General features: G+C 43.3%; 1 protein-coding gene and 1 non-coding gene across 2 annotated transcripts; both read left to right on the top strand.

The window, feature by feature from the left end:
* Nucleotides 1–29,228: 29,228 nt before the first annotated feature.
* TRNAK-UUU (transfer RNA lysine (anticodon UUU)) lies at nt 29,229–29,301 on the top strand. The gene has a single exon. It is a non-coding gene; the product is annotated as a tRNA-Lys (tRNA).
* A 31,101-nt stretch (nt 29,302–60,402) lies between these two features.
* Nucleotides 60,403–125,105, top strand: SEL1L (SEL1L adaptor subunit of ERAD E3 ubiquitin ligase). Its single transcript, NM_001206908.1, is given in 21 exon segments — nt 60,403–60,580; nt 65,905–65,942; nt 66,985–67,216; nt 87,684–87,851; nt 89,229–89,334; nt 90,155–90,317; nt 96,263–96,316; nt 96,407–96,466; nt 98,773–98,854; nt 99,238–99,392; nt 102,064–102,120; nt 104,408–104,476; nt 106,131–106,208; nt 107,568–107,630; nt 108,934–109,021; nt 109,335–109,483; nt 110,320–110,485; nt 112,312–112,386; nt 113,328–113,500; nt 117,523–117,651; nt 120,807–125,105. Coding segments are annotated over 21 exon segments (2,385 nt in total). The 5' UTR covers nt 60,403–60,510; the 3' UTR covers nt 121,017–125,105.
* Nucleotides 125,106–144,179: the final 19,074 nt, after the last annotated feature.

The raw sequence follows: 144,179 nt of genomic DNA, 5'->3' as shown, positions 1-144,179 counted from the left end.
GGCAAGCCCCCCAAACAGAAAATATGTTTGAACAATTGCCTCTTTTAATGATTTAGATGGAGAAGGAAATGGCAACCCACTCCAGTATTCTTGCCTGGAGAATCCCATGGACAGAGGAGGCTGGTGGGCTACTGTTCATGGGATCAAAGAGAGTCTGACATGACTGAGTGACTAAGCACAATGATCTATAATCACAAGCTGGAATCAAGATTGCCAGGAGAAATATCAATGACCTCAGATATGCAGATGACACCACCCTTATGGCATAAATCAAGGAATTAAAGAGCCCCTTGAAGAAAGTGAAAGAGGAGAGTGAAAAAGTTGACTTAAAACTCAACATTCAAAAAATGAAGATCATGGCATCTGGTCCCGTCACTTCATGGCACATAGATGGAAAAACAATGGAAACAGTGACAGACTTTATTTTCCAGGGCTCCAAAATCACTGCAGATGGTGACTGCAGTCATTAAATTAAAAGGCACTTGCTCCTTAGAAGAAAAGCTACAATCAACCTAAACAGCATATTAAAAAGCAGAGACATTACTTTGCCTACTAAGGTCCGAATAGTTAAAGCTATGGTTTTTCCAGTAGTCATGTACAGATATAAGAGCTGAACAATAAAAAAGGCTGAGCACTGAAGAACTGATGCCTTCAAACTGGTGGGTTGGAGAAGACTCTTGAAAGTCCCTTGGTCTGCAAGGAGATCAAACCAGCCAATCCTAAAGAAAATCAACCCTGAATTTTCATTGGAAGGTCTGATGTTGAAGCTGAAGCTCCAATACTTTCACCACCTGATGCAAAGAGCCTACTCATTGGGAAAGACCCTGATGCTGGAAAAGACTAAAGGCAGGAGAAGGGGGTGACAGAGGATGAGATGGTTGGATGGCATCACCAACTCTATGGATGTGAGTTTGATCATGCTCTGGGACATGGTGAAGGACAGGGAAGCCTGGTGTGCTGTAGTCCATGGGTTGCAAAGAGTTGGACATGACTGAGAAACCGAACAACAACAATGATCTAGAACAGTGGTTTTCAAAGTGTGAGCTCCAGGCAGGCAGCATGAACATCACCTGAGAACTTGTTAGAAACACAGGTTCTTGCCCTCAGCCACCGACTCAGAAACTTCATTGCTGGGGCAGCAGAGTGTTCTAAGGTGCTCCAGGGAGCGCTGATGCCAACGTTTGAGAACAGCTGCCCCAGAGCGAGTATCAACCTGTAATATGCTTTCTCCATCTTGCCAGTAGAAATAATGAAAGCTTTCTTAAATCTAATTCATAGAAATGCATCAAATTACTGGTTCCTAAACTTAAGAGAGTTCCAGAAAAACATCTATTTCTGCTTTATTGACTATGCCAAAGCCTTGGACTCTGTCGATCACAATAAACTGTGGAAAATTCTGAAAGAGATGGGAATACCAGACCACCTGATCTGCCTCTTGAGAAATCTATATGCAAGTCAGGAAGCAACAGTTAGAACTGGACATGGAACAACAGACTGGTTCCAAATAGGAAAAGGAGTTCGTCAAGGCTGTATATTGTCACCCTGCTTATTTAACTTACATGCAGAGTACATCATGAGAAACGCTGGACTGGAAGAAGCACAAGCTGGAATCAAGATTGCAGGGAGAAATATCAATAACCTCAGATATGCAGATGACACCACCCTCATGGCAGAAAGTGAAGAGGAACTCAAAAGCCTCTTGATGAAAGTGAAAGAGGAGAATGAAAAAGTTGGCTTAAAGCTCAGCATTCAGAAAATGAAGATCATGGCATCTGGTCCCATCACTTTATGGGAAATAGATGGGGAAACAGTGGAAACAGTGTCAGACTATTTTGGGGGGCTCCAAAATCACTGCAGATGGTGACTATAGCCATGAAATTAAAAGACGCTTACTCTTTGGAAGGAAAGTTATGACCAACCTAGATAGCATATTGAAAAGCAGAGACATTACTTTGCCAACAAAGGTCCGTCTAGTCAAGGCTATGGTTTTTCCAGTGGTCATGTATGGATGTGAGAGTTGGACTGTGAAGAAAGCTGAGCGCTGAAGAATTGATGCTTTTGAAGTGTGGTGTTGGAGAAGACTCTTGAGAGTCCCTTGGACTGCAAGGAGATCCAACAAGTCCCTTCTGAGGGAGATCAGCCCTGGGTTTTCTTTGGAAGGAATGATGCTAAAGCTGAAACTCCAGTACTTTGGCCACCTCATGTGACGAGTTGACTCATTGGAAAAGACTCTGATTCTGGGAAGGATTGGGGGCAAGAGGAGAAGGGGATGACAGAAGATGAGATGGTTGGATGGCATCATTGACTCGATGGATGTGAGTCTGAGTGAATTCCAGGAGTTGGTGATGGACAGGGAGGCCTGGCATGCTGCGATTCATGGAGTCGCAAAAAGTTGGACATGACTGAGCGACTGAACTGAACTGAACTGAAACTTCTATCCATGTACAAAATCAATGCTCATCTTGATAAAATTTTTCACTGATCTCCAATGAAATAAGTGAAAAAACCAAGACCTTCTCACAAAGCATATTCCTTTTTTTGACCAAGGAAATTGGGGCTTCCCCAGTGGACCAACAGTAAAGAATCTGCCTGCAGTGGAGAAGACGTGTGTTCGATCCCTGGGTTGGGAAGATCCCCTGGAGAGGTACTCGGCAACCCAGTCCAGTAGTCTTGCCTGGAGAATCTCATGGACAGAAGAGCCTGCTGGTGGGCTATATACTCCGTAGGGTCGCAGAGTCAGACACGACTGAAGCAACTTCGTACACATGCACCTTTTTTACTGTTAAATTTACATTCTTTTTATGGAATAACAGTAGTAAAAAAACAATGACTTTTTTCCAAATAAATTTAATTGGCAAAATAGATTGTTGCCTATGTTGATCCCTAAAAGGTTTTTTTTAATGTATTAGTCCAAAAACTTAGACATCTGTGAACCACTGAAATTGATAGGATATGCATAGCTTTGCCAGGGAGAAAAAAAACATATGAATGTATTTTTCTACCTGAGAATCAATAATGTTTCACTAAGATTTGTGTCTAGTTTTATTCTGGAAACATCTAAATCAAGTTTGAGATTCAAAAAAAACAAGCTTTAGTAGTATATAAATTTAATAAATATCCATCTCTGACTCTTATTCTAGGATGACCATTTTCTTTATGAATTGTCACTTGGAAAATTTCTTATTAGTGATATAATATTTATATACTATATCACCTATGTGTATGTGTGTGGAGGGATGTATTTATTTACTAGCTTTTTTGAGATCCCCAAGCACCTTGGGGAGAGTAGAAAGGGTAAGTAGAGACAGTATCATAAATAAACTATTATTATTTATAATGTACATTCTTCATTCTCACGCACTAATGCACAATGTTATTTATTAGTTTAATCACTGTTGTGAGAACTGTTATTATTATTTCATGATGTAAAACTGAAAATGGAAATTGGAAAAGAGGAAAGAGAAAAATACATTCTGAACTTGAGGACATGTAAGATTTACTATACCTAACTTGTGCATAGATAAACCATATTTATTCCTATTACAATCCCTTATTCATCAAGGTATTAAATTGCCTCCTACCCCAGGAGCCACTGGAGCATTAGTGACCACTGGAACACAAACCTCATCTCCTCTCATCATCTCCGCAACCTTCCTTTCTTATAGTTGCACTATAACATCCTTGTCCCAACTTAACCCTTCAAGCCTCAGATTACAGCAGGCCAGAACAGCTACTTCTGTAGATCCGGGGGGTCCAGGGGGCTCAGGGGATTAAAAAATCCTGAGTGAATCAGTTCAGACATCCCCATCCTATATCTCAGAGTCCTCTCTGCCCCCAGTGAGGGTCATGACCTGATGAAAGGCACCTGCCCAGCTGTGAAATCAACCTTCTTGGAGATCTGCAATTCTTGTCATTAAATACTGAACCTGCTCTTTAGCTTTTTCTGCCCTCTGGATGCAACAGAGAAGAATACAGTAAGTACCCTACCTATGAAAGAGTTCTGCTCTGAAAGCATGTTCATAAGTCCAATTTGTTTGTAAGTCCAATGACGTTAGCCTAGGTACCCACCCTAGGTACCCACACAATCAGCTATATATAGTACTATACTATAATAGGGGATTCCCAGAAGGCACCACTGGTAAAGAACCAGCCTGCCAATATAGGAGACAAAAGAGACATAGGTTCAATCCCTGGGTTGGGAAGATCCCCTGGAGGAGGGCATGGCAACCCACTCTGGTATTCTTGCCTGGAGAATCCCATGGACAGAGGAGCCTGGCAGGCTATAGTCCATAGGGTCGCAAAGAGTCAGACACTACTGAAGTGACTTAGCACATACGCATACTGTAATAGATTTATCATACTTTTCACACACAAAAAACAAATACAAAAAAATATAGAAAACATCTGCAATCTTACAGTACCTTAAAACATACAGTAATACATTCCTGTATTACTGGGCATGTTGGCATCTTTGAAAGTTCGCCACTTGAAGATTCATATATAGGGGACTTACTGTATTTCATCTATGAAAGAGGAACTCTAGCTTTCACTAGCTGGTGACCTTAAATGTGCCACTGATCACCCCCAGTTTCTCACCAGTGTGTACAGCCCCCAGCAAGAGCTATTCCGTTGGTGTTCTTGCAACAACCACTTCCCCCAAAGCATCCCTGTGCCTGAGCTACTGAGCCCACCAGTGTGCCCTCTTTCACTGGGGTCCCATCCCAGTTTACCACTGGTGACAGTTCTAAGAACTGCACCATCACTGCATGCCAAGAGCTAGCATCACTCCACCTGCCACCAGCAAAGGGTGGCAAATGGCCACGGCAAATGTTCGCTGCAAATGGCCTTCTTAGAATCTGCTTTCTAGAACACCTTTGAGCCCAACTGGCTTACGGCAGGTTCCCTAGCAAACAGGTCCTGAGGCAGGAGAACTGCATGTGTCCTGGGGACGCTCCCCTGAACCATACCTGTGAGGGAGTGAGGAGCAGGATCAGACAGAGGGAGACCTTGAACTTGGGCAGAGTACTTGGCCTACCCCAGGGGAGCTCTGAAGGTGAAATGGCTCTGAGGAGTTGGCCTACATTTGGGGGCAAGAGGACCAGTCCATTGCACGCCCACATCAACTAGTCATTGACTCGAGGGCAGACATGGAATGAGCCAGTTCCCTTCCTGGGGACGGGCTCAGACATGAGTTCGTAGCAAGTAGTACGCCTGACAGCTGGGGGAACACGTGTTCAGTCCCAAAGGGGGCCTCCGGGCAGCAGAGCCACTTCATCCCTGCAAGTCAAGAACCGGGATGATGCAAATGATAAAGATGCTCAGTTGCTTCCCAGCCTGGCATCCGCTGGCTTCTCCAACCTCATCTACCACAGCACCTCTACTCAGACCACTTCGGCCAACTGGTCTCCCTCCAAGAAGCTCCCTAAAGAACCCACAAACCGTCCTGACTCTCAACCTTGGCTCACCGCCTGCCTCCTGCCTGGGACACCCTGCTCCTTCCACCGCTTCTCACTGTTTCTCATTCAGTCCAAGCCCCACCTTCTCCAGGAAGTCTTACGGGTGGCTCCAGCCTGCACCGCCCTCTCCTGTAACTCCTGTACTAATCCTGGGATGCTGAGGGACCCTGAACCCTCTAGTTCACTATTTTGAGATGCATTTTCCCTGACTTCCACCAGACTGAGAACTGCTACCTGCCAAGATGCAACCTTAGAGAGAGTGAGGTCTGGGAGCTTCGCCTTCTCCATTTGTGTTAAACCTAGAACTTATTTACTTGTTGCTGTTGTTTTAGTCGCTAAGTTGTGTCCAACTCTTTTCCAACCCTATGGATTGGACTGTAGCCTGCCAGGCTCCTTTGTCCATGGGGTTATCCAGGCAAGAATACTGGAGTGGACTGCTCTTTCCTTCTCCAGGGGATCCCCCCTACGGAGGAATCAAACCTGTGTCTTCTGCAATGGCAGGCAGATTCTTTACCACTGAGCCACCTGGGAAGCTCTTATTTACTTATTACTGGAATGACTATCTTAAGTACCTACTAAGCATCAGGCCTAACAACAATCCTTTTCTCAATGAGTTAGCAGTGGGGGTGGAGGGGTAATCTTGTTCATGGAATCTTTCGTTCAGAACAGAAAAGCCAGAGAGGCCAATGGACTTGCCACAGCCTCGGGAGGAGGCCAAAAGGGGAACAAGTTAAGGAAGAGAGAAATTCTGCAGAAAATGGACATGGAGGTGAGCCAACCCAACTCCACACCCACCCTCTTCGGCCGTGACCAACTTTGCGAAAGCCATCACTAATACCTGATGTCTGGAGCTATTAGTTTTTACTCAGTTCTCTCAAATCCCCAAGAACACATTCCTCCTCTCTCCAAACATAAAAAAGAAGTTCAGAAAAAAAAAAGAGAAAGACAATGAAAATAGAAATTAAAGCTGGTGGGGAGGAAAGAGTAACTTTGAGAGTTCGTCTTTAAATCTGGGATAGTTCCTTTAGATTTCAGGGCCTCGGGGCAATGACCATTTCTTATTCCTAATTTAGTTTACACACACAGCTCCCTCACAGGTGTCTGTCTCACCAACTTTAAAACTGTGCCCTTAAAATGAACTTCTCCAGGGCTGGAGTAAATAAACATCCCTCTTCCATGAGATCATGTCTCCTTTTCATAAAGTATCTTTGTTCCGTGCTCCTGGAATTTCAAAATGTGTGCTTTCTGGATTTTGCAAATGGGAAGACCCTGGAGAAAGGAAAGAAGTGAGGGGAGAAGAGGACAGGTGGGCCTGAAGATAAAAATGCAGCAAAGCACAAGCCTCAGCCCAGTCCTGTCGCCAGGGGCTTGGCTCACGAGAAGCACAAACTTCCAAGACACAAGGTGCAGTCACACATGAGGGAATGGCAGTCGGTTAAATTCCCCTACATCTGGAAGGTAGTGGTGGTGGTGATGGTGGTAGTTCAGTCGCTAAGTCACGTCTGACTCTTTTATGACCCTATGGACTGTAGCCCACCAGGCTCCTCTGTCCATGGGATTCCCCAGGCAAGAATACTGCAGTGGGTTGCCATTTCCTTCTCCAGGGGATCTTCCCAGACCCAGGGGTTGAACTTACCTTTTCTGTGTCTCCTACATTAGTAGGTGGATTCTTTACTACTGAGCCACCTGGGAAGCACCCTAAGAAGGTTGAAGAGACAACAAATCCTGCCTCCGTGGACCTGTTGATTCCCTTCAGTAAACCTCTTCACTAATCCTCTCATTCTCAGGTTATAAAAATAAACCCACAGAAGAGACCTCAACACTTATGTCTGCCAGCCGTCCACTTTGTTTCTGACTATGCTTTTTTGAACTGTGGTGCTGGAGAAGACTCTTGAGAGTCCCTTGGACTGCAAGGAGATCCAACCAGTCCATCCCAAAGGAGATGAGTCCTGGGTATTCATTGGAAGGACTGATGCTGAAACTGAAGCTCCAATACTTTGGCCACCTGATGTGAAGAACTGACTCATTTGAAAAGACCCTGATGCTGGGAAAGATTGAAGGCAGGAGGAGAAGGGGACAACAGAGGATGAGATGGTTGGATGACTCTATGGACACGAATTTGAGCAAGCTCCAGGAGATGGTGATGGACAGGGAAGCCTGGTGTGCTGCAGTCCATGGGGTCACAAGAAGTCGGACACAAATGAGCTGAACTGAATTGATGCTGCTCCCAACCCTCTCACTGCCGATCACACCCTGTCCTTGGCTCCTTGCTTTTGTGTCCAGGAATGCTCCTTGTGCCATATCTGGCTGTATTCCTCCACATGTGTTTTCAAGGCTCAGAAATGCCCATGTTCAAGTCTATTCCACAGACACATCACAGAGAACAGTTATTGACCAGTGGTGCTTCTAGAAATGGACAATGTGCTGATCAGCAGGTGAACTGAGAAGAAGGGAAAAGACACCAATGCCCCCAGACAACAAGGGAGTGTCCCTTTTCCCACAGGGACATGAGCTGCTGGAATTACATCATCCTCATGGGTGGCCCAGAGGCTATGCGAGGAGTGTTCAGGGTCAACTCTCTCCTCCATCTAATTTCTAAGCTTCTGAACTTCTTTACAAGCCAGGCCTTACATTCAACCTGGAGGGTAAAGAGCAACCCACTGCAGTATTCTTGCCTAGAAAATTCCATGGACAGAGGACCCTGGTGGGCTACAGCCCACGGGGTCACAAGGAGTTGGACATGACTGAGCACTGCACAGCCTTCCATTCAAACTCCCCTCCTAACCCAAAGGAGAAGTGCTTATGCCAAGTCAGGACGCTAAGTACTTTTATCACAGCATCACTACCAGTTAGCAATACAGGAAGCAAGCCTCCTTCCCTCTGGGTCTCAGTGTGTTTACCTAGAAAGCAAGGATGGTGGACCAGCTCATCCCTGCACTCCCTCCAGCTCTTGGTACCCAAGCTAATACATGGGTCTCACACACACGTTCTTCTCTTACAGCATCAGGGCTAGAGCACCCCACCCCTCCCTCTGAATAAAGTTTAATTTGGTTTCATTTTGCAGGTGCCCCAGTGGCCTCCCTGTGTTGGTTTAGTCAGTTCAGTTGCTCAGTTGTGTCCAACTCTTTGCGACCGCATGGACCGCAGCACTCCAGGCTTCCCTGTCCATCACCAACTCCCGGAGTTTATTCAAACTCATGTCCATCGAGTCGGTGATGCCATCCAACCATCTCATCCTCTGTCATTCCCTTCTCTTCCTGCCTTCAATCTTCCCCAGGATCAGGGTCTTTTCAAATGAGTCAGCTCTTCACATCAGCTGGCCAAAGTATTGGAGTTTCAGCTTCAGCCTCAGTCCCTCCAATGAATATTCAGGACTGATTTCCTTTAGGATGGACTAGTTGGATCTCTTTGCAGTCCAAGGGACTCTCAAGAGTCTTCTCCAACCCCACAGTCCAAAAACATCGATTCTTCGGTGCTCAGCTTTCTTTATAGTCCAACTCTCATATCCATACATGACTACTGGAAAAACCATAGCCTTGACTAGACAGACCTTTGGTGGCAAAGGTCAACTGTGTGGGTTAGTAATCAGTCAATTTGGAAATCAAGACAGCAGTAAGGAAAAGAGATCATACTTTTCAGGTAACAGCTAGTCGGTGGTCATTCCAGAGAAAAGGAAGAGGTTTACCCTGCTCATCACGTGCATGAGTGCTATGTAGCTTCAGTTGTGTCCGACGCTTTGTGACCCCATGGACTGTAGCCCACCAGGCTCCTCTGTCCATGGGATTCTCCAGGCAAGAATACAAGAGTGAGTTGCCATGCCCTTCTCCAGGGGATCTTCCCTGGGTTGAACTCGCTTCTCTTAAGTCTCCTGCATTGGCAGATGGGATTTTTACCACTAGCACCACCTGGGAAGCTGCTCATCACGTGCTCAACAGCAATTACCTCCCTTGAACTGTTCACTCCTCTTTACATATAGGTCATCATCTGAATCAAACCCAGCAAAGTTGGGCGTAGGCTCTCCACTTCCTAGAGAGTGTAGGAAATAGAAGAGCTGGAGGTAGAAGAGTGGGAATTTGACTTTAAATTTCATGCTCTTTCGACTTTACCTTGCCTGCCTGTCTTAGAGCACCAAGGGAAGGGTCATTCCAGAGTGGCTAAGGACATCAGAACTTGCGATTACTTTTTTAGCCATAGTAGTTTAATGTTTTATTGTTTGGGCATCGTATCCTCTTCCTGTTAATGAAACAAAATCAATCTGCTCTTATTTTTGGTATAAAACTTTTGTTTCACCAGTTTTCATTGACACATTTCCACCCCCCATGATGAACACTTAATAAGCAGAATAAAATTCCATTACAAAGTCAATGAAAAAATTAACACCTATGAGTGTTTCCAGACTTTACTAGGTGTTATGCTTCAATGGGAAAATTGAGTCATGGCATATTTAAGTACATGCAATGATGAATGGGTCTGAGTGTTCTCCTGAAAGCTCTGTGATTCTCCCAGTGCTCTGAAAGGGACTCCCAGCACCCAGACGCTGTCCCCTTTTTCCTGGGCCACCCAAGAGTGGCCCTGTGCCACGCCAGCCCGCCATCCTGGGGCTTACTATGACAGATGCACTCTGACTAGCCACTCCTATCAACCTGTCCTTGAGCTTCTTAGGCAGCCTATAAACGACACTCACATGATTGCTATTCAGTTGATTTAAGGCAGATATTCTCAGCTTATCCTTCTCACTGACTTCTACAAATTTTTTGAAAATTAAAAAAGAATACAGACAAGTACAAAGAAAAATCTAACAGTGGTCCAATCTCCACCTTCCTGGAGATAACCACTGTTAATGCATCGTATTAATTTCCTCTCTTTCTTTGGTTTTTAAATAAAAATCTACTCTTTTTGATAAAGATGGTACATACGTACTAGAAAAAGTGTAAAGAATGTAGAAAAATCACAAAGCCAAAAGCTAAAAAAAAATCCAAATCCCACAGCTAGGAATAACTGTTAATAAGTTAAAATGACCATATATGTCTTTCTAAGCATAAGTACAGAAAAAAGGAAAGATAAATAGCAAAAGAGAAAGAGGGGAAATGTGTTCATTAAAATGAGCTTATTTTTACATATGTATGTTTTTCATTTAAAAAATATTACTTTGAAATTTACTTTGATTTTACAAAAGTAAAAGAAACTGCAATGAAATAGAAGGAACTGTCGAACATCAAACAAATGTTTTCTTACTTTTTAAAATAACAATTTTAAGGTCTCTGAGGTTAAGAAATGAATTTATTAAAAACATCAGAGAATTTTAGTCTTTTTTAAGGCTGAATATTTCAGTAGAGTTTTCTTCACTCTATTTCCATATTTCTTCCTCTTCTACCCTCCCCTTTCTTGATATTTGCTAGTTATGTTATTTTTACATTGTCCATGTTTTATAACATTTACATTTTGTTCTTTACCTATATTTCCTGTAGTTGCTTAATTCTAAATTTATCTGAATTCAGTTTTCACCACCAGTATTCACCAGGGCTTAAAACACTCTTGTATTCTGTATGCTGATTCACACATTAAGTGGCTAACTTTATTTGCATGTATTGACAGTTTTTTTTTCCCCAAGAAGTTCCTACAGGTGCTGTTCTTTTTTGCTTCAAAATCACTTTGCACCTGAACGTCATCTTAGGTAAAAGAATCTAAATATTTCCTCATCAGGATTGTAGAGCTCAGGTTCCACTGTCCTCTGACATTAACTATCATTGTGAGGAAATCTGGTGTTCTTCCTCCTTGTAGAGGACTTTATTTTCTCTCTCAATTCCTAAAGAGTTGTTGATCACTGAATTTCAGTTTCTTAACTAACATGTGTCTTAGCGTCGAGCTTTATGCTTCTAATTTCCCTAGAACACAATATAAAGCCAAAAGCCACAGTATTAGGCACACTCAGTCATGTCCGACTCTTTTTGACTCTATGGACTGTAGCCCGCCAGGCTCCTCTGTCCATGGAATTCTCCAGGCAAGAATACTGGAGTGGGCTGCCATTTCCTTCTCCAGAGGATCCTTCTGATCCAGGGATCTAACTCAGTTCTCCCACATTGCAAGCAGATTCTTTACCATCTGAGCCACCAGGGAAACCCTCGAACATAGTATATACCCTTTGGATTTGCAGAATCAGTTTTGTCTTCAATTCATAAAACAGTTTCTTCATTATTTTGTTATTTCATTAGGTTTTGGGGGAAAGATGCAGCTTGAGTATGCCACATTAAACCAAAGTCCTCAAATTTTTCTAGATGTGAAGTCGTACAGCAGCACCCCCATGTACGCTCAGGATTGTGAGAAATCTCTGGCACATGAGCTGTGCTTCCCTCCTTCCTACTCAAGAATGCATTTAAGAAAAGCAAGTGAGCAAACACCAGTTGAAAAACTACTCTGTGGTACCCACTTTCCTCCAGAGGCCCTTCCCAACCGAGGGATGGAGCCCGGGTCTCCTGCATTGCAGGCAGATTCTTTACCATCTGAGCCACTGGGGAAGCCCAGCACACACTATAACCGCCACCAAAACAGCAGTGAGGACGATGCGGCACAGTGCCAGCCCTCGAGGTGCTTAGAGCCTAGCAGGGCACACAGACATCAATCAAAGAACCACACAAATAACATGAAACGATTTCAACTTTGTAAAACGGGTAGAATTCTGAGGATGGATTGGTGGTGATGATGGCATGATGATATGAACGTACTTAATGCCCCTGAACTGTACACGTAAACATGGTTAAGATGGATGATTTTGTTATGTGTACTTTGCCATAATTTTTTTTTTTTAATGAGAGTAAGTATTATGGGAGGGAGAAAAATTGTGCAATGAAAGCATAGATGAGGGTAGGTCAGAAGACCCTTCCCTGAGGAAGCAATGATTGAGCTGAAGTCCAGAGGAACAATAGGATGGAAGTTATTATAGGATAACCTTGAAACCACTCCAATTTATAAAAAAGATAAATCATTCACAAATGTGGGTGCTTTATTATTGGCGTGGCAGGATAATGGACTTGAAATATTAACCGGTACTTCCCCCCATGTTTCCTTTCACCCTCCTACCCTTCGCCTCACACCTGAGCAGCAAGCTTGGCCCGTGCTTACTCTGCAGGGAGAAGGAGGGCAGAGAGATGCAGCAAGAGAAAAGCGAACAGCCACTTTGGATTCATTCTAGGGACTTCCCTGGTGGTCCAGTGGTTAAGAATCCACCTGCCATTGCAGGGGACATGGGTTTGATCCCGGTCCAAGAACTAAGATCCCACGTGCCCAGAGTAACTAAGCCTACCACCCACCACAACTGCTGAAACCTGCACACCCTAGAACCCATGGTCTGCAATAAGAGAAGCCGCCGACACGGGAAGACTGCGCCCACAGCTAGAGAGAGTCCCTGTGCTGCAGCAAACATGCAGCGCAGACTACATAAATAAAAAAGAAAAGAAGGAAAACTAGCCTGTTTAAAAAAAAAACAAGAGATTCCTTCTAGATTTGGGGTTTTCCACAAGACTAGGGCTTCCCAGGTGGTGTGAGTGGGAAAGAACCCACCTGCCAACGCAGGAACTATAAGAGACACAAGTTCAATCCCTGGGCCAGGAAGATCCCCTGGAGGAGGGCATGGCAACCCACTCCAGTAGTCTTGCTGGGAGGATCCCATGGACATAGGAGCCTGGCGGGCTACAGTCCATAGGGTTGCCAAGAGTCCCACACAACTGAAGCGACTCAGCATATAGGAATGCAGGTGAACTCCTTCCGGTGAGATGAACTTATCACTGCAAGGAGATCCAACCGGTCCATCCTAAAGGAAATCAGTCCTGAATAGTCATTGGAAGGACTGATGCTGAAGCTGAAACTCCAATACTTTGGCCACCTGATGCGAAGAACAGACTCATTGGAAAAGACCCTGATGCTGGGAAAGATTGAAGGCAGGAGGACAAGGGGACGACAGAGGATGAGATGGTTGGATGGCATCACTAACTCTGTGGACATGAGAGTCTGAGTGAGCTCCAGAGATGGTGAAGGACAGGGAAGCCTGGCTTGCTGCAGTCCATGGGGTTGCAAAGAGTCAGGCACAACTGAGTGACTGGACAATGACACAGCTGTGTGTCGTGCCACATAGGTTTGTAGGCACTGATACAAATGCTCCCTGCTGGACATCACACTGGCAAAGTCTGGCCTCCGCCGTGGGTGAGCGCCAGCGCCGGATCACTCCAACAAGGACATCGACAACAGCCCCAGTTCCAGGGTTCAGCACATTGTGCTGCTTCTTTGTCACTTCTTACTCTCATTCAGGAATTTAATAAATCTCGTATGTTGCTTACTGATAGTGATGATGTGTTTCTTTTAACCTCCTGCTGAATATTTAACACCTGGATCAGCATCTAGTACATAGTAAGTAAAGTGAAAAAGTGAAAGTCACTCAGCCGTGTCCAACTCTTTGCGACCCCATGAATTGTAACCTACCAGGCTTCTCCGTCCATGGGATTTTCCAGGCAAGAGTACTAGAGTGGGTTGCCATTTCCTTCTCCAGGAGATCTTCCCGACCCAAGGATTGAACCTGGGTCTCCCTCATTGTAGGCAGACGCTTTACCATCTGAGCCACCAGGGAAGTTCAGTACATAGTAGGTCCTCAATAAATATCTGTTGAATAAAAGACTGTCTTACACAGAGTAAAGAATTTGCTTTTTTACATGACTGCCAGGAGGCCTGGGCTGAACAGCAGGACCAACTCTCCATAAAGCTCTGGATATACCCACAAACAGCCTGATGCTTTTAGATAAACTTGGCCTAATTTTTAAGATTCAAAAAGCCAGCTCTAGCTGAGTCTTAATGGCAAAAATATTCTCAACATCTGGGATACAGAATACTTAATTGATCATTCCCATCGATACCCAGTTGAACAGAAGCCTGGAGGTTAGAACCTGCCATGTTTAAAACATTGTAAGAAGCTGCTTAGGCCTTTAAATGTTGCTTTAAACTCACAGTAAGAGGGTAACGCTGTGTCCAGCGCTGAGCCCTGTGTGTGGGAAGAAAGGCGAGTTCCGAACACTGTGGTTATGCTGCCCTCTGGTGGTGAAAGGCCATACTATCCGAAACGCCTCTGCGGAAAAACCCACACTAACCATATTCTGTGACTCTCTAAACTTAACAGATGCTTTTTACTTCATTTAATCTTCCTAACAACCCTACTTTCAAGGATGCTACTAAAATTCCCACATTAAATGTGAGAAAACTGCTGCTGCTGCTAAGTCGCTTCAGTCGTGTCCGACTCTGTGCGACCCCATAGTCGGCAGCCCACCAGGCTCCCCCGTCCCTGGGATTCTCCAGGCAAGAACACTGGAGTGGGTTGCCATTTCCTTCTCCAATGCATGAAAGTGAAAAGTGAAAGTGAAATCGCTCAGTCGTGTCCGACTCTTAGTGACCCCATGGTCTGCAGCCTACCAGGCTCCTCCTTCCCTGGGATTTTCCAGGCAAGAGTACTGGAGTGGGGTCCCATTGCCTTCTCCGAGAAAACAGGCTCAGAGAAGTCAGCACGCCCAAGTTCACACCGGAGAGAGTAAAGGAAACAGCTGGGAATCAGACCCAGGTGTGTCTGATTTCAAAGTCCATAGGCTTTCCACTGTTATCAGATGCTGATAGCTGCAACTCCAACTGTACACAAAGCGGGTACAAAATATGTGCTGGGTGGATGAGTAACACCAGCAGCAGCGTCACTTTGCAACAACAGCATTATGCACACACACACACACACACACACACACACACACACACACATACTGCTGCTGCTGCTGCTGCTAAGTCACTTCAGTCATGTCCGACTCTGTGCGACCCCATAGACGGAAGCCCACCAGACTCCCCTGTCCCTGGGATTCTCCAGGCAAGAACACTGGAGTGGGTTGCCATTTCCTTCTCCAATGCATGAAAGTGAAAAGTGAAAGTGAAGTCGTTCAGTTGTGTCCGACTCTTAGCGACCCCATGGACTGCAGCCTACCAGGCTCCTCCATCCATGGGAGTTTCCAGGCAAGAGTACTGGAGTGGGATGCCATTGCCTTCTCCGCATACATATACACATACATATAATTAGCATATACATCATGTGTTGAGTGCCTGCCATGCACACATGTCATTTGAGTATGGTGGCATCAGTGGTCAAGAACCCACCTGCCAATACAGGAGACATAAGATGCGGGTTAGAGCCCTGGGTCGGGAAGATGCCCTGGAGGAGGGCATGGCAACCCACCCCAGTATTCTTGCCTGGAGAATCCCTTGGATAGAGGAACCTGGCGGGTTACAGTCCATACGATTGTAAGGAGTCAGACACGACTGAAGTGACAACACGAACCCAAGCAGAGCAAAAGGTGACTTGTTCTGATATGTTTTTTAGCTCATTATTTAAAAGCATTTAAGCACCCTCTCAGAGACACACGCATTCATCATTCAACAAGTGTTCAAGAGGAACCTACTATGCGTGGAACACAGTTCAAGCCGCGGTGAAGCTCGGGTGGCATTCATCGAGCCTCACAGATGGCTGCTGCGTTCACGTCTCATCTACCGGCTGGAGCTGAACCACAGTCCTGCACCTCTTCGCTGCGTCTTGTTTCAGAGCACAGACCTTCGTTATTAACATCCTAGATCATCTAAATTACTTAACAGGCGGTAGCATGCAATAGTACTTTAAAAGGGGAAGGCGAGCCTTGTGTGGTGTTTGTTAATTGCATTCATCACAACAGCCCTGGCAAAACTCGTGTTTGTAAATCTGAACCTTGGGCAGTTTTTTGTTCACTGTCAAGGGACTGGCTTCAGAATTCAGGAGCCCATGGCAAGACTCAGGTTTAAAGCATAAAGACCCCAAACCACCACCTGTTTCCTAACTGGATGAGCCACTCGACAGCCAGACATTCAGGAAGCCTGAGTAAGGAATTGAAAATCTGAGGGAAGGGCTGTTTGGGTATCCATCCAACAGATATTCAACTCAAAAATGAAAATATTTGAGTATATGTTACTGAACCAAGATTCAGACAGTGAGAAACATACGTCATTAAATAACTATTTGTAAAACAGCCAGGAGACCGAATAATCACTAAGATCCCTTTCATCTTCAAAATATTCCGATTGATACTAGAGGAAAATTGCCTTTCTGTTTTCTTTACTCTGAGATCAGAGAATCAATGTTAAACATACTCCACCATGTTCGGAAATCTCAATCTTCTTTTATTTTTTTTTAACCCAAAAATTTACTTTCAGTCAACGAAGGTCTGTTGAATAACACTATGGGCAGTACTGAGCCCAGCTCTGGGTGTGAATTTGACAGGGAAGGAAACTGACATCACTGCTTTACATTCTCCCTTCATCATCACTCCTGTGACCTCCCTGCCTCTGTCCTTCTCTCCTATTTAAGGGGAGGGGGCGCACAGTAGGTAAGCAGCTTTCCAAAGGCTGAAAGGCCTCCAAAGCATGGCAGAGAGGGAGTGAGGCTGCGGCTTTGGTAGTGAGTTGAAACCTGAAGAGGCTGCTCCCACCTGAGCAGTGGTCATGAGAAGTGGACAGGCGAGGCCGTCAGTCTCCAGACACACTGACCTGGAAGGTGTTAGTCACTCAGTCATGTCCAACTCTGGGACGGCATGGACCATAGCCCACCAGGCTCTTCCGTCCATGGGATTCTCCAGGCCAGAATACTGGAGTAGGTAGCCCTACCCTTCTCCAGAGGATCTTTCCGACCCAGGGATCGAACCCAGGTCTCCCACACTACAGGCAGATTTTTCACCATCTGAGCCACCAGGGAAGCACTGACCCTTCTCCTCCTCCTCAAATCCAAGGTCCCAACCCAATCCTTCCTTCCCCGCAGTGTCACTGCATACAAAGGATGCTTCCTGAGAGATGGTTAAGGAAAGAAAATGGCGAGAATGTCTCTGTGTTCTCCTAACTAGCTGGCCACAGCGGGCAGCCAGAGGCCAGGCTGCAGGACAGTGCGCATGGGATTCACTTATACTCCCGGGGGCCCTCTGGAGTGTGCCCAGGGGTCAGGCAAGGAGGAGACTCCCCCAAGACAGGAGGGTGGGGGGATTTGAGGGCACCTTCAGAGACCCTGCTGCCCAGCTGGTGCTAGTGGTAAAGAACTCATCTGCCAATGTAGGAGACATAAGAGATGAGGGTTCAGTCCCTGGGTCAGGAAGATCCCCTGGAGGAGGGTATGGCAACCCACTCCAGGATTGTTGCCTGGAGAATCCCATGGACCCAGTAGCCCTAGCAGGCTCCAATCCTGAGGGTCGCAAAGAGTCGGACTTGACTAAAGCGACTTAGCCAGGACTCGGACACCCTGCTGCCCAGCCAGTCACATGAACGCCACAGACAGATTCCCCAGATTCCAGTCCAATAGAGGGCAATGCCTTCAGATGACCAGAGCCTGCCTGATTGTGAGCAAGGGCTTGTTATCCTTAGCAAAACTCTGCCCCAGTGTGGGCCTGTTATGTTTTCTGAAATGACAAGGTAGAACAATCACAACACAGTTAATCGGCCGTAGTCCAGTATTAAATAAAACATTTAAAAGGGGACTTACCTGGTGGTCCGGTGGATGGGAATCCACCTGCCCGTGTAGGGGACACAGGTTGGATCTCTGGTCCGGGAGAATTCCACATGCCCTGGAGCCACTGAAGCCCACCACAATGACTGGAACCCACACACTCTGGGGCCCGGGAGCCACAATGACTGAGGGCCCGACACCTAGAACCTGTGCTCCACAGCAGAGAGGCATCCCAACTGCCTGCAACTGGAGAAAGCCCATGTGCAGCAATGCAGACCAGTGCAACCAAAAATAAACAAAATAAATAATTAAAAAATAAAATCAGGTCAGTTCAGTCACTCAACCGTGTCTGACTCTTTGCAACCCCATGGACTGCAACATGCCAGGCCTCCCTGTCCATCACCAACACCCAGAGTTTACTCAAACTCGTGTCCATCAGGTCGGTGATGCCATCCAACCATCTCATCCTCTGGCGTCCCCTTCTCCTACCTTCAATCTTGCCCAGCATCAGGGTCTTTTCAAATGAGTCAGTTCTTTACATCAAGTGGCTAAGGTATTGGAGCTTCAGCTTCAGCATGTCATTCCAATGAATATTCACGACTGATTTCTTTCAGGATGGACTGGTTGGATCTCCTTGCAGTCCCAGGGACTCTCAAGAGTCTTCTCCAACCCCACAGTTCAAAAACATTAATTCTTTGGCACTCAGCTTTCTTTATAGTCCAACTCTCACATTCATAAATGACTATCGGAAAAACCATAACTTTGACTATGTTTGAAAACCAGACCTTTGTTGGCAAAGTAATGTCTCTGCTTTTTAATATGCTGTGTAGGTTGGTCATAGCTTTTCTTTCAAGTAGCAAGCGTCTTTTAATTTCATGGCTGCAGTCACCATCTACAGTGATTTTGAAGCCCAAAAAAATAAAGTCTGTCACTGTTTCCACTGTTTCCCCATCTATTTGACATGAAGTGATGGGAACAGATGCTATGATCTTAGTTTTCTGAATGATGAGTTTTAAGCCAACTTCTTCACTCTCCTCTTTCACTTTCATCAAGAGGCTTTTTAGTTTTTCTTTGCTTTCTGCCATAAGGGTGGTGTCATCTGCATATCTGAGGTTATTGATATTTCTCCCAGCAATCCTGATTCCAGCTTGTGCTTCCTCCAGCTCAGCATTTCTCATGATGTACTCTGCATATAAGTTAAATAAGCAGGGTGACAATATACAGCCTTGCTGTACTCCTTTCCCAATTTGGAACCAGTCTGTTGTTCCATATCCAGTTCTAACTGTTGCTTTTTGACCTGCATACAGATTTCTCAGGAAGCAGGTCAGGTGGTCTGGTATTCCCATCTCTTGAAGAATTCTCCACAGTTTGTTGTGATCCACACACTCAAAGGCTTTGGCATAGTCAATAAAGCAAAAATAGATGTTTTTCTGGAACTCTCTTGTTTTTCCAATGATCCAGTGGATGTTGGCAATTTGATCTCTGGTTCCTCTGCTTTTTCTAAATCCAGCTTGATCATCTGGAAGTTCATGGTTCATCAGTTCAGTTCAGGCACTCAGTCATGTCCGACTCTTTGCAACTCCATGAACTACAGCACACCAGGCCTCCCTGTCCATCACCAACTCCTGGAGTTCACTCAAACTCACATCCATTGAGTCGGTGATGTCATCCAGCCATCTCATCCTCTGTCATCCCCTTCTGCTCCTGCCCCCAATCCCTCCCAGCATCAGGGTCTTTTCCAATGAGTCAACTCTTTGCATGAGGTGGCCAAAGTACTGGAGTTCCAGCTTTAGCATCATTCCTTCCAAAGAAATCCCAGGGCTGATCTCCTTCAGAATGGACTGGTTGGATCTCCTTGCAGTCCAAGGGACTCTCAAGAGTCTTCTCCAACACCACAGTTCAAAAGCATCAATCCTTCAGTGCTCAGCCTTCTTCACAGTCCAACTCTCACATCCATACATGACCACTAGAAAAACCATAGCCTTGACTAGATGGAGCTTTGTTGGCAAAGTAATGTCTCTGCTTTCTATTATGCTATTTAGGTTGGTCATAACTTTCCTTCCAAGGAGTAAGCGTCTTTTAATTTCATGGCTGCAGTCACCATCTGCAGTGATTTTGGAGCCCAGAAAAATAAAGTCTGACACTGTTTCCCCATCTATTTCCCATGAAGTGATGGGACCAGATGCCATGATCTTCGTTTTCTGAATGTTGAATTTTAAGCCAACTTTTTCACTTTCCTCTTTCACTTTCATCAAGAGGCTTTTTAGTTCCTCTTCACTTTCTGCCATAATGGTGGTGTCATCTGCATATCTGAGGTTATTGATATTTCTCCTGGCAATCTTGATTCCAGCTTATGCTTCTTCCAGTCCAGCATTTCTCATGATGTACTCTACATAGAAGTTAAATAAGCAGGGTGACAATATACAGCCTTGACGTACTCCTTTTCCTATTTGGAACCAGTCTGTTGTTCCATGTCCAGTTCTAACTGTTGCTTCCTGACCTGCATACACATTTCTCAAGATGCAGGTCAGGTGGTCTGGTATTCCCATCTCTTTCAGAATTTCCCACAGTTTATTGTGATCCACATAGTCAAAGGCTTTGGCATAGTCAATAAAGCAGAAATAGATGTTTTTCTGGAACTCTCTTGCTTTTTCACATACATGGAAAAAAGAGAAGGTGGAATCAGATGATACCTCAGGATTAATCAAACCCTAAACTCTCCTTAAAAAAAAAAAAGTAAACTGACATTTTAGGTCACTCCTTAGTCTTTAAATGGTTCAGAAGCTGCAGATTTACAAATATTTACACATTGTTACTGCTGCAGTGGAAAGGAAATTAAAAAAAAAAAAGAGGAATTTTTTTTTTCATCCCCTTTCCTGAAAACAAAGATGACAAAGAGAATAGCAAGCAGATCTGAACATTCCTAGGTTTTTTTGTTTGTTTGTTTGTTTGTTTGTTTGTTTTTACTTTGTGTGAGTCACTCAGTCAGGTCTGACTCTTTGTGACCCCATGGACTGTAGCCAGCCAGGCTCCTCTGTCCATGGGATTCTCCAGGCAAGAATACTGAAGTGGGCAGCCATTTCGTTAACTGCTCCTAACTCTGCATGTCTGTAACAAAGTTTGCTTTTCTGCACCGTAACTGCAAGAGGTACACTTCACACCTATTTTCCTTTGACTCTATGTTAAATACATCCTGTATCTGGTGTTCACCTTGGTTGTAGTTACATATCAGAAAGAAGGCCACAGGGTCTCGAGCTGCCCGTCCCGTCTCAATTACTGGGTTAGTGATGCCACCTATGACTGTGAAACAACGCAAGAGGAAAAAGCCAAGGTCCTATCACCATTGTGCTTATCACCGACTCCTGACTGCAAGCCCTCATCTTATACAAGCCCTAGACTCCTCATGGAAGTGGGGCACATTTCTTGAGGCTTGAGGCTACAGTGTTCCACTCTCTGCCAGCACAGAATTAAAGCCACCTTTCTATTTCCTCCAAACTCTGTCTCCGTATTTTTTCATTCAGCTTCAGTGGGCAGAGAAGGCCAGGATTTGGGCCAGCAACATTACCTATTTCCCTGCCAAGCTGCACAAGACACGTACTGTTTGCTTGGCTACTACTAACATTTTGAAGGCCACGTTGTCCCTGGGGTTGGATTTTCAATCTCCTATGACAGCCTGGTAAAAATGGAATCCAACATAAAACTGGATGACTAAATAAGGACTGTGTACAGACTGGCTTACATAGAAATCCACTGTCTGAGCCGTGCTTAGGTCATTTTGGTTTGCGTTGCAGAGATGTCCTCCTTAAGTAAACCCTACTGAGCATTCTCCCTGGTGGCTCAGGCGGTAAAGCGTCTGCCTACAATGAGGGAGACCGGGGTTCAATCCCTGGGTTGGGAAGATCTTCTGGAGAAGGAAATGGCACCCCACTCCAGTACTCTTGCCTGGAAAATCCCATTGATGGAGGAGCCAGGTAGGCCCCAGTCCATGGGGTCGCAAAGAGTAGGACACGACTGAGCGACTTCACTTTCACTTTCACTGAGCACTCACTTAAAACTCCACATAACCTTGGATTTGCAGCAGTGTTTCTTAAGGCTCTGCAGGAAGGCAGTTTGGCCTCCAGGCCTAATTGAGAAGTTTCTCTACCTTGCTTTAGCAGTGGCTTTGTATTCAGCTCCCCTTGGAGCACAAGCTGTTCTGTTTTTGCCACCAGCAGGGACCCTTCATGTGAGTTGCAGGCTTCTGAATCTCAATTTCATTAGAGGTAACAATGGCACCCCACTCCAGTACTTTTGCCTGGAAAATCCCATGGACAGAGGAGCCTGGTAGGCTGCAGTCCATGAGGTTGCTAGAGTCAGACACAACTGAGTGACTTCACTTTCACTTTTCACTTTCATGCATTGGAGAAGGAAATGGCAACCCACTCCAGTGTTCTTGCCTGGAGAATCCCAGGGACCGGGGAGCCTGGTGGACTGCCGTCTCTTCGGTCGCACAAAGTCAGACACGACTGAAGTGACTCAGCAGTAACACTGTTTTTACTCGAGGGACAGAGGTTTATTTGGGAATATCTATGCCAGGTGAGGCCCCCATAGGAGGCCCCCACCTCCTCACTTAATTTACCTTCCCCAGCCAGGTTCAGCTCCTCCTGGTCACCTCCGGGGCCCAGCCAGGGCTGATCCTTGCCTGTCCACAGCCTCACTCAAGCAGCAATCTGACTGTGCGCACCCTCGCTCTGCAAACACATATAGTTTCTACTTGGTCTGAATATTCATCCCAAGCTACCCCCCCCCCTTTCATTCTGTTCACCCCCTTCTCGTCTCCCAGTTCAAAGCCCCTGGTGACCTCAGATGACCTCACGAAGAGGCTAACTCTCTCAAGCCATCTTTTCCAGAGGAGTGAAAACCGGCATCTCTCTCATTTAAGCCAGAGATCCCCGATGCCTGCAGGCTCAGGACTCTGCAATCTGGGTGATTCTCTCTCCCCATGAACCCCCTCATTCGGACCTAAATATCCACCTCCCTTGTCCCTAGCTCAACATGCTAGAAAGAAGGGCCCAGCTGTCACAGGAAGTCATTGGAGGACGTGACCATCGGGCGACCCACCAGCCGGACCCGGGTCTTCGGGGACGCACCCCCACCCCCATATCTTCTGCCCTCTGGTTGTGGTTTTCAAGGATGCAGCCTCAAAGAAAGGGAAGGGTTGGGAGGCTACCTGGACAGACTGCACTACACACCTGTACCTTGTGAAGGTCGTGACATGAACTTGGAAGATTCTGGCAGTGGGGTGAGGAATCTTCCAGTCTGGGGGTCGCCCAACTCAAACCTCGGATTAAGTCCCCATGCATATTAAACCTGCCACCTACCGATCTGAAGTGTCTGCTTCCGTCTTCCGGCTCTCCTTGCCATCCAGGGACCCAGGCCAGTTGTAGATTTCACCTGGAGAACGCGCCGGGTTGCTGAACTGACACTGGCTAAGGCGCTGAAAGGAGCCCGTAGTGATCCCATGCGCGTCTGCGCAGGACGCTATACACGGCACGCGCCTCTGCTCTGACCCAGTCCAGATGGTGGTGCAGAGACGCCTAAGTCTTTCCCCTTGCAATTCTACTTCCAGCAGACCGCATGCCTTTTTATCTCCCCATTAAAAGATATTGCGATTAATTATTTTAACCTCTGGAAATGCTTACAGCATCTCCTGGAAAAAGTGGGGAATGGGGCATTGTAAGTACGACTTATACCTTCCCAGGACCCAGATGAACTTAGGAAAACTCAGGCATCTCTCTTTGAATGAGTCATAAACATCAGCACAAGTGGAACTGTCCCGACAGTGTCATCAACGCTTATGTTTTTATTCCTGTCTGACTTAAGTCTTTTATTTCTTAATGGATTCCGAACTCAGAGAAGAAAGGAGGTGGGATTTATTACCTCCCTCAAACCCCCAAAAGGAAAACAAATGGTAAACAGATAATATAAAAATTAAAAATTAATTACACATTGGAATAAGTGTCATGGAAAATAACATTGTGTATAACAAATACCCCAGTCTGTCTTCCGCATGTCTCCTTTTTTATGTACATACTGCTGCTAAGTCGATTCAGTCGTGTCCAGCTCTTTGTGACTCCATGGATTGTAGCCCACCAGGCTCTTCTGTCCATGAGGTTTATAATTTTGTTTTTGGCTGTGCTAGATTTTCCTGTAGTTGCAGCGAGCAGGGGCTTCTTATTTCGGTGGCTTCTTTTGTTGCAGAGCACCAGTGTTCGGGATTCAGTGGTTGTGGCTCACAAGCTCTAGAGCACTGGCTCAGTACTTTCAGTGCTTGGGCTTAGGAGTTGAAGTTCCTGGGCTTATAGTTGGGCTTATAGTTGCTCCGCCATACGTGGGATCTGCCCGGACCAGGGATCAAACCCACATCTCCTGCATTGGCAGGCAGATTCTTTACCACTGTGCCCACCATCCCCTTCCCCAGGAAGCCCTGTGTTTCTCCTTTACTCTCACACTTGCAACACTTCTGACACACATATGCAGACTTTTGCCCCACACCGCACTGTCCTCTGACATTATCTGACATCATCTGGGCATCCTACAACTGACCTCAGTTCAGACACTGTCTCCCGGGAGGCGGCACCGGATCCACAGAGGAAGGTCTCCATCCCACGAGACTGCTTCGCCCCCAACTGCAGGTACCAACCTCAGATCCACGTGGCCACCCATGCTTCTGACCAATCAGCTGCAAATCAGAGGCTCGCTCCACCCACTCCTCAGGTGTGACTAATTCACTAGTGCAGCTCACAGAACTCAGGAAAGCTGTTTACTTACTGTCTACCAGTCTACTGGGCTTCCCTGGTTGCTCAGCTGGTAAAGAATACTCCTGCAATGCGGGAGACCTGGGTTTGATCCCAGGGTTGGGAAGATCCCCTGGAGAAAGGAAAGGCTACCCATTCCAGTATTCTGGCCTGGAGAATTCCATGGATTGTATAGCCCATAGGGTCGCAAAGAGTCAGACATGACTGAGAGACTTTCACTCACCAGTTTATTATAAAAGGACATGATAAAAGACACAAGAGCATCCAGATGGAGGAAACGCCCAGGGTTGGGTCTTCCCTGCGCTCTCCAGGCTCCACTTCCCCAGCATGACCCCTGCCTTAGGGGGATATGGCAGAAAGGCATTTGTCTACAAGAAAGCTCCCACCAAAACCCAGACATGCTGGCACCCTGATCTCAGACTTCTAAGCCTCCGGAACTATGAACAATAAACTTTTGCTGTATATAAGTCACTCAATTAATGGTATTTTGTTAAAGCAGTCTGAGGAGGGACTAAGATTCCTTCAACATAAACTATTGTTTCCCAGTAACGACAAGCATCTATATTTTCCTCCTGCTGCTGCTGCTTCTAAGTCACTTCAGTTGTGTCCGACTCTGTGCGACCCCGTAGGTGGCAGCCCACCAGGCTCCCCCGTCCCTGGGATTCTCCAGGCAAGAACACTAGAGTGAGTAGCCATTTCCTTCTCCAATGCATGAAAGTGAAAAGTGAAAGTGAAGTTGCTCAGTCGTGTCCAACTCTTAGCAACCCCATGGACTGCAGCCTACCAGGCTCCTCCGTCCACAGGATTTTCCAGGCAAAAGTACTGGAGTGGGTCGCCAGTGCCTTCTCTGTATTTTTTCCTGACGCACTTCCTGTTCCAATTCACAGTTCAGAAGAGTCTCACAAATTTCAAGATGTTCACAGCAGTTACAAATGGCATTTTGCAATTTTCAGTAGTTTATATCACCCTTAAATTTGTGGAAATAGGTTTAGGTATAACATGTATGAAGCTTGATATTGATTCTTTAGGTTGGCAGCTATATGGACACTGGATGCTGGAAATGCATCTCGTTTTATTTTTATGAAATATTGAATGTGATATAATTAAATTTTAAGAAAAATTATATTAAAATGTTCTCACTCTTTTTTGTTAAAAGTTTATATTAATTCATTATAATGTATTCATCACCTTTCATTTTGACATAATTTTGAGTCCTTCAAAATAAACATGTTTAATATACATAAAATATTAACTTTTATTTTCAAATTTTAGATGAAAATGTGGCTAAATTCTACATATTTTGAGTTCTATTGCCTAATGCTATAGATCATCGAGATCATGAAAGAAAGGAAATATATGAATGTGGAACTCAGCATGTTGCTTAAATATTTTTAAGCTAGGAACCCAAAAAAATGAGCAAATTTCTGTCAAGCATGACTCACGTAAAATTCCTGAACAATTTACTATATATTCTCTAATGGAAATGTAATTGGTATTTAAAAAATGCAAATTAGCAATTTTTTCTCATCAATTCACAATATGAATAGGTCAGATGAAGTTGCTACAACCTCATGCACGCACGTGTGCTGAGTCACTTCAGTCCTGTCCGGCTGTGTGACCCTATGGACTGTAACCCACCAGGCTCCTCTGTCCATGGGATTCTCCAGGCAAGAATACTCCTCCAGGGCCTACAACCTCATATTCTTTACCAAATAAAGGTACAACTACACAGCGCAAAATATAATTCTCACACAGAAAAAATACATATGCAATTATAGCACTGAAAAAGGGATGTATAAAGTACAGTTGATAATATTCAGTAAACATAAGTGATTCCAACTGAGACCCTTACTGTGATGTTCTTTTAAAAAAATGACCCTCTGTGTCTAAAGCTTGCCAAACATAATAATGCTTTTTGGCTGAATAAAAGTGAAGTATTTACAGAAAACAATGGAAAATGTTCAGGTTTAGTACAAATGGTTTCAATTTGGGGTGCTAAAATAAACAAAAATATAATGCAGATAAACACAATGAAGTGAATGAACATTCTTAAGGACTGAAAATTCAAGATGAGGCCATGAATCTGATGAGTAATAAAGTGAGAAAAGAAAACATATACAACTTTAAAAAGTTATTATTACTCAGTTCAGTCAGGCTGTAGAAGCATCAAAATTCATATCACAGAAATGTGTCTTCATTACATGTATGGCTGCTGAACTACAAGAAAAGGAAAACAAGTCAACATTTATGTATTTCACTGGGTTTTACAGCAGTTGTGAAAATAAGTTTAGACTTTACTGGCAAACTGAGAAAATAGCTTTCAGTTTTAGGGACTGACTTAGGAGACTGATGAAAAAAACAGGTTGAAAGGCTTGCCCAATCTCACTAACATAGCTGGCACAGAAGAAGATGAGTCAGCCAGAATTTTTACCAAAAGTCCAGAAGCATCTGTGCTGTGTGGAACATAGTTAGAACTTACTGCTGGGAGAAATGGGCTTATCTGAACCAACAGGAATGCTGCTCTTTGGAACAATTCCAGAGATTGAATGTAGTGTTTTCTGGACCTGCCCAAAGATGGACTACCATGATGGAACATGAAATTGGACACTAAACCAAAATTTAACACCTCATTACATATGAGGTGTGGAATACATTCTCCTTAAAGTAACTAGATCCCATTTAGACAAGACTAAGATGTACTAGGAGAATTCAGTAAAATAATATTCCCAAATAAAAAGTGAATAATCATCAAAATTGAAATTAATTTTGAATGTGTGCTATCTCTATTCATTTGAATGAATACAAATGATCCATTGCTTATTTTTTAAAAAGAAACAAAACAGATCTATTATAATATTCCACTTCCAAAGCTTTTAAACTATGTATTTTTAATTTCGGAGATTTTTTTTTTCCAAATTGAAAGAAACTGATATAAAATAGACAACGAAGTGAGATTCTAATAAACTATAAAGAATTTAGAAAAATAAAATGAAAATATTTTCATGACTATATATAAACATTTTCAAAACAAACGTTAGAAACCCTCAGTTCAGTTCAGTCTCTCAGTCGTGTCCGACTCTTTGTGACCCCATGAATCGCAGCACGCCAGGCCTCCCTGTCCATCACCAACTCCCGGAGTTCACTCAAACTCACGTCCATCGAGTCGGTGATGCCATCCAGCCATCTCATCCTGTGTCGTCCCCTTTTCTTCCTGCCCCCAATCCCTCCAGCATCAGAGTCTTTTCCAATGAGTCAACCCTTCACACGAGGTGGCCAAAGTACTGGAGTTTCAGCTTTATCATCAGTCCTTCCGAAGAACACCCAGGACTGATCTCCTTTTAGAATGGACTGGTTGGATCTCCTTGCAGTCCAAGGGACTCTCAGGAGTCTTCTCCAACACCACAGTTCAAAAGCATCAATTCTTCGGCGCTCAGCCTTCTTCATAGTCCAACTCTCACGTCCATACATGATCACTATCTTCTGACAAATCATAGATCAGGGTATTTTGTTAATTGAACACAGATTTTTAACAAATTGAATATCTAACCACTACTTTTAAGTTCTATTTATAACACCTCCACATTGAGAAATTTGAAAGAAGATCCATGAATGGACCTAATTATTACTCTAAGGAAAAAATTTAAATTATGATCTAAAATAGCAATTTTGTCATGAATTAAAATATGTAATATTTTCTATAATAGATGCAATTTACCACATGCAACCCTATCACAATATTTGAACATGTTGTATAATATTAGTGGTATATTTCTGAATTTAAGTAGTGCTTTAAGAACTTTATTGGCAATTCAAATTGCTATAGCCTCAGCAAACTGGTTTCCCCAACTTGGAATAAAAAACTCTAAAATCTTCAATGCCTTAAGAAGGATTACCTAATTTGGCACTCTTTAACAAAGCAGAAATGTTGTGAAAAATCATGATTAAACAACCCAAGTGGAGATATTGCTGAATCCAAGACAGGAAAAATTAAAATTTTGGAATAAATGTGTAACTTGTAAATTATCTATGTCTTTATGACTCACCTAAACATGACCATCAACAGAACACCTGGGCATGTGTGATAATAATTAAATTCAGCTGCCTTTGATATTTGCCAGCTTGCAATTATTGACATCCCTAGCTTTGCACATGTTTTTGTGAAGGAGTATTTCTTTTGGCAGGAGGATAGAATATAATTCAACAGCTGGTTTGCTTAATTTATAATTTTTACTTCATTGGAAACACAGTCTATAAGCCTCCACTTCTACTCGCCCCAATCCCTGAAATGCCTGGCACAGGCCTGGCAGGCTTGTCCATTGGTGTCTGTCAAATGAGGAACACGAGTGTGACACGGGCTTAGCATTACCAGTGAAGGCTTCCTTCCTCCTTATGCCCAGCACAAGGCAAATACACCATCTTCTCTTTGCAAGGCAAGAGCCTTCAGGAGCCTGGGTAGCTCTGTTGGTAGAGCATCAGACTTTTAATCTGAGGGTCCAGGGTTCATGTCCCTGTCCAGGCGGGAGGTTTACGCATCCTCTTGTGCTTAGAGGATACCAAGCTTTTGGGCTTCCCTTGTGGCTCAGCTGCTAAAGAATTCCACCTGCAATGTGGGAGGCCTCGGTTCAACCCCATGGTTGGGAAGATCCCGTGGAGAAGGGAAAGGCTACCCACTCCAGTATTCTGGCCTGGAGAATTCCATGGACTGTAGAGTCAGACACGACTGAGCAACTTTCACTTTCACTAGTCATACATGAAAATGGGTCCAAGTATTGTTTTGTAATGTTCCAAACCAGTCAGTCCTAAAGGAAATCCACCCTGAATATTCATCGGAAGGACTGATACTGAAGATGAAGCTCCTATACTTCAGCCACCTGACATGAAGAGCCAACTCATTAGAAAAGACTCTAATGCTGGGAAAGCGGATGAGATGACTGGATGGCATCATCAACTCAATGGACATGAGTTTGAACAAACTCCAGGACATAGTGAAGGACAGGGAAGCCTGGCGTGCTGCAGTCTGTGGGGTTGCAAAGAGTGGGACACGACTGAGTGACTGAACAACAACAATGTTCCTTGCACCACAAATAATAAATTGCTTATGGAGAACCCTGTTAAACAATCATCGCTGGAGACACGGGCTCTTTTCTTTGAGACTCTAAAGTGACAGAAAGGCTTCTTCCTCAGAGTACAGTACAGAAAGGGAAACAATGAGCAAACTTTCAGTGGAGCAAGCTGACAAACATGACCTCGGTCAGGTGAGATCAAGGTCAACCTGAACCTCAGTGATCAGCCATATCGATCGAGTTGATGTGAGTGCCCTCTGTGACCTTCCTCACAAAACCCAATCTAACCATGAGAAAAACATTAGACGAGTCCTAATTGAGGGAGATCCTACAAAATACCCTGCCCGTATCTCTCAAAAAAATAAAATAATATCTCAAAAAATCTCAATCTCAAGTTATCTAGATATTACCTCAATAATATCTCCATCTCAAAAAAAAATAAAATAAGTAACAAACAACAACAACAAAGGAAGATCTAAGAAATTCTCACAGGGAAGAGGAGCCAAGTAAGATAAGGTTAAATTCAATATGGTGTCCTGGGTGGGCTGCTGGGCCAGAAGGACATTAGGTAAAAACTACTGGAAACTGAAAGAAGTATGTGCTGTGCTAAGTTGCTTCAGTCATGTCCATCTCTTTGTGACCCCATGGACTGTAGCCCTCCAGGCTCCTCTGTCCACGCAATTCTCCAGGCAAGAATACTGGAGTGGGTGGCCATTTCCTTCTCCAAGGGATCTTCCTGACCCAGGGATCGAACCCACATCTCTCAAATCTCCTGCATTGACAGGCGGTTCTTTGCCACTAACGCCACCTTAGAAGTCTTATGAACTTCAGCTAATAATAATGTATCCATGGTGGTTCTTTCACTGTGACAAGGGTACCTCGTTAACGTAAGAACACATTCACATTAGGGGAAACCAGGTGTGCAGCAATGGGAACTCTGTACTACCTTTGCAAGTTTTCTATACACCTGAAACTATTCTGATTAAAAGTTAAGTTTTAAAAAATGTAACAGAATGTGTCTGAAGGACAAAATGACCTAAAATGAAGCCTCCTAGCCTGCAAGGGATGGACTTCTCTGGTGGTTCAGATGGTAAAGAACCTGCCTGCAGTGCAGAAGATGTTTTGATCCCTGGCTCGGGAAGATTCCCTGGAGAAGGAAATGGCAACTCATTCCAGTGTTCTTACCTGAAGAATCCCATGGACAGAGGAGCCTGGCAGGCTACAGTCCATGGAGTCACAGAGTCAGACACAGCTGAGCACACACACAGCCAGCAAAGAAAACATAAGAAGACACCCCAGAGAGAGAAGGATGGGCTTGGGACAGAGTTATCCAGGGTTCAGATAATCCTAGAAGATGCCTAGTCTGGGCAGAGCAAGGCATCGACTGTGAAACCGTCCTGCTCGGACACCCTGATGCCATGGACATGCTGTCTAGGAAATAGTCGTGTGTATGTCACCAAGATCAGCAACCCCTCAGGACCTTAGATCATTTTTCCTCTGAGCAGCCTCTGACCTTACAGACACTGAGGGAAGGAACATTCTCTCTCCTGCGATGTCAGTCAGTTCAATTGCTCAGTCATGTCCGACTCTTTTCAACTCCACGGACTGCAGCACGCCAGGCTTCCCTGTCCATCGCCAACTCCTGGAGCTTGCTCAAAGTCATGTCCATCGAGTCAGTGATGTCATCCAACCAGCTCATCCTCTGTATCCCCTACTCCTCCCACCTTCAATCTTTCCCAGCATCAGACTCTTTTCCAATGAGTCAGCTCTTTGCATCAGATGGCCAAAGTATTGGAGTTTCAGCTTCAGCATCAGTCCTTCCAATGAATATTCAGGTCTGATTTCCCTTAGGATGGACTGGTTGGATCTCCTTGCAGTCCAAGGGACTCTCAAGAGTCTTCTCTAACACCACAGTGCAAAAGCATCAATTCTTCAGCATTCAGCTTTCTTTATAGTCCAACTCACATTCATACATGACTACTAGAAAAGCCATAACTTTGACTATGTTTGACAACCAGACCTTTGTTGGCAAAGTAATGTCTCTGCTTTTTAATATGCTGTCTAGGTCAGAGAAAGCAATGGCAACCCACTCCAGTACTTTTGCCTGGACGGAGGAGCCTGGTAGGCTGCAGTCCACGGGGTCGCTAGGAGTCGGACACGACTGAAGCGATTTAGCAGCAGCAGTAGGAGGGCTAATCTGGAGAAGGCAATGGCATCCCACTCCAGTACTCTTGCCTGGAAAATCCCACGGATGGAGGAGCCTGGTAGGCTGCAGTCCAAGGGATCGCTAAGAGTTGGACACGACTGAGCGACTTCACTTTCACTTTTCACTTTCATGCATTGGAGAAGGAAATGGCAACCCACTCCAATGTTCTTGCCTGAAGAATCCCAGGGACCGGGGAGCCTGGTGGGCTTCTGTCTATGGGGTCACACAGAGTCTGACACGACTGAAGTAACAGCAGCAGCAGCAGCAGGTTGGCCATAGCTTTTCTTTCAAGGAGTAAGCGACTTTTCATTTCATGGCTGCAGTCACCATCTGCAGTGATGATGGAGCCCCCAGAAATAAAGTCTCTCACTGTTTCCATTGTTTCTCCATCTATTTGCAATGAAGTGATGGGACCAGATGCCATGATCTTAGTTTTTTGAATGTTGAGTTTTAAGCCAACGTTTTAACTCTCCTCTTTCACTTTCATCAAGAGGCTCTTTAGTTCTTCACTTTCTGTCATAAGGGTGGTGTCATCTGCATATCTGGTAGTACATTACGGCCTAAAAAATGAGGGGAATATAACCATTCTAATACATATATTTTTTGAGCGTCTTTGGAGAAAAGAACTGCGGATGCAAACGGGCACCCAGGTAGCAAGGCCAGCCTCAACTGAGAATGTGGGTGAGGAAAACGATCTACAAATTGGGAGGTTAAATGGGCATTAATAGTAGATAATGTTCTATCCAATTTGGGTGTTTTGAGAATAGAAGCTGAAGGTGATTTTAATTATTTTAATAATTTGTAAAAAGGAGCCAACATATCAGTAGTGATTTGTATGTAGGGTCGGGCCCAATTAAGATGACCCAAAAATTGTTGTAATTGTACACAAGAAAATTTGGCAGGCAATGTGAGTTGAGGAATAGCAGGAGTGGCAGCATCTTCAAGAACTTTATGTCCCAAGTATAAATCTGGATAATTTCTTTGACTTTCCTCTATTCTCTATGGCTATGTAAGGCCATAAGAAAGTGACATTTTTTGTAATGTTATAAGGTGAACTTCAGAGAGAGATTTGCCTGCCAACAAAATATGATCCATATAATGATAAACTACAAGATCAGGAAATCAGGATCAAAAAGGATTTAAAGCTTGAGCAACAAAATATGGACATAAGATGGGACTGCTAAGCATGCCCAGAGGGAGAACTTTCCAATGATACCTTTTAGTAGGTTGAATATTATTTAATATTGGTAAAGTAAATGCAAAATTTTTCGATCCTTCTCTGACAAAGGGATGGTAAAGAAACAATCTTTTCAGTCTATTCTCATAAATTGATAATCTAAAGGAATCAAGTTAGGGTCAGGAAATCCACATTGAAGTGTCCCCATAGGTTGTATTACTTTATTAATTTCTCTTAAGTCTTGCAATAGCCTACATTTACCAGATTTCTTCTTTATAACAAAAATGGGAGTGTTCCAAGCAGAAGTAGTCTCTTCTATATGTCCTAATTGTAATTGTTCATTAATAAGGGCCTATGCAGCTTGTAATTGCTCTAATGTTAATGGCCACTGATCAATCCATATGGGCATTTCTGTCAGCCATTTTAAAGGTACTGCTGTCCTTTCTCCTGCAGAAGCCCCTACAAAAACAGCATAATAATCTTTGTATTTAATTGCTGTAGTAAACCTCTCCCCCATACCACAAAGGGAATGTTTAAAATATAAGGTTGTATATGGGCGATTACTTTAGAGGGTTCATTCCCGGCTGCACATGAGACCCTAAGGTGCTCTGTTGAGATAGGGTGTTGCCCCTAATGCCCCAGAGGGGCTTTGTATGTTCCCAAGGCCAGGCCGCAGGCCAGCAAGAAGGAGGGAAATCAGCGCCCGTATCCAATAGACCATTGATTAGTTTCCTGTTAACTGATTGACAAGGTAAGTACTGGCTTATCTGATTTTACAGGTATGGTAGTAGCAACAATGGTAGAACCAAAACCATGATCACGCTGATAATTATCCAGTTTGTTTACAGAAACATAAGGGAGTAAAACCAGTTGGGATATAGATAATCCTGAAATTTATTTTGGGGGGTAAATATGTCCATTCTTGAGCCTTTATAATACCAGTAAAATCCCAATCTGTAACCACCGGGATAACAAAAATGCCTTTTTTTCGTGCATGAGAACGAGGCAATAAAAGTCCCACCGTATCTTGTGGTAGAGGTCCCCGTAACTGAGTAGGAATCAAATATACTCCCCCAGGCAATTGAATGTTGACTTCCTCACCATTTATAAGACCTATTCCTGCACTTCCATGGGTGGCATGAATGGATTGAGAGACGGAGAATTGACCAGGGCAGAGCTGTTTATCGGATAAATCTGAATTCTTTGATTGTTCTTGTATGGAGGGCTCCTTTGGACGGGGGCTGGAGATGTTTCCGTTTTTTTGATTCCCTAATTCTGACTTGGTGATCAGCATTGATTAGCCCAATGATATCCTTTCCCACATTTGGGACATATTTTTTAATATAAATTTATATATTTTAATTGGAGGCTAATTACAATATTGTATTGGTTGTCTTGGGTCTACCAGCTCTCTTATTTCGACATTCCCAGAGTAAATGTCCAATCTTCCCACAATTAAAACAAGTTTTGCCAGGAGGTTTTAAAGCGGCCGCCAATAATGTAGCCCGATGAGTTTCAGAATCTACTGTTTGGCATGCTTGAATCATAGTGGCCAGAGTAGTATCGGGCTTAGTATAGATACCCTTCAAAACCTCCTGGCAGTCTTTATTAGTGTTCTCAAAGGCCAATCGTTTAAGTAAGATCTCAGCAGCCTCAGGATTTTCTATTTGTCTTTGAATTGTGAGTTGCAAGCGATTTACAAAAGCATAATAAGATTCATTATTCTCCCGTCTAACGCTAGAAAAGGATTGAGTAGCACTCCTTCCATTCGGCATCCTTCTCCAAGCTTTAACAGCTATTTCAGCAGCCTGTTGGATGGCCTCCTGTGGAAAGGCCAGCTGTTTTTGAAGGCTGGCAAATGGCCTAATTCCCATTAACATATTATGGTCCACATTAATGCCAGCAGTTAGATTGTTCATGGAGGCAATGGCGGCTAACTCAGAGTATTCTTGTTGCCATACCATGTACTGTGCAGGCATCACCACCATTTTTATTAACTGTTTCCAATCCCAAGGTGTCATCTCATATCCTTCTGCAACTCCCTCCAAAATGCCAGCAGTCAAACAGCTGCTGCTGCTGCTGCTGCTAAGTCGCTTCAGTCGTGCCCGACTCTGTGTGACCCCATAGACAGTAGCCCACCAGGCTCTCCCATCCCTGGGATTCTCCAGGCAAGAATACTGGAGTGGGTTGCCATTTCCTTATCCAATGCATGAAAGTGAAAAGTCAAAGTGAAGTTGCTCAGTCGTGTCCAACTCTTCGAGACCCCATGGACTGCAGCCTTCCAGGCTCCTCCGCCCATGGGATTTTCCAGGCAAGAGTACTGGAGTGGGATGCCATTGCCTTCAACCCATTATCATTTATACTCCTTTTTAACTCTTTAAAAACTGAATAAGGAAGATGCTCAGAGAGGGACTTTCGACCTGGGGCGCGTAGTATTGGACAAACAGCGAATGGAGATAGATCCCCCTGATTGAGAGCTTCCTGCATGCATCCAGTCATGGAGGACTTCCTAGGAGGCGTCTCCATTAGCTTGGGAGAGGGATCGTGAGAGACAAAGGGAGCAACGGAAAGAGGGGGTTGATATTCCACAGCAGGGGTAATAGGGACACCAAAACGAGAAATGGCGTCCCGGCAGAGATGCCATGCAAGAATTGCAACTGGTGCACGAGGCTCCTCATGTAACTTTTGCCCCATTTGTTCCCAATCCTTGATACTCAAGGAACCCACCTCGGGGTACCAAGGACAATGGGAATCGATCTCCATCAACAGCTGGGCACGTATCTTGTGACTTCCTTCATGCCCTGCCTTGAGTAATAAAAACTGAAACTCAAGCCTATGCGCGTCTTGTTTTTCAGAACGGGCATTTCCCATGATGTAGACTCACCGGGATCCTACCATATAGGATGGGCGACGCCCGGAGCCTGCTCCAGGCGGATGAGTCCATCAGGTCCCTGTTCGAGCACCATTTGTCGGGGATGAGGAGTGGTGTCACAGCAAAGAAAAACACGGAGATGATGTAGCGAAGTGGCCACCTATCCACCAGGCAGAATAGGCGCGCCGGTGGAGGCTCGCCGTGTCCTTTTATTGATAACTGCGCATGTGTACGATGTTTATTGCGCATGCAGTGAAATGCCACGCATACAGAGTATCTGTGTGGCGTCTGCCTAAAAGTTTTCTGCGGTTATATTAATACAGACTATTCTTGCCAAGTTTTATCTAATAGCCTAATGTTCTTGATTATAACGTTCCCTTGTCATTTCTTAGGAGACAGACAATGAGTCAGCTGTCTGGAAGTGTGCTGCAACAGACTGCTTCAGAATGTGTCCTGAGGTGACTCTCGGTCTGAGTCCTTTATATCTGAACTAATATTTTTCCATCCAGCAGAGGCAAATAGCCCCTACCACTTTCCTGAACCTTCCTTAATGCCCATATACATCAGGGTCTTTTCCAATTCTCCGCTCTTCACACCAGGTGGCCAAAGTATACCAGTGAATATTCAGGGTTGATTTCCTTTTAGGATTGACTGGTTTGATCTCCTTGCAGTCCAAGGGACTCTCAAGAGTCTTCTCCAGCACCACAATTGGAAAGCAGGAATTCTTCAGTGCTCAACCTTCCCTTGTAGCTCAGTTGGTAAGGAATCTGCCTACAGTGCAAGAGACCTTGGTTCGATTCCTGGGTCGGGAAGATCCCCTGGAGAAGGAAATGGCAACCCACTCCAGTATTCTTGCCTGGAGAATCCCCATGAACAGAGGAGCCTGGCAGATTACAGTCCATGGTGTCGCAAGAGTAACGACACGACTCAGCAACTAAACCACCACCACCTCAGCCTTTTTTATGGTCCAACTCTCATATCCATACATGACTACTGGAAAAACCATAGCTTTGACTATACAGATCTTTGTTGGCAAAGTGATATCTCTGCTTTTTAATGTGCTGTCTAGGTTTGTCATAGCTTTCCATCCAAGGAGAAAGTGTCTTAAATTTCATGGCTGCAGTCACCATCTGCAGTGATTTTGGAGCCCAGGAAAATAAAACATGTCACTGCTTTCACTTTTTTCCCCTTCTATTTGCCGTAAAGTGATGGGACCAGATGCCATGATCTTACTTTTTTTTAATGTTGAGTTTTAAGCCAGCTTTTTCACTCTCTTCTTTTACCTTCATCAAGAGACTCTAGTTCCTCTTTGCTTTCTGCCATTAGAGTGGTGTCATCTGCATGTCTGAAGTTGTTGATGTTTCTCCCAGCAATCTTGATTCCAGCTTTTGATTCATCCAGCTCAGCATTTCACATGATGTATAAGTTAAATAAGCAGAGTGACAACATACAGCCTTGTTGTACTTCTTTCCCAATTTGGAACCAGTCTGTTGTTCCATATCCAATTCTAACTGTTGCTTCTTGACCTGCATACAGGTTTCTCAGGAGACAGGTAAGGTGGTCTGCTATGCTCATCTTTTTAAGAATTTTCCACAGTTTGTTGTAATCCATGTGATCAAAGGCTTTGGCATAGTCAAACGAAGCAAGAGATGTTTCTCTGAAATTCTGTTGCTTTATCTAGATCCAGAGGATGTTGGCAATTTGATCCCTGGTTCCTCTGCCTTTTCTAAATCCAGCTTGTACACCTGTAAGTTCTCAGTTCTTGTATTGCTGAAGCCTGGCTTGAAGAATTTTGAACATAACCTTGCTAACATGAAATGAATGAAATTATATAGTTTGAACCTTCTTTGGCTTTGCCCTTCTTTGAGATTGGAATGAAAACTGATCTTTTCCATTTCTGTGGCCACTGTGGAATTTTCTAAACTTGCTGACATATTGAGTACAGCACTTTCACAGCATCGTCTTTTAGGATTTTAAATAGCTCAACTGGAATTCCATCACCTCCACTAACTTTGTTTCTAGTAATGCTCCCTAAAGCCCACTTGACTTCACACTCCAGGATGTCTGCTCTAGGTAAGTGACCACACCATCGTATATATATGGGTTATTAAGACCTTTTTGTGTGTAGTTCTGTGTATTCTTGCTACCTCTTAGTCTCTTCTGCTCCTATTAGGTCCCTGCCATTTCTTTCCTTTATTGTGCCCATCCTTGCATGAAATGTTCCCTTGATATCTCCAATTTTGTTCAAGAGATCTCTAGTCTTTCCCATTCTATTGTTTTCCTCTGTTTCTGTGTGTTATTCACTTAAGAAGGCTTTTTTTTAAGTTAATTTTAATAACATTTTATTTAACCATTACATTTCAAATAATCATTCAACATGTAATTAATATTTTAAAATATTGAAATATCTTTCATTCTTCTTGCCATATGAAGTCTTTTAAATCTGTTGTATATTTTACATTTACATTTTTACAGCACATCTCAATGCAGATACTAAGTTTTCATCACAAATCCTTGATTTGTAGTTAGAGTTCATAAAATTCACAATTGAGAAACTACATTTTTTATACACACAAATTGTTTGGGACATATTGTAAAGTTTTCTACTAACCGAATCAAGTACCAAAATATCATATCCCTTTCAAATCTTCACATTTTAAAAACTTGTTCATCCAAAAAGGCTTTCTTAGCTCTCCTTGCTATTCTCTCAAACTCTGCATTCAGTTGAGTATATCTTTCCCTTTCTCCCTTGTCTTTCACGTCTCTTCTTTTCTCAGCTGTTTGTAAATCCTCCTCAGGCAACAGCATAATAATTCAGTATGTTTACAGATTATATTCCATTAAAAGTTATTATGAGATACTGGCTATAACTCTATGCCTTACAATGCATCTTTGTTGCTTATCCATGTTATACATAGTAGTTTGTATCTGTTACTCCCACATCCCTTCCTGCCCCTCCTTCTTCTCTCCCTGCTGGTACCTACTAGTCTGCTTTCTACATCTGTGTGTCTGTTTCTGCTTTGCATATACATTTATTTTGCATATACATTTATTGATGAAAGTGAAAGAGAAGAGTGAAAAGTTGGCTTAAAGCTCAACATTCAGAAAACAAAGATCATGGCACCCGGTCCCATCACTTCATGGCAAATAGAAGGAGAAACAGTGGAAACCATGGCAGGCTTTATTTTCTTGGGCTCCAAAATCACTGCAGATGGTGACTGCAGCCATGAAATAAAAAGGTGCTTACTCCTTGGAGAAAAGTTATGACCAATCTAGACAACATATTAAAAAGCAGAAACATTACTTTGCCAACAGAGGTCCATCTAGTCAAGGCTATGGTTTTTCCAGTGGTCATGTATGGACGTGAGAGTTGGACTATAAAGAAAGCTGAGTGCTGAAGAATTGATGCTTTTGAACTGTGGTGTTGGAGAAGACTCTTGAGAGTGCCTTGGACTGCAAGGAGATCCAACCAGTCCATCCTAAACGAAATCAGTCCTGGGTGTTCATTGGAAGGAATGATGCTGAAGCTGAAACTCCAATACTTTGGCCACCTGATGTGAAGAACTGACTTATTTGAAAAGACCCTGATGCTGGGAAAGACTGAAGGTGGGAGGAGAAGGTGATGACAGAGGATGAGATGGTTGGATGGCATCACCAATTCAATGGACATGAGTTTGAGTAAATTCCAGGAGTTGGTGATGGACAGGGAGGCCTGGCATGCTGCAGTCCAGGGGGTCGCAAAGAGTCGGACATGACTGAGCAACTCAACTGAACTGATACATTTATTTGTATTATTTTTTGGATTTTATCCCATGTATAACTGATATCCTACAGTGTTTGTTTTTCTCTGTCCAACTTATCTCACAAAGCATGTTATTTTCTATGTCTGTCCATGTTGGCAGAATTTCATTCTTGTTTATGGTATATCACATCCAGGGAAGACTTTCTGAAGCCAGGGAGTGAAACAGAGCTTCATGTGGGAAGGCAATATTCATGAGAGGTCCAAGCACCCACCGCCTGCAGAGTATACTTTCTCCAGGTATGTTGTGGCCTTGTGTGCAGCTGTAGCAAGACCTGTGTTGCTCAGTGTGCCAAAATCTACAACCAGTGAGGAAAACAAGTTGGTGTTAAAGCAATATGCATCCTATGGCCCCATGCAGTGGCCATGGAGGTGAGGGGTGCACTGTGCTGAACCCCCTTCCAAAGGACCTGTGACAAGGGCACCCTCGGTACGCTGTGAATTCATACAGAGACTATGCTTTTCCCGGGGCTTCCCTGGTGGGTCAGTGTTAAAGAACCCCCTGCTGATGTGGGATATGCAGGTTTGATCACTGGTTCGGGAAGATCCCGTGGAGAAGGCATCGGCCACCCACTCTAGTATTCTTGCCTGGGAAATCCCATGGACAGAGGGACCTAGCAGGCTACTGTCCCTGGGGTCACAAGGAGGTAGACACGACTGAGCAACTAAACAACAACAACAACATGTCTTTCCCAGCTTGGCTTCAGCCAGAACATGCAGGAGACTTGAGTCAGCCACTGTGCCCAATGAGGAATCTATTAGCCTTTGCTCTGGGCACCCCATCAGCTGATACTTTCTCAGACTACAGCTCAAGGAAGGATTTTTAAAGGCAACATTTTGGGTAAGGGTTGCATCATACGGACTTTTTTCTGATTGGGTGGTGGTATTGCCGGGAGAAATATCAATAACCTCAGATATGCAGATGACACCACCCTTACGGCAGAAAGTGAAGAGGAACTCAAAAGCCTCTTCATGAAAGTGAAAGAGGAGAGTGAAAGAGTTGGCTTAAAGCTCAACATTCAGAAAACGAAGATCATGGCATCTGGTCCCATCACTTCATGGCAAATAGATGGGGAAACAGTGGAAACAGTGGCAGACTTTATTTTTCTGGGCTCCAAAATCACTGCAGATGGTGACTGCAGCCATGAAATTAAAAGACGCTTACTCCTTGGAAGGAAAGTCATGACCAACCTAGCTAGCATATTGAAAAGCAGAGACATTACTTTGCCAACAAAGGTCCGTCTAGTCAAGGCTATGGTTTCTCCTGTGGTCATGTATGGATGTGAGAGTTGGACTGTGAGGAAAGCTGAGCACCGAAGAATTGATGCTTTTGAACTGTGGTGTTGGAGAAGACTCTTAAGAGTTCCTTGGACTGCAAGGAGATCCAACCAGTCCATCCTAAAGGAGATCAGCCCTGGGTGTTCTTTGGAAGGAATGATGCTAAAGCTGAAACTCCAATACTTTGGCCACCACATGCGAAGAGTTGACCCATTGGAAAAGACTCTGATGCTGGGAGGGATTGGGGGCAGGAGGAGAAGGGGATGACAGAGGATGAGACGGCTGGATGACATCACCGACTCGATGGACGTGAGTCTGAGTGAACTCCAGGAGTTGGTGATGGACAGGGAGGCCTGGCGTGCTGCAATTCATGGGGTCGCAGAGAGTCAGACATGACTGAGCGACTAAACTGAACTGAACTGTACTTGCCCTTCTCTGAAGTCTTGATATCATCAAACATCCTGGAACTCAGGCCTTCACCTTACCCCTCAAAGAGCTATCAAAATCTTTTCCCTGAGTGATGTGACTTCTAAATATTGCAATTTCAGTTGATTTGTTTTTTTCTCTTTTGCTTATCTATATTTTCCACCCCCGCCACCACTGGAAAGACATTTTTAATAAAAGAAAACAGTAGGTCAGGGGGTAGGGGAGGGTGCTGGCATGGAATATATAACAACATTTTTAAATTCTTATAAAATAAAACCAAATGAATGAAGTGTCAAATTTAGTTGTATATATTATATGACTCTGTTTAGTTGTATATACTCTACGACTCTATGTTTATAGAGCTTCCCTGGTGGCTTGGAAGGTAAAGAATCTGCCTGCAGTTTCGATCCTTGGGTTGGGAAGATTCACCGGAGAAGGGACTGGCAACCCACTCCAGTATTCTTGCCTGGAGAATCCCATGGACAGAGGAGCCTGGCAGGCTACAGTCCATGGAGTCACAAAGAGTCGGACATGTCTGAGCGACTGACACTTTCCACTTTCCATATTCCACACACTATGTGACTCTCTGTGAGTCATATAGTGAAAAACAAAGCCCTAGTGGACACAAGGGACAGAAATAAGTACAAATGGCTAGAAAGAAACGCATCAATAAGGTGTTTGGTTTAGGAAATCAAACAGGAAGTGACTTTGTTTTTCTCTGTGGCTGCTTTGCCTAGTTTTTAAACACTAACACTGTGTACCTACCCTGGCCTGGAGCATGGAAGCAAGGCCTTTGGTTATGATGGATGTCACTGCCATGATTAGGTTACATGATATAGCATAAGGGAAGGGGTTTTTACCAATATGAGACCTCTAATCTGTTGGCGCTGAGTTCATCAAAAGGCGGGTTATCCTGTGAGGGCCTGACTTGGTCCAGTGAGCCCTTTGAAAGTTTACTGTACTGGGATTTGAAGCAATAGACTCTTCTGCCGGCTTTGAAAAAGCAGTGAGTTTGCTGCCTTACTCAACTTCTCATTCATTTTCAAAGATATGAATTCTACCAACATCCACATGCACTCAGAGAAGGAAACCAAGTCTGAGACCCCTCAGACCCCTCAGCTACAACCTTGCAAGACCCTAACCAAAAGACTCATTTAAACTGTTCCAGAACTCCTGATCCATGGAAACAATGAGATGATAAATGTGTTTTTAAGCTGCTAAATTTGTTATAATTTGTTTATCAGCAATAGATAAAGATTGTTTACTAGCCAATGAAAAAACATTTTAATAAATAACTTTAAACTGGAAATCAAGAGATCAAGGTTTACATCACCATCATTAACTTGCTATATGATCTTAAAGTCACTCCTTAAGGCATGAGGTTTTAAAAATGCATAATGTGAGAGATAAATCTTGAAAATTCTATGATTGTGAATCTTGCCACAACAGACTCCCAGTTACTGTGCATTTTTCCCTATCTTGCTTATAATGGAGTCTTGTAGTCCTAAAGATAAGTAGTCCATTAGTTAGGTTGTAAAAATCTTTTCATAATAAAGAGATTCTCTTTATAACAGTATTTATTCTGCAAGAAATGGCACTTGCCTCATTACAACCCAGTTATAATTTTGGAATAAAATATGTAGCAAAATGCTTAAGATCAAATACATGCAAACTAAAATAGCACAAAGGAATATTTTATGAAAAGGGAGACGTCCAACAAGAGATGGATTAAACTGGATGTATGCCCACTCCAGTACTCCTGCCTGGAAAATCCCATGGACGGAGGAGCCTGGTGGGCTGCAGTCCATGGGGTCGCCGAGGGTCGGACACGACTGAGCGACTTCCCTTTCACTTTTCACTTTCATGCATTGGAGAAGGAAATGGCAACCCACTCCAGTGTTCTTGCCTGGAGAATCCCAGGGACGGTGAAGCCTGGTGGGCTGCCGTCTATGGGGTCGCACAGAGTCGGACACAACTGAAGTGACTTAGCAGTAGCAGCAATGATTCTTAGACTTTAGAATTTATCTTTGGAAAGGAAGTTTATCAGAAAATAAGGGCAAATAATGCAGCTAGAGGAGAGATAGGGGAAGTACAGGAGAGTCCACGCAGTATTATTGCACCTGAAGCAGAATGTAGTTCTATGGACTGAGTTGTGTGCCCCTGCCACCCAAATTCATGTGTCAAAGCCCTAAACCTCCAATGTGATGGCGTTTGGAGATGGAGACTTTGGGAGGTGATTAGGGTTAGATGAGAACATGAGGGTGGGGTCCTGTGGAACAATTAGTGCCCTTCTAAAAAGAGACATCAGAATTGGAGGGCATGCTTACTCACTTTCCGTGCCTTATGAGGACACAACAAAAAGGCATCTGTCTGCAAGAAAGCTTTCACCAGAACCCAGCAGCATGCACCCTAATCTCGGACTTCCAGTGTTCAGAACTGTGAGAAGTAAATTCTGTTCTTTAAGCCACCCCTGTGTGCATGCTAAGTCATGTCAGTCATGTCCAACTCTTAGCCCACCAGGCTCCTCTGTCCATAGGATTCTCCAAGCAAGAATATTGGAGTGGGTTGCCATACCCTCCTCCACAGGATCTTCCTGACCCAACAGTTGAACCCTAGTCTCTTATGTCTCCTGCATTGGCAGGTGGATTCTTTACCACCAGTGACCCCTGGAAGTCCCTTAACCCACCCAGTCTATATTATTTTGTACAGCAGCCCAAGCTGCCCTAATCCAAATATATTAGGGGAAAAAATATAAGATTGGAGATGTAGAGGGCAGGAGAGAAAAAAGATGCTTGGTGGTCACATGGGGGAATTTGAACTCATTGCCTGTGATTACAGGAAACCCTCATAGCTTCTTTTTTTTTTTAATTATTTATGTCTGGCTGTGCTGGGTCTTCGTTGCTGCATGGACTTTTCTCTAGTTTCAGTGCACAGTCTTGTCACTGTGGTAGCTTCTCTTGTTGCAAAGCATGAGCTCTAGGGGGTGTGGACTTCAGTACTTGGAGCCCATGGGCTCAGTAGTTTCCACTCCCGGGTTCTAGAACTCAGACTCAGTAGTTGTGGCACACAGACTTAGTTGCTCTGTGGCATGTGGGATCTTCCCAGATAAGGGATTGAATCCATGTGTCGTGCATTGTCAGGAAGATTCTTTACTGAATCACCAGGGAAGCGCCCCTTATAACTTCTTAAGCAAGAGAGTTTGAGGAAAATACATCTGATGAGTGATGGTCCCATCGGCTAGTTTATGTAGCATGAAGTAATGGGAGTTGTGACTAGGACGGTGGCCACTGAAATAGAAAAGGGAGCAAAACTTTAAAGAAACATTAGGGGACAAGACTTGCCAGAACTTGGAGATGAAATTAATTGCTATTAAGCAATGAACTCATCTCTTAAGCCTGACAAGTGAGAGATTCTGATGAGGAAAATGGTGGAGGCCTGGCCAATGAGCACAGAGGAGTGGACATAGGGACCTGGCCCTCTTTCCTAGAGGCCCCTGTTCTGCCTGCTCCCCAACTAAACTCCCAAGGTGTTCTGGAGAATGCATGAATAACTGAAAATGGTGTCAGGTATCTTTAGTGAGACTAAAAAGCAGAGACATTACTTTGCCAACAAAGGTCCATCTAGTCAAAGCTACGGTTTTTCCAGTGGTCATGTATAGATGTGAGAGTTGGACTATAAAGAAAGCTAAGGCCGGAAGAATTGATGCTTTTTAACTGTGGTGTTGGAGAAGACTCTTGAGAGTTCCTTGGACTGCAAGGAGATCCAACCAGTCCATCCTAAAGGAAATCCATCCTGAACGTTCATTGGAAGGACTAATGTTGAAGCTGAAACTCCAATACTTTGGCCACCTGATGTGAAGAACTGACTCATTTGAAAAGACCCTGATGCTGGGAAAGATTGAAGGCAGGAGGAGAAGGGGACGACAGAGGATAAGATCCTTGAATGACATCACCAACTCAATGGACATGAGTTTGAGTGAACTCCGGGAGTTGGTGATGGACAGGGAAGCCTGGCGTGCTGCAGTCCATGGGGTCACAAGGAGTCGGACATCACTGAGCGACTGAACTGAACTGAAATGAACTGAGTGAGACTGCCCTAGGACAAAACACCCAGGTCACCCTCTGTCTTAGTTGCCAACTAATCAGTGCCTCTATTTTTATTTTTGAAGATTTTTTGATGCAGACCATTTTTAAAGTCTTTACTGAATTTATTACCTCATTGCTTCTGTTTTATTTTTTAGCCCCAAGGCATGTGGGATCTTGGCTCCCTGACCAGAGTTTGAATCCCCCACTCCCCCACGCCCCACATTGGAAGGCGAAATCTTGACTACTGGATAGCCAGGAAAGTCCCAAGGGCTTCTGAAAAATTGCTAAAGTTGCTTACTGTTTTCAGATGGTCTCCAATTTTTTCCTCCCCTCTTTTTATCATATATCCTTTTTTGCCTTTATTCCTTGACTTAGCACAAAAACCCACCCCTCATATGTGTGCGTGCACTCCTTTTGCACCTATCATTGTTTAGTTGCTCAATCACATCCTACTCTTCATGACCCCATGGACTGTAGCCCGCCAGGCTCCTCTGCCCATGGGATTTTCCAGGCAAGAATATTGGAGTGGGCTGCCATTTCCTTCTTCAGGGGATCTTCCCGATCCAGGAATAGAACCCACAACTCCTGCATTGGAAGGCAGATTCTTTACCACTGAGCCACCAAGGAAGCTCTCTTGCATGTATATTTGTGTATAAAATATAGAAATGTCTCTAAGTGATTCTGTGATATGGGGAAGATACCTTCTTCCTGTTTGTGCTTGGTCTCTAAAGTCAGGAGCCAGGCTGAAATCCTGGTGCCCACACCCAGCTTGGGGAAGTTACTAACCGTTTCTATGCCTCAGTTTCTCTGTCTACAAAATAGGAAAAACGGAAGCACCCCTCTCGTGTTACCATTAGCATCAAGTGTAAATGACAACCAAGTGTGTAAAGTGGGAGTTCACAGCAAACCTTAGTTACTTTTGTTACTTAGTTACTCCAATATGATTGGACACTGAGCAAATCTAGGATCCGCCCAGATTGCCAGTAGGAGTGGAATGCTGCTGCTGCTGCTGCTGCTAAGTCTCTTCAGTCGTGTCCGACTCTGTGCAACCCCATAGATGGCAGCCCACCAGGCTCCCCCATCCCTGGGATTCTCCAGGCAAGAACACTGGAGTGAGTTGCCATTTTCTTCTCCAATGCATGAAAGTGAAAAGTGAAAGCAAAGTCACTCAGTCGTGCCTGACCCTCAGCGACCCCATGGACTGCAGCCTTCCAGGCTCCTCCGTCCCTGGGATTTTCCAGGCAAGAGTACTGGAGTGGGGTGCCATTGCCTTCTCCAAGGAGTGTAATAAGTAGAAGTAATAAGCACCTTTGAAAATGAATAGATAACCTATTTTGCAATGTCTTTTGAGTCTTAAAGTATTTCAAAATAAAAAGTTGTTTTTAAAAAATGAACAAGAACAGCCTGATAAGTTCTCCACGTGACCTTTGCCCCTCTACTCTAATTATCTTTCGTACCAGAGGGAAAATTCAAACTGCCCAATCACCATTAGTCAGTCATGCATTTGTGATGAATGACAAGTCCAGCAATAATGAAGTTTACCTTTTCGGTCTTCTGTGGACAGAATCTTTTCTTATTTTATTGCTTATAGTATTCATGACAAGTCTGAGAAGCAAGGCAATAGTGATTTAGTGATTCTGAGTTCGTAGATTAAGAAACTGAGCCTCAGGGATGTTGCATAACTTGGCAAAGGTTCCCTGGCTGAGCTAGCAGGTGACACAGTCCAGAATGGAACCCAGGTCTGTTCTACAATGGGGATTTTTTTTTTGGTACCATCTGAGACTGCTCTTTAAGAGCTGTATTTTTAAATAAATTTTAAAATGAGGTATAAATTAGTCTCCTATTGTGGCTATGGACTTTATGGTAGCTCAGCTGGTGAAGAATCCACCTGTAATGCAGGAGACCCCGGTTCCATTTCTGGGTCAGGAAGATCCGCTGGAGAAGGGAATGGCTGCCCACTCCAGTATTCGTGGGCTTCCCTGGTGGCTCAGATGGTAAAGAATCAGCCCACAATGCGAGAGACCTGGGTTAGATCCCTGGGTTGGAAAGATCCCCTGCAGAAGAGAATGGCAGCCCACTCCAGTACTCTTGCCTAGAGAAGTCCATGGACATAGGAGGCTGGTGGGCTACAGTCCATGGGGTTGCAAAGAGTCGGACATGACTGACTGACTTTCACTTTTACTTTTTAACAAACTACCAAAAATTCAGTGGTTTGGGACACAGATTTATACTCTTACAGTTCTGGATGTCAGAAGTCCAAAACTAGACCTTCTAAGGCTGAAATCAAGAAACTAGCATGGCCGTGTTACTTCTGGAGGTTCTAAGGGAAAACCCATGCCTTGCCTTTTCCAGCTTTTAGAGGCTGTCTCCCCCTGGACACATGACTCCCTTTCAGCAATGGCATCACCCCTGCCTCCATCGTCACATCTTCTCCTTCTGACACGGAGCCTCCTGCCTCCCTCTTGTAAGAATGATTGTGATTTAGACCATCCGGATAATCCAGGAGAATCTTCCCATCTCCAGACCCTTAACTTGATCCATCAGCAAAGCCCTACACCTTATAAGGTAACATAGTCATAGGTTTGGGGATTAGGACACCTTCTGGGAGGGTTCCTTATTTTGCCTGCCCCAATGTATTGTTTGCATACAGTAAAATGTATGGATCTGTGAATTCCGACAAATGTATCTACTCATGTGAACTACCCACTAATTAGACTATTGAAGGTGCCATTATCCAAAATTTCCCTCCTGCCTCTTGCCAGTGGCCCTACCCACCCTTACACCAAGCAGCTGCTATTCTGAGTCTCCTCACTATAATTAGTCTCACCTGTTCTTCAGCTCTACATGAATAAAATCATGAAAGATGTACTCTCTTTTCTGTCTGGTTTCTGTCACTCGACATAAGATTCTTATGATTTATCAATGATGTGTACAAACCAGTCTGTCTTTTCCTTTTTTTTTTTGCTGAGTAGTATTCCATTTGTTTATCCATTCACCAGAAGGTGGGTATTTTGAAAGTGTATGTTTTGATGTATAAGAACTACTATCAAACAATTTTCCTCAGCAGTTGAAAGCCTTTGCAGTCCCACCAGTTATATCCACTTTAAAACATATCTACAACACTTGCACTACAGGTGAACATTCGGGTTGCAAACTTTCAAAGATATGAACACATGTTCTTATGTCCAATCGTGATAAGTTAGTTCACGTGTCTGGTGTTCATTGACATATGCATGCATCCTCTGTGAGTGGTTTTGCTTTGTGTACTTTACTGTATAATACTGTACAGCATACAATAGTATAGTATCTTTCTTTCAGCCCAGGATGTCTAGAAGCAGGCACAAAAGCAGTGGTGATGTAGCTGGTCCTGCTAAGAAGCACCAAGCGATAACGATGGAAACTAAGGTGAAAATCATTGAGAGAGTGGGGCAAGGTGAAAAGATGGTGCACACGAATTCCTTGCTGTGCAGCGTGAGGAGCTCACTAATGAAGGCCTGGTGTGAGTAGAGGGCCAGAGAAAGAACAGAGAGAGAGAAGAGAAAGGAGAAGCAACTGAAGAACTGCAGAGTCATGATGCAGCAAAGGGCAGGGGAGTTGTCTTTATTTGAAGAGGCGCTGTGAGTTTTTGAAGCACAAGACCCAAGTGCAGGCCGGTGCACGAAGTTTGAAGCAGCTGTTCAGAATGCAATCCATTGCTACCGTGTCATCTATGTCGAGAAAAGAAGAGCTAGTACCCTGATATCACTGGATCATTTTTTTCAAGAGTACAGTACTACAGATACTTTCTTCTATTTTTTCTACGGCTCAGCTCTGGATGTCAGATGTTCATTTCCTCAGAGGTTTTAATATATAGAAAGATAAATACAGAAACAGGTACAGATGTGTATGGCTATGTATATGTGAATTATAGGTGTGTGTGTGCATTCACAAGCTTATACACATACAAAGACACACAGACACTCACTTCCCAACTGAGTCCACTCAGAGATTTTAGAAACATTTAACGCCACATAGCGATGGGTATTCCTGGAATGTAAACACCTTCTCCACTGAAAGAAAGCAGGCTTCTCTGGAGAAATGTCTGGTTCCAGTACTGGGTTAGGAAAAGCAAAAAAAAAAAAATGATGGGGACATGTCAAAAAGATGTAGGAGTCAGTTTGAAGGAGTACTCACTGGCCAAATCTGAGGCGATCTGAACATCAAAATAATAATGATAATGAAGATTATAAGCTATTGAATAAAGAAATGGGAATACCAGACCACCTAACCTGCCTCTTGAGAAATCTGTATGCAGGTCAGGAAGCAACAGTTAGAACTGGACAGGGAACAACAGACTGGTTTCAAATAGGAAAAGGAGTACGTCAAGGCTGTATATTGTCACCCTGCTTATTTAACTTCTATGCAGAGTACCTCATGAGAAATGCTGGGCTGGAAGAAGCACAAGCTGAAATCAAGATTGTTGGGAGAAATATCGATAACCTCAGATATGCAGATGACATCACCCTTATGGCAGAAAGTGAAGAAGAACTAAAGAGCCTCTTGATGAAAGTGAAAGAGGAGAGTGAAAAAGTTGGCTTAAAGCTTAACATTCAGAAAACAAAGATCAAGGCATCCGATCCCATCACTTCACGACAAATAGATGGGGAAACAGTGGAAACAGTGGCAGACTTTATTTTTTGGAGCTCCCAAATCACTGCAGATGGTGATTGCAGCCATGAAATTAAAAGATGTTTACTCCTTGGAAGGAATGTTATGACCAACCTAGACAGCATATTAAAGAGCAGAGACATTACTTTGCCAACAGAGGTCCGTCTAGTCAAGGCTGTGGTTTTTCCAGTAGTCACATATGGATGTGAGAGTTGGACTATAAAGAAAGCTGAGTGCCGAAGAATTGATGCTTTTGAACTGTGGTGTTGGAGAAGACTCTTGAGAGTCCCTTGCACTGCAAGGAGATTCAACCAGTCCATCCTAAAGGAGATTAGTCCTTGTGTTCATTGGAAGGACTGATATTGAAGCTGAAACTCCAATACCTTGGCCACCTGATTCAAAGAGCTGACTCATTGGAAAAGACCCTGATGCTGGGAAAGACTGAAGGGAGGAGAAGGGGACAAAAGAGGATAAGATGGTTGGATGGCATCTCAAACTCAATGGACATGAGTTTGAGTAAACTCCGGATGGACAGGGAGGCCTGGCGTGCTGCGGTCCATGGGGTCACAAAGAGTCGGACACGACTGAGTGACTGAACTGAACTGAACTGAACTGAAAGAATACATGGGTCTGTACCAATGTAAATTAATTAAATGAATAAATAAAAGATAATGCTCTGCCTACACTAGAAAGCTAATAATAAATACAGAAAGAATGATGGAATTAAAAAATAACCATTTGTCAATCACCATAGTAATTATTGATTCAGGCAAGAAACATGAATACACTGGTAAAGCTAGTAGGTGAATGTTTGAGAGCTAATGAGATGGTTACAAAGTCTCAAAGTACCTTCTACAAGATACATATTAATTACAAATCAAAAATATAGTGGAGGCATCTCTCCTTAACCAATTGATCAAAGTTATTATTGCCAGGATTTGGACTAACCACCAGCATTTGGTTCCTGACGTGATGTACTGAGAAGAATTCAGCATCACCTCTAAGGTATTCTTACCAAGTGTGTGTAATGGCACAAACTGAAATTAGGGCACATTCTAGGAAATAACTTATTTAAACACTTTAAAAACGTCAATATAGTGAGGTTCAGGGAAACACAGTAGCACACACACCTTCAAGAACTGCACCGCATTAAAGGATTACGGCATTAAAGGATGTACCACGTTAAATGTACCACATTAAAGGGTGACTAATGAGACATGCAGAGAAGGCAATGGCACCCCACTCCAGTACTCTTGCCTGGAAAATCCCATGGATGGAGGAGCCTGGTAGGCTCCAGTCCATGAGGTCGCTAAGAGTCAGGCACGACTTCACTTTCACTTTCACTTTCACTTTCACTTTCACTTTTCACTTTCGTGCATTGGAGAAGGAAATGGCAACCCACTCCAGTATTCTTGCCTGGAGAATCCCAGGGACAGAGGAGCCTGGTGGGCTGCCATCTATGGGGTTGCACAGAGTCGGACACGGCTGAAGCAACTTAGCAGCAGCAGCAGCAGCAGTAATGGGACATGACAAACCAGGACAATCTGAATAACATTGGTAGATTAGATGACAGTGTTTGAATCAGTGGTAAATTCCTAACTTTGTTAACAGTTCTGTGATTATCTGTTGTTGTTGTTTAATAGGTATGTGGTGTGACTCTTTTGTGACCCCCATGGACTGTAGCCTGCCACGCTCACACTCATCTCTCCATGGGATTTCCAAGGCTTTGTTTTCAAAAAATACACACTAATACATGTAGGGATAAAGAGGTATCATGTCTGCAATTCATTCTCAATTGTTTTAATTATATACATGTGTGTTTATGTATACACATGTTTACCATGAATATATGAATATATATTTGATTTCTTAATATATACTTAATTTACTATTTTTATTTAATTTATTGACATTTATTTAGTTAATTGTTTAATTATTAAATTTATTGATATTGATATTTAGTGATTGTTATTTTAATATATGTAACATATAATGAGTTAGATTTATACAAAGTCATCCCAGCATAGGTGGGGCCTATTCAAGTATAGGAGATAATCAAAATTCCTAATTTACTTCAAAACGGATTGTATTTACAGTATTACTTCAATATTTTGAAAATACTTATTTGACCATCCTTCTCTTGATAATGGCTATTTTACACTTATCTATCTCAATTTCTAACCAGTGTAAGAACTTCCTATGAATCAAACTTTTGAATACAATTGTTTTAATTGGTTGCTTTAGCATATGGCTGCGTGCTTATTCGCTTGGTCCTGACAAACTCTTGCAACCCCATAGACCATAGCCCACCAGGCTCCTCTGTCCACGGGATTTTCCAGGTAAGAATACTGGAATGGGTTGCCATTTCCTTCTCCAGGGGATCTTCCCTACCCGGAAATCTAACCCGGGTCTCCTGTATTGCAGGCAGACTCTTTACCGACGGAGCTACGAGGGAAACGGCCACTGTAGCATATGGCCAAACGATGAACAAAGACTTTGTGTAATTAATTGGTCATTGCAGCGCGGCACAGGGGAAAACTCTAGGCCCTTATTCAAGCCACACTTCCAGATAGTCAGTCTCTGAGTATTAAATAGTAGTGTTCTGATTACCCCTTAACATTGACGGCAAATCCCTAAACCATCCGGCCCCATCTCTTCTCTGACCTCCCCTTCACTTGCAAGTCCCTCTGCAGCACTGGCCTTCTTGCTGTTCTTAGAGCACAGCAGGTGGGGTTTTCCCCTGGAATCTTTGTTTCCTTCTCCTTATTCCCGAAGGTTCCTCACTCTCACATCTTTATGGCTTAATACGCTCATCAATATAAATCTTTGTTCAAACATGTGTATTACAGGGAAACCTCCTGACCTCCCTTCTTTAAATTTAAGTGGTTCCAACCCTCCCCTTCGAATCCTAATTCCTTCTGTTCTATGTTTTTTCTCTAGAGCATTTATCATCTTCTAATATAGTATATTCTTTTTTTCTCCTCCTACTAGAATATAAACTCCGTAACTTTTGTGTGTTGTGTGCATTGCAGAATCCCCAGCATCAAGGGCCTCCTGGGAAGGGCTGAGAAGGATAAACAAAGAGCAGCCCACGGCATTCAGAAACCGCCCTTGGCTCGCACACCTAGGCCCTGTTGTTCTCCCATTGGACATAAACAGTGTCACAGAATACCACCCGCAGACAGGTTACCCTGAGACCAAGATACAATTATTTCATAATTTTACCCAAACACAAACAAAAACAAGTTCCCTGTGCCACTCGCAAAACACTAAATACGTCCTCTCTTGGCCCAAATGAGTAACTGCTGCTTCTTCACCAATGACAGCTTTATCCTCCTTCTAGTCTCATCTCCCTTAAGATAAGGTTTATCGATTCAGTTCAATTCAGTTCAGTCGCTCGGTCATATCCGATTCTTTGCAACCCCATGAACTGCAGCACGCCAGGCCTCCCTGTCCATCACCAACTCCCGGAGTCCACCCAAACCCATGTCCATCGAGTCGGTGATGCCATCCAACCATCTCATCCTCTGTTGTCCCCTTCTCCTCCTGCCCTCAATCTTTCCCAGCATCAGGGTCTTTTCAAATGAGTCAGCTCTTTGCATCAGGTGGACAAAGTGTTGGAGTTTCAGCTTCAACACCAGTCCTACCAATGAACACTCAGGACTGATCTCCTTTAGGATGGACTGGCTGAATCTCCTTGCAGTCCAAGGGGGTTTATCAATAGATTTCTACCAAATTATAGAAATCAGGGGTACTTCTAATAGCATCCAGTCGAGAGTAAACCTGGCTTCCCTGGATTCTCCCACAAATCACTCAGCTAAATCCCAAATCCTATAACAGTTTTCATTTAAATCCCCCATCCTGAAACACCCTTCAGTGTGTGTGTTCTTCCTCATTGCAGTAAGTACTAAACCCAGTATGTTCAATGACTGGTGTATTCCTTTGGTTGATCTTTGGCTGGAGGCCATTGACTGTGCCACCCAAATATTTGTTGAACCAATGAAGGAAGAAAGGAAAGATTATCCTATGAACATAATGTTCCTAACCCAACATTCACAAATGAAACACACTGCCATCTACAGAGGAGCTAACAATGGGAGCTCCCATTGGTTTATCTCCATTTTCTAAGATTCCCTTAATCAAATTCTTACTGAAATTTAATTATAACCCAGACTTTCTCCAGAAAGAAGTGAAAAGAAAGTGAAGTCACTCAGCTGTGTCCGACTCTTTGCAACCCCATGGACTGCAGCCTATCAGGCTCCTCAGTTCATGGGATTTTCCAGGCAAGAATACCGGAGTGGGTTACCATTTCCTTCTCCAGGGGGATCTTCCCAACCCAGGGATCGAACCCAGGTTTCCTGCATTGTACACAGACACTCTACTGTCTGAGCCACCAGGGAAGTTAAATTTATGAAAAAAAAACAGGTCAAATGATGCCTGTCTGTTTATTCAAGGTATAAAGCTATCCTGACTTTTCCTTTATCTGTTGTGAGTCAATGCTGCTCAGAAAGAATACACACCTCCAAAGTAAATGTCAGTTCTGGATGAAACTTGGTAAACAGAGCCTTACACTCACACACCCAACCCCATTCATTCTGTTGCTACACACTTAGGTAGTATACTGCATACACTTCTCTGCAATCTTGGATCTACACTTGACTTCTACGAGACAGTTATAGAAAGTGAGTGGAACATTTAAAGCTTGTTTGTTTTGATTACTAATTATTGACTTGCCATATACAATCTGGAATTCCAGGTGATACAATGGGATATAAAACCATTATCCACTTACTCAAGGAGCTCAGAATGTGCAGAAAGAGATGCCAGGTTCTACCTTACAATACGATGCAAAGACCTATATTTTCATTTATCCATGAAAAACAAACATAAAAATAATGACTTTGATTCCCCTCATCTACCTGAAAGAAAATATCTTCTTTTCCAAGCCCTGAGGGGAAAACCTACAATTCCTCCTCTCTCCCTAATCCTGCACTGGCAGATACAATAATTCAAGCACTGGCAGCCTTCACACATTTTTGCCAACTCAAATAGATCTCTAAAAATAACATGGGTAAGGATACTTGACTAGAAATACTGATCATCACTCTGTTCTCAGGAAAAGGCTCTGAAGGCTATCTCACCATCCTTAAACGAAGAGCAAGCTGAATTCACATGCTCAACACATTGCAGAGGTTCTGAATAGTTATGGATTGTTTGATTCATTTCAATAGAATAAGGTCACATCAATTTCAACGGAATAACAAGCCACTTATTGTCTACCTCCTCTGGGTCCTATGCTGTGTCGTAATGCAGAGCAAAAAGGTGTTCTGTAACTTGGAAATCTGTAACAATGAACTAGAACACTGACATTAGCAAGTAGAACAGGGTACAGACAGCTGAGCAAATAGTAAAGCAGTCTATGAATTAATAAATAATGCTAACATTTTGTGCAAATTGACTGAGTACACAACTTAACTGGGAATGCTGGCAGGAAACCTTGAGGAATGTGTGCTCAGTCTGGATAAAGCCATGGAAAATCTACTACCTTTTCACTAATTAATCATCATGCAAGGTAGCAGACTGACAAAATAAACCTGGCTTTCCCACACCATTTTAAAGACCTGCTCAGGAGGCTTAGAATTTCCCCAGGGTGTTAAGGTCTCAGAACATGTCAGTAACTCATTGCTGGCCTAAGACAATAGCTTTAGCAGCTCTAAACCCTTTTCAAATTAAGGTAATAAAGTTAACTTTATAAGTCTTAATAAAAACTAATTTTAACTTGTTTTGCTCCTTTGCCTCAAAGAATCAGTAAGAAATAACATGTGTAGGCAATTCTATAACGAAGAAATCACTCCTCCTCACCCCATATCTCTTTTGAACTTCACGATAGACCTAGTGACTTGGTGAAGAGGGAATGAACAACATATCTGGTTTTCAGATGAGGTGAATAGGAGTGAGGTGAATTTCCTGTGTAATAGGGGCACAAGGGCTCCTTAATATTTCCTGTAAGATAAAATTATGGTAGATATTTTAAGACTAATCTACGGTACACAACATGTGCTTTGAAAATATTGTTAGAACACTTTATCGGTAAGGTGTATCTATTAATCAGGGCTTCCCAGGAGGCAATAGTGGTAAAGAATCCACCTGCCATGCAGGAGACTTGGGTTCAATCCCTGGGTCTGGAAGCTCCCCTGGAGTAGGAGGAAATGGCACCCCATTCCAATATTCTTGCCTGGAATATTCCACGGGCAGAGGAGCCTGGCAGGCTATAGTCCATGGGCTCACAAAGAGCTGGACACAATGGAGCAACTGAGCACACACACACATCATTAATCAAAGATCATCTAAGGCTAGTAGATGTTCAATGCTATATACCTATACACTTAATTGTATAATTGTCTTTGGTCTCAGCAAACTACCACAAATTTAAAAGGCAAGTTTGTGACTGTTCTGCAGACACTCAGAGAAATAAGGATTAATGAAGACTGGCCTGAAAGGAGAAGGCTCAGCTAAAATGAACTGCCAGTGAAACTGGGAAGATGCCAGCGTTGTGGCTAAGAAGCAGCAGCAGAGCAGTGGGCAGACAGCAAAGGAGCCCAAGAGAAAACAAGAGAGTGTTAATACAGAAATCGAGAAAATAGTAAAGGAGAAGTTGGCAATTTATCAGTGCAGTGCCTAGCACAGGGCTTGCAATGTAAGAAGCACTCAGTAAAGAAAAAAGATGAAAAAAGATGAAGTTAGATTTTAACCAAGCAGTGAGCTTTCCTCAATCTTATCAATCAGATAATCACTGCTTCTCTTGTGGAAGGCAGAAGTTTCTTTCCCAATAATCCTCCTGAGAAAGTAGAACTATCTGTACAAGTTTCTATTTTGTCAGATGTTCTAATTTTTTTTTATTCTATGACAAAGCCAGCCATTGGAAATTTTTGGAAAAGCAGATGAAAGCAGTGTTTAAGGGAAATTAATCTGGCTGTGGTATGTAGTTTAGGTTAGAGAGAAGATAGAATGGTGTTGGTGAATATGGCTAGAACTCAGGTGCATCAGGCAGGTAAGGGAAAATGAGGGCCAGCAGGGAAGTTTTCAGTGAGAAAGGGGAAAATGGCCACATAATATACTAGATTTTACTCTATAATTTAAAAATCAGAGGAACTCTAAGGAAGCACTTAGTGACAAAAATAGAGATGAATCGTGCTAATACTTTTTAGTATTAGAAAAGAGAACTCTTTTTCATGGGACAGCATTTGTCCTTCGTCCTCTCCAATGTGAATGTTGAACAAGTTTTTTTTTTTATCCTTTTCCTGGAAAAGAGGACTCTTCATCAGAGAAGATGGAACACAAATGGTATGAAGATTCTTGTCCAGAGTGAACTTCTCCAAAATCCCGAACTCAGAATGTCTAGGTTCCAGACCTAAGAGTTGCCTGTGGGTGAATGCTAAGGAAAACAGAATGACCCAGTTTTTGAAGGAGCAGGAGCATTAAGCCACTGCCCTGCTACCTCATGAGAGCATGCTGGAGTTGGTACTTAATACACAAGACTATTTCCACTTCCGCAATGTAATCACTGTCACCTTTATCTCCAAATATGTCAACCTAGATACCTGAACCTAGTCAACCTAAGACCTAGGTAGTCAATGAAGAGAACAATGTAACTGACAAAAGGAGAGTGATGAGCACAAATACGTGAAAGGGTTTTTCAAAGACTGTTGGCCCCCTTTTCAAGATTATTATTATCTGGTGACCCTTGTAAAAATAACTAGTATTGACATGATCTGTTAGTCAGTTCAGTTGCTCAGTTGTGTCTGGCTCTTTGCGACCGCATGGACTGCAGCACGCCAGGCTTCCCTGTCCATCAATAACTCTTGGAGCTTGCTCAAACTCATGTCCATCAACTCGGTAATATCATCCAACCATCTCATCCTCTGTCGACCCCTTCTCCTCCTGCCCTCAATCTTTCCCAGCATCAGGGTCTTTCCCAATAAGTCTGTTCTTCGCATTAAGTGACCAAAGGATCAGAGTTTCAGCTTCAGCATCAGTCCTTCCAATGAATATTCAGGGTTGATTTTTCTTTAGGATTGACTAGTTGGATCTCCTTGCAGTCCAAGGGACTCTCAAGAGTCTTCTCCAATACCACAGCTCAAAAGCATCAATTCTTTGGTGCTCAGCTTCCTTTACAGTACCACTCTCACATCCATACACGACTACTGGAAAAACCATAGCTTTGACTAGATCAACCTTTGTCAGCAAAGTAATGTCTCTGCTTTTTAATATGCTTTCTAGGTTGGTCATAGCTTTTCTTCCAAGGATCAAGCATCTTTTAGTTTCATGGCTGCAGTCACCATCTGCAGTGATTTTGAAACCCAAGAAAATAAAGTCTGTCACTGTTTCTTTCCATTGTTTCCCCATCTATTTGCCATGAAGTGATGGGACCAGATGCCATGATCTTTGTTTTTTGAACGCTGAGTTTTAAGCCAGCTTTTTCACTCTTTCACTTTCATCAAGTGCCTCTTTAGTTCTTCTTCGCTTTCTGCCATAAGAGTGGTGTCATCTGCATATCTGAGGTTATTGATATTTCTCCTGGCAATCTTGATTCCAGCTTGTGCTTCATCCAGCCCAGCATTTCACATGATGTTCTCTGCATGTAAGTTAAATAAGCAGGGTGACAACATACAGCCATGATGTACTCCTTTTCTAATTTGGAACCAGTCTGTTTTTCCATGTTCGGTTCCAACTGTTGGTTCTTGACCTGCATACAGATTTCTCAGGAGGCAGGTAAGGTAATCTGGTATTCCCATCTCTTGAAAAATTTTCCAGTTTGTTGTGATCTACACAGTCAAAGGCTTTGGTGTAATCAATAAAGCAGAAGTAGATGTTTTTCTGATACTGGGTAGGATTTATTTCCTTTTGTTTTGTAGGGGAAAGGAGGCCGGTTAGTGAGTGCCAACCTGGTATCCCTATACCAGGTACTGTTTCATTTAAGTTAAAAAGAAATACCTCGCGTTCAGTCTAGCCATTGTATTTTTTCCTCAGTGCTGTTATCACTAAGCCCAATCCAAACTCTCTAAATAAAACTAAGAGGAAGAAGAGCTTTCAGTTCAGTTCAGTTCAGTCGCTCAGTCGTGTCCGACTCTTTGGACCCCATGAATCGCAGCACGCCAGGCCTCCCTGTCCATCACCAACTCCCGGAGTTCACTCAGACTCACGTCCATCGAGTCGGTGATGCCATCCAGCCATCTCATCCTCTGTCGTCCCCTTCTCCTCCTGCCCCCAATCCCTCCCAGAATCAGAGTCTTTTCCAATGAGTTAACACACCACAAACTCTTATTAATCTTATAATGTGTGTTTCTTAATATTTGTGCACTCGGTCGCTTAGTCCCGGGGGACTCTTTGAGGGCCCCACAAACTGTTGCCTGCCCGGCTCCTTTGTTCATGGAATTTTCCAGGCAAGAATACTGAAGTAGGGTGCCATTTCCTCCTCTAGGGGTTCTTCTGCGACACAGGGATCGAACCCAGGTCTCCTGCATTGGCAGGATTCTTTACCACTAGCACCACACCGGAGAAGCCCCTTCTTGATAATTACTTGGCGCCCAAAAAAATAAAACAACAACCTCTGGGTTCATGGCCTTGAGAGGGCGTCTGGTTCAGGTGTTAGCTAAGTTCTCTTAACTTCTACAGAACCGGCGCTTTTAGATATTGCCCCACAACGGACTACGTTTCCCAAGAGGCCACACCGGAGAGAGAGGCCCATGAAGTGCATTGTGGGAATTGTAGTCTCCTGGGTGACTACCCTCGTCCAATTCCGGGCTCTCGCTCCGATTCCGGGATGGTTAAACCAAGGAGCTTACCAATTAGCTGGGGCCATGTCGCTGAGGCCGTGGTCCAACCGAGACAGCCAGTGTGAGAATCGCGCATAGCGATTGGTCGAATCCTTGACCTAGGGGGCGGGGAAATTAGGTGGGCGGGGAGGGCCGCGACGATTGGGCGAGGCGTACGCGGCGGCGGGCGTGGATTGGCTGCCCGCTGGGACAGGGAGGTCTGGGAAGGGGTGGAGGAAGGAGACCAGAGCAGGAAGCCCAGCGGCCAGGCGGCGGCGGCGGCGGAGGAGGAGGCTGAGCTGGTGGTGGCCGAGGCGGAAGAGACAGCACCAGGGGGTGGCAGCGGCCCTTGGGAGCAGGATGCGGGTCTGGGTCGGGCTGACGCTGCTGCTCTGGGCAGTGCTGCTGGGCTCGGCCTTGGCGTCCTCGGGTCAGTATCCGCCCCCCTCGGACTGGAGGCCGGGAGCCACCGCCCCCCGCTCCGGCCTCCTTCCCGTGGCAGGGCCGTGGGGGCTCCAGCCTCGCCCTCGCCTGTCACTCACGGTCCTCTGTTGGGTTTGGGATGCCCGGGGCCAGAGTGTTTGTTGAGGGGAGCTTGCGAGGGAAGGAAGAGAAGGGTCCCCCCCGCCCAACACACTGCCCACGCCTCTCCTCACTTGACAAACTTGCACGACTCCTTAGGAAGGAGGACTGATTCGATGGGCGTGAACCCCGACAGCTTAGGGACCCACGACTGCCACGGAGATGCTGTGCTCCGTCGCTTTAGAAACTTCGCACAACCTGAGCTTGTCCCCTGGGCAGAGCCAGGTCCATCAAAAAAGCAGGATGTTGACAGTGTTTGGTTGGGTTTGCATGGCACCTCAGATGATCCTGTCTCTGTTTATTGAAAAAAAAAAAACAACGAACGAAGGCTTTTGATCTGATCGTCCCTAGTCTGGTACCCCTTTTAAAGAAAAAATTCCTGAGAAAGGGTTTTTTGTTTTTGTTTTTTCACTGTGTCACAGGGTTTCTGAGCTGTGACCCATGTTTGCTGACGGTCATTTTTCAAGAAAAGAAAAAACTTGTTTTTTTTTTTTTCCATCAGTGTAACATGTATAGCCTCTAGATTTAACTTTTTTTTTTTTTTCATAAATAGATTCATGTGCCTTTGAATTGTTTTCCCAATTAGCTAATTTATACCCTGGCTGTGGAAATTATCATTTCCCTTCTTTAATAGTTTAATCTGCCAACATCTGAAAACGTCTGTTTTGAGAGTGTTGGTAAAGAAGCACTTAGTGTTTCCAAGTGTTGGTAAAGAAAGAATTAGTACAGTAAAGCTTTTGAATTTTAATTGGTTTCAGTTAACGAAACAGCTGTTCCGTGGCTTTAAATTTTTTTGGAACAAGGCAGGGTATAAATGTCAACGCTTTTTTTTTTCCCCAACAGAAAATTTCCCAGATGGTTATTTGAATCCTCAAATTATCTGTCCTAGTTGTAAGTCAGTGTTGTAACGTCATTCTGCTTCTAAAATAAGAGATCTAAACCTAAAATTCTATCCATAATGTGGTGTAAGACACCGTTTCAAAAGCAACAAGCAAGCATATGCCAGTTCCTTTACTGCCAACATCAAGCTTTAAAGTCTGCCCCCGCCTCCCCTTTTCTTGTTAATCTGTGTTCATGACCAGATCTTTAAAACTCGGTGTAACTCCTGAAGCACTGCTCGTAGTTATTTGATCAAAGGAAGTATGAAATCAGTGCAGTGAAGTCCCTGTGGTCCAGGAGCCACCTGCATCATGATTTGTCTTATGTGTTTGTTAAAAATGCAGTTTTAGGTCTGGAATGGGTTAGCAGATCTGTTTGTTTAACAAGCTGCACAAGTGATTCTTCACACTAAAGTGTAAGAAATAGGTAAGAACACAATGTGTATCCCTCTGAATTCAGTTTGCAGAATTTAAAGAAAAAGCATATAAACATTTTCCTGCATTTTCTTTTGACCAGATTTCACATATCCAAAGTGTCATTTCAGTGGAGATGATGACTGAAGAAGTCTTTTAATCAACAGTTGGGATTCCCAGTAGATTATAATAGAAGACTGTTAATAATAAAATTGTTAAATCTTTGGGTTGTGTTGATACAAGCAAAGGACTAGGTTCACAAAACGTCTGCTCTGATTTCCATTATATTAAACTGCAGAAACATTTCTCTGGTAGAGGCTAAAGCCTTACTTAACTCGAACTAGAACAATGTTAGATGTGCATGCTGACATGAAGAGCAAATATGATAAGACACTTAAGTGAGATAGTTTTATAAATTGAGTACATGGACTTTCAGTTGGCTTTTTTATTCATTAAATAGCTTATTTATACAACGTGTTGGCCTCATTTTTAGCTTAAAAAGTTTTGCTCCTATTTAAAAATGAGGTTCACAATTTAGTGTTGACTTAAAATGTTTGACTGTTAGCAGTTACCCGGGGCGAGTCGCATTTTTGCCAGGTAGAATTTGATCAGCCAGCAAAGGGAATCTTGGTCCTGTCGTGGTTAGTAGCTATTATCTAATAACTTACCTTGAAGCTGTGTAAAAATTTTGTACTTTTATTATAAACATTTTCTTTTCCTTCTGAATAAATAAATTTAAAGGAGGAGATTTAAAAGATATTTCTCCTTCAATTTCTCCAGATTATAATGAAACATGCTTTAACTTCTCACATGTTTTCTTGATTTTGACAGGAAGTGGCTTACTGGTTAAAATAGTTTACTGTTCGTTTCTGGTTTTGTTTGTTTTTTTAATGCCAAATAATAATATGGAGTCTTGTGAATTAGGTCCACTGCTAGGTATTTCAGGTAATAGTCACGCCATATATTTCAGATTGCAAAATATGTTTCCTTTCACTCTCCTTTGTTCCTTAAAACTTTATCGAGAGTCAACAGGGCAGGTGATGTTCTTCCCTTTGACACTTGGGATAAGAAGCTGAGCAGGCTTGCCGCATTGAACTGCGTGTGTAACACTGACATGCCATGAAGCCAGGTTTTGAGCCTAGTTGCCAGGCCTTGGATTTGGAGTAGTTAAGAATCAACAGTATCCTAGGATCTGCACAGATTCAGTGGCAAATCCGAAAACAGGATGTCTGATCTCTTTTCACTAAACTTTCCAGACTTTCTGTGTTTAAAAGTGTATCCGTCTGTCTGTTTAATCTACATGACAATTAGAAGATGAATTTGTAGTGACCACTTTCCCTTGAAAGATGATCCTTGATACTAAGCAGTTTTGTTAACTAATATAATAAAACTGAAAATTGGTCTTTCTCAAAGCAGGGGATATGATTACCAAAGTAATGTAAACCATGATATTTGGATACAGTACTGTTGAGTGAGAAATCCTTAACTCTTCGCTGTATCCTTTTTGCATTTTTCTTCTTGCTTGATATATGTAATCTGATAAAAGCACTACTGTATTCTTTTTATTTATATGTAACTTCAGTATTTTTCATCCTTACCTGACTGCCTATCAGAAGTTTCTAGGTTATGAGAAACTTATTTGTAAAGTATTATGTGAATGGACCTATTAGTTTGACAAAGAAAATAGCTGATGCTTTCAGATTACCATCTGGAGTAGGCTTTCCCAGTTTAGTAAGTGAGAATTTTCTTAATTTTCCAGTAACCCGAGTATATATTCCTGGTTTGTTAGAAGAGAAAGAGAAGCATGATGCAATTCGTATGAAATACCCTGATGTCACAAGTTTCCATGTCTCTGGGAGTTCAAAAACATACCCTGCTACTCTGATGCCTAACAGCTTATAGTGTCTCAAATATACATTTTTTATAATTTATTTATAGGCATCTATATTATTTACCTATTAGCTACATACATGACCTGTTGTGGCAAGGTACTCAGCTGGGTGGTTAATGATTTAAGAGTTCTGACTAATAGAATAAGTTTCAGAATTTGGGGGTATACCCTATACATTTCACATTTAATATCTGCCCTTGATATATTAACTAGTTAAAATTTGTAACTAATTAAATACATTCACACATACAATGTAGTTGTGTAATAGAGGTGAATTTTTTTTCCTTTTTCCAAAGATTTGCTGAAAATGGACTTTGAACCATATGTTAGAACTTGGGCTTTGGGTAATACTTGTGAAGAAGTGAGCCTAAAGAATGACTGTTTATTAATTGACATCACTACCCATAAACCTAAAAGTTATAGGCCCTATGGGACTGATATATGCTGTTCTCCTCTTTTCCCCACCCACCAGAAATAAAATATTTGGAAGGTAATCTAAAAGTAGTGAATGTGAAAATAATGATCATTTAAGTTTTCTTTGAATTAATAGCACCTTTATATGTGGCAGAACCTCACCACTAGACCGATTTCTGAAATATTCAACGGAGACAAAACCTGAAATAGAGTTGAGTATTTGGTACATAATGAGTTTCTTATACTTCTTAAAGTTTAGTTCAGTGCTTTGCTAACACAAACTCCAAAACATGTTTTTGCTGTACTTTGAAGAGTTACAAGTTACCAATAATATTTAGGTTATAATCATATGAAGTAAAGGTAAATGGCAACCATAGCACCACATTTTCTAGTAAAAATCACATAGTTTATAGCATTTTTGCCTATGGTTAATTTCTCACATAACTTGTGGAGCTGGCAGTACTGAAGCGAGTAAGAAGGAAATTTAAAGATCATCTGACACTTGTTTTTTTAATTGGAATACAAAGATCAAATATTTGTGAATGGCCAGTTGGGTTGCTGAATGTGTTTATATAAGGCAGTAAAAAGAATAAGAAGCAGCTAGAATAGAATTAACAGAGAAATACAGAGAGAATAACAGAAGTAATCTTAATCTAATCTGACAAAGCCAAAACAGCTAATATGAATTTGGAAGAAAGATACAAGTAGTGATTGGATTTATTGTTAATATAGGCTATTGATTTCCTAATAATTAGATCTCATGTGAATGGATACATGACAGTGTGATGTTATCTGGTTATATCTTTAGTGAAGTCAAACACAGATCCTAACTGTCTTTGGCAACTCCGCTAATCATTCTCGATGTCCATCTTTAGTAGTCTTGAAAGTGAAGTGAAGTTGCTCAGTTGTATCCGACTCTTTGCAACCCCGTGGACTGTAGCCCACCAGGCTCCTCCGTCCATGGGATTCTCCAGGCAAGAATACTGGAGTGGGTTGCCATTTCCTTCTCCAGAGGATCTTCCCAACCCAGGGATCGAAACCAGGTCTCCCGCATTGCAGGCAGACGCTTTAACCTCTGAGCCACCAGGGAAGCCCATTAGTGAAAGTGGTCTTAGTGAATACTAAAATGCTAGTCATCACTAAAATAAGCTACAGTAACTTCAGATTCTGAGCAGAGGAAAAGAAGGAGTGGAATCCCAAACCACACAATGAGGGCTCTATTTTTATAAATTTAGTAACTCATGCTCAATAGTGGACTAACTGTATACAAAAGAACTGGATGGTATCTGAAGAAATACCTGGTTTTGGTGGTGGTGGTCTTGGTCTTCCTGTCTGTGTAACAGATGAAGCTACTGTCCTTCCTGGATAAAGAGGAAGAAATACCACCCCCAACACCCCTTTTTCCTTTCACTTAGTTTTTTCTGAACAGTTGTTGAATACAACAAATTTTTAAATAATTCTAGATTATCCAGTGTCTGATTATTATTTATTATACTTATCAACTGCTTTCACTTAGTAATACCTGTGATTGCCAAACAAGAAAGACGACTAAATTGTCTTAAAATTTCTTTACAGATGAAGAGGGCAACCAGGATGAATCCGTAGATTCCAAGGTGTGTACTCAGATTTGCATTGACCAGTGTTTGATGCCCAATTTAAAAGCATGAATTATGTATCTTAGAAAGGATATGAAATCTGCATCTTATGAGGAACAGAATTGGATTTCAAAAAGAAAAAGATAGCTAGCATCATTACTAATTCTTCTGGGGGCAGGGAAGGGTGGAAATCACTGACCTGTTGGAGTGCTCAGTCACTCAGTCACATCCGACTCTTTGTGACCCCATGGACTCTAGTCCACCAGGCTCATCTGTCCATGGAATTTTCCTGGCCAGAATACTGGAGGGGGTGGCCATTTCCTCCTCCAGAGGATCTTCCCACCCTGGGATCGAACCTGCATCTCCTGTGGCATCTGCATTGGCAGGTGGATTCTTTACCACTGAGCCACCTGGGAAGCCCCCAGAGAATAATAAATATTTCTGTTAAGAGTGTTGGTTACTAGGTTTAATTTCAACTTAAATGTGTATGTATCTGTGTGTTGAAGAGCCTTAAGGTAGTTATGTTTTACTGCCTAATGAGAGATTGATTTTATTCATTTTTTTTAGTTTTTTAATTTGAAGATTTAACCTCTGTCATTGTTTCCACTTATATAAGTTCTTTAAAAACAAAATCTATTAATGCCCTTAAATTGATTGGTTGAATGAATGAGGTTGATTATTGCCTATTCAAAGAGACCAGTCACAGATGATCCCTGATCTCTAGACTAGGAGGAATGCAGGTAAGAAACAGGAAGTTGTACAGGGCTGTCATACTGGGAAGTATGAGATATACTGGGAGTAAGGAGGGGAACCAAGACTTAAGGGATTTAAGGAAGGCTTCTTGCAGGGGAGGTAACATCCAAGTTGAAATCCGCACAATCAGGTTTAGGCAGGTGACGAGGACACATGATAGGCAGATAACCAAAGTCTGAAGAGGCAAGTAAGTAGGACACGTTCAAGGAGCTGAAGGAGCTATGTCTGGATTAGTGAAAGTAATGGTCAGATTAGATTGGAAGGAGTCTGATTACTATTGGTAACTGAAAATACTTTATATTCTCAGACTTCTGTGCCGTCAGATGAGTCGGTAGAGAACCATAGCCCAGCAAGCAGAGTAATCGCTGGTCAGATATTCCTTGATTCAGAAGAGTCCGAATTGGAATCACCTCCTCAAGAAGAGGAAGGCAACCTCAGAAGCCAAGAAGGGGAAAGCATTGCAGAAGAAATCAGCTTTCTAGAATCTCCAAATCCAGAAAACAAGGACTATGAAGAGCTGACGAAAGTACGGAAACCAGGTAGTCGACATTTTGTTTGCTTTTGTCTGATTTAGCAAGGAGGCAACTGAAATTTTAAAGCTAGTGTAGAGGGTATAGAAGTCCTGTTTTACTGATTATTCATCACATATAATGTGTAGAGTATAATTTTACAGGGTGTGTTACATAAGCTGAATTTGACAGTCAGTATTGCACTTGTGTTTTATTAATATTCAGAACTTCAGTATGTAATAATCCATCAGTTCAGTTCAGTCGCTCAGTCGTGTCCAACTCTTTGTGACCCCATGAGTCACAACATGCCAGGCCTCCCTGTCCATCTCCAACTCCCGAAGTTCACCCAAACTCATGTGCATCGAGTCAGTGATGCCATCCAGCCATCTCATCCTCTGTCGTCCCCCTTCTCCTCCTGCCCTCAATCTTTCCCAGCATCAGGGTCTTTTCAAATGAGTCAGCTCTTCACATGAGGTGGCCAAAGTATTGGAGTTTCAGCTTTAGCATCAGTCCTTCCAATGAACACCCAGAACTGGTATCCTTTAGGATGGACTGGTTGGATCTCCTTGCAGTCCAAGGGACTCTCAAGAGTCTTCTCCAGCGCCACAGTTCAAAAGCATCAATTCTTTGGTGCTCAGCTTTCTTCACAGTCTCATGACCACTGGAAAAACCATAGCCTTGACTAGATGGACCTTTGTTGGCAAAGTAATATCTCTGCTTTTGAATATGCTATCTAGGTTGGTCATAACTTTCCTTCCAAGGAGTAAGCGTCTTTTAATGTCATGGCTGCAATCACCATCTGCAGTGATTTTAGAGCCCCAGAAAATAAAGTCTGACACTGTTTCCACTGTTTCCCCATCTATTTCCCATGAACTGATGGGACCTGATGCCATGATCTTCATTTTCTGAATGTTGAGCTTTAAGCCAGCTTTTTCACTCTCCTCTTTCACTTTCATCAAGAGGCTTTTGAGTTCCTCTTCACTTTCTGCCCTAAGAGTGGTGTCATCTGCATATCCGAGGTTATTGATATTTCTCCCAGCAATCTTGATTCCAGCTGTGCTTCTTCCAGCCCAGCGTTTCTCATGATGTACTCTGCATAGAAGTTAAATAAGCAGGGTGGTACACTAAATAGAAACTCAGACAGGGAGGGTTGTCTAATGTTCTGCTTTGGTTACTTTCAGAACTGTGTTAGGATTTTCACTACAGTAATCTTTTCAGTCATCCTGGATTATTTGATTTAGGTGTTTATCCCTCTCTAGTTGAAGCCTACATAAAAACTTTAATCCAATTCTAATTTTCACTTTCTTGACACTGTAATTTTTAAATTTACGACTTGCTCTTTCTCACAATAGTGTGCTAAATAACCTGTTCTTCTAAAAATTCACTGTTAATGTGTCCCTGCTGCCCTGTCCCACCCCCCTTCTGTCATTTAGTTCATCATTTCAAAGATCAGCAACATTTGCGCTTACTCTGTTAGCAGGCAGTCTCGAGAACTGGTCCAGATTTGACCTTTTAAAAATACAGTTTATTGCAAATATACAAAAAGAGAAACCACTGTTTAAAAATTAAAAGTACCTTAATCCCATCAATTAGAAGTAACAGCCGTTAACATAATGGAGACTCTTTCAGGCTTTTTTCTAGATGTTTGGTTTTAAGACTAAATTGGTTCAGAATGTGTATACTGTTTTACAGCCTGCATTTGCACATAACAGTTAATCTTGAACGTTTCCCCATATTATTCAACATTCTTTTACAATTTGACGGTTAATGCCTATAAATATTTTTTCATGTAAATGTACCGTAACAGTATTTTTTTTTAATGTTTGAAAGTTTCCTTCAGATCAGGTCAGTCGCTCAGTCATGTCCGACTCTTTGCACCCCATGAATCACAGCACGCCAGGCCTCCCTGTCCATCACTATCTCCCGGAGTTCACTCAGACTCACGTCCATCGAGTCAGTGATGCCATCCAGCCATCTCATCCTCTGTCGTCCCCTTCTCCTCCTGCCCCCAATCCCTCCCAGCATCAGTCTTTTCCAATGAGTCACCTCTTCGCATGAGGTGGCCAAAGTACTGGAGTTTCAGCTTTAGCATTATTCCTTCCAAAGAAATCCCAGGGCTGATCTCCTTCAGAATGGACTGGTTGGATCTCCTTGCAGTCCAAGGGACTCTCAAGAGTCTTCTCCAACACCACAGTTCAAAAGCATCAATTCTTCGGTGCTCAGCCTTCTTCACAGTCCCAACTCTCACATCCATACATGAACACAGGAAAAACCACAGCCTTGACTAGATGGACCTTTGTTGGCAAAGTAATGTCTCTGCTTTTGAACATGCTATCTAGGTTGGTCATAACCTTCCTTCCAAGGAGTAAGCGTCTTTTAATTTCATGGCTGCAGTCACCATCTGTAGTGATTTTAGAGCCCAGAAAAATAAAGTCTGACACTGTTTCCACTGTTTCCCCATCTTTTTCCCATGAAGTGGTGGGACCGCATGCTATGATCTTCGTTTTCTGAACATTGAGCTTGAAGCCAACTTTTTCACTCTCCACTGTCACTTTCATCAAGAGGCTTTTGAGTTCCTCTTCACTTTCTGCCATAAGGGTGGTGTCATCTGCATATCTGAGCTTATTGATATTTCTCCCGGCAATCTTGATTCCAGCTTGTGTTTCTTCCAGTCTAGCGTTTCTCATGATGTACTCTGCATATAAGTTAAATAAACAGGATGACAATATACAGCCTTGACAAACTCCTTTTCCTATTTGGAACCAGTCTGTTGTTCCATGTCCAGTTCTAACTGTTGCTTCCTGACCTGCATACAGATTTCTCAAGAGGCAGATCAGGTGGTCTGGTATTCCCATCTCTTTCAGAATTTTCCACAGTTTATTGTGATCCACACAGTCAAAGGCTTTGACATCGTCAATAAAGCAGAAATAGATGCTTTTCTGAAACTCTCTTGCTTTTTCTATGATCCAGCAGACGTTGGCAATTTGATCTCTGGTTCCTCTGCCTTTTCTAAAACCAGCTTGAACATCAGGAAGTTCACGGTTCACATATTGCTGAAGCCTGGCTTGGAGAATTTTGAGCATTACTTTACTAGCATGTGCAGTAGTTTGAGCATTCTTTGGCATTGCCTTTCTTTGGGATTGGAAAGAAAACACCTTTTCCAGTCCTGTGGCCACTGCTGAGTTTTCCAAATTTGCTGGCATATTGAGTGCAGCACTTTCACAGCATCATCTTTCAGGATTTGAAATAGTTCAACTGGAATTCCATCACCTCCACTAGCTTTGTTCGTAGTGATGCTTTCTAAGGCCCACTTGACTTCACATTCCCGAATGTCTGGCTCTAGGTGAGTGATCACACCATCGTGATTATCTGGGTCGTGAAGATCTTTTTTGTACAGTTCTTCTGTGTATTCTTGCCATCTGTTCTTAATATCTTCTGCTTCTGTTAGGTCCATACCATTTCTGTCCTTTATCAAGCTCATCTTTGCACGAAATGTTCCTTTGGTATCTCTGATTTTCTTGAAGAGATCCCTAGTTTTTCCCATTCTGTTGTTTTCCTGTATTTCTTTGCATTGATTGCTGAAGAAGGCTTTCTTATCTCTTCTTGCTATTTTTTGGAACTCTGCATTCAGATGTTTATATCTTTCCTTTTCTCCTTTGCTTTTCGCTTCTCTTCTTTTCACAGCTATTTGTAAGGCCTCCCCAGACAGCCATTTTGCTTTTTTGCACTTCTTTTCTATGGGAATGGAAAGTTTCCTTAGAGTTGTTAAAAGTAAACTTTGAAAGTAAAATATAAAATTTTAAGACATTTTTGAGTCATATTGCTCAGTTCTGCAGAAAAATAAGTCTCTTTAGTTTCTTTGAAACCACTCCTTTTCTTCTCCCTCAGTCAGATGTGTATTACCATTTTTAAGTTTTTGCCCAATATTTCTTTTCATTGCTTTCTTTTTTATCAGGGAGACTTCCCAGCAAGTACAAAAGTAGAGCGTGTACTGAGCCCGGCGTGCCCAGTCCCCAGCTTCAGCAGCCGTCAGCGCTTGTGCTCGCTGTGTCTTTGCTACTCCGTGTCCACTTACTCTCTCTTTCTCCTGGAGTAGTAAGCAAATGCCACACTGTTTTACCTGCATACATATCTCTAAAAGTAAGAAATTTTTTTTTTTAACAAAACAAAAATTATAGGTGTTAAAACACTCACAGGATTATCTATTATTCCTATTCCTATCCCCCGACACCCAGATTCTGCTCTGTTTTCCCAGTTGTTTCCAGTGTCTTCTTGGAATTGGTGTCTTTCAGTCAGGATCCACACTAAGAGCTTAGATCTCTCTTATTCTGTAACAAGTCTCCCTCCCTGTTTTCAAGTGCTATTTTATTTGCTAAAGAAAGAATGTCCTTTGTCCTATAGGATTTCCCGCATTCTAGATCTAGTGGATCATATTATGTAACGTAATCGAACTTATTCCACTATCTGCTGTCTGGTCTGTGAACTAGAAATTCAATCCAAAGTCTTGGGTAGATTTAGTCGTGTGTGTGTGTGTGTGATTTAATATATGTTTATGTTATGAAATGACTACCACAAATTTAGTTAACATCCATTACCACATAGTTAAAATTCTTTTTCTTGTGAAGAAAACTTTAAAGATCTACTCTCTCAGCAACTTACAGATATACAGTATTGTTAACTATACTCAATGTGTTGTATATCTTTGAAGTCAGTTTTTTAATTTATTATTTTTTATCTAGAATCTTTTTTTATTTTTTAAATTATGAAAGTATGATTACATATTTACAGGAGACTTAGAAAATACAGAACAAAGTTACATATAGTTCCACTATTTTTTCCAGTAGATAAATTGAGATTTTTTAGTAGAAATCTCAATATAAAACTCAAAAAATAACAATAAATATACAGAAAAGTAGAAGGATATTGTAGACCTGAAAAGCACCATGAACTAATTCAACATAATTAAGATTTTTGTAATTTCACACAACAGTAGGATACAGGTTCTGTTCAAGTTCCCGTATACTGTAAACTAGGAGACACGGGAACGTATCCAGCGACATGAAACACAGTGCACACATTTCATGGTCTAAAGGCATTGCAGCCATGTAGAGTCTGTTCTCTGATCTCTGTGAGACTGTTTTAACCAATAACATTCATAGACAGTGCCACACACTTGCCGTCGCATTACCTGGGAGGGATGGAGTATTTGTCCCACTTCAGGGATTTGTCAGCAGGCTTGGGTGTTGTCAGCTGATCCAGCCATTGGAAGCTTCCTCACTGACCTTTCACCCAGAGGTTTTGAGAACCATTGCATTCTTTGTATGGATCCATTTTTTTCAGTGGGAGTTGCAGAATATGGCTTTCTAACTTATTCCTTCTGCATTTGTTATCTGGGATTCTTTCATAAAGAACTCTTCCTCATCAACTATTTGGTTACCCAGAAATATAGTCCATACAGTAGGATAAATGCTCGATTCTTTCCCCTGCTGCTGCTGCTGCTAAGTCGCTTCAGTTGTGTCCGACTCTGTGCGACCCCATAGACGGCAGCTCACCAGGCTCCCCCGTCCCTGGGATTCTCCAGGCAAGAACACTGGAGTGGGTTGCCATTTCCCTCTCCAGTGCAAGAAAGTGAAAAGTGAAAGTGAAGTCGCTCAGTCGTGTCCGACTTTTCGCGACCCCATGGACTACAGCCCACCAGGCTCCTCCATCCATGGGGTTTTCCAGGCAAGAGTACTGGAGTGGGTTGCCATTGCCTTCTCCGTCTTTCCCCTGAAATATTTTCAAATAATGATTTGGTAGCCTGCTGCTGCTGCTCCTGCTAAGTCACTTCAGTTGTGTCCGACTCTGTACGACCCTATAGACGGCCTCCTACCAGGTTCCTCTGTCTCTGGGATTCTCCAGGCAAGAACACTGGAGTGGGTTGCCATTTCCTTCTCCAATGCATGAAAGTGAAAAGAGAAAGTGAAGTTGCTCAGTCTTAGCGACCTCGTGGACTGCAGCCTACCAGGCTCCTCCGTCCATGGGATTTTCCAGGCAAGAGTACTGGAGTGGGTTGCCGTTGCCTTCTCTGGATTTGGTACCCTAGCAACCTGCAAAAGAGACCTGTGAATATGTTTTCATTTCTGTTTGTTTTGCTTTGCTTTTGAGCATCATTAGAAATCCATGGGTTTTATATATCTATGCATTACTCTTTTGTAATCATTCTTTTTTATTGTTTACATTTTTCCATTTTTGGCTATTGAGAGTCCCTTTAAGTTTATTCCTTTGTGCTTTTGACTAATTGTAGGTAACTTTTAAAGTGTTTTTCTTTTTAGGCGGCACAAAACGTCCCAAATTCACCTTATATGTTTCCTGACCTAAAAATGAATCTCAGCCTTCCTTTTAGTGGGAAATTTGTTTATTTTGGAGAGTATAATGTAGACACCAAGGATATGCATTGCAGCTGCGTTATCATTACTAATAGGCTTTTTTTTGGTGAAAGGCTTAGGAAATATAACATTCATATTGATTTTTTTCCAGTTCAGATTAAATATTACAGGTGAGATAACAAACGATCAGACTGACAAATTGAGTTCATAAGAATCCAAGATCCTACCTACTGTCCGACTTTACTAATATTTTCATAGATGTGACTATCACAAGACACAAGTCACAGGTCTTAGGCCACCAGAGCCGCTCCCAGGTCCTGTCTTGCCTCATTTAAGATGTGCCCTGGCTGATTTTCACATGCGATTTTAACTTACAACGGCTTTGACCGATGCTGTGGAGTGTCAGCCCCACAGTAGGGAGCTGTTTCGGTTATCAGACATCTTCAGGGTATTCCCTGATAACTGCATGACTTGTGTGGTGTTCTCTAGGAAGTTGTGCCTGGTAGATACTGACATCCTGGGTCTCCACACAGTGAGCAGTCTGATCACGCCAGCTGCAGCCGGCTACAGTGCACAAGTAGGGGCGCTCCCGGTGGTAACGGGAAGGCCTCGTGGCGTGTTTCTTAGATGATCTGCCCCCACCGCTCGCTGTCTCTCTGTTTCTCAGACAGTGAAAGGAGAGAATGGATTTCAGGGGATTTCTACCTGTCAGGATCTTTGCTGCTTTATTTTTATGTTGGGGTCTCCTTGCCCTGGTGCTGGTATCTAACAATATGTATGTTATCTTCAATCAGACAAGCAAACAAAGTATATATCATTTCAAAATAACAATGGCAACCGTACCGCTAACAGTAAGGTCACTGAATGTCATTTTAAGATTTCGTTGTGGTTCTTTTTGTTCTTGGTGTATATTTTACTAGTGATTTGTAACATGATGTGTTTTAAAATCACTTCAGTAATGCTGTGTGTGGTCATACCAAGAACTTTTTAAACATTTAGATTGTTCAGCTTTCAGTAATTGTTTTTTTCTTTTCATTCACGCTTGTTTTTAATGTGTTCTCAGTACGTGAGAGGACTTACGTATGTACACGAAACTTGCGTTGTGTCTGCATGGCTTGGTGTGTGCGTGTGGTCGCAGTTGGATTAGAACTGGGTTATATGACAGTTAACTTCCAGACTTGCTTCCTCTGGCAGCCTCTCATCCATGTCTCTGCCATACTGATCTTCCTAAAACCCAAATGTGATCCTGTCACTTCGCTGTTTACAACTCCCATTAGCTCCCATTCACCTGTGAAATGAAGTCCTTGCTCCCAGGGTGACTGACAGAGCCTCTCTATGCGCGTGGCCGCCACCTTCTGTGGCTTCATCTCCTGAACCTTCCCCTCCATGTGCCTTTTTCTAAGGAGACTAAGCCCATCACCCTTCTTCAGAGGTGTGTGCCTCTGGGCCTTTGTACAAATTCGCCCCACCGCTTGGGATTCCTTGCTCAACTCCTTGCCCAGATCCATGTGTCACATTTCTGCTCATCTTGAAAGCCAAACTTAGGCTTCTCTTTTCTGAAGCAGTTCCTGAGGGTAGCTGAGAGTCTCTTGTGTGTAAAGACTTCCTATCCAGTGCTCCCATTTGCACTCTCCCGCTGAGGTCAGTTATCTAACAGCAGCCAGACTGGTCTTCCTTCCTTTTCACAAGCCACAGGTGGCTTCCTGCCACGTTGAGAATAAAATCCAAACAAGGCTTTGAATGATCAGGCCCCTCCTGTCTGACCTCATCTTCTGTCACTCACGTGACACAGTCACACTTGCCTTCTGCTGCGTGTTGAACCTTTCACACTTAATTCACAGCTGTCAGGGATCCCTAAGACTACACCCCTGGGCTTGATGATTCTCTGGAGAGACTCAACAGGACTCAGCATATAGTCATACCTACAGCCATAGTTTATTACAGAAAAAGAATACAAAGCAAAATCAGCAAAGGGAAGGGTGCACAGAGTGAGTCTGGGGAAGCCAGACACAAGTTGCAGGGGTCCTCCCCCAGGGGAGTCACACGGGACGTGTTTAATTTCCCTACAAGGAGCTGTGACCACACGTGTGAAGTGTCAGGGAAAGCGTTAGAGGCCCAGGACCCGGAGTTTCTGCAGGGGCCGGGTCACTTAAGTGCTCCATGCCTCGCGTTCACCCAGAAGGGAAGCAGGTGTTCAGCATAAGCATGTTGTTTATACAGCTGGGGTGAGTTGCTGGTAACTGTGAGGGTGGTGGGAACCCTTCCATGATCTTAAGTTCTCAGACACGAGCCAAGGGCCAGCCTGGTAAACAGGCCTTTTCAAGGATAGAACTTCAGGCCTGCCGTGCTCACTCTTCTCTGTGTCCCCGCAGACCCCCTTGGTCACTGGCCAGGTTGTCTTTACAGCAAAATTATTATCAGTGTGACCCAGACAGCAAGAATAAGGAGACCCCCTGCAGTATTGATTTCAGCTGTGTTCTTTAACATGTTTTAGCCAACTGAGAAATCCCATTAATCGTAAAGATCTCCCTTGGAAAGGCGGGTTAGCACCCTCCTCAAGTTTCTGTATCAGCCTTTTTTACCTGACTCTAGGCATCAATTTCCTGGTGGCCCAGTGGTAAAGAATCCACCTGCCAATGCAGGAGACATGGGTTCAATCCCTGGGAAAGATCCCGTAGAGAAGGAAATGGCAACCAGGAATTGCCAGTATTCTTGCCTGGAAAATCCCATGGACAGAGAAGCCTGGTGGGCCACAGTCCATGGGATCGCAAAAGAGTTAAACATGACTGAGCAACTAAACACCACCAGCAGCATGAGTTCAGGCCAAGTACAAGTCTGGCCAGTAAGTTGAAGCTGGCTTGAAAGCCTTCTAGGGCTGAGGCAGTGTCGTGATAGTCAGGGCGCACATACAGAAGTCCCATCCCAGAAGAAATTGCCGGGATTCCCACGGAATCCCAAAAAAACAGTTTATGATCGCCGGGCACCCAGAACAAGACGTTAACTAGCAGTATGATAGACAGGGAGTTCTGGCGTGCTGTGGTCCATGGGGTCGCGAAGAGTCGGACACGACTGAGCGACTGAACTGACTAACGATGCAGCTGCCCACGTGGGTTTCTTGTCCTGAGTTCCCGGTCCATCCCAGGTCATTTAAGTTCAGTGCTTGGTTTCCAAGGGACCGCCAGTCAGTTCCCTAGAGTTTTGTTGTCTGTGACGACAGTTGGTCCACCTCACGAGTGTGATCGACATCTGGAGGTCTTCTGCGTGGAAAGTGCAGCGCCTGGGTCAGCCCCTCTGCCGCTCAGCAGCCCTGCCAGGTGTGATTGTAGGCTGAGTCTGAATTCACAGCACTCTCAACAGCTTGCAAGAGGGCCCCAGAGGGTGTTCCTTCACGAAGAGGAAGGCACTTCCAGAAATAGCTTCGAAAGGCAAGGATCGTAGCGCCCCACCCCTCCCCTGTGCCTTTCCAGGTGCAGGGGCTCTGGCTCGTTTTCCTGGGTGGTTACAAAATCCGTGCTTCCATTCAGCAGTCATTTTATGTTTTCTGGTCATGCCCTACTCTCGTCCTGACCTTCCGTCTGGAGGGATTGTGGGAAAGAGGTGGCGAAACATCTTCCTAGAAATACCCCTTTAAGGACTTCCCTGGGGGTCCAGTGGTTAAGACACCACCCTTCCATCGCAGGGGACTTGGGTTCGATCCCTGGTCGGGGAAGATCCTACTTGCCACATGGCATTACCAAAAAAAAAAAAAAAACACTGTTAATATAGCCGAACCAGAAAAATACCAAATGCACAGATTGGTCAGGACAAAACTCCTGAATTTCCAAAAAAAAAAAAAATTAAAAATGGTTTTATGTAACCCCCCAGCCCTTTCACCCTGTGAACATCACTTCCCCAGTGACCAGCCTAGAAAAGACCGGTCCCTTTCTGAGGACGGCTGCATTGGCTAATCAGATTGCACTAAGGCGTACGCCACAGCCGGAGAGAGTGAGGGAGGCAAAGTCAGACATCAGTCCGTCATCTTGAACAGCCCAGGGAAGTTGACCTCTGCTAGACGTGCTCCGGAGGGGTCGGAGTTGACTCAGCCAGTCCAGAGTGATCAGAGGTCACCGTTGGTGTAATGTCCCCTCTCCCCAGTTACAGCTTGCGGCTCCAGCCACAAGTTAAGAATGTAAGTCAGGCTCTGTATTGGAACCATACAGCCTCTACCTGCAGCTTGATTTTGGATGGTCCCATCAAAGATCAAAGTCCTTTCCTGTGGGCCTTTGTAGGGGACCCAGACAGTCCAGCCAAGCAGCCGTGATGCACTGCAGAGAGGCGGCCTGATGCTCAGAGGCCAGAGGGCCTGAGCTGTGTTTACGAGCCAGCCATGCTGGCTTTCAGTTCAGCCCCGGCTCCCATTGAGGCTGGACGCTTATACCAGACGTGTGGGGCCTTAGCTTAGAATCAAGTCCAGGTAGTTAGGATCTGTGAATTCAGGAGTTTTAAAAAAAAAAGGTAGAGGCTTTTCTTCAGTAGCAAAGCCTAGATGCTACAGACCACAGAGGTTTTGGTTTTGTCCCTCTGAAGTCCAGATCAACCCCACTCACACATACACACATCAGCCTTCAAGGGACAGATCTCTACTCTCACCAGCTCCCATCAGTCAACTGAAACCTGCTTTTCAGAACTCCAAAAGGACATCTCCATCTGTAGAGCACCTTTCTTTCTGTTTTTTTGTCTCCATTTTCCCAGAGGCTCCAATTAAGCAAAAACCCCTGTCTTCCATAGCAGAACTCATCAGTTACGGAAGCTGGTTCAGTTTCCAGTACACAGAGTTTCAATTCCAGCCCACCCACTGGCGGCAGAAAGCAACGAAGTTGTGTCCCACTAACACATTTCTTTTTTGGAGCTTGCCTTGATCAGGATGACTCCTCTACCATGCATGCAGTTACAGCATTTAACGTTTTATGTCCATTTTTACTATACATCCAGATGTCATGGCCACAAATCTAAAGTCACAAAAAAATTTCTGTTCCCCCTCCCCCACTGCAAGTTTATGTAAACTCCTAGCAGTAAATTCAGTGTTTTGCAGTGTGACGTCACCGTTGCCAGGGCAGATCCAGGCTGGAATGCAGAAAGGGCAGGGGTCAGATAGGGACTGCCTCAGCAGCCAGGCTGAAAAACTGGCATCCCTGCCATCCCTGGGGTCACTGGAGTCAGCTCCCTCTGCCCGCCTCCCCACTTTTTTCCTAGTTTATCTGAAGTGTAGTTCTAGCCCTGGGATCCGATTTCAGCCCCACCCCCTCTCCTCTTGGAGAAGAGAGCAATGCAAACTTTTAACGTTTTGGCCTCCATTTTAACATATTCACCTCCGGGCATTTAGTGGGGTCCGTTCAGACCCTAAAGGCATGACTTTAGCTGGCCTGGCTGGAAGCAGGTGGTGGCACCCAGCGAGCCCACTCCAGGAGTTGGAGCTCTCATTTCCAAATTCCACAGGTAGCTTTTATTTCTCAGAACAGATAACAGATCGGCTGTTGTTGCATACCACGGAGAATTCCATCACCACCTGGGCACCGGAGATAGCGTCGTACCCGGCCCCTTACCCTTCTTTTCCCAAAATTGCACCCTCGTTCAGTGGGTCAGGTGTGATTTAGGGAACCACGCTTTTTTTTTTCTTCCTTTTTTTAATAGGAGCATAGCCAGTTACCAACATTGCCATGGTTTCAGGTGGACAGCACAGCGACTCGGCCGTACAGATACGTGCGTCCATTCTCCCCCAAACTAAAGAAGCCCGTCTGATGCCAGCCGAAACTGGGGGTCTCCAGGACCATCCCTGGCCTCCGTGATTTGCCGGGAGGACTCAGCATGTAGTTATCCACACAGCTCTGATTTATTGTAGCAAAAGGGTACAAAGCAAAATCAGTGTGGGCGAGGTCCAGAGCAAACAGGCGCAAAGGTTCTTCCCAGCAGAGTCGTGTGAAGTGACGTGAAAGTCGCTCAGTCGTGTCTGACTCTTTACGACCCTATGGACTACACAGTCCATGGAATTCTCTAGGCCAGGATACTGGAGCGGGTAGCCTTTCCCTCCTCCAGGGGATCTTCCCAACCCAGGGATCAAACCCAGGCCTCCCGCATTGCAGGCGGCTTCTTTACCAGCTGAGCCACAGGGAAGGCCTCACTGCTCCCCAGCACAGGTGACACTGTGTGCCTGTCATCTGCCAGGGAACTCAGCAACCCAGCCGGGAGTGTCCAGTGGACTAACCGTGTAGTCACTGTCTGCCTGGCATCCGCTGAAATTACAGATTCCCAGAGGAACACAGGTGTTGAGCATCAACCACATTGTTTGTCCAAGTGGTTTAGGCCCAGTGAGTCACTGGGGTGGCAGGAACCCTCCCCACATCTTAAGTTCCCAGATGCCAGCCGAGGGCCAGCCTCTCAAAGGATGACAGTCATGTCTGTTGTGTTATCTGTTTTCTGCATATCATCTCAGTAATAAACATTTGTTGAAAATGAATGAAAAAAGGCCACTAAGAGGCAAAATGGTTCACACTGTGGTATTCCCGTTACCAGACACTCACGATTATTTTAAAAGGGACATGTTTTGTTGGCAAATAACAGAAAATCCACCAAACCCTGGCAGGAGCAGAAGTTTGCTTGACTCACATAATCAGAACTCCATAGAGAAGGTGGTTCAGGACTCATGCCATCAAGGACTCCAGCTCTTTTCTCTCCTGTTCTGTGAATTGACTTCATTGTCATGTCTGTCCCAAGTGATCACACCTGGTGATTGCTGGACCTCCAGGTCCCGGGTCCTTAGGAAGATGTGCCTGCGTCAAAGGAGCAGGAGCCCCCTTCAGAAGTCACTAGAGGAAATGTCAGAACTTATCACTTGGCCTGTCCATCCCTCGCTCTACAGAAGCGAGTTGTTTAGTCGCTAAGTTGTGTCTGACTCTTTGCAGCCCCAAGGACTAGCACGCCAGGCCTCCCTGTCCATCACCAACTCCCGGAGCTTGCTCAAACTCATGTCCATTGAGTCAGTGATGCCATCCAACCATCTCGTCCTCTGTCGCCCGCTTCTCCTCTTGCCCTCAGTCTTTCTCGGCATCAAGATCTTTTCCAACAAGTCCCCTCTTCGCAGAGGTGGCCAGAGTATTAGAACTTCAGCTTTGGCATCAGTCCTTCCAATGAATATTCAGGGTTGATCTCCTTTAGGGTGGACTAGTTTGATCTCCTTGCTGTCCAAGGGACTCTCAAGAGTCTTCTCCAGCACCACAGTTCAAAACCACAGTTCTTCAGCACTAAGCCTTCTTTATGGTCTAACTCTCACATCCATACTTGACTACTGGAAACCCGTAGCAGTGAGGAAGGTGTTAAGAATTACTAGCCAGTTTGCACTGGCTGCCACTGGAGGGAGCGTCAGTGGTAAGTGAAAATGCCGTGTCATAAATAATTCACCTAGTATGATCCTGTATTGGTCAGGGTTCCTCAGAGAAGTAGAACTGAAGGCTCTGCTGGCGGAATTCCTTCTTGCCCTTCTTCTGTTAGGTCTTTAACTGATTGAACGAGGCCCACCCACATTGTGGAGGTAATCTGCTTTACTCAGATAAATCCACTGATTTAAGTGTTAATCTCATCCAAAAACGCCATCATAGAAACCTAGCATAGAGTTTGACCAGACACCTGAAACGCTGTGGCCTAGCCAAGTTTATACACAGAATTAACGCATTGTAGGCAGATTCTTCAGAGAAGGCGATGGCACCCCACTCCAGTACTCTTGCCTGGAAAATCCATGGACAGAGGAGCCTGGTGGGCTGCAGTCCATGGGGTCGCGAAGAGTCAGACACGACTGAGCGACTTCACTTTCACTTTTCACTTTCATGCATTGGAGAAGGAAATGGCAACCCACTCCAGTGTTCTTGCCTGGAGAATCCCAGGGATGGGGGAGCCCGGTGGGCTGCCGTCTATGGGGTGGTACAAAGTCGGACACGACTGAAGTGACTTAGCAGTAGTAGGCAGATTCTTCAATCATCTGAGCCACCAGGGAAGCACCATTAACCATCATAGGTCCCTTATGTGAAAGAAAACCATTTCCCCCCAACATGTTCGCACTTGAGAAATGAATCTCTTTTCTAGTAACGGTCATTACCTTTGGAGAAAAAGGTAGTTTTCAGTGGTAACTCAAGTGTGATTTTTCTTTAAAGTTTGTATACTTTCCCATCACTTGAATCATCTTTTTTGCAATAAGCACGCTATCCTAATAGTCTAAAAAACAAAAAGGAGAAATAACCAGCATCTTTCTCTGTTTTGAGCGGCATAGCGTTGAAACTTACTAAACGTGCTTAAAATTGGGTTCTGGAGTGTGAAAGTTGACTGAGTAATAGCATCGCATTTTTGCTTCATCGTCACGTGCAAGAGGGTGGCAAGGAATAAACAAACCTTAACTTAGTACTCAGACTAAACAGAATATGGATAGATGGTTAAGGAAGCAGGTCATGACCCTCAACAGGTCCGACTTTAAGGATTTCTTTGTCATCGGTGTTTCTTTGTTCTGTCGTCCAGCAAGTTATTTGTGGACGCAAACTCCTCTGGGAGCCCGTCCTGTGGAACAGCGCCCCACCAGCGCTTTTGAAACTCAAGTACCTTTACAGTCATTATTTAGTGAAACTCACTGTTCTTTTTGTTTTTTTTTCTTTTTTTTTTTGGCTACATCGTGTCTTAGTTGCCCCACAGCTTAGTTCCCCGACCAGGGATTGAACCCTTGTATCCTGCACTGGGGTCGCAAAGAGTCGGACACGACTAAGCGACTGGACTGAACTGAACTGACCCTGCACTGGATGGTGGATTTGTAACCCTTGGACCCCCAGGGGAGGCCCTCGCTGTCCTTCAGTAGCAGTTTTCCTGAGGAGGTTTCACTGTGCATGGCTTCTGACAGTTCCTGTCACCTAAGTGTCTTGAAGTTTGTCCCTTTCCTCTGGGTGCATGGGCCAGTACTTGCTTCTTCTTCTTTTAAGTGATTGTTTTCACAGAGAGAACTGAGCTTGTATAACCTCTGACTTAATGTTTTGTTCATTCTCCATCTGACTGCGTTTCATTTTTCTTCTGAAAAATCATCTTAGTCCTTAAAGCAGTGCCTTCCTTGGTATAGTGTGTGTATCTGTCTGTCCTCCCTTCATTAACATGTAATTTCTCAACTGTAGTTAGCAATTCTCAACCTTGGATGAAAGCAGTCTTCCTGTAGCAACTAACATAAAATTGTTCTTTTCCTTAGAAGATTAATATACCATATTTCTCAGTCAGCAGTAAATATGCGGCCTGTACCATTTGCTTTATCTCACGTATGCTTGCTTTAAATCATCTGTACCCGTGTTTTGTTTGTACTACTTTTAATAGCGTGAAAGTGAAAGTTGCTCAGTTGTGTTTGACTCTTTGCAACCTCTGGCCTATACAGTCGATGGGATTCTCCAGGCCAGAATACTGGAGTGGATAGCCTTTCCCTTCTCCAGGGGATCTTCCCAACCCAGGGATCAAACCCAGGTCTCCCACATTGCAGGCAGATTCTACCAGCTGAGCCACAAGGGAAGCCCAAGAATACTGGAGTGGGTAGCCTATCCCTTCTCCAGCAGATCTTCCTGACCCAGGAATTGAACCAGGTCTCCTACATTGCAGTCAGATTCTTTACCTACTGAGCTATCAGGGAAGCCCACTTTAATAGCGTAAATGCTCTAAAAATGAAGAAATTTGTAAAGCCAGAACAGTTGCCTTTATTTGTGTGAATCAAGAAGTTGATGTTTTTGTTTTGAATTTTAAAATAAAAATGAGGAAAAGATGTAAGTATTCCAGGGTATTTCATTCAGAACCAACAGCAAAATTCTAGCCACGTTTGTTGTTTTAAAACATGCAACCTACAGATTGCAAATAATACTTTATTCAGGGACCTTGCTGAGGGCTGCAGTGTGGGAGACAGCCTCTCAGGTCGCTCTGAGGAACTGCTCCAAAGAGGCAAGGGCAGAGCCAAGATATATAGGAGTTGTTGTTGGGCAGGGTCAGGGTGGGGAGGGAATGCGGGTAGTCAGTCATCAAAAAATTACTGCTAATCACAAAAGTTGAACTTCTCAAGTTAATGATTTTAGTGCTTTTCTGTGTTTGAGGAGACGTAGGAGTTTGGGCTCGTTGAGATTATCCCTGAGATAATGGTACCTGAGATAATGGTACCTGATAGACCCAGTGTCCTGTTTTTCTCCACCCTCTGTCCTCACCAACATTCAAACATGCTGTAATATCTGAACATCAGAGAAACCAAAACCTGACCCCCAGTGCCGCTCCAGCACTCTTGCCTCATAGCAGTCTTGCTTGGAAAAGGGGTCTCTGTCCACTGACTTCAGTTCCTCTCTTTCCATTCTTGAGTCTGAGTGGAGTGAGGCCCCGGTCCCCCGCCAGACCATTAAATCCACACCCCTCCAGGTACATCCTGATGGCTGAAGACCTGGGCAGTCCTTGGTCCTTATCTTCCCGGCCCCTCAAGCGTTTTTTCTTTTTTCCTTTCTCTGAGGACGCTTTCTTCACTTAGCTGCGGTTCCTCAGAATCTGTCCGTTGTTGAGATAGAAGGTTGCCCCAAGGACTCAGCTTTCGTCTTCTGTGTCTCCACTAGTCTCTGGTAACCTTTGAGTCATCGGTGTGGACGCCCCTCTGTAACAGCTGCACTGTGGTTGATTTAACCAACCCTCTCTTCCTTACCTCTCTGAGTTCTTCTGGGGTTTATATTTTTAAAATAATGATGATGTGCAAACACTCCTTGGACATACCTCTCTGTTGTATCCTTGTGAGAATGCTTCTCTAAGTAAATATCCCACAATTGAAAAAATCTGATCTAAAGGTGTATGGAACTTTTCACTTCTAACAGATGTTATTAAATGTCCCTCTACACCCCTGCCAATAGTACGAAATTTACGTTCCTGCCATTTACCTATATTCTGGCCAGCGCTGAAGGATTACATATTCAGGTAGGGTAGGTTTTTTTAGGGGGAAAAAAATACCTTTCTAGCTTTCCTAAATGATTTTAATTGAGAGAGCAAATTTCTACTAGTTTAAGTATAAAGTGTTCTGTTCATCATTATAAGTTCTCAAATACCATAAGCTTAATATCTTACTCCCACAGTCTAAATAAATTGTGATGCTATGTCATTTTTGCATGAAGGTTCAGAATTGACTTAATGGCACAGTTTTCCCTTTTGAGTATCAGATTTGATTGCTGGCTGTCATTAATTCAGATTGCATAATCAGTCAGCTTCCATATGCCAGAGCAGTGATTACCATTGTTTTTAAAACTAGTACTGTTTTCATGGCTGTTTTTAAAATTTAAATTCTTACAGAATTTCTCCATGGAAAGAAAATTAACTCAAATTAACCCTATTGTGAGGAATACCTGAGATAATTGACTTGAAACTAGCAAGCCCCAGTCAGTAACTTTTGGAAGACTTTAGGTAATAGCAGTTTCCTTATGGTGGCTTTGCTTGGAGAAGATAACTGAGAAATACAGATTTTCTGTTAACTTACTTATAATCACATTACTTGACCAGTGTATAATTTGACCAAGATTTTTCAGTTTAACCCAACTGATGAAGCAGGTGTACCCTGGGTATTCTTCTAGCTTAAGTTAATGCTGATTCAGTAGTGGATTAAAATCTTGTATTGCCTTTGGATTCTCTTTAGTTTCTTTTCTGGTGTATCGTTCCATCACATGAAAGAATCCTTTCATATATTTGAACTTCTTAAAAAGTACAAGTTTTGGCAAACTAGAATTCTTATGACAAGCTATTTGCCTTTAAAACAGAAATTTCAGTTTTCATAGGAAAAAATTAAATATTCGTTAAACCATTGGATGTTTGAAGTTCAAGTTTACAAACTGCAGTTGTACAAATAGCGTCTTTCTAAAGCAGATTTGACCCCGTTGGCAGTGCACAGGAGTACCTTTTTCGGGTTCTATAGTCATAGTGACCCCTCTGAGGCTGTGGATAAAGGATGCTTTGCTTATAGGTTGAATTAAAGATCATTTCTTAAAAAGTAGACAGATCAAAGAAGAAGTTACTGCCTCTGGTCAGTAATTATCAGGATGGTGAGTGACTTTTATCTGGTATAAAATGTTAGAAATTCATTTGCCTCTCATAAGTTACTGAAACTAGTTTTCAAATTAGCCTTAGGATGTATTCTTCTTTACATTGGAAAGAAGGAGCGTACATTTTCTAGCCTTTCAGAGCAGACATGCCAGTAATAATAACAGATGTGCCATCTCTTAGACTCATCACCTTAAGTGGCAGGCACCGTGAGGAGCCCCTTACGTGTACTGCGTCAGTTCGTCTTTGTGAGTAACTCTATGTGGCAAGGACTGCTGTCCCTATTTGTAGATTAGGAAGTTGTCTGCAAATACTTTTATGAATAAGAGAGATTAAATGACTTACTCAGAGTGCACAGGTAATAATCAGTAGGGTTTGAATTGGGTGTTCTGACTCCAGAACCTATACTGTTACTTACAAGCTCTGCTGCTTAAGTAAATTTTCCATGTAAAAGCAAACCAGTGGACGCTGACACGTATGTACGCATACTCATCGAGTGTGGTTGGAGACCAGGCTCAGGCCTAGCCCTTTGGCATGCTCTTACACTTCTCACTTGGCATTCTTACGCACACTCTCACATTGAAATTTATCTGTGACCTGGAGGCCTTTTTTTTGCGGGGCTACAGCTGAGAAGATGTCTGAGATATTTTCTCTTGTTTTGTTTAGCTGCCTTGAATGTAGCAGGAGCAAAGCTTAATCAGCCTCTCTCCTGATCCACTCCATCCCTGCCCAGTCACCTGCTCCTCCTCTAGTGTGCTCTGTCCTGGTAGGGACAACCCGGTACTCATCCTGCAGCCTCGGAGCCTGGGCACCTCCCTTGGCCTCTCTCTGTGCTCATCTGCGCATCTAGTCAGTAAGTAGGACCATCTCTGTTTGCTTAGCATCACTTGAGTGCATCCGCTGTTTTCATTCCATTGTCTTCTTGAGGCTGTCATCACCCCTCGATTAGACCATTGTCATAGCCTTTAAACTGGTCACTTGGCCTCCAGCCTGGCGTTCCATTGTCCACTCTCGAAAGTGTAAGGATGAGCATGTCACTCCTTCATTAAACTCTTGAGTTTCCATTGTTCTCAGGATGAAATCTGAATTCCTTAGTTAGGTTTGTCAGGACCTCTCTAGTCTGGCTTCTTGGTGCTCCTCTGGCTTTTTCTTTTGTCCCCTTTGATACTCACTCTACATGTTCTGAGACGATGAACTTGATTTTCTCTTACGCACTGTGCTCTCTTTCATTTGATTCTTACACACTTTCCCCCTGGCCTGCAGTGCTGCTCCATACCCCATCCCGGAGCATTCCGTCCACCACCTCCTCCTGGACACCCTTGAGGTTCAGTGTAAACTTCAGTTACTGGCGGGGAGGCTTTCCCCTCCAAAACATCGGTCATACGTTCGTTTAATGTCTCCCTTCCTGGTAAGGCAGCAGGTTCTCCGTAGCGGAGACCTCAGTTCCACCTCATTTCCAGCCCCTGGCATAATTCCCAGCGCCTGGGAGATACGTGGAAAGAACTTAGAGAACAAATTAGAGATATGGTTTCTCCCTTAACAAGCTCAGAGTCTAGTGGGAGCCAGAGTATAGTGAAGAAAGAAGCTCAGTGCCGATGATCAGTCCTGTAATAAAACGCTGTGGGATCACAGAGGACTATGTGAGTGATTAACTTGGCCTGGGGGAGCAGTTTCACTGTGTAACTTTATATTATAGAAGAAACTGACAGCATTCAGATGGGGGAAAAAAAAGAGTTGTGCTGAGCAGTGGAATTGACTCAGTTGTGTTTGCTTTATTTGCTCACTAGTTGAGCGGCTGTACTTTTGACCTTCTAAGGTTGTTACCTCAAGACAGAATTTTAACCTAGATGTAGAGCTAGGTAGCTAGCCATGCTCACTAAGTTGACTGACCTCGTTGTCCCTGAACAGAAATCAGCGCTGGCTCTTTATGTTCCCCATTACAAATCACATGTCTGTGTCTCTGGGTTCTCATAGCTGAAATCGACAGTGTTAATAGCAGAGGTGCTGCCTGTGCTTCCATGTTTTCCTTGCCTTTGCAGCCCTGACCGCCATTGAAGGCACAGCGCACGGGGAGCCCTGCCACTTCCCTTTCCTGTTCCTGGATAAGGAATACGACGAGTGCACCTCGGACGGGAGGGAAGACGGCAGACTGTGGTGTGCCACCACCTACGACTACAAGGCGGACGAGAAGTGGGGCTTCTGCGAGAGTGAGTGTCGTTCAGCAGAAGACAGGTCCACGTCGTGTGGCGTCTTGGCCAGCAGTTCAGAGGCCTTTTGGTAGCTGTCTGTTTTCTCCCTCGCCGAGCAGCGTCAGCACTGATGCTGTGGCTGTCCCTTAAAGCCTGGACGTCAGCACAGGAAGCGGGCCGTGTCCCTACTTCCAGGCCATCACCCAGCAGCTTGTCACGCTCCTGCCTTATGTTGAGCTGGTTTTCCAGGGTGTGTGTGGGTTGTTCTGAAGACTCGTAGGCAGGCTACTGAATTAATTAACATGAAATGTTTTTTTGGCAACAAAGGAAACAGAACATTACAGTAAAGGTTAACTAATAGTGGTGAAAAGAAATACAGAGAATTCCTTTTCTAAATACTTGAGTGAAATGCACTGTGCTAGGTTAACATTTGACAAGTACAGTATATTTAACTGTGTCAGTACAAAGGGGCTGACTTCTCAAGGCAAGCTGTATTTTCAGGAAAAACTTGAAGATAAAGAGCAACAGAAAACCTTGAACATATCTCAGTTGATACCAAATGACATTTTCAGAATAGTGGCTCTGGTAGAATATTTAAGCTGTCCTAGAATATGGCATCTTACATGGTCCATCTTTGGAGGTAGGCCAATACGATTAAATGCTCCAGTTTAATACATCAGATTTTTTTAATATTGTAAAAGCAACTCACTTCTGTTTCTATAAATATTAGTTCTAATGAAATATCCATATGTCTGTCATTTGATGAGTTACAGATTTCTATTAAAATGATATATTACAATAGCAAAATAACTTTTGCGAAATTTATGATAATTCTATTATTTTCAGGGTTGTATTAATGTTAATGTATAGGAGAAAATAGACAACTTGAACATTAAATTGGGATCTATAGTTAATAAAAATCAAAATTTTTTATTAATTTTTTTAGCATAATTAGTCAAATACTTTTTCCTTGTAAAAATATACAGCATTTCAGGTGAGGCAGAAGTGTTCTTTGACAATAATAATATTTTTCTGACTTTATTTTCCTGTCCTGGTTTTAGCTGACCTTGGCATATATAATCATAAGCTCTTTGTGAAATTTTAGTTAAATTGAATACAAAGTTAGAATTACTAGCAGAAAAGTACCTCCAAAAGCAGACTGAGAGTGCTTTCTCTGAAGGAAAGTGATTTCAACAAATTTTGTTTCCCTGAGTCCTATCTTTTGTCAGATAAAGGCCATACTTACAACCATGTATCTTTAGAGTCAGATTTTGAAATGGTGAACAATCATGAATTGTGTTTGCATGCCCACCCAAGAGAAGGAATGTGTTCTGATGTCTGACAAGTAACTGGTGCAGAATTACCCATGTAAATGCAACTGACGTTTTGTTTCAGCTGAAGAAGAGGCTGCAAGAAGACGGCAAATGCAGGAAGCGGAAATGATGTACCAGACCGGGATGAAAATCCTCAACGGAAGCAACAAGAAAAGCCAAAAAAGAGAGTAGGTTGCACAGCCCACTCCATCCTTCCTTTGAGCTAGGCCCTTGCTGAGATAATGGCTGAGTGCTTTTTAAATGGAACGTACTGCCAGAGATAAAAAGATTTCCTAAGTTGCATTACAAGAAAACTTAATATGATATATATGGACATTGGGGACATTACTTTTATTAGATTTTAGCTTGTTGGGATAAACAGGTCATAAATACCAGTCCTAAGAATGAACTGCGAGCAAATGGCTGTATATGATTAAGCTGTAGTCATTTCTCAGTGCCCGGAACACATACTATTCAGAATTCAAAGTGACATAAAACAAACAAAAGGAATTGTTGTCAGGTGTTTTCTGGGGGTTTTTGTTTTTGCTTTGTAATTTTCATACAGACAAAGTCTAGAATTTAGAAATGAAGGAACATAAAACAAGTGACTGTCCTCTAACATTTTGTGTCCCCTAATTTCAGCTGACTTTTGCTATAGTCTGTGCAAAGATTTTAAAGACAGTTGTAGTGGTCATCATTGGATTTTTTTACTGGAGACCATATTATTACTGTTCTGACACTGCAAATCAAGTTAACTTTCTTAATAGAACGTTTTAGGATTACTGTTAATGTAATTAGAATTCCAAGATACTCTAACAACAGAACTGGTATCCTACGTAAAAACGAAAGTAGCCAGAATGTTTTGTAAGTAACACTGCTTTAGTAAAACTATCAAAAGGGTTCTGTACAGTAAGGAAATTAAGCTACATTTTACTAGATCTTGAAAACAAATTTTAATGGTAATTCCAAAATGTTGCTAATTTGTTTTTTCATTACTTGTGTTTACAGAGCTTATCGGTATCTTCAGAAGGCAGCAAGCATGAACCACACCAAGGCCCTGGAGAGAGTGTCCTACGCTCTCTTGTTCGGTGATTACCTGACACAGAATATCCAGGCAGCAAAAGAGATGTTTGAGAAGCTGACCGAGGAAGGCTCTCCCAAGGGACAAACTGTGAGTGTACTTTCTATGGAGATCTCTCTGCACACAGTGCTGTTGTATTTTAACAGCCTGATACTCTCGTTGCCCTGACTTCCTTTAACAAGTAAGACTGTAAATATTAATTTTGTGGCAGATTATTTTACCAGTCTTCTTGGACAGTCTTTTTTCTTTGTTTGAGAACATTTATAGTCAGTAAGGCATTTTTACCCCACGCCCAAGGTAAGAGAAACCCAAGTAAGACGGTAGGTGTTGCAAGAGGGCATCAGAGGGCAAACACAACTAAACCATACTCACAGAAAACTAGTCAATCTAATCACACTAGGACCACAGCCTTGTCTAACTCAGTGAAACTCTCCCATGCCCGTGGGGCAACCCAAGATGGGCGGGTCATGGTGGAGAGACTTGACAGAATGTGGTCCACTGGAGAAGGGAATGGCAAACCACTTCAGTATTCTTGCCTTGAGAACCCCATGAACAGTATGAAAAGGCAAAATGATAGGATACTGAAAGAGGAACTCCCCAGGTCAGTAGATGCCCAATATGCTACTGGAGATCAGTGGAGAAATAACTCCAGAAAGAATGAAGGGATGGAGCCAAAGCAAAAATACCCAGCTGTGGATGTGACTGGTGATAGAAGCAAGGTCCGATGCTGTAAAGAGCAATATTGCGTAGGAACCTGGAATGTCAAGGCCCATGAATCAAGGCAAATTGGAAGTGGTCAAACGAGATGGCAAGAGTGAATATCGACATTCTAGAAATGGACTGGAATGGGTGAATTTAACTCAGATGACCATTATATCTACTACTGCGGGCAGGAATCCCTCAGAAGAAATGGAGTAGCCATCATGGTCAACAAAAGAGTCCGAAATGCAGTACTTGGATGCAATCTCAAAAATGACAGAATGATCTCTGTTTGCTTCCAAGGCAAACCATTCAATATCACAGTAATCCAAGTCTATGCCCCAACCAGTAACGCTGAAGAAGCTGAAGTTGAGCAGTTCTATGAAGACCTACAAGACCTTTTAGAACTAACACCCAAAAATGTCCTTTTCATTATAGGGGACTGGAATGCAAAAGTAGGAAGTCAAGAAACACCTGGAGTAACAGGCAAATTTGGCCTTGGAATACAGAATGAAGCAGGGCAAAGACTATAGAGTTTTGCCAAGAAAATGCACTGGTCATAACAAACACCCTCTTCCAACAACACAAGAGAAGACTCTATACATGGACATCGCCAGGATTTGAAATAGCTCAACTGGAATTCCATCACCTCCACTAGCTTTGTTCGTAGTGATGCTTTCTAAGGCCCACTTGACTTCACATTCCAAGATGTCTGGCTCTAGGTCAGTGATCACACCATTGTGATTATCTGGGTCGTGAAGATCTTTTTTGTACAGTTCTTCTGTGTATTTGGACATCACCGAAATCATGGACATCATGGACATCACCGAAATCAGATTGATTATATTCTTTGCAGCCAAAGATGGAGAAGCTCTATATAGTCAGCAAAAACAAGACCAGGAGCTGACTTTGGCTCAGACCATGAACTCCTTATTGCCAAATTCAGACTGAAATTGAAGAAAGTAGGGAAAACCACTAGACCATTCAAGTATGACCTAAATCAAATCCCTTATGATTATACAGTGAAAGTGAGAAATAGATTTAAGGGCCTAGATCTGATAGATAGAGTGCCTGATGAACTATGGAATGAGGTTCGTGACATTGTACAGGAGACGGATCAAGACCATCCCCATAGAAAAGAAATGCAAAAAAGCAAAATGGCTGTCTGGGGAGGCCTTACAAATAACTGTGAAAAGAAGAGAAGCGAAAAGCAAAGGAGAAAAGGAAAGATATAAACATCTGAATTCAGAGTTCCAGAGAATAGCAAGAAGAGATAAAAAAGCCTTCTTCAGCGATCAGTGCAAAGAAATAGAGGAAAACAACAGAATGGGAAAGACTAGAGATCTCTTCAAGAAAATCAGAGATACCAAAGGAACATTTCATGCAAAGATGGGCTCGATAAAGGACAGAAATGGTATGGACCTAACAGAAGCAGAAGATATTAAGAAGAGATGGCAAAAATACACAGAAGAACTGTACAAAAAAGATCTTCACGACCCAGATAATCACAATGGTGTGATCACTGACCTAGAGCCAGACATCTTGGAATGTGAAGTCAAGTGGGCCTTAGAAAGCATCACTACGAACAAAGCTAGTGGAGGTGATGGAATTCCAGTTGAGCTATTTCAAATCCTGAAAGATGATGCTGTGAAAGTGCTGCACTCAATATGCCAGCAAATTTGGAAAACTCAGCAGTGGCCACAGGACTGGAAAAGGTCAGTTTTCATTCCAATCCCAAAGAAAGGCAATGCCAAAGAATGCTCAAACTACCACACAACTGCACTCATCTCACATGCTAGTAAAGTAATGCTCAAAATTCTCCAAGCCAAGCTTCAGCAATATGTGAACTGTGAACTTCCTGATGTTCAAGCTGGTTTTAGAAAAGGCAGAGGAACCAGAGATCAAATTGCCAACATCCACTGGATCATGGAAAAAGCAAGAGAGTTCCAGAAAAACATCTATTTCTGTTTTATTGACTGTGCCAAAGCCTTTGACTGTGTGGATCACAATAAACTGTGGAAAATTCTGAAAAAGATGGGAATACCAGACCACCTGATCTGCCTCTTGAGAAATCTGTATGCAGGTCAGGAAGCAACAGTTAGAACTGGACATGGAACAACAGACTGGTTCCATATAGGAAAAGGAGTACATCAAGGCTGTATATTGTCACCCTGCTTATTTAACTTATATGCAGAGTACATCATGAGAAACGCTAGACTGGAAGAAACACAGGCTGGAATCAAGATTGCCGGGAGAAATATCAATAACCTCAGATATGCAAATGACACCACCCTTATGGCAGAAAGTGAAGAGGAACTCAAAAGCCTCTTGATGAAAGTGAGGGTGGAGAGTGAAAAAGTTGGCTTAAAGCTCAACATTCAGAAAACGAAGATCATGGCATCGGGCCCACCACTTCATGGGAAATAGATGGGGAAACAGTGGAAACAGTGTCAGACTTTATTTTTCTGGGCTCCAAAATCACTACAGATGGTGACTGCAGCCATGAAATTAAAAGACACTTACTCCTTGGAAGGAAAGTTATGACCAACCTAGATAGCATATTCAAAAGCAGAGACATTACTTTGCAAACAAAGGTTCGTCTAGTCAAGGCTGTGGTTTTTGCTGTGGTCATGTATGGATGTGAGAGTTGGACTGTGAAGAAGGCTGAGGGCTGAAGAATTGATGCTTTTGAACTGTGGTGTTGGAGAAGACTCTTGAGAGTCCCTTGGACTGCAAGGAGATCCAACCAGTCCATTCTGAAGGAGCTCAGCCGTGGGATTTCTTTGGAAGGAATGATGCTAAAGCTGAAACTCTAGTACTTTGGCCACCTCATGGGAAGAGGTGACTCATTGGAAAAGACTCTGATGCTGGGAGGGATTGGGGGCAGGAGGAGAAGGGGACGACAGAGGATGAGATGGCTGGATGGCATCACCGACTCGATGGACATGAGTCTGAGTGAACTCCAGGAGTTGGTGATGGACAGGGAGGCCTGGCGTGCTGCGATTCATGGGGTCACAAAGAGTCAGACACAACTGAGCGACTGATCTTATCTGAAGGCATTTTTGCAATTGTATCTTCCCAGAATTATATTTGCACCCAGCTCTGTGGGGATGGACGCTCCTGTGGTTAGGAACCTTATAGGCCTTGACCTGAGTACCTCTGCACCCAGTTGTTTATCTATATGCTTTATACTGTCTTTTCATTATGTTTATGTGTTTTCGTGTAAAATAAGCAGTTTTATGTAGTTGAGTTTATTCATCTTTTTTATGGTTTCTGGGTCTTTTGTCCTACTTATAAAGGTATTTTGCCCACTTTAAAAAAAATGCCTTCAGCAATAAAGATTTAGCAATAGTGTGGGGTTTGCTTAAAGGTAAAATTTCTGGTCACAGAGGAAGTCTGTTTTCAGGCTATATAAGTAATAATAAGCATTGTGACCATTGTTTTCTACAGGACTGGTAACCAGTCTGCAACTCTTAGATAGTCTTGGTTTTGGTTTATAAACAGGTAATGTGTTAATTGCTCCCCTGTGTTTTCAAGGCTTTTTCCCCCTTCTAAATGAGTTTAGGTGAAATTCACACATACATTCTTTTTTTTTTTTTTTTTTTCATTTATTTTAATTGGAGGCTAATTACTTTACAATATTGTAGTGGTTTTTGCCATACATTGACATGAATCTGCCATGGGTGCACATGTGTCTCCCATGCTGAACCCCCGTCCCACCTCCCTCCCCATCCCATCACTCAGGGTCATCCCAGTGCACTGGCCCTGAGCACCCTGTCTCATGCATCGAACCTGGACTGGTGATCTATTTCACATATGATAATATACACACAGATACATTCTTCATCTTCAGACACATTCCATTCCGAGAAATGGCCTTACTTTTAAGACCTCTTTCTGTTTAATAATAGAACCTTACAGTACTACAGTGCTTTTTTACACTTGCAAAGCACTCTGTCCACTGTAATTAAAGCTCGCTGATGAAACAAAGCGCAGAATCACAGTGGCTTCACACAACGAGGAGTTATTTCTTGCTCACGCCAGGTCCCGTGCAGTGCTCCTGCCTGAGCCAGTCTTCAGATGATGGCTCAGGATCCAGGCTGCTTCCATCGTGTAGCTGTCCTCCATCCAGAGCACAGGACTTCCAAGCCGTCGATCAGGGAGAAGGGGGAACTGGAGGAGCCCAGGATGTTTTCAAGGGCCAGGCCTGAAACTGGCTTGCGTCCCTTCTGGTCACATCCAAGGTAGTGGCCCTCCCTAACTTCAAGGGAGACTGGGCAATACAGAAGAGCTCAGGGATTTGGATGAGAATAGCACCTGCCTTTACAACTTTAGCTTACGCTTTCACGTCATCAAGGCTGATCCTCAGAGAGCAGAGGGTATAACCTTACCAGTGCATTGTTTGCTTGATTGGTGTTTTTGTTTTGTTTTGTTTTTAAGAAGTTGTATATGCTCTAGCAAGGAGAGGTGACTTTTTCCCTTCGCCCCTTAAATTTAGCCCCTTGCTGCCTCTTTTTGTTCCTAGGATAATGATTCCTTTACCCATTATCAGGCTTCCCTGGTGGCTCAGCTGGTAAAGAATCCACCTGCAGTGCGGGAGACCTGGATTCGATCCCTGGGTTGGGACCCAGGAGGAGGACCCCCTGGAGGAGGGAAAGGCTCCCCACTCCAGTATTCTGGCCTGAATCTGGACTATACAGTCCATGGGTTCGCAAAGAGTCAGACATGACTGAACAACTTTCACTCACCCATTATCATTGTGTACCACCCTCTACATAGATAATATATTGAAAGAAAATTTTGTTTTTAAATTTATGACAGCACTGGGTCTTCATTACCACACGCAGGCTTTCTGTAGTTCCACTGAGCTCGGGCTTCTCAGTGCGGTGGCCCCTCTTATTTCGAGCACAGGCTCTAGGCTCTCGGGCTTAGTTGCTCCGTGGCATGTGGAATCTTCCCAGACCAGGGATGGAACCCATGTCTCCTGCATTGGCAGGCGGATTCTTACCCACTGTATCACCAGGGAAGTCCAATAGATAATATTTTAATGTAATGATATAGGAGGCATTTTGTTTTCATAGTAGCCGTTCCCCAACAATCAAGTAAGTCATATTTAAGTGTGTTCAGCTTTGGTTTTCTTAAATTGTCTTTAATCTTCAAGCTAAATTTTTTTACTTGTTTAAACTTACATTTCATTGTATAATTTGTAAAACCTTTAATGCATTTCTGAGGCTTTTTAATTCCACAATTGTGCATATTTGCAGCTTTCACATTTTTTAGCATTTAAAGACCTTTGCATCTTCTTAAAGCTCATGACTTTTATCATTTTGTTTCAGGCTCTTGGCTTTCTCTATGCTTCTGGACTTGGTGTTAATTCAAGTCAGGCAAAGGTAACTCTTGTTGAGACTTCATTGTATACACAGTGCGAACTGGGTGACTGTGCACCCGTGTTCAGTTAAGCATCTTTTGTTCTTTCACAGGCCCTTGTTTATTACACATTCGGAGCTCTTGGGGGCAACCTAATAGCCCACATGGTTTTGGTAAGTAAGATTTAAATGGAAGGTAAAAAAATTGCTAACAATTATAATAACATTAATAATTGCAAGTGGCCACCACTTTTCTAGCTTTCATGATTACAATTTACTTACATTTATTAAGACCCAATATTCAATTGAATGTCCTTAAAATTCTTGTTACTGGATAGAGCAGTTGAATCTGCATGTGGATGAAAATTGGTAGAGTCCATGATTTTTCATTAAAATGATTAGTTTGGCTGATTGCCCTTAAAATAAGAATCTGATAAATGACTCTTTCCCAATTTTCTCTAAGTTGGAATTGTTTGCCAGAATCATTTTTTAGATTGGATTATGGCAGATTTTACGTTTAAATCGATGATGGACTAACTATAGAAAGAGCCAGAGTATTCTTTATATGTTACCTGACAGTGCTGATCATTTACATGGCTTGTGGTAAAACATAGCATCTGACCTCTGCGTGCTTTTCTTCTGAGGTGTTTAATCTGCCTTCTGCTTTATAAATTGACTTTAAGAGAGTCATGTGACCTCTGGCCCATATGGGTGGTGGTGGTGGTGGTGGTTTAGTCACTAACTCATGTCCGACTCTTGCGACCCCATGGGCAGTAGCCTGCCAGGCTCCTCTGCCCGTGGGATTCTCCGGGCAAGAATACTAGAGTGGGTTGCCATTTCCTTCTCCAGGGGATCTTCCCAACTGAGGAATAGAACCCAGGTTTCCTGCATTGTGGGCAGATTTTTTTACCAACTGAGCTGAGGGAAGCCCCTGGCCCATATTACTATGTTCCAAATGAAGGTGTTAAGTTCTTGCAGAAATAAAAAGAATAGACTGAGCAGAAATAAGACCAAAAGCAGAGAAACAAGTCCAAAATCTGGAAGGGGTCAACAGGCCTGGTCACTGATAGGACTGTGAGACTTAACAAAGAAGGAAAATCTGGTTTTCTGGCCAGCTGGGTGGATCCTGGATACTTTTCCCTCTGTGTATTCTAAAACACTGAATACTTGTTGTTGGGCTTCTAGTACAATAAGATCTAATGCCAGCCCACAAGCAGCGTTTATTCTCGAGAAGGAGACATGAGTAGGGAGACCATTACAGTACAGCATGGGAACATCAAGGAATCACGGACAGGCCCCCAGCCCACGCTGGCATGGGAAGGAGAGGGAGTTAGGGAGAGCCTTCTGAAGAAAGCAGCAGCTGTCGGTGGAGAAGGGAATGCCAGGTAGATCGTCACCAGGACAGGCCGACAGGGATCGTGTAAAGGGCTGGACGTCACGCCAGGGAGCTTGGACTTGGTCCTGTTACAGAGGTAAACCGTTTTCTAATACGGGAAAAGTGAGAGTGTCGCTCTAACCTTCTGAAACATTCCTCGCTAACTTTGAAGTTTTTCCATTTGTTCGTCTCATCTCCAAAAATGTTATTGCTCCCACAGTCATTGAAACGTTGTTTTTAGATGAATTTTCAGAAAAGATGAAGTATTTTTGACAGAAATCTCATTTTAAAGCTGTTTACCAATCTTCTGGAGAAGGCAATGGCACCCCACTCCAGCACTCTTGCCTGGAGAATCCCATGGACGGAGGAGCCTGGTGGGCTGCAGTCCATGGGTCTCGAAGAGTCCGACACGACTGAGCGACTTCACTTTCACTTTTCATTTTCATGCATTGGAGAAAGAAATGGCAACCCACTCCAGTGTTCTTGCCTGGAGAATCCAGGTATTACTACACGTGTTATTGTATACTTCTGCCCTGAGGACTGTTAAAGTTGGTGAAGTTACATGAGTCTGTGTGACTCCAGAGAGCTCTGTTCTCTTCTCTTCTTCATAATTGGCTGTCTTCCCCTTATTCTGAAGTCATTTATTCCTGGTACTGCTGTGTCTGTCTCTAGTAGTTTCTTGTCTTCCCTAGATTGCTAGTTGGTTGCTTCCTTAAGAGTTATTAATGCTTTGGAAAATTAATCGATTTTTGTTAAAATTGTGTCTGAAGCAAGATTAAAATCTTGTCTAAAAGCAAGCGCCTAGGTAATTTTCTCGTATAGGTAAACGGGCACACACTGCATATAGAAAGTTGATGGCATCTATTTTGATTGCTCTCAGAACTTTAGTATCTATTTCCCAGGTCTTAGCTGTAGTCTGATTGTTAAAAGTTGCTGAATAAGTTACCTCAGAATGTGGCACTCAGGATAAATGAGGTGGCCATGTGTTTGTATCAAAGGATAGTACTGTTCCCCTCTGCGAGTGGTTAACTTTATCTGTTCCCACTAGAATGCCACTGGAGCACGTGAAACTGCCCTCTTCTCACTGAGGTTGTATTTATTACAGGGTTACCGATACTGGGCTGGCATCGGGGTCCTCCAGAGCTGTGAATCCGCACTGACTCATTATCGTCTTGTGGCCAATCATGGTACTTGCTTTTTTTGCCTTTGATGTTACCAAAAAAAAAAAAAAAACAGAGTTAATTTTAAATCTGTTGTACTACTTGAAATACTGTGACTGGCTTACTCAAGTGGAATCGTCTTTACACTAGTTGATTAGGAAGTACTTTTAAAAAGTTTGTTTTGAAAAAAAAAAATAAAATAAAATAAAAAGTCTGTTTTGGATTCCACTTCTTAATATTGTGTGGGAAAGCAACTGAATTTCGTTGAGATGACTGTTTCGTACTCCGTAGACCACAATAGAAGAAGTTCCTTTAACACCGTGTCTGTTGGCACTTGGAGCTGGAACGGCACTTCTCACTGTGGGACCACCCCTCTGACTCATCCCCGTGTTGCTCTGCCCCTGTTTCAGTTGCTAGTGATATCTCGCTGACGGGAGGCTCAGTGGTGCAGAGAATACGGCTGCCTGATGAGGTCGAAAACCCAGGAATGAACAGCGGAATGCTCGAGGAAGACTTGATTCAGTATTACCAGTTCTTAGCTGAAAAGGGGGATGTGCAAGCCCAGGTATGTGTTTAAAGGTCTCATGCAAGGTTCACTGCCTGTGTGTTAAGCCTCCGGGGGCAAGCACTCGGAGCTATAACGTTTTCACTGAGCTATTATTAGCTATAAACGAGTCCCATTTAGTCTCCAGACCTTCCATTTGGATTCGTCTGGGTTGTGACCCGTGCATTGATGGGGCCCTAAAAGCTGGCCGGGTGACTCCAGCGTGCTCCGAGGTTGGAAACTGTTGCTCCAGTGGAGCGACATTACAGTGATGACGAAGGCTCTTCCTGGAGTCACCAAGATAAGAACTGTCACTTCCTCTAAACAGAAAGTCTCTGGAACACTTGTAATTTCAGATGCTCTTCAGAGCTATTTACCATTCATTTCCTTTGCGTATCTTATCTATAATTTTCTCAAGGTCAGGGACCGAAGTAGGCCTGTTTAATGTGAACTGTGTGACGTACATCAAAGTGGCATGTGTGATTTGTTGTGTCATGGGTGGTTTTGATGATATTAAAAGAGAGAACTTCACCATCCATCTTTTTTTAAGTTGACAGTTCTTTTCTGATTTAGAAACGTATAGGGATGAGCAGTAGATACTTTTCCAATTAATTTTAAGACTAATAGAAGCTAACACTGTAGATTAGTTTGGCCAGGTTTTGAGTCTTAAGCAAAAAAAGAAAAAGTCTTATGGCATTTTTTTGGTATCAGCTTGTTTTGTTCAGTATTGTTTCTGAAATCAATCCATGTGTTTTCGCATAGCTATAATTCATTGATTTGCATTGCTATATAGTATTTTGTTGTATGAAACTACCACAATTTATCCATTTTGTTCTTCCCAGATTTGGGCTATTACAAATAATAACACACACAGCATTATTACACACACAGCATTATTATGCACACATGCATAATACGTCTTCTGCAAATCTTGTCTCAAATTTTCATAGCTTTATAGAACTTGATATCTGATATAAATACATTCTTCCACTATCATGTTTTCATCATATTTAGCTCTGATATTAATTTTTTTCACTCTTATATAATTTAGAAATGAATTGCTTCATTTCCGTATACAGTCAGCCCTCTGTATACTAACCATGGATCAAAAATATTCAGAAAAAGTTTTTTTTTCCCCAGAAAGTTCCAAAAAGCAGACTTGAATTTGCTACACTTCAGTAGCTCTTTACATAGTATTCACAACTATTTGCATAGCATTTACATTAAATTTTATAAGTAATCTGGAAATGATTTAACATGTACAGGAGGTTGTGTGTTGGCTATACGCATTTTATGCAAGAGACTTGAGTATCTGAGAAGTTTGGTGTCTGTGCAGGGGAGGGGGGTCCTGGAACCAGTTCCCTGGGGATACCAAGGGATGACTGGACATGAATTTTCTATTTGCCTTTTTTGTTGATGGAGTCTTTCTTAATCCATTGTAGTCAGAATATGCTCTTTGCTGTTTGTTGTTTGGGATTTCTCGAGACTTGCTTTATGCCCCCATCACTTGGTCAGTTTGGGCAAATAGTCCGTATGCTAAAGAGAACATGAATTTCTGCAGTCGGGTATAGTGTTCTGTGTGTGTCAATTGAATCGGGTTTCTTCATTCTTTATTCAACTCTTCTGAATCCCTACTGAATTTGTCTGCTTTTTCTGTGTGGCGCGGAGACGACATGATTGCAGTTTTTCACTCTGTGGATTTCTTTTTTTTTCAGTTCTGTCAATTTGACTTTATATTTTAAGCCATGATAAGTGCATACAGACTGAATACTGTTATCTTTCTGTTTAACTAACTTTTGTATCGTAAAATGTCCTCTTTATCTCCAGAAATATTTTTGCTTTCAATCCCCTGGAGAAGGGAAAGGCTACCCACTCCAGTATTCTGGCCTGGAGAATTCCATGGACTGTATAGTCCATGGTGTTGCAAAGAGTCAGACACGACTGAGCAACTTTAACTCACTAACTTGCTTAATACTGACATAGTGCCCTACTTTCTTTTGGTTAGTATTTACATGGAATATCTTTTCTGTCTTGTACTTTCAACCTTCTAATGTTTAAGGTATGTTTTTTATGAGTAACATATGACTAGTTTTGTTCATTTTTAAAAATCTATTCTGACAGTCTTTTAATTAGAGTAATTAATGACACATTTGGGTTTTAATTTTCTATCTTGTTTTTATTTTGCTTTTCTGTGTTTCCTTTTCTCTCCTTTCATACCCTCCTTTGTTTGATTGGAGACTGTCTGTATTTTAATCCTGTGTATTTTTGAACCCCATGAGATAATTATTCTTTAATACAGTCCATCCAGTAAGTATAGCATTCCTCACAGATGTACCTTTCTGTTGTTCTTTATTTCTTGTCTCATCTGCAAGCTTCCTAAGATAATTTTCTTACTTCCTGAAGAACACCCTGTAATTCAAAAGATGTCAACTTTTCTTTAGTTTGTGTGGAAATGCGTTTTCTCACCTCTTTCAGAAGGATGTTTTGCAACTAAAAGCAGACATTTTTAATTTTTTAAAAAATATAGTTAAAGTAGAGTAGCATCTTAAAGAATTAAGAAAAGTGTTTAATATTCAGTGTTATGGACAGAACCCTTTTTGTGACCAAATGTTTCTTGTTGAGCTAATTTAATTACAGGCCAGATGCAGGTGCTATGATTTACAAACCTTGCCTCCTTTTTGTTCATTTTCAGGTTGGTCTGGGACAGCTGCACCTGCACGGCGGCCGTGGAGTGGAACAAAACCATCAGGTACCCTTCCTGATCTTTGGGCTTAGCTTTTCATGCCATGGCAAGCTGTGACGCTCCAGATGTATTTCTTGCAAAGTCAGTGACAATATCAAGCTTTGAAATTGAGTCACCATCACAAATGAGCTTTCAAGATCTAACCCTTGAGGAACCTAAAGAACAAAAACGTGGTCATACTTTGCAGTGATGCAGAAGGTTTTATTAATTCCAAAACTAGTGGTCCGTGCTGCCAAAAAATGCATAGAACAACGTCTTGGTTTTCTATAGGAATGTGATAGACATATGTCTGAAAACTCCTACTGGAAAGTATTTCCTAGAACCGAGGAGACCTCAGTGTTGAGTTTTTTATAAATTAGGCGTGTGCAGCTGTAGCAGCCACATCCATTTCCAGTCCCCAGTTTTTAATCTGTTTTTTATCAGCTTTTTGTCCTGTGTATCGCTCATCTCTTCCCTTCTGCCCGCATACACCTGTCACTTACATGAATAATTTCCTGCCTGCGTTTCCTAAGCAGTAACTTGTACAGGTTATTGCAGATATAAACGGCATCTGATGGTGCAGTTCCCTTGCTCTAATTTCTTCCGAGTGGTCTGTGATTTCCGATAGTTTGGAAGCCAAAACCCTCAGCTTGAACTCCAAGGCCTTGGACATGGCTGTTTCCCTCGCCAGCCCCTTGCTTTCTGAGTCACAGGCACAGAGACCTTTACTCGGGTCTTTGAAAATACTAAGAAGCTCCCTGTCTGGGGACTTCTGGAAGGCCAGTCCCTCTGTCTAGAGTGAATATTGTTATCCCACCTCCTTTCTTCGCCTGACAGTTCGTACTCATCCTCTGGAAGTCAGGTCCAGTGTCTCTTCCCCTAACACATCTCCCCTGATCCCTACCGCACTGCAGGAACAGGTCGTGTACCACAGTTAGGAGTTCTGCAAGTCTGTGTTCCCTACGGCCTTTGTCACTGTAAATTAGTCAGGGATGTAGTATAGTTGTTTCTCCTGCGGGAATATGAGGTTCGAAACAGCACGGGCTGTTGTCTGCCTTGTTTGCCACCTCATTGCCTGCAGCTGGTGATGCTTACTAAAGAAACCCTGTTTTTCTGCCATGCCAGTTATATGTTCTAATTAAGGTTATTTTATACACCATAATGCATCAGCTTTAAGAATTAGAGCATAACAAAATGCACTTATCACTGAAACTATACCAAATATTGATGCTTTTTAAAAATTACTATTCAGCCAGCATTTTAACAACTTTCAGTGTGTCTCGGTCATTAAAATTTCATGTTAGGCCAGTGAACACACCAAAAGAACTGATGAGTAAAAATGTCAGGTGAGAGAACAGAAATCTGGTTAAGAATTTTCTGCTTTCCTTTATACAGCAAGTTTTTGGATATTCTTGGTGCTCTATGCTACCTGCCTGGGAAGCAGTTACACAGGGATAGATTTTCACGGAAGAGAAGGCATCCCCAATACGTAATCGCATGAACTCAGCCAGCACTGAGTAGTACCACGTGTCCCATTCCCCCCGAGGCATTCAGGATACAACGCTGGACCTTACCTTTGGTTCTTACCTTGGCAGAGCTTCACGTTTAACAGAAGCATTAGTTATTTTTTTAAACAATCACACCAACAAATGTGTAGTAAATTGTGATTATTGTTACAAAGGAGACTTAAAGTGTCCGGTGGTAGGTTCCTGACTGGAAAGTAGCACTTGTCTCTGAAGAAATGTGGTTGACATTTAAGTTGAACCTTGGCGGTAAGGTCATCCCAGGCCAAAAAGAACAGATGTGTCTAGGTCGTCAGGCAGGAAGGAACATGGTGTTGGTGTACCTGGAGAGCAGTGAGCAAAAGGTGCGACAGTGCTGAGATAAAGGGTCTGATCTATTCCTTACAGCGCTTCAAGGAGCCGCAAGGTCCAGCCTGTTGAGACTTAAGAGCAGTCGCTTTGGGTGACCCCAACAATGAAAGCAGAAAGATCAGGGATGGGTGCTTTGCAGAAGTTTTGCCAGGAAAGAACGCCGCTTCGACTGGAGCCATGGGGAGGGAGGGTCGTAGATGCGCTCCAGGCGTGCTCGGCGGTGAAGGAAACAGGACTAGGGGCTGGATTGGCTGCCAGAGGGACTGGGGGGCACCTATGGCAACCAGCAAATGTTGCCTTGCCATTTATTTCAACTTGTATGCTTCAGTGTAACAAGATTTTTTTTTTTTTTTTTAATGTTTCTGAAGTAACTATTCTGGTTAAAAGCCAAGGGCAGATTCTGTTAATAACTGATTCTTTTCATAAATTCCTTCTCGCAGAGAGCATTTGACTACTTCAACTTAGCAGCGAATGCTGGCAATTCCCACGCCATGGCCTTCTTGGGAAAGGTACTGTACGTCCTGTGAGCGTTTTCTTTGGTAGCAGGAGGTGCTCACCTAGTAAGCACATATGGTGTTCATCATCTACAATTTAACAAAAGTAAGCTGGAAATAAAATTTCCAATACAAGCATATTATATTTTAAAGTGCTGCCAAGTCACTTCAGTTGTGTCGGACTCTGTGCGACCCCATGGACTGCAGCCCACCAGGCTTCTCCGTCCATGGGATTCTCCAGGCAAGAACACTGGAGTGGGTTGTCATTTCCTTCTCCAATGCGTGAAAGTGAAGTCACTCAGTCGTGTCCGACTCTTAGCGACCCCATGGACTGCAGCCTACCAGGCTCCTCCGCCCATGGGATTTTCCAGGCAAGAGTACTGGAGTGGGGTGCCATTGCCTTCTCCTTTAAAGTGCTACCCTGAGACATTTTCTTAGGTAACTTAGAGGGAACGTAGCATTTGTTTATCAGTATGTTAATTCTCCATTGACGCTAACTGTCACTGTCTGTGGCCCTGCTTTTGGTGTATGATATGCAGTAATAAGGGATTTACTCTTTACGTTGTGCTGTTTTGCTAAGTCTGTCATAATTGCCTGTTCACTTCTGTGTTGAATTGAGACGATCAGAGTGTGTTGAAATTTATCTGCAGACCTTATTTAATGTCTTAAGTATGATAGCCATCACCCACTTCTCAGTGCTATTCTTTTTTCAGCCAAGGAAGCATTTAAGTCTAGAGATTAATGAACAGATTCTATATGTCACGGCATGTTCTCACCACTTCCTTTTTCATTATTTTGAACACTAACACAGTGTAAACCAATGGGTATTTTCATCTTTGGCCAAGTCCTAGGGTTAGGAGGCTCAGCTAGAATATGTCTCAGAAGCCTTTACAAAGAGAAAGATCTCATCAGTATTTGCCACACGATCACAGCCGGTCATTTGGGGCCTGAGAACTTTACATTTAGACATTCTAACTATTGCAGTGTAGAAATTTGTATCACCCGTCTATTTTTGTTAGCGTTTAAGAACTTTTCTTTTCAGCCCTCTCGATTCTTGCTCTGAATTTCTGATTTCCCCTATCTCAAAAAAATATTTCCTTTCCTTATTTCCCCAATATACACATGGATAAAAACAGTACTACTGGTCATTCAGTCTTCCTTTCTCTTGGCCCTTTTATCAGGTCCCATACCTGGTACTCTGTAATCATTCAGTGCTTGGAACCTTTTAAAATAACTTTTTGAGTTACCTTTTTTCCTGAGTTTAAGACTGTCCTTGCATCTTATTATGGGGAAAGCAGTGGACAACATTGCTCTCAGCTCTCCTTTTTCTCATGTAATCACTTATTCCTAACAACTGATTGACCATTTGACTGCCCTCGGTCAGCGTGAGAAGAAAGATTTATCTTGGGGTTTAAGATTACTTCTCCTGAGATTGATTAGTGAACTGATTTTATGTAGTCATGTTTATACATAAGTCGTAAATTTGGCATGACCAAGAATATATTAAAAATATCTGCTGTTAAGATTTTGCTTTTAATTCTAAAATATCCTGTGGGAAACTATGACCCTTTGTTGAAAGATTTCATGAAACCATGAGATGACTTAGGGAAAATGTAATTGCTGAGATGATTACAGCTCATACTGAAATTGGGGTCTGTCTGTTTTCCAGATGTACTCAGAAGGAAGTGATATTGTACCTCAGAGTAACGAGACGGCTCTTCACTACTTTAAAAAGGCTGCTGACATGGTAAGCCTTCTTGACTCGGTGTATTGAAACGTGTGCCATATTCCTGTTATTTTAAGAGATAAGTTTTTAAAGGAATTAATCATAATCAACTTATTCTATAAATTATTGGAAGTGCTTTTGATTCATTTGGATGAATGGATTAGGAAGAAACCTTCTCAATAAAAAGCTATATACATATATGTGTGTGTGTGCGTGCGTGCATGTATGTGTATATTAGGGACCAGATCATTGAATATTAAGTCTGTTTCAGTTTTACTGAGAAGTTTCCTGGCCAGGAATAGAATGGGAGTTATATAATTTTTAATATATATATTTTTATATAATTATACATATATATAATATTTTATATATATTCAATATATAATTATATGTTGAATATATATTATATATATTATATTATATATAATGTATATTATAAATATATATTTAATATATATAGTATATATAAAATATATTATATATAATAAATTTGTATATAATTTAATATATATTAAAATATATATGTAATATATAATTTATATAATTAGTAATAGAATGGGAGTTATATAATTTACCCTGTTTGTATTGCAACTTGAGGTTTAAAGCTTCACTGACTAGTTTTGATCATTATAACACACAAGTTAGACTTTCTTTGGCCCCGAGAAAGCTGCCTCTTGAGTATTTAAGACCCTCTGACGCCAGTGTGTGCCCTTACCTCTCTGTCAACTAGTACACGTTACTAGCTGGTAGTACTACTACTAAGTGGATTAGTACGACTAGTACTTGTTGTCCCAAACGACAACCACAGTTAAGTTTTTCCTGAAGGGGCATGGTGACACTTTTTTTAAAGATGCTTCTCTCCTGAGTTTTAGGTGGATACTAGATTTTTCTCTTTAAGGTTTCAAAGCAGTGATTGTCTTTGTTCCACACAGTCCAACAACCTTAAGCATACCCTTGCCACTGATCTCAATGTGTTGATTCTGCCCTGTGGCAGCATCTTCTTTGTTGGGGTGGGAGGCTACCAGTGGAAAACCAACCTCCTCCCCCCACCAAAAAAAAGTGACCTACTTTTAATTTTGGAAAGATTAAACATATCAGTCATGTTTCATATCACATATTTGTGAACCAGATATTCATAAGGTAAGTCACCAAAATTTAATTCTAAGTGAATTTACTCGTTACTGTTTTTCAGCAAATATTGAATGTTAGGTCTCCAAAACTCAGTAACCTGTGTAGTCTGATGGGAAGGAGGAAATTTCTGTTTTGAATTGAAAAACTTACTAAGACATGTTCTGAATATGCTTATAAATTATTTCTCTGCAGTCACTTTTTCTTGCCTATTTTTTTTAATGAATCCTTTCATTTTGGTCTGGTTGGCAGGGCAACCCAGTTGGACAGAGTGGGCTTGGAATGGCTTACCTCTACGGGAGAGGAGTTCAAGTTGTAAGTTTTCAGTCCTAACGTTCTGACTTCAACAAGCAGTCAGCTGGTGATGTAGGAAGTGCTCCTTAACTAGCTCCCAGTCAGCCCAGGTGAGGCCGTTCCATTTGTAACCAGAGCTCCACCGGGCCATTCTCTCTTAGGTTTGGTTCCCTGCCACCGCTCACCCCGTCCCACCGTAGCAGCTGCCTCTTGGCATGGCTGTGTCTCTGGTGCCTTCTCAGGGCGTGAAACTGTTTCTCATGTTTCCATCTCTGCTCTTCGCCTCACTTCCTCTCCCATCTCTCTCAGGCTTCAGTATCTCCGGGCCGCATCTTCACTCAGGCCTAAGAAAATTCTCAAGTCCTGTCGTGTAGAGTGAGGAAAGCTCTCTGTGCTACCCCTTGCCCTTCTAGCTGCCACCTCTCTCCTTTCCAGCCCTTTCCTTCAGTCCAGGTTTCTCCAGAGAAGGAGCTCCGTGAGCTGCTGCCGTTCACTCCTCAGCTCTCAGCAGTCAGGCTTCTACCTCCTGTCACTGCGCTGCACGGCTCAGCAGTGACCTCCGTGTCAGCCCACACGGCGCTGGTTCTGCCTCCCTTGGACTCTGTCCTCCTCGGGGCCATCTGGGTTTTCCGGGGCCACTGCGCCTCACTCCTCTGTGCTTCTTACTCACACTGGAGGCCCTGGATCCTCATCACCGTCCCCACCTCTGTCCGATCTCCCAAGCCATGTATTCTTTTAATTTGGGCCCAGACTAAGAGCTCGGTAGAGTATTCTAGTCCGTAGATATTCCCTAGCATTAAAGACAGGGATGTGGTCTCATTCTGATTTCCTTCTAGTCATTTTAGGGTAGTAGAATCCAGGAGTGTCATTTGTTTCATTTTTCTCTGAGGATATGTATATTTGAAATATGATAATAATGTTTGATAAGCTGTTCAGGGAAGGAACTAATAAGGACAGAATAATTTTTCTTATTTAATGTTTAAAAATTCAGGTTTAAAAGGGTTTGTTGATTAATAGAAAAGCTGTGACTGTTTCTTAATTTTTGGTCTGCTGTTTTAGTAGTGTTGTTTTATGTTTTCTGAGAGCAGACATACAAGTTGTTTCACAAAATAATGTATTTGTTTTTCTGCACGGTCTTAAATGTTAATCCACCATGACTGAAAAAATATTACCATCTGTGTATTATTAAAAAGAAGGTCTTTTAATGACTTCAGGAATATTGTGTGCTTTGTGAATTCTTTTTATGAATGAATCTCCTGACTTCAGAATATGTCAGCCTTTCGAGCCTTCTCATCGTGTGATCATGTGACCTCTTTTTCTCCAGAATTATGATTTGGCACTGAAGTATTTCCAGAAAGCTGCTGAACAAGGCTGGGTGGACGGGCAGCTGCAGCTTGGCTCCATGTACTATAGTAAGTAATGATGGATACTCCACATCTAAATTCCCTGTTTTCCTCTAGATGTCACTGTGATGTGGAAGTGAGAGCTATTGAGTTTCTATCTGATGAATGTCCTTCCAAGTCAGTAATTTGTGTACATCTTGTATTGCCCTGTAGAATGTATTAATCTGTATTAATGTGCAAATCTATGTTAATAAGATTCATATCATTCTGGAGTAAGAATTCTGAGTTTCATTTAGTTTTATTCCTAGGTAGGGCTTCTCTGATGCTTTAGCTAAACCTCACTTAACACTGTTCCTGACCTCTCATGTGATTTTCCTTACAGACGGCATTGGAGTCAAGAGGGATTACAAACAAGCCTTGAAGTATTTTAACCTAGCTTCACAGGGAGGCCATATCTTGGCTTTCTACAACCTGGCTCAGATGCATGCCAGTGGCACTGGAGTCATGCGATCATGTCACACTGCGGTGGAGGTGAGGGCTCTTCTGCGCTCGCCCAGGAGGAGAGTCTGCGGTTCTGGTTCTGGTTCTCTTCTTATGGTTTCTTCTAGAGTAGAGACAGACTCGGTCGACTGGCACTGAGACAATGAGGGAAGGCTCTGACTGTCGCACTTACTGATTCAGTTTGTCTGTCCCCCTGGAATTAGCCTTCATAAGAGCGGATATTATTGTCTGCGGTCTCTCTGGCACCTCAGACAGTATCTGAGACATAGCATCAAAAAGTATATGTTAAATGAATGTTGCAGGGGGAATGCTGATATCTCCCAGCTGGAGCCTTTCCTCTTTAGCTTTCTCATGATTGGCACGTCAGAGGAACATTGTTCAACGCTTAGCACAGTTTCTCAGGGCTTCCCAGGTGACACAGTGGTAAAGAATCCACCTGCCAATGCAAGACGTGAGTCCGATCCCTGGGTTGGGAAGGGCCCCTGGAGAAGGTGATGGCAACCCACTCCAGCATTCTTGCCTGGAGAATCCCATGGACAGAGGAGCCTGGCGGGCTACTGTCCCCAGGGTTGCAAAGAGGTGGACAGGACTGAGCATGCACACACAGAGTTTCTAAACCTCTCTATGCCTCAGTTTCCTTCCTCGTAAAGTGGAGCTGTTACTGGAACTTAACGCATAAGAGGGTGGCCCCTCACAGGAGGAGTGAGTGAGTTACTGTTCAAATTAGTATCCCAGATTTATATATATATATATATTTTTTTTTTAATAAAACTGCCAGAGATTCAGACAGCAAGCTTAACAATTGCTTGTAGCCAACGTGCAAAAAATGATTTCTGACACACCTGTCTTTTTTCCTGTTCTCACAGTTGTTTAAGAATGTATGTGAGCGGGGCCGGTGGTCCGAGCGGCTCATGACTGCTTACAGCAGCTACAAGGACGGGGACTCCAACGCCGCCGTGATCCAGTACCTCCTGCTGGCCGAGCAGGGCTACGAGGTGGCACAGAGCAACGCAGCCTTCATCCTCGACCAGAGTGAGGCCCACTCCCGTCCTGCCTGGGTGTGGGAACACAGGGTGCACGTCAGGTTCAGTGCAGTCGCTCAGTCGTGTCCGACTCTCTGCGACCCCATGGATCGCAGCACGCCAGGCCTCCCTGTCCATCACCAACTCCCGGAGTTCACTCAGACTCATGCCCATTGAGTCGGTGATGCCATCCAGCCATCTCATCCTCTGTGTCGTCCCCTTCTCCTCCCGCCTTAATCTTTCCCAGCGTCAGGGTCTTTTCCAGTGAATCAGTTCTCCACATGAGGTGGCCAAAGTATTGGAGTTTCAGCTTCAACATCAGTCCTTCCAATGAACACCCAGGACTGATCTCCTTTAGGGTGGACTAGTTGGATCTCCTTGCTGTCCAAGGGACACTCAAGAGTCTTCTCCAACACCACAGTTCACAAGCATCAATTTAAGACATCAAGTTAACTTGTTTAAACAGAAAAGCCACAAAGATACTTCTTTATTGAACTGGACAGCCCACATGCTCAAGTTATTTTACCTCAGATCTCTAAGCCATCAAAGTGAGTTTTATGGAGTTGACACTAGAAATAGATCCAACATTGATCATAAAATTAACTGCGTTCAGTTAAATACATTTTTCAAACTACAGCAAATATAAAAATATTGTTTTTCCAGTGGCATATAGATTCCTAGTGGTTCAGTGTGAAATGTCAGACTGAATGAAGCACAAGCTGGAATCAAGATTGCAGGGAGAAATATCAGTAACCTCAGATATGCAGAAGACACCACCCTTATGGCAGAAAGCGAAGAACTAAAGAGCCTCTTGATGAAAGTGAAAAAACTGGCTCAACATTCAGAAAACTAAGATCATGGCATCTGGTCCCATCACTTCATGGCAAATAGATGGGGAAACAATGGAAACCATGACAGACTTTATTTTTTTGGACTCTAAAATCACTGCAGATGGTGACTGCAGCCATGAAATTAAAAGAGGCTTGCTCTTTGAAAGAAAAGCTATGACCAACCTAGCTGCTACTGCTACTGCTAAGTCGCTTCAGTCATGTCCGACTCTGCGACCCCATAGATGGCAGCCCTAGACAGCATATTAAAAAGCAGAGACATTACTTTGCCGACAAAGGTCCATCTAGTCAAAGCTATGGTTTTTCCAGTAGTCACACATGGATGTGAGAGTTGGACTATAAAAAAAGCTGGGCACCGAAGAATTGATGCTTTTGAACTGTGGTGTTAGAGAAGACTCTTGAGAGTCCCTTGGAGATCCAACCAGCAGTCCATCCTAAAGGAGATCAGTCCTGGGTGTTCATTGGAAGGACTGATGTTGAAGCTGAAACTCCAATACTTTGGCCACCTGATGCTAAGAACTGACTCATTTGAAAAGACCCTGATGCTGGGAAAGGTTGAAGGCAGGAGGAGAAGGGGACGACAGAGGATGAGATGGTTGGATAGCATCACTGACTCGATGGACATGAGTTTGATTAAACTCCAGGAGCTGGTGATAGATAGGGAAGCCTGGCGTGTTGCAGTCCATGGGGTCGCAAAGAGTCACACACGACTAAGCAACTGAACTGAGTGGTTCAGTAATTAGTCTCATTATTAATTCTGTGGTCAGAACATGCCTCGGGAAGTAGTATTGTCCTGAATGCAATGGTTCCTTTGAACTCAGTATTTTATTCCCATACTCGTTTAATGTCAATAATTTTTTCATTTAATATTTTGTATCCCATTTCTTATTTAAATTATGCTGCATGTATCCACCCTGGTTTGCAGATGAAGCCTAAAACTCGAGTGCCTTTGCTTAAACGCCTGGTTTGTGTTTCATTTTCCTTGCAGGAGAAGCGACCATTGTAGGTGAGAATGAAACTTATCCCAGAGCTTTGCTTCACTGGAACCGGGCCGCCTCACAAGGTGAGTGGTTGGTTAGTTCTAGAATAAGAGTTTAACCTGGGGGCCTTTCTTTATTGTATCTTTGTTTTTATCTTCCATAATAAGGATTCATTCGTGACTTTAAACAGAGATACTGTTGCTTAACTTGTTTGCCTGATTGGTATTCATTCTTAGAATGAGTTCTAATCCCAGGGTTTTTAAATTGAAATGCAGGATCTTTGTACTGGACATTTATATCATCCTATGCTTTACTCTGATTTATAGTTTGAGTCTAGCGTGTTGTGTAAAATGACAATTGAATAAAATGTGTAATAGAATATAGGTGTAAAACGTAAGATTTCAGCCTTTCCCCACTCTTTTTTGTTTGACTATTTCTTTCTCATGCATACTACTCTCAACGTTATCTGCCCATCTTGGCTCCAGTTGAACTATATAAAATGTTAGATGACACAATAGAATACAGTGATCATTTGAAGAGTATTGTTAGTGAAATAGAGATTACACCCACTTTGTTTTGTCTCTCTCTGACTATTAAAAAGCCTTCTTCAGAAGGGCAACTCTTCTGATTTTAATTTTTTACTGAATTTGTAGCTTGGCTGAAGAAATTGCTATAAAGTTTGTGTGTTAGAAGATGGACTTCCCAGGTGGCGCTAGTGAGAAAGAACCCACCTGCCAATTCAGGAGACTCGCGTTCTGTCCTTGGGTTGGGAAGATCCCCTGGAGCAGGAACTGGCAACCCACTCCAGTATTCTTGCCTGGAAAATCCCATGGACCGAGGAGGCTGGCAGGTTACAGTCCATGGGGTCGCAAAGAGCTGGGCATGACTGAATGTGCACGTGCACGCTGTGTTACAAATGAACATTCTGTTTTATGGAAGCATGTTAGCAGGAGGAGAAATAAGAGTTTCATCTGCTTTAAACACAGTTTCTGATTGGCAGTTTTACATTTAACCGCTATTTCAGGCTATACTGTGGCTAGAATCAAGCTTGGAGACTACCACTTCTATGGCTTCGGCACGGATGTGGATTACGAGACTGCGTTTATCCACTATCGTCTCGCGTCTGAGCAGCAGCACAGCGCACAGGCCATGTTTAACCTGGGCTACATGCATGAGAAAGGACTGGGCATTAAACAGGTGGGCGTGACTTCAGATGTATGCGTGCTGCCATTTTGATTTGGGGGAAAGCATCTTCGTTTTTATAGGAAATAGGCTTCCTTTGGAGTGTGCTCACGTTTTAGGTGCTAAGTTAGAAGCCAGTCTTGTAGTATTTCGAAAGAGTACCCTCCACCTCTCTCACCCTCAAGCATACGTGCGTACGCTATTTAGGGTATTAGGCCAAAGACAGATCCATAAAAGTGGAAAACCATCGCTGCCTCTGCTGTTAACTCCTGTTTGAGAAACTGTCCATCAACAGCCAAATTCTGTCATTTCTAAATTACTTTGAAATGAATTAAAGTGTTTGCTAGTGCTGAACTTATTCTCACTCCTACACCTTCCTACTGAAGTCATCCTTTAGACCCGTGGTCATGCAAGTTTCTACCTGTGTTAAAATAACTTTGAGAAACGTATCCTCTTACACATTTTTAATTTGACATTTAAAATTTCTCTTAAGTTTCAAAGAGTCTAAGTTCTAGCTATTTTAAACACTAAAATTTTTATAAATGGAATGACTAAATTACTTTAAATCCCAAAATAATTTGATACCCTCATTATTAACTTTTTAAAAAAAGCATGGCAAATTTGTTAATAAAAATTGTATCCTTTACTTTTCTCCCTGAATTTATATTTTAGTCCATTATTCCTAAAAGTTATATACCAGTGTAATATACTGATCACTCTGTCATGCTTATCTGAAACAAAAAGTATGTAAATTCGAATTTGAATTTTATTTCCTGTGATTATAGGCTGTTTTAAGAAATATTATGGGTATATTATTATAGTCAATTATGAATATACTGTTGATCTCATCAAATTCATGATTTTATAAAATTTTACTTTCTCTAATGCATCTTTGAGATGAATAGAGCATTTTAAAAAATTATTGTAAGTATTGTAGAATAGATTTAGCATTCTATTTTCTGTTTTATAAATATATGAGTGGAACCTCGTTCACATAAGTAAGTACATGGGAATGGGAAGAATTCCATAGCAAGGTTATTGGCTCTTTAAATGGCTTTAGAGTGCTGTGCTGTCTGGGTCAGTGTGGGCTCTGAAACAGTGCCACAGAGCAGTGGCTTAAGCAGCAGGCGTTTATTCTCCCATTTCTGGAGGCTGCGAAGTTGAAGGCCAGGGTGCCTGCAGGTTTGGTGTCTGGTGAAGGCCCTCTCCTCTCTGTGGCCTCTCATGAGGAAAGAGGGAGAAAGGAGCAGCAAGCTCCTTGAGGATTCTGATGAGGACGTTAATTCCTCATCAGATCCCGATAACCTCTCAAAGCCCTCACTTCTTCATACCTTAGGGCATAGAGTTTCACATATAAATATTGGGATAATGCAAACACTTAGTCTGTAACATATGCCAAAAATCAGATGAATCTGTCATCGAAGTTATTTCTAATGATCCATCACTGGATAACTTGGGTAGGTCCCCCCTTCAGTTCTGTTGAAAACAACAAATTAGAAACTAGAGACTTGCAAAAAGAGGTGTTCCCTGGCCACTGGACTCACGCTTTCTCAGTTTCTGGGAGTCACATCTGAAAGGCTTTCCCAGGGCTGATAAGGAGCTAATGATACTCCTTACTCGTTCAGTCTCCTAGAGACCTTTTGTGCTTAAAAGAAGGTGGTTCATTTCACTTTGTTAATGCACTGCTTTTTTGTCAAAGTGCTTATTTTATTGAATTTGAGTATTTTATTTCCAGTGTGTAAGTTTTGATACATTTATATGAACATTAGATGTTGAATATAGTTTTATCAAGAATCCGGAGCTGCAGGCTGTGCGTTCAGTTCGTGGACAGTCTGCTGAATAGCACAGCTGCTGAAGCCTCCTTGCCCTGTCAAACCAGTCGGCCAAATCCGACTCGGTTTCTATCAGAAGGCCTGACTTTGTTAATTCAAATAAAATTAATGGGCTTGATGCCTAAAAAGATCACACGTAAGTTGTGGTTTTTACACATTTAGTAATAATTTGCAAAGACAATCAGAATTAAAGTGATGAAACTCTTAATTTTTAAAAAAATCTGTATAATAAGCTGTACAACAAGAAAATCAGTGCTTTTCGTGTCATAATTTGTAATGTTATACAAATTTAATTTGTAATGTTATACAAAGCTTATGCAAATTCTTACGAATAAAGACTAATGAAATGCATAGTATTCCTTTGATTAGAGTTAGGGGAGAGACTGCTGGTATCCATAATTTTTTTTAATTTATTTATTTTTAATTGAAGGATAATTGCTTTACAAGAATTTTGTTGTTTTCAGTTAAACCTCAACATGAATCAGCCATAGGTACACATACGCCCCCTCCCTCCTGAACCTCCCTCCCATCTCCCTTCCCATCCCACCCCATAGGTTGGTACAGAGCCCTGTTTGAGTTCCCTGAGACATACAACAAATTCCCATTGGCTATCTATCTTATATATAGTAATGTAACTTTCCATGTTACTCTCTTCATACATCTCACCCTCTCCTCCCCTCTCCTCTTATCCATAAGTCTGTACTCTATGTCTGTTTCTCCATTGCTGCCCTGCAAATAAATTCTTCAGTACCATCTTTCTAGATCCCATATCTATGCATTAGTATATACAGTATTTATGTTTCTCTTTCTGACTTGCTTCACTCTGTATAATAGGCTCTAGGCTCATCCACCCCATGACTCAAATGTATTCCTTTTTATGGCTGAGTAATGTTCCATTGTGTGTATGTACCACAACTTCTTTATCCATTTATCTGTCTATGGGCGTCTAGGTTGCTTCCATGTTCTAGCTATTGTAAACAGTGCTGCAGTGAACATTGGAGTACGTGTGTCTTTTTCAATTTTGGTTTCCTCAGGGTATATGTATAAGAGTGGGATTGCTGGGTCATGTGGTGGTTTTATTCCTAATTTTTTAAGGAGTTCCATTAGTTTTAATAAGGCGTTATGATCACCTTTTCTTATTTGTTTTCTGTTTTTTAAATAAATGACATATTCATACTCTAAAAACTAAGCAATCCAGCATCCAATATAGATAGAAAAATTTAAGTATTAAATTAAGATGAGGATTGGTGATAATTGGAATAAATAATTCAGGATTTGATTGATAAGATTTAATTTCTCTATCGAATCATCCACACACAGGCCATGGATCACATAAAGTTTGATGTGTGATCTTGAAAAATATGACAGTGCAAGTAAAATGTGTTACTTTTTTAAAAAAATCAAAGACACTCACCATCCTGTCACTTTTGTTTGATGCTCTCTTCTTTTTAACTAATGACTTGCCTGGGGACAAGTACAGAGAAGAGCCGGAAGTAACTGCTTCTATTTAACTGTGCAGAAAAAGTCAGTCTTAGTGTTTAGCCTTTCTTTGCCGTGTCATGGAATTCTTACCTACGAATTTAGTATTCTTTGACAATACTCAGGGCATGAGAGAAGTGAGGTTGTTAAATGAGATTTTTGCAACTCACACCATCCCATTCTGCCATTTATCTGAAGGCAGAGCGCCCTCATCTGGGCCACAGTTAGTAATAATTTGTTTCCCCCTTTACAGAAATACATCTAAGACAGGGAAAAAGAGGATTGAGAAACCCCTACCACCCCTTAGAAAACTTTTTTGAGTATGTCCACCCCAGGATAAAGATCTCTACTCCAGACAGAAACTAGAAATTCCTTACGCTGACTGGTTTATAAGTAGGAAAAAATTAACTTGAGACCTACAGGTCACCCCAGAAGTCTCCGGGTTAACAGTGTTCTGCACAGACCTCACATACAACTGTGTCCAGCAAGGGGGTGTCAGGTCAGGGACACACAGGTGACCTTTCAAATTGTTTCCATTAGATTCTTCAAAAGCAAGCAGTTAGATAATTAAAAGAAATTCTCCCTAATTAAAGCTTGAGTTCTTTCTTTGAATAAGGGAAATTTTAAAATGAAACTTGAAAGGTAAAATAAACTTTCCGAACATGTAAATAGTAATTATTTTTACTTTAACAAGAAATGAATCTTGGCTTATTACCTCTGTTATAGGATATTCACCTTGCAAAGCGTTTTTATGACATGGCAGCCGAAGCCAGCCCAGATGCTCAAGTACCAGTCTTCCTGGCACTCTGCAAGTTGGGCGTTGTCTATTTCTTGCAGTACATACGGGAAACAAATGTAAGTGGTCCACGAATCTCCTAATGAAAATACACATGCTATAACCTCAACCCACAGGTTTGGTTTTGCTCAGTTGGGGGAGAGGAGAGTAAGTGACTGGTCTTTGCCCTTCTTCCTGGGTAGAGGGACCTCGTCGGATGAGGGATGAGGGTGCCGCAGAGCATTTACAGGTGCCAGGGGCGCCTGACGGGTCCCCGGTGCTAAAGGGCATCCCAGGCGGTACACCAGTGAAGAGCCCGCCTGCCGATGCAGGAGACGCCAGAGACGCGGGTTCAAACCTTGGGTCGGGAAGATCCCTTGGAATAGGAAGTGGCAGCCCACACCAGAATTCTTGCCTAGGACATCCATGGACAGAGGAGCCTGGCGGGCTCCAGTCCATGGGGTCGCAGAGTCAGACACGACTGAGTGACCGTGCATGCATGTATGCCCATTGCTAGTGCATTTCATTGGTGCAGATGTTTTCTGGTTAGGGGAATCTGAGACTAACCCATGACAACTTGAAATAGTAGTTAACTAAGTTCAAAAGCATTTACTCAGATGACTGCCTAGCAGTGACTCAGACCAAGCACTTAAAAAGAGAATTTAAAACATGGAAAGAAGTGGAACCTGAGAGCCTGCCCAGGCTATTGTACTTCAGATTCTTCTGCTAGTGAAACATGTTAAAAACAGCACCGGAAGTGTTTTCTAAAAATACCTAGAATTATTTAAATGTGCTCAACGGTAGATCCTTGCTAGGAGGTGGGTGGGTTACCCATTCTCTTCACAACTACCAGCTTAGTTTCCAACACAGGGCTCTAGGGCTCTCCAGGTGTCTGTTTTGCTTACAGTACCTGTCATTCCTCATAACAGATTCACTGGTGCAGCATTTAACTCTCAAAGTCCTAAAAGGTATGCAGAAAGAAGGGCTGTTTAACTTTAATTCACTCCAGGCCAGGAAGGGATGATGTCAACCTTTTGTTGGCATCTTTCAGGACGAGTTGATGCACCCTTTCACCGTTAGATTCCAGAAGGGGCCTCACTCAGTGTTAACATATGTAGATTGAGGCCTTGGGCTTCAGCATCCAGAAGACGAAATTCGTTTTGCAATCCTAGCGATGTACCAAGGTTCTCCACCTATAGGGCTCCTGAGGGCTGAAGGTGCTGGCGTCTGTCCTGTCCTCTGCTTATACACTCGTAATCAACGTAGGATTGTTTGGTAGCAGGATCCAGGGTACACTGTGCACTCTGCTATCAGTAACTCAAAGGACCTTTGTTCCTTTCACTGAAAAGCTAACAGTGTGGCCACCAGCTCTTACTCTCTCAGGACTATTTCAACTAAACTATTGATTAAATGTGTATTACATTATTATCCATGTTTACCTAATTATCAGTATTGAGCACAGTCTAGGATTTGGTTGTGTAATACTCCATAATAAGTTGTGTTTTAGGAACTTACTCCTAAATAAGGAATAAGGTATAGGAAAACAATCAGATGCCCCATAATCTTACCACTTGGATATTCTCCCACCTTCCCTGTGAAAGGAGTAAGAAGTACTGATGGTAAGAAAGTCAAACAGTACAGAAAAACAGTCTCCTATTGTAGGTCCTACCCCAGGAAACTATTAGTTTCTTATAATTTTTTTCCAGAAAAAATTAGATTCTATACCTACAAATGTATATTGTGGGGACCTTTTAAATGTAGTTTTATTTAAACATTAAGGATTATGCCCCATATTTCCTTTCTTCTTGGTGGGTAAGTAGCAGTCAGAAAATACCAGGAATAACTTAAGCAACATTAAAATATGATATACAAAGAACATAATTTTAAAGTTCAGTTTTAGCAGTCAATTACAGTTAAATCCTAACTAAAATCATTATTTGTGCAGCTGTTAAACATGAATCTAACTATGATTCATATGAAACATACAGAACTAACACCTTCAGTTACAATAAACGGGCGACCGTAGTAAACTAGCCCTGCCGTCATTAGAAGAAAGCGTTTTGGTAGCGAGTGAGTCATCACTGGAAACAGGTTATAGTTGTGCCCATACACTGCTTCCCCAGCCCCGTCCTTGTTCCTAGTGTTTGTTTCAGATATTTCCTGTGAAAATGGTTGGAAATTAGCGCATTGTTACTGACGGGAAGGAGTCCTGAAAGATACTTTGTTGTTGTTTAGTCACTTGGTCCTGTCCGACTCCTAGCGACCCCATGGACTGTAGCCGCCAGGCTCCTCTGTCCATGGAATTCTCCAGGCAGGAATACTGGAGTGGGTTGCTATACCCTTCTCCAGGGGATCTTTCTGCCCCAGAGATCAAACCCAAGTTCTTTTCATTTCTTCAGTTGAACTGATTGTTTTGTCTAGTCCTTAATTTTATTAGATTGTTTACTGTGTTAAAGTCTGGCGGGGTTTAATTTTTAGTTTATTTCTTACTGAAGTACATTTGATGTGCAGCACTCTAGAGTTACATATACAATACAGTGATTCATCATTTTTTAGATTGCACTCCGTGTATGGTTATTAGACATTAGTGGCTACGTTCTCCGTGTCGTAGCTTATGTTGTACGTAACAGTCTGTGTCTCTTCATCCCGGACCTCTGTATCGCCCCTCCCACTCCTTCTCCCTGCTGGTAACCACTACTTTGTTCTCTATATCTGAGTCTGCTTCTTTTTTGTTGTATTCACTAGTTTGTAAATTTTTCAGATACCACGTATCAGTGATATCATACAGCATTTGTCTCTCTGTCGGACTCACTTCACTTAGCATAATGTCCTCCAAGTCCATCCACGTTGCTACAGATGGAAAAATGCCATTCTTTTTATGGCTGAGTAATAATATTCCATTGTGTATATGCACCACATCTTCATTCACCAATTGATGGGCCCTTAGGTTGCTTCCATATCTTGGCAATTATGAATTATGCTACTGTGAACATCGGAGTGCATGTATCTTTCAGAATTAAGTGTTTTTGTTTTTTTCAGATAAATAGCCAACAGTGGAACTGCTGGGTCATGTGGTAGTTTTTATAGTAAAATCTTTTTTCTAAAAAAGACATTGCAAAATATTACTAAAACCAATTGTTTGAATAAATTCTGCATTTATCTCCTAATTTGTGAGGTAACTTTCCTAGCTTTACGTTTAAGTGATCATAATGATTTTTATATTATTCTCACTAAGATTCGAGACATATTCACCCAACTTGATATGGACCAGCTCTTGGGACCCGAGTGGGACCTTTACCTCATGACCATCATCGCGTTGCTGTTGGGAACAGTGATCGCCTACAGGCAGCGGCAGCACCAGGACATGCCTGTCCCCAGGCCCCCGGGGCCACGGCCGGCCCCACCGCAGCAGGAGGGGCCCCCAGAGCAGCCGCCGCTGCAGTAACCCGCCACGTCCCCCCGACGGTGACAGACAAGGAAAGGGTTTGCTGAGAACGCTTGCATTCGGTGTAGGACTTTGGATCAGTGATCGCCACCTCCTGGAAGAGGCACAAGGAAGCGTTAAATTCCTAAAGCTGCTTGGAATCTGATGCCTTTATTTTCAGGGATAAGTAACTCTTACCTAAACTAAGTTGAATGTCCATTTCAGTGCCGTACGGAATAACAGCTCTCAGTGGCTTCCCCGCCCCACTTTTTTCACCCCGGAAACATTTGCAAGGCACTCGCAGTGGTCATGTCCGCTGTGTCCAGCTGTCTTTCTTGGGTCCCTTCAGTCACTCTTTCCCGTTCTGTCAGCCGTCTTGAAGGTCTTATGCATTGACACTAGAACTGATCAATGAAAAAAGGAAAACCCAGTTAGTTGCAAATTTAACCTTAACATGTTTGAAAGTCTGAAAATAGAACTTGCCTTTTAAGTTAAGAAAAAAAAAAAGTCCTCAAAGTGTTCCAGAACTGTGATAACCAAGGACCTTTGATCAGTCCATGTGCAAGTATACATATGCAGCGTATTTGTTCCTTTAAAAGGGAAGGTTGGGCGGTTTCTTATTATTGGTGATTGATTGTCATACTTTATACCATACTTCTCTCCTTCAAAGACTGAAAGGCCTTGTTAAAGAGTTTTATGTGAACTTCATTTCCTTGGAGTGGAGTATATAGAAAACTTTGTGAACTGACTCCTTGAGCTAACACATGAACTTGCCCCACCTACTCACTGTAATTTGCTTGTTTGTTACAAGTATGCAGAGCCTTTATCTGGAGCCAGAGGCTGGACTGAACGGGAGAATTAGAAAGCAATATTGAAGGACTCTGGGTGGGGTACCAGGATCACAGACACACTTTCCCAAAAGTTAACGCTTCTGTTCCCAGGATTCATTTTATTAATACTTTGCATTTCTTACTGCAAAAGAACAGACCACCCTCCTGAATTCTTTAAATGTGAAATATCCTTGCCAGGCTATGGCAGACAGAAACTACCATTACAATACTAAAACTCTAGCGAGTCAGAGATGCATTAAAATCAGTGGTTGAAGAAAGCTACTAAAGTCTCCTTGTTCAGATAGATTTTTATTTCTGCAGCTTGATGTAATGGGAGAAAATCAACCACCTGCGTAGCTACCATGTTTCATCACCATCCCACTGTTAACAGGAGGAAAAGCGAGGCTGTTACACTTCAGAACTGTCTGCTTAAGGAGTACGGAGAAAAGCCACCACGGCACCAACAAAGACCACTGAGAACATCACATACACAAATGAAGCACGTCAGCCAAACCCATACTCCGTTTTACAGTTGGGTGGCAGCGTTCGCCAGCCTGTATCCAATCTGAGGCCCGTTGAGCGTCTGAGCAGGCTTTCTGCGCTTGCTGACCTCCGTCTGTTTCTATTAATCTTTATACTCTTTTCATAACCCCTCATGTGCCAGAAAACTGGAAGAGTTCCTTACCTGTAGACTTATAAAACTTTGGTTTTTGAAGTGGGGATTGTATTTAGAACTAGGTCTAATCAGTCCGTAAGGAAGCTGAGGGCTCTAAATGTGAAGTTGTGTGCTTTTGTGTGTGTGTGTGTGTGTGTGTGTGTGTGTGTGTAGAGTATTATGAGAAACCTGGTGAGCAAACTTTCCTCCTGGATAGTTGCTTCTAAACCTGAAGAGGTGGTCACAGCGAGAACCATGTGTAAATGCACATCTGAAAGGTAGGCCATTTTACCCTCAGAAATGTAATGTTGCTTTGGGCAGCTCATGTAAATACTGAGACTTCTGTTCGCTCTCTTATGTGAGAGATTCGCTTGCATTTGGTACAGGATGTTCATGTCTTCACCCCTGCCTCTTCTCCCCACCCTTCAAAATAAGTATGATCCACGGTCAGAGCCACTCTCCGTTTCAAAGAAACTGTTTCATTTTATTTAAATGTTTAACAAATAACTTCTATGTTTTTCTGTCATCCACCTAATTTCTCCTTTAGCAGTATTCTTATCTCTTTATCTTTCCTTCCCTCTTAGTACTTGGAAAAAGACAATTCTTCAACAGTGGCCTCTACCCCGAGGCAGACGGGAAAGGCCGGTCTTGTTCTCCAGGTGATGACAGACTTCCTGTTGGCGTACCTCTTGCCCATGTCCTTTTCATTCATCTTCCAAATCGATCTTTTTTCTGTTGGCCTTTGTCCACCTCCTGTTTCACACAGGCTCATTTGCTACTGGCAGTTTGAATGGTAAACCTAAAATAGTTTAGTTCCTGTGACTTCATTCAAAGACTTGTCTTGAAATCCTTGGCTCCCTTCCTCGGCCTGTACAAGGGACCTGATACCTAAACAAATAGGAACGGGGTTTCTCCTAAAATAACGCTCAATACTTAACCTAATCAAATGGCATCCATTTGAATACAATGACAGTAACTCAAGCTAGTTAATGTCAGTGACATTAAACCAACTCCAGGATTCAGGAGTTTTACTGTTAGGATTTAGAGTTAGCAGGTAGAGTGTGGCTTCACCTCTCCGCGGTAGCCCAGCTCTCCCCGTCCCTGTGAGAGGCTGTCTTCCTGCCTTCGGGGCAGCGGCAGCAGGGCCTTTGCTCAGGCTTCACCTCTCCGCGGTAGCCCCGCTCCCCGTCCCTGTGAGAGGCTGTCTTCCTGCCTCTGGGGCAGCGGCAGCAGGGCCTTTGCTCAGCTTCCGTTCTCTTGTGCGTTTGGTCTGTTGCTTATCCAACCGTTCCAGAGTCTGGAGACTCTTTAGCTTTTTATTTTCTGCTAAGAAGGTGGCACTGGTGTTTGGGGTTTGCTATTGGTTTTCTGTTTTGTTTTGTTTGTTTTTTCCTTTTTGTTCTTGGAGCTTTTGTTTCTGTTTTCTGGGTAAGGCTTACCTTGTTCTTAGTTTCTATTCAATGGCACAGAAAAATCAGGTTTCTTTTCTTCCAAAATGATTTAGCACTTAAAGGAGATTAACTTGCGGATCATTAATCCTAATACTCTTGAGGATGTGTTCCCCTTCTGCATATGCGGTTAATTTGTGAGTTTTACTGCTAAGCCATTGTATCTCTCTATCACTGGGAAGTTGTAGAAACTTCTGCCCATGATCTGTTGCTTTATTTAAGGAGCTGCTGTTGCCTCCAGGAAACTCAAGAATTTTGTATGAGCTTTTTTTTTTCTTTCACCTCCTTTCTTTGCTCCTCATGTTCTTCAAACCAGTGTTTTGGAAGTATGCATGCAAGCCTATAAATGGAGACCACAGGTCTTCATGTATGTGGCATGTGTATTATAGTGTCTAGCTACATCTGCAAACACCTTATTCAGAGGTTTGGATTAACTTTTCACATGCACATTTCAAAACAAAAGTTTTTCAGCCGTTAAACACCCCCCTTACCAAGAAGAGCAGCATGGGCTACATTTACCCCAATAACAGCTACTGTTTGTTTTAAAAGTGAATTTAATTATATGTTATACAATATTATGACTACCACTGTGCAAGAAATAAAGCAAAAGAACTTCTATTTTCATGAAAGTATTTTTCATCAGTCATTGGTCTCAGATATAAGTGAAAATACAAACTTTCTGAATACTGTACTGTCTGAGGCACTACCTGACTTTTAAATGTGTAGTAAAAAGAAGCTAAATTTCTCCTTCCACTTGGTATTTCAAGAAGATTGAAAATATTCCACGTAAAAATGATTTGCACAAGTGAAAAGCCTGTGTGTGCACGAGAAGGATGTCTTGGTTATATGTAGAGTCATCTCACAGCACCAGTTTTCCTGTTTGGAATTATAAGATGACACTGTTCTCTTTGATTTAAAAAAAAATCATAACATTTGATACGATCAAGGTGTAACCACTATTGATACTTAGGAGACATTTTAAAAGACCATAAACTGACATTGGAAAGAACACCATGGTAGACTTTTTGTAAATTTATTTTGTATTTAATTAAATTCAGTATAAAGGCTGGTGAAGTGTAATATAATTGTGTAAACAAATCCTGTTAATAGAGAGATGTACAGATTCGTTTTGTACTGTATCTTGAAACTTGTGAAATAAAGATTCCACCTCTGGTTATCCTGTATGCTAATCATGTACCATGGCCAGGCACCACTCCACACAGACTTTTTTAAAAACCTGAATGATTCAATTTTTTAATGAACCTTTTGGATTTTCAGAAGCTTCTGGAAAAACATTCATTGGGGGCGCTTTGAATCCATCTTAAATTTACTTTTAGCTATTGAAATTCAGATTTCTGTAAGTTGAGTATTATCCTCCGGAGTACAGAGAATATACACTTGCCAAGAAGCGTTTCCATGTTTAAATCCCTGAGATCTTGGACCTGAGTTGGCCTGTGATAGTAAGCGTGATTCACTTTAATCCTGGTTTTACTAAAACTTAGCTACAGTGTGTTTAGGCGTTGCCTTTTCCCAGAAGGTTTTTACAGAGCTGCATACCATGCAGCACAGTGAAATGTGCATAGCATGAGTAAGAGCTCAGTAAAGGGGAAACAAAGGAGAAAACAGTATTGAATCAGGAGTGAACACTGTACAGAGATGCACGTCAGAGCTGGGCTACAGACACAGCCCTGACGTCCTCGAAGCCAACTCAAAAGAAGTTGTTCAGCTTAGAAGCAGCAGATCCTTTTAAAAAGTCTGGATGATGCAGATTGTGGCAGGTGAGAAGTCGCACCTCAGATTTTACTTCTGGAAAGACAGTCAGCCACCCAAGGTGACCTTGACTAACTTTGACTGAAATCAGAGTCGTGAGGAAGTTGCGCATCAGCTGAAACGTCCATAGTGTGTCCATTCCGCCTGGCGATGGGCATGATCCCTGGTTGCCAGTTCACCCCTTTCTGACAAGTCAGTAAAACGAGTCCTGGGGCTTCACTGGATCCAGCCTGGAGAGAAACAGCCTCTCCCTGTTCCTTGTACAACACTAATTTTGATTGGCCACACTAACCCTGAAATTTGCTTATCCTATGTCATGACGCATACATGAATGTATGCACGTAAGAAATTACAAATAGTTTCTGTAGTAGAAACTATAGGGGGGAAAGGATTTTTTCACTTTTTGAATGTTTTGCAAATCACTTGAAGAGTCAAGGGAAAAATAAAATGAGCTTTAGAGTTTACCAGTTCAAAAGGAGAGGTGCCTCTATGTTACGGGTCTTGTCTATTTCTTCCAGTGTCATTCCCACCACTGTTGAGAAAGCCATCACGCTGAACAACCTTATGGGATCCTGAAAATTCTGCCAACCTTCTGATTTACTGTTAGGATTACATTTTGAGCAAAACTCTGGTTTTCCTAGTGGCCAAATGTTTTCCATCTGGATTAATTTCTTCTAAACAGGACCTAGTGCTAATGCTGAATTATGTGTTAAATCCAACTTTTAAAAATCCCACATGATTTTTTTTCTCATATAAGTTGAGAATGTGGTCAGTTAATTGACCCAAGAACATTTATCTAAATATTTTCAGGTTTTGCTCAAATCCAGTTTCCTTGTGCCTTCTCTCTACCACCTAATACAACTCTCTTATTTAGCTTCTCAGGATTGAAAAGAATTTCTCCTAAGCCTTACATGTATCAGATAGAGATTTAAGTATCCTAAACAAGGATTCTGACTTTGAAAAATAAAGTGGTCATCGAGTTTTACGTGATTCAGGATTTAAATGGGAACAACAGAAACCTCGGTTGCCGGAAACAGATTTATTTCAAGATGTTAAAGCCCAGCTGTTGGTTTCAGAGCTTGTGCATCTGGGTTTCCCCATTCTTCACCCATGCTTTGCCTATATTTTCCTCCCCCTTAAGAAAATTTGATTAGTTGAATTTTTTGTTGTTCTAAATGAAATTTTTTTTTTAAACAAATAAAAACTAATGCTGATCGTGCAAGGGAGGGGGAGGTAGTAAAGGGAGCCCATCCAGTTGCTCTTGTCTCTTAGGTACTAGTACAGAATTTACTTGAATGTTTTTCAGCCTCCACATTTGTTATTTCTTTTGCATACCATTTAGACAATGTTCTTTGGTAGCATCGTGAGCACTGCGTGGAAATTTACTGCCAGGACAGGTGAGAAGAGCACACTGTTTTCCCTACAGTCCCTAATTTGACTCCAGATGAAGCAAATGCTGTAAATGGAACTGTCCACACCAGAGCTGTGAACAACAGCCTCTGTTATTTCAAGGGCAAGGAAAAAAGTACTTCAAGAAGCCTTAAATGTGTTCATTGGTATTTCATCGCTCACTCAAGACTTAAAAGTAATCAAAACGGCATAAGCAATATTTTTTGTCCTCAAGTTCACTAAACCAAAGAAGGAATCTCGTAGCTCTCTCCCAGCACAGTAGAGTAGGTTCAGGAATAGGTTAATACTGCTTAACCTGAGAGCAGTGAAGTAGAAGAAAGGCCTACGAACTGGGATGAAAGGCCAACCTTAGCCAGAGAAAATCTGCACTGCACCCATCAGACCTACGTCACCAATGAAAGGGCCATTTTAATCACGAGTCATTATCCAGTGGCTGAGTCACGATGATAAATGGGACAGACCCCCACTCAACCTCCATGGCCTGTGGCGGGCCTCTCCCATTGACCCTCCTGAGTTGCCTAAGCCCTTCGTAGAAGATTAGTGGTCAGTCCAGCCCCCACTGAGTGGCCCTGATATGCAAAGGGAGAAAGGAAGGACACCACAGCAAGGGAGAGGAGAGATCTGGCCTGGCCTCTGGTCCTCACAGTGACTGGATGGCCTTGGGCAGACCACTCACTATATGGTGAGGTTGGTGGCCCTGGGTGTTCATTCAGGTCTTGCCAGCGCTTGGAGGTCTTCAATGCCAAAAGCAATTGAAGAGGAATGTTTCCAAGAACCAACCAGCCTGAGAAAATGCCTCACAGTTGGCATTCAGTTTGGGGTTCTGGAGAACAGGTCACCATGAAGTCCATCTAGATGTAGGTGTGCATTTTGTTTTAATATCGGATGCCCTAAATATCAAACCTGGGTTTGAGCAAACTGCAGTTTTTCTCTGCGGGACCTTATGTCCCTTCAAGACTGAAAGCTTCAGCAAGTGAATGCTGCCTTCCCGTGAAGAGACTTGAGAAGGAGAGCAGAGCGTTACAAGGGTCAGGAGGGTGGATTATGCGGCCTTGAGTCTTGCAATCTTCCGTTATGGGCTTTATGCCTTGAGGGGCTTCTTTATTTATATAAGATCTCGATTAATTCTGGAACGAAGTTTTGCAGGATCTGTTTGAATCTTCATGGGATGGGCAAATTTTGCCCATATCAACTGGAGATTTTGCCCACAAGGAATGGGGTAGCTGATTCAGTGGACACAAATGATCAGCGTTTCCAGACTCAAGTCTTTACTAGGTCAGAGACGGAGCAAATGAACAATGTCAAAGGGTCATTTAATTCACTGGTTGGCTGGTTATTTTTTATATAATTGTAGGTATTTATTTATGTTTGGCTATGCTGGGTCTTCATTGCCGCACAGGCTTTTCCCTGTATGTGGCATGCTAAGTCACTTCAGTCATGTCTGACTTTCTGTGACCCGTGGACTATAGCCCGCCAGGCTCCTCTGTCCATGGGATTCTCCAGACAAGAATACTGGGGTGGGTTGCCACACCCTCCTCCAGGGGATCTTCCCCCCATCCAGGAATCAAACGTGCATCTCCTGCATTGCAGGAGCCACCAGGGAAGCCCAACATATACATTACTGTGTGTAAAATAGATAAAAATAGATAGCCGGGGGAGTTTGATGTATGACGTCGGGAACCTGTCAGAAGCTGGTGCTCTGTGACCACCTAGCAAGGTAGGATGAGGAGGGAGGCGGGAGGGGGTTCAAGAGGGAAGGGACATATGTACACCTATGGCCGATTCCTACTGAGGTGTGGCAGAGATCATCACAGCATTGTCCAGTCCAGTTCAGTCACTAAGTCGTGTCCGACTCTGGGACCCCATGGGCTGCAGCACACCAGGCCTCCCTGTCCATCCCCAACTCCCGGAGTTTAACTCATGTGTATTGCCTCAGTTATGCCATCAACCATCTCATCCTCGGCCGTCCCCTTCTCCTGCCCTCAATCTTTCCCAGCATCAGGGTCTTTTCAAATGAGTTGGTTCTTCGCCTCAGGTGGCCAAAATATTGGAGTTTCAGCTTCAGCATCAGTCCTTCCAATGAACATTCAGGACTGATTTCCTTTAGGATGGACTGGTTGGATCTCCTTGCTGTCCAAGGGACTTTCAATATTGTAAAGTAGTTATCCTCTAACTAGAAAAGACAAAATTAAAAATGGCCTCCAGGAGCTTTTGAAGACCAAAGCGGCTTCCATGAGTTCTGTGATTCTAAGTTAACCCCAACTGTCACCACCCCAACCTGTGTATAAATTTAGAACAAGACCTCCCACGTCCATTTACCTGAAATAGCTGAGCTAGTCAAAGAGTCGAGGAGAAGGCAATGGCACCCCACTCCAGTACTCTTGCCTGGAAAATCCCATGGGCCGAGGAGCCTGGTAGGCTGCAGTCCATGGGGTCACATAGAGTCGGACACGACTGAAGTGACTTAGCAGCAGCAGCAGCAGCAGCAGCAAAAAGTCATGACAGCTAGTGGAGGCGCGTGTGCATGTGCTGTGTTCATCCCGGCAGGGCTGTTCAGGTCTCACACTGCCTGCCTGCCTCCCTCTGCCCTTTGTCCCAGCCCACTTTCCTCTCGTCTCCGCATTAAATCAGGTGCACCTGTTAGGCACCCCCTGTGTCTTTCCTTTATAGCACTTCTTATTGATTATTCACACTGTTTAATCTTGGTCTCCCTGTTGGTAAATCCCTAGAGAACAGACACCATCTGTGTCTCATTCCCCAGTGGACACCCAGAGCTTGGCATGATGCCTGACATAGCAATCAATTTGGTACATGTTTGAGTTGGCTTAAAACTCAACATTCAGAAAACTAAGATCATGGAGTCCAGTCCCATCATTCCATGGCAAATAGATGGGGGAACAGTGGAAACAGTGTCAGACTTTATTTTTTGGGGCTCCAAAATCACTGCAGATGGTGATTGCAGCCATGAAATTAAAAGACACTTACTCCTTGGAAGAAAAGTTATGACCAACCTAGACAGCATATTAAAAAGCAGAGACATTACTTTGCCAACAAAGGTCTGTCTAGTCAAGGCTATGGTTTTTCCAGTGGTCGTGGATGGATGTGAGAGTTAGACTGTGAAGAAAGCTGAGCACCAAAGAATTGATGCTTTTGAACTGTGGTGTTGGAGGAGACTCTTGAGAGTCCCTTGGACTGCAAGGAGATCCAACTAGTCCATCCTAAAGGAAATCAGTCCTGAATGTTCATTGGAAGGACAGATGTTGAAGCTGAAACTCCAATATTTTGGCCACCTGATGTGAAGAGCTGACTCATTCGAAAAGACCCTGATGCTGGGAAAGATTGGGGGCAGGAGGAGAAGGGGACGACAGAGGATGAGATGGTTGGATGGTATCACCGACTCAATGGACATGAGTTTGAGTAAGCTCCGGGAGTTGGTGATGGACAGTAAAGCCTGGCGTGCTGCAGTCCATGGGATTGCAGAGAGTCAGACATGGCTGAGCGATTGAACTGAACTGAACTGAGTTAGTGGAGGGACTTAAAAGCAACATTATGAAAAGAGTTATGATCCAGAGCCAGTCTTGAGAAAACCAGCCTCAACGCAGACGTATGTGAAAGGTTTATTACCGTGTGGCTCACCCGCGTGGTCTAAGTTTTCCCTGTTCTCTTTCGTGGTTCTTCCCATCTGCACACAGGGAGGGGAAATCCCTGCTGGGACACAGCTCTAAGTGAGCAAGAGGAAAATTGGTCTGTCTGGAACTGGGTTCTGTGGCCCATGGAAGGTCCTCAAACTCCCACCCTGCAGAGGGGGGAACTGTGCCCCAGAAACAGAGGCAGGAGAGCTCTACGCTGGGGGCAGCTCACGGGAAGTGACGAAGCAGGAAATGTTAGTAGGTGAAAGTGCCCAAGTGTTAGTCGCCCAGTGATGTCCAACTCTTTGTGACCCCATCAGCTGCGGCCTGCCAGGCTCCTCTGTCCGTAGGGATTCTCCAGGCAAGAATACTGGAGGGGTTTGCCATGCCCTCCTCCAGGGGATTGTCCCGACCCAGAGATGGAACCCAGATCTCCCAATCTGATTGCAAGCAGATTGTTTACCATCTGAGCCACCAGGGAAGCCCATAGTTCACAAGCCACCACTGAAAAGAAACCACAGTGTCCTCCGAGGGGCAGGTCCGCTCACTACCTGGACGCTCATCGAGACCCTGTGCCAGGAGAGAGCAGCGCTCAGATGTGGGGGAGGGGGGTAACTGGGCCGCTGGTGCTCCCTGGGCTGCTGCTGTCTCAGGTCCACCTGCATACAGTTGTCTGGGAAACGGGCCTTTCCCCACGAATCTTCCTTCATCCGATAGACAGATATCATCATGAGAACATGATGATAAAAACCTGGCAAAGGAAACAGGTAGGGAATTCACTTCGGGTTTTTTTCAGAAGTCTTTCCAAGTAACATTGCTATGAAAACCTGATGGCTAAATGGGCTTTCCTGCTGGTCCAGTGGCGAAGACTCCTTGCTCCCAATGGAGGGGGTCAGGTTCCATCCCTAGTCAGGGACCTGGATCCCACGCGCTGGGACTTAGACCCAGCGCAGCCAAATAAATAGAATAAAAACAAACATTAAAAGGAAAGGAACAACAACAACAAAATCACTGACAATGAAGAAGTCTGCAAATATCTCTTTATGACTGAAAGCGCCTCACTCCTCTCCAGGGATATTGGGCGGTTATCCGGCCATATTCATCCTATTTCCCTCCTGCAGGTAACCTCCCTTGACTGGTTTTCTTTGTGTAACGTGGAGGGCAAGATCCAGGAGAACCTGAATTCACACGCAGGCATCTCCTCCTACTGTGCCTGGTATCACTTGTCTCCAGGGTGGATGGTAAATTGAACTGCGTTATAATTCAGACTCTCTAAGTCATGTTTTTTTGTTGTTTCATTTCTGTCCTATGTCCTGCCTAGCTAATCATTTCAAATCTATCGAAAATTTCCTCTGAAAATTAACTTTGCAGTTCACACAGGTTCCCCTAGAGGACGCCAAAGGGCTACATCTGATGGAAGATGAAGGCTGGAAAAGTCCTTTCTTGGCCAGGTAAGATCCTAGAGGGGTCTGCTCCCATGCTTTCCACAGTGACACCATTGTAACTGCTAGAAGCATCACAGGACTTAGCAAGTGCCCTGCACCAGCAGTGTGGGTTGTGAAATGCACACCAAGCTTTCTTGCTGTGTCACTGGCACGAATGATGTCCCCAGCCTCCCCCAAATATTTCAGTCCTTGTAGGGGGCCCAGTGATGGCTGCCCAAAGACATTTTCATGCCAGCCCTAGCACCTGTAAGTGTGACCTTGTTTGGAAAAGTTTCAGGGTCTCGAGATGATATTTCCTGGATAATTGGAGCTGACCCTAAATCCAATGACAGCAGTCCTTATAAGAGAAAGGCAGAAGGAAAATTCGGCTCAGACAAAAGAGGGAACACAGGGAAGAGAGCCCACATGAGGACGGAAGCAGAGACTGGAGGATGCACCCACAAGCCCATGAACACCTGGAGCCACAGAAGCTGGAAGAGACAAGGAGGGAGTCTCCCCGGGGCCCTCCCTGGAGGGAGCGCCCCTCGATCTTTGGACTGTTGGGCCCCAGAACCATGAGCAAATAAATTTCTATTGTTTCAAGCCATCAACTTGTAGTAATAAGTTACAACAATCCTAGAAGACGAATATAGTCATACTGCACATTCTCAGAGGGGGTGAAATGGCCCCCAGGGAGGAGGAAATTGTTTCTTGGAAGGGGGCAGGGAATGCATGAATAAATCTGAGATACTGCAGTGATTTGTCGCCCTGCAAAGGACCTCAGTATACAAGCAGATATGCAGTCTATCTGTGGGTGGTTTAGTTGCTAAATCATGTGCGACTCTTGCAACCCCATGGACTGTAGCCCACCCGGCTCCTGTGTCCATGGGATTTTCCAAGCAAGAATACTGGAGTGGGTTGCCATTTCCTCCTCTAGGAGATCTTCCTGACCCAGGCATCGAACCCAGTTCTCCTGTAATGGTAGATGGATCCTTTTCCGACTGAGCCACCATTATCTGTGATACTAAAAAAAAATAAAACCAGGGAAAAAAACCAAAATCTAACCAAGGCTCCTTATGGGAATGATCATTTTTTCCCCACGCTGAAAATCACTCCTCTACACTTATGCTGCACACACATCAGTGCGGGCAGCGAGCTCCGCCCGTGGCAAAGGTCTTGAGGAAGGAGGCTTGGCATACGCAAAGGCGGGATCAAGCCTCAGGAGTCTCCCTGGAAATTCTCGAGCATCTACCCCCAAAACCAGAGTCTGCCTACTTTCTGCTTTGTGCTTTCACCTACACCTCTGACTTTACGGGGGGCTGTCCCCCACTACCTCTCTCTGAAAAAAAAGAGTTAGCTTACAGCTCCAGTTAATAATTCCTGGGTGTGACAGTGTTTCAACCTACAAACTCCTTTGGAAGTCCTCTAGCCTGCCTGAATAGGTTTTTCCGGCCAAATGTGATTGCTCAGAGCCTCCCAACTGTGAGAGGCAGGAGATGTTCTAAACTGTCTAAATACAGATTCCTTTGAGCAGTTAAAAGATTAATTAGAAATTGTATTGGTGAAGGGCTTTTCACTTGTTGGGCCAATGTTTGCTGCTAAGTCTCCATATCCCTTACCTGCTGTGTCCCTGGCAGTGTATTGATTAATATAATTGGTGTAAGTAGTAGCTTTAATGTTTGTAACCTGGGACCCTTGAGTTAATTCTTTTTCTTGTTATAGCCCACCACACCTTTGCCCTGTAGGAATGCAACTTTATCTAATGCTTTTGGAGGGTGGCTCCTGACCAATCACCTTTAGAGAAAAATAAGTTTTCTGAAGAAAGGGTCTTAAAATGTTAACAGGCCTCCAGGCCAGAAGATGATGCAAATCACCTAAGCTTTTGCATATGATAATTTTGCAGGAAGAAAGCCTGGCTTGCTGCCTGACTCTACCCCTTCCCCCATTATCCTCTATGCATAACTTAAGGTATAAAAACTACTTTGGAAAATAAAGTGTGGGCCTTGTTCACCGAAACTTGGTCTCCCCATGTCGTTCTTTCTCTCACCTGCTGGCTGAATTATTCAGCCTCTTTTCTCCACTGAATTTCCTCACTGAGCTATCCTCATTCTATTACTCTTTATATCCTTGATTAACGTTTAATTAAGCAATTGTTTCCTGATCCTCGCCTACGCTGTCTCTCCTTCGAATACCCTGGATCAGTCGGGGCTGGACCCCGGCACATCAGTGCTACTTTTAATTTTTAAGATTACATTGTAATCAAAAGTGGAATCCAGCCACTTGCCACTCAAAAGCCATTAAAGAGGACGGGTTGGTGGAAAGGAAAATCTGCTTTGTTTTGGATGCCAGCAAAGGCAGAGGAGATGCCCCCCAACCCAGAAAATCAGGGGCTAGCGCTTTCATAGGCTGAGGAAGGGGCCTACATGTAGAAACAGCACAGTCAGCTCTGAGAGGCATCTTGAAATTGGTCATCAGTGGTCTGACCAGCACCATCCTGTCTTAAGTGCGCTAAATCCTCAGTTCCATGGAAGGTTTGGTCCCATTCGCTTGAGGCCAATTCTCAGAACTGTGGCAGCTTCTGTCATGGCTACAGTCTGGTCATCGTGTGATAATAGTTGACTTCTCCACCTTGGGGGAGGGGGTCGGATTCAGTATCTATAAGACAACTCCCAGGATATGACTCAGAATGTTATCTCCAGCCCTTGAGAAGGAACTAAAGGTCCTCGACTATGCTTGATGACTACGTTATTATTGTTATTAGGTCTCCTTTGACTATTTCCCTTTGTTTCTGTGTTTTCTTACTTCTCTGATGAAAATTATTCTTTGACTGAAGTTTCCCACAGGGCTTCCCTGCTGGCCCAGATGGTAAAGCGTCTGCCCGCAATGCGGGAGACCCGGGTTCGATCCCTGGGTCGGGAAGATCCCCTGGAGAAGGGAAAGGCAGCCCACTCCAGGATTCTTGCCTGGAGAATCCCATGGACGGAGGAGCCTGGTGGGCTATCGTTCACGAGATAGCAAAGCATCAGACATGACTGAATGGCTAACACTCCCACAGGCAAAAGGCAGGCTGAGGACGTGGGGGTGAGGGGGTGGTGGCAAGGACCGCAGGGCCCTTCTCCACTTCAACATGAGGAAACATTAAGATGTTACAAAAGAGAGAGAAAAGCAAAATATAGCCGGAACCTAAACTTTTTTTCCTCAGGGAAAGGCATTTTAGGCTCCTCCTTCTTTTCTACAAGAGCATCTTGATGAAAGTGAAAGAGGAGAGTGAAAAAGTTGGCTTAAGGCTCAACATTCAGAAAACTAAGATCATGGCATCTGGTCTCATCACTTCATGGCAAATAGATGGAGAAACAGTGGAAACAGTGACAGACTTTCTTTTTTGGGGCTCCAAGATCACTGCAGATAGTGACTGCAGCCATGAAATAAAGAAACGCTTACTGCCTGGAAGAAAAGTTGATGCCATCCAACCATCTCATCCTCTGTCGTCTCCTTCTCCTCCCGCCTTCAGTCTTTCCCAGCATCAGAGTCTTTTCCAATGAGTCAGTTCTTCGCGTCAGCTGGCCAAAGTATTGGAGTTTCAGCTTTAGCATCAGTCCTTCCAATGAATATTCAGGACCAGTGTCCTTTAGGATGGACTGGTTGGATCTCCTTGCAGTCCAAGGGACTCTCAAGAGTCTTCTCGAACACCACAGTTCAAAAGCATCAATTCTTCGGTGCTCAGCTTTCTTTACAGTCCAACTCTCACATCCAGACTACTGGAAAAACCATAGCTTTGAGGAGACTGACCTTTGTTGGCAAAGTAATGTGTCAGGTCTAAGCCAGTCACTGCATCCTGTATCCTGTTGACTTGGGGATTAAACTTACAACACAGTGTTCAGGTTTTTTCATTGCTGGCTTCCTAAGGAATCATTTTAGATATTTTTTCCCTAATCACATCCTTCTGCCCTCATGGAATTTTAATACCCCTGGCAGAGTCAACCCTTGGTATTCATAGAGCATTGGTTCTGGGATCCGCTACTGATACCAAAGTGAGTTGAACGGATGTTCAAATCCCATGGCCCGTATCCAAGTCTAGACTGAATATGTGTCTTATGTATTGCATGCATGGCTGTGCTTTGTAAATAAATCACAGCCCCTGTCAAGAATCCACTTTTACCCCTTGGGGGGTGGGCAATATCATCCCATTAAGAATGTATAGTGGAAGGGATTTCAACACTTTTGATAATACCAAAAGGCTGGAAATCACCTAAATGTCTATCAGTGAGGACTATTTGAATGAACTGTGATACACCCAAGGAATACAATACACACACACACACACATACACACACAGGAGGAGTCCTTCTGTGTACTAGTAGAAGATCTCCAAAATACATTAAGTAAAAAAGTGCAAGGAGCAGAACATTTACAAAGTGGTGTCATTCTTATACAAGCAGAGAGGAAGAATATGTCTGTATGTGAAAATCGACCAGTCGTGTCCAACTTTTGTGACCCCATGGACTATACAGTGCATGGAATTCTCCAGGCCAGAATACTGGAGCCGGGGGTAGCCTTTCCCTTCTCCAGGGGATCTTCCCACACTGCAGGTGGCTTCTTTACCAGCTGACCCACTGAAGTATCACAGAAAAGATACATATTGCACTGGTGACAGTGGTGTGCTTAAAGGGAAGGAAACAGAGTGGCCCCGATGGGGGATCAACTTTTGATTGTGTGCCCTGGACCATGGCACTGTGCTGCCTGTTCAAATGTTAAATTAAAAGCAAAAAAAAAAAAAAAAAAATTGAATGTTAAGTTAGCATTTATGCTTTTTGGCATATGTTCTTAAAATATTGGTGCTAGTAGAATCAGTCGTGTTTCACTCTCACGTCACCAGCTGAAAGATTCTCTCATGAGTGGGATTTAAGGACACGATAGACAAGCAAGTAAGTGGCTTTTGCCTCAGTTTTCTGTTTCTGCAACACTGGACTGGGTGTTTTGTTTTGTTTTTTTTCACCACCATGGGGTTTTCCATAATACCTCCACGACTGGACGCCAACTCTGCATGGCGTTTGAAAGCGGACCTTCCCGGACTCCCCATCTTCCTCTCTCCTCAAGCCCTCAGTGACTCCTGCGTAGCTGTGTGTGGACTACCTCCACTGTGGTTTCTACACTGCGTTTTCACACCTGCCACACTTATGTCTTCTTCAGGCAAAGTACCCTTGCACAGTTTGCTGGATATCCTGCAGCTAGAAATTCCCCCAAACATTCCTGCCTTCGGTGACTCATCTTCTAGCATGAAGAAGCGTCAGGCAGCCAGGAGCCCTTTGCCTGTTTAGTTTCCTGGGTCCTGCCCCTTTCTCTTGTTAAGGCTGTCACGCAGTTGGATGACGCCTCATTAAACTCTTATCTAAATCCAGTCGTCCGGTTGCCACCAACACATAGTAACGGAGTGCCGAGTGTGGACTTGTGGGCTCTGCACGGTTTCCACTCCTGAGCGAGCCCCTGGCTTCAGTCCAAAAGCAAGTGCCAGGGGCATTCTGGCGATGATTAACTCGTACAGAATCGTGGACACACACACACAAATCGTGGCGAATCACTGATGTCCTTTTTACAGGGTGTGGAAGCTCTGTGAATGTGGTGGCCTGTCTGCAGCAGCTAAGTCAGCAGTGGTGATGTCGTTGCACTAGAATTGTCACCATTCAGGTCAGTGCAGTCCTCAGTCATGTCTCACTCTTTGCGATCCCATGAACCGCAGCACACCAGGCCTCCCTGTCCGTCACCGGCTTCCGGAGTTTACTCACACTCACGTCGATCGAGTCGGTGATGCCATCCAGCCATCTCATCCTCTGTCGTCCCCTTCTCCTCCTGCCCCCAATCCCTCCCAGCATCAGGGTCTTTTCCAATGAGTCAGTTCTTTGCATCAGGTGGCTGAAGTATTGGAGTTTCAGCTTCAACATCAGTCCTTCCAATGAATATTCAGGACTGATCTCCTTTAGAATGGACTGGTTGGATCTCCTTGTGGTCCAAGGGACTCTCAAGAGTCTTCTCCAACACCACAGTTCAAAAGCATCAATTCTTCAGCACTCAGCTTTCTTCACAGTCCAACTCTCACATCCATACATGACCACTGGAAAAACCATAGCCTTGACTAGATGGACCTTTGTTGGCAAAGTAATGTCTCTGCTTTTGAATATGCTATCTAGGTTGCTCATAACTTTCCTTCCATTAATTCATCAGTATTCAATTTTTGAATGCTTGCAAGTAAGCTCTTAAAAGATAGCTCACACCTTAGGTTTGGTGGAAGGAGCCAGGCTTCCATCTGGTCAGTGTGGACTGGCCAAGAATGGAGATGAGAGCTGAAGACCTGTGGGTGGAGGATGGGAGGTGGCCCTTCCTACTGAAGTGCTGGGCTGCGTGGGGGTTGTCAGGAGCTGATAAGAAAGGAGGGATCAAAGAGGGTGTGCGGGGGCTGCAGTTAGAGGGGCAGCTGACCTCTGGGGGTCTCTCTTTCCAAAGACATTTTTTTCATTTTTCGGCCACGTCAAGTAGTGTGCAGGACCTCAGTTTCCCAACCAGAAATCAACCTGTGCACCTTGTGTGGGGCCCATGGAGTCTTAATTACTGGACTGCCAGGGAGGTCTTCCAAGGACAATTTTGGTCCAATTCATCATTGGTCATAGTTTTGCCCTCCAGAGAAAAGAGCTAGTTGTATATTCAGCAAGTGAAAGTCTTCCATTCCTTAGATGCTTATGAGAGCTTGTTCAAATTTCCAAACCGAAGCAGAATTCAATTAAAATGTATATGTCTATCTTTGAGATTCATGCTGGAAATAATAAAAGAGACATTTATTACGAGGGTCTGGGGTAGGTCTCAGAATCGATACAAAAGCTGAAGATGCAGGCAGCTCTCATGGTCTGGCTCAGAGTCCCCAGGCTCTGGGACTTAATTCATGTTGATCTGAGGTGGGGCTGATGTAATAATAATAGAAATAAAGTGCACGATAAATGTGACGTGCTTGAATCATCCTGAAACCAACCCTGCTCCCCCACGTCCGTGGAAAAAGTGTCTTTCACGAAAGCAGTCCCTGGTACCAAAAAGGTTGGGGTCTGCTGGGATTGAAAGTGTGAGCCCCACTGTCGGAGATGATTCAAATCTCTAGGCTGACCCGTCAGCCAGGGTGGGGCCCGGCACTTGATTGAGAGCCTCACTAAAGACCCTGATGCTGGGAAAGATTGAGGGCAGGAGAAGGGGGTGACAGAGAATGAGATGGTTGGATGGCATCACTGACTCGATGGACATGAGTTTGAGCAAACTTCGGAAAATGGTGAAGACCAGGGAAGCCTGGTAGGCTTCAGTCAATGGGTGCGCAGAATCAGACACGACGGAGCGACTGTACAACTCTGACAGTCTGAGACAGAAGAATCTCCTGCAATGAGTCCCAACTTTTCTCAGTATGATTTTTTTTTTTCAAATTTCAAGGACCACCATGTAATTGTTGTCATACTTTTGTATATAAAAACAGTTAACGAACAAAGAAGGCGCACAAATGCATTTACCGGCGGCTTGCAATAACTCTCACTTCCACCAGGGTGCATCAGTGCCCAGGTTTTCAACAATACAAAATCGCAAACCATTTAGGGGAGATGAAATTAGTTTCACATGTGACTTCCAGTAATTCACCTAATTTGTTGACAGCTCTCCCTGCACCGCTAATGTAAGGATGGACTTTGAATAACTATTTTGGAGACTTCTGTGGGATCAAAGAAAAGACATGATTCTAGTTCTGCCTTTGTGTCTTTTGGCTGTGTGATCTTGGCAAATTATTAAGCTCAAATTAAAATAACATGTTCCTTGTCTTCCTCATAGAGTTGTTCCAAAGAGAAAATGTCTTTAACCTAATATATTATTCAGCTTAATCCTCTGCAAAACTCTCACCTCTCTCCACCACACTTCTCTGTGAGCAGTTAGCAATAATGGATGTTAAGTGCTCCTTTAAAAGCAAATTGTATCTACTCCACAGTTGTTTTCTCTTTGTCTCCTATAACTATCTCCCAAGTAACAGTTCTTAAAAAAAAAAAAAAAGGGAAGAAAGAAATGTTCTAGATCTGCACTGTCCAATATAATAATAACCATTTGGCCCATGTGAGGACTGAACACTTGAAATGTGGTTAGTCTGAGCTGAGGTGTGCTGTAAAGTATAAAATCTACACCAATTGTCACAGATTTAACAACAACAAAAAAGGTGTAAAATATTTCATTCATAATTCTTGACTATATGTTGAGATAATATTTTGATACATCAGCTTAAATAAAAGTATATTACTAACATGATTCTGGCTACTGAAAAATTTAAATGATGTATCTGACTCCTTATATTTCCACTGGGCAGTACCGGTCCTGACAATGTAGGTTTTCAGTGTCTGTCCTGCTATGAGTTTCTGTTTTAACCATGAGCACTCTGAGAAGGAAAAGAAGTTCTAGGTAAGCCTAAGACTTAGCTCTTCCACAGATTTATCCTACAGAAACACACACATGCAGGTGCCTGTACAATATGCATATGTTTGCGATACTGTCTGTAGCACGAAGAAAAGAGCCGGAACAGCCTAAACGTTCAGGAACTGCGGCCCAGCTGCTTCTGTGCAACATTATTACAAAGGGAAGACATTCTCCACAAAACCCACTAGCGATATCGGATACCTAACATGAATACCGGAGAAGGCAATGGCACCCCACTCCAGTCCTCTTGCCTGGAAAATCCCATGGGCGGAGGAGCCTGGTAGGCTGCAGTCCATGGGGTTGCTCAGAGTCGGCCACGACTGAGCGACTTCAGTTTCACTTTTCACTTTCCAGCATCGGAGAAGGAAATGGCAACCCACTCCAGTGTTCTTGCCTGGAGAATCCCAGGGACGGGGGAGCCTGGTGGGTGGCGGTCTATGGGGTCACACAGAGTCGGACATGACTGAAGCGACTTAGCAGCAGCAGCAGCAACATGAATACCATGTTACATATGAATACTTATTCTGCTCAGTCTGTCTGAGATGAGACCTCTCAATCTCTATGTTTAAAAATGTCCTCAAGAGATTCTGATTTCCAGATGTTTGACATACACTAAAATAATTTATGAGTACATGTAACTATAGGGAAAAGATATCCATGACAGTGTTTAGAATAATATGTGTGCTGTGTGCTTAGTCACTCAGTCATGTACAACTCTGTGACCCATTGGACTGTAGCCCACCAGGCTCCTCTGTCTATAGGATTCTCCAGGCAAGAATACAGGAGTGGGTTACCACGCCCTCCTCCAGGGGATCTTCCCCTCCCAGGGATCAAACCTGCGTCTCCTGGGTCTCCCGCACTGCAGGCGGATTCTTTACCCACTGAGCATTCAGGGAATATATAATAATACCAATACAGTATACTAACGCATATATATGGAATTTAGAAAGATGCTAACAATAACCCTGTGTACGAGACAGCAAAAGAGACACTGATGTATAGAACAGTCTTATGGACTCTGTTGCAGAGGGAGAGGGTGGGAAGATTTGGGAGAATGGCATTGAAATATGTATAATATCATGTATGAAACGAGTTGCCAGTCCAGGTTCGATGCACGATTCTGGATGCTTGGGGCTAGTGCACTGGGACGACCCAGAGGGATGGTATGGGGAGGGAGGAGGGAGGAGGGTTCAGGATGGGGAACACATGTATACCTGTGGCGGATTCATTTTGATATTTGGCAAAACTAATACAATTTGTAAAGTTTAAAAATAAAATAAAATTAAAAAAATAAAAATAGTATTACATGTGTGTATATGAGTACAAGGGTTTCCCTGGTGGTAAAGAATCTGCCTACAATGCAGGAGACACAGGTTCCATCTCTGGGTGGGGAAGATCCTCTGGAGAAGGAAATAGCAACCCACTCCAGTATTCTTGCCTGGAGAATTCCATGGAAGGAGAAGCCTGGCTACAGTCCCTGTGGTCTCAAAAGAATGGGACCAGACTTAATGACTAAACAACAGTGTGTGTACAAAGACATATTTAGGCATAGAAAAAAATGTGGAAGGTAAGATCCCTGACTGTTAGCTGTGGTTGCCTGGGGGAAGTGGAAGAGGAAGAAAAGATGGATTTTTCCATTTTTACTTACAGACTTTGGTATTTGTTTGTTTGAAAGTGAAGGTCACTCAGTCGTGTCCGACTCTTTGCAAGAGTATGAACTCTATACAGTACATGGAATTTTTCAGGCCAGAATACTAGAGTGGGTAGCCTTTCCCTTCTCCAGGGAAGAACTTCCCAACCCAGGGATAGAACCCAGGTCTCCAGCATTGCAGGCGAATTCTTTGCCAGCTGAGCCACCAGGGAAAAGTGAAAGTGAAGTTGCTCAGTCGTCTCCCACTCTTACTGACCCAGGGATCGAACCCGGGTCTCCAGCCCTGCAAGCAGACGATGTTACTGTCTGAGCCACCAGGGAAGCTCCCCAAGCCCATTTGTTTGTTCAGGCATCACTTTAAAGGGAGGAGGAGGAGGACTTGTGATTTCACCATCCCCCAGTGTTGGGGAGGGAGGCTGCCTGAGGCCGTCTCTGGTGCTCACGGCGCAGCCCCGGGGTGTGTGTATGTGGGGCAGGGGGCCGGGAGTCCCCGGGGGGCGGGGGCGGGGCGCGCCCTTCCCCGGAACCCCCCCGCCCGGCCCCGCAGCTGCCCCTGCGCGGCTGCCCTTCTCTCTCCGCTGACCGACGCCTCCCGGGGAGCCCGGAGCCGCCTTGAATCTGGGATCTGCGGAGAGAGCTTTCCAGATCGCCCCTTGGCCGGTGGCAGAAGCCAGAGGCGGTGAGGTCATCACCCCCGCACAGCTGCGACCTATTTCAAGGAGACAGGTGGCGGCTCTGGCCTCCTCCCCTCTGGAAGCTGGCTGCCAGAGGCCTCCTCAAGGGCGACCCCAGCCCTGGACGCCTCTGCGGGGGCCAAAAGGGGGACCTGGGGTGACCCGGTATACTCGGGAGCCCACAGACACTTCCTCTCTCCAGAACGGCAGGCTCGGCCCTGGTGACACAGACTCCCGCTGGGGGGAGTCATCTGCCCACTCTGCACCCCAGACCTGCAGGATCGGAATCTCTCGGGTGATATCGCCCATCAGCCTTTTGCAGGCTCCCAGGTGATTCGGACAGGCAGCCAAGGTCCAGACCACTGGTCTAACTCAAGTGCCCCAATCGGCAGCAGCCCTGGGAAATGCAACCTCAGGCCCCACCTGCGACTCCAGTGAATCAGAACCTGCTTTTCCACAAGGTCCCAGGAGTGCACCTGAGGGTTTGGACTCCTTGGTGGCTCAGATGGTAAAGTGTCTGCCTGCAATGCAGGGAGACCCAGGTTCAATCCCCGGATCACGAAGATCCCCTGGAGAAGGAAATGGCAACCCACTCCAGTACCCTTGCCTGGAAAATTCCATGGAGGGAGGACCCTGGTGGGTTTACAGCCCATGGGGTTGCAAAGAATTGGACAGGACTCAGCGACTTCACTTTCTTTTTTTCTTGAGGGTTTGGGGGTTTCCCAGGTGGCGCTAGTGGTAAAGAACCCTCCTGCCAATGCAGGATGGACATAAGAGAAGGGGGGTTTGGTCCGTGGGTCACCAAGATCCCTGGAGTAGAGGATAGCAGCCCACTCCAGTCTTCTTGCCTGGAGAATCCCCTGGACAGAGGAGCTTGGCGGGTTACAGTCCATGGGGTCACAAAGAGTCAGACAGGACTTAGCACTCCCAGGGGTTTGGAAGTGTTGCTATAGGCAGGGGCTGGCAGATAAATAGGCTCTGAGGGCTTGCAAAAAGGAGTGGAACGTTCACAAAACCCCTGACTCCTGTGTGCCCTCAAAGACCTCCTTAACCTCTCTGAGCCTCATTTGCCTCACTGATCTAATGAAGATAAAAAATGCTTCTCTGAGACAGCTACGATGATTAAGCTCGACGATGCCCGCAAAGTGCTGATCATTTGCCAACTAACTCTAGGAGTTCCGTGTTTGTTGCTGCTGCTGCTAAGTCACTTCAGTC

This window comes from Bos taurus, chromosome 10 (assembly GCF_002263795.3).
Source record: "Bos taurus isolate L1 Dominette 01449 registration number 42190680 breed Hereford chromosome 10, ARS-UCD2.0, whole genome shotgun sequence".
NCBI classification, from domain to species: Eukaryota; Metazoa; Chordata; class Mammalia; order Artiodactyla; family Bovidae; genus Bos; species Bos taurus.
This window is presented reverse-complemented; position numbering and strand designations above follow the sequence as displayed.